Below are 144179 nucleotides of genomic sequence, written 5' to 3'. Positions count from 1 at the left end.
ATGACAGGAGAGAGGCGCATGTATTTCCAAGGTTGGGACAGCTTCTGGTCAAAAGTGGGGTGGAAGGGAATACTTGCCCCCATTTATAATATTATGACCATAAACAGTACATGTTGCTGAGACAGCCGATTGGCGCATCTAAAGTGTGTGGAGAGTTTAACTTTGGGATGGCAAGGTTTGAAATTTCATTTTCGTATTTGGATCATTGGTTTTGACATTGGCATCTGCTTTTGTTCGCATCAGCTCAGAATCAGCTGCTTGTTCCGAATAAATACTGCAACCTGGAGAAGGTGGTGTTGTGGTTATATAATAAACTAGGCATCCTTGGGGACTCACACACGGAACTGGTAATGTTAAAGTTCGATTAATAAAACCTGGAATGAAAGCCTGATCTCAGGAACAGAGAACATGCCTTTAATTTCCTGCAATCCCATTCATACATGTCGCTTATACAGGGGATGCTACCATCTTTACCCAATCCTGCCTACTTGTGTCTCCAGGACCTGAACAAAATAGCTGACCCTTAATCCGAGAATGAAAACCGTGTGGGAAAGCAGGCCATTCAGCCCTTGCAGTCGACACTGTCCCTCTGAAGCACATCCTCTCAGACCCACACTCCATACCTATTCCATTCCCCTTCATTTCCCATGACTGATCCCAGTAACCTTCACACCTACAGACTGTGGGAGGAAACTCACACAAGCAAAGAGAGAATGTGCAAACTGCACACAGTCACACGAGACTGGGATCGAATCCATGTCTCTCGAGCAGCGAGGCAGCAGCGAATCAGGATGAACAACAAATGCTGTCCTGACCAGCGACATCCACACCCTGTGGGTGTATCAGGAAGAATAAAAACACATTCACAACATGGACAACGGGACTTACGTCTGCGTTGACATGATTTCAACCAATCGTTCATCCTGGGTAGATACAAAGACACCGATATCACAGAGAAACCAGGGCAATGCGGGATTCAATTACCTGCTGAAGTGGAAACTCATCTACTCAGTCAAACTGAGGACAGAATATTCAACAGTCCCGTGTATGGGAAGGGCTCAATGAGCAGAAGAACCTCCAGATTTACCAGCAAGATTACATATCCCAGAAGGAGATCAATTAAACTGTCAACGCTCCTGTTAATCCCAACCAGTTGCCAGTTTCATAGCGTCAAAGTCATAGACTCACACAGCATGAAAACAGGCCTTTCACTCCTCCAAGCTCATACTGAACATAATGCCAAACTGAACGAGTCGCATCTGATGGCTCTTGTAACTGCTGAGGGTTAATAATGCCCTTGTGATATTATTACTGCATTGTTAATATGAATGTCCAGATATAATTCTGTGGACACGGATTCAAACCCTGGCACGGCAGATGCTGGAATTTTATTTAAACAAATACCTAGAGTCTAATAATGATGTTGAATCAGTAGATCTGATTCGCTAATGCCTGATAGGGAAGGAAACTGCCTTACCTATCTGGTCTGGCTGGTATGTGATTCCAGATCCATAATATCGTGGTTGATTCTGAACTTCCCTCTGGGCAATAGATTATGGTATTGGCATGAATGAATAGCTTTTGTTAATCCCACTGATACTTTCCAATTCATTTATCGATCCAAATATCCTGTAAATATTGTAAATGTACTTTCATTCATCACTGCCTCAGGAGGTGAATTGCACACATAAACCATCCTCTGTTAAAAAAAAGCCTCTCATGTCTTATTTTAAATCCCTCTTTTTACTTTAAACATTTGCCCTCTCGTCTTGAAGTGCCCCTCGTCTTGAAGTGCCCCTCCTTGGAGAAAAGACAGTTACAGTTAACTCGAGCCGAACTCTCAATAATTTATAAATTTCTATCAGGTCGCCTTTCAAACTTCAGTGCTCGAGTGAAAATATTCTCAGTCTGTCCAGCCTTTCGTTATAACACAAACCTTCCCCACTCGCCATACGCTGGTACACCTCTTCTAAACCTACTCCAGCTGAATAATTTCCTTGCTATTACTGGGAGACAAGAACTGGACACAGTTTTCCAGAAGACGCATCACCCAATGTCCTATTCAACTTCAACATAACGTACCAACTCCTACGCTCAAAGGACAGAGCAACGAAGGCAAGATGACATTTTTTTAACTATTCTGTCTATATATGAAGCAAATTAAAAAGAATTATGTACTTGCATTCCTGGCCTCCGTGTTCCACAACACGATGCAATGGCGGTCATTAATTGTATAAGCACTACTAATATTTAATGTAGCAAAATGCAATACCTTCCATTTATCCTGATTGAACTTCATGTGACATTTTTCAGCCCAAATACGCAATGGATTAAGATCCTTCTGGAACCTTAGATCACCTTCTTTACAGTCTCCAATTCTGCTGTCCTCTGCAAGTTTATGAACCATGGCTTCCATGAGTTCTATTGTTTTCTCATACAGGTCAACGATTTTTACTTATTTGTCGTGGCATTCATTTAGCAGTTTGCAAATCAGGTAACAATTAGTTATGTCTTAAACCATGAGGAAGAAAGGCATAGACTGCAGGGAGATTGGAAACAATTGGCAAGAAAATGTGCTGAAGGGAATTCAATCCAGTGAAGTGGGTGAGAATGAATTTGAGGACTCACAATGAGAAAAGTGTGAATACTGAGTGGTTTAAAGTAATAAAAGAGAAATTAGAGTAGACATTCACGAATGTTTGAAGGTGATTGGACAAGGGATCAAGTGGTCTCGATGTTCTTGACCGCAGGTGGGAATATAAAAGCCGGGAAACGATGCTGGAACTTTAGCAACGGCCTATTCAAGATCAATAGACAGGGGAATCAGATGGACGGAAGTGTGTACTGCAGGTGCTGGAAATCAGAATCAAGATTAGAGTGGTGCTGAAGAAGCACAGCAGGTCAGGCAGCATCCGAGTTTCAGAAAAAAATAACGTTTCGGGCAAACGCCCTTCATCAGGAATAAAGCTGGGAGCCTCGTGGGTGGAGCGATAAACGGGAGGACTGGGTCTGGGAAGAATTTAGCTGAGAGTGCAAGAGGTGGATAGAGATGGGTTAAAGGAGATAGGTCGGAGAAGAGGGTGGAGTGGATAGGTGGAAAGGAAAATAGACAAGTGGGACAGGTCAGTAGGATGGTGCCGTTCGAAATTTGGAACTCGGATAAGATGGCCGTGGGGAGATGAGAAAACTGGTGAAGACCACGTTGATGCCCTGGGGTTGAGGGTCCCGAAGTGGAATATCTGGCGTCTGGTGGTGAGGGAATGGCGGTGGAGGAGACCCAGGAACTGCATGTCCTTGGGAGAGTCGGGGACATGGTAATTGATGTGTTTGGTCAGGGGGCGTTGGAGTTGAATTTTGCGGGTTCCCTGGAAATGTTCTCTGAAGCGCTCTCCGAGAATGTGTCTGTTGGCCCCAATGTAGAGGAGACCGCATGGCGAGCAACAGATGCAATAAATGACATGTGTGGAAGTGCACACGGATATTTGATGGATGTGGAAGGCTCACTGGAGCCTTGGAAGAGGGAAGCCCTTGTGAGAGGGAAGATGTGGGTGCAGGTTTTGCATTTCCTGTGGTGGCAGGGTAAGGTGCCGTGAGGGGAGGGTGGGTTTTTGGAGGGTGTGGACTTGACTAGGTAGTCGTGGAGGAAAGAGTCTTTGTGAAAAGTGGATAGGGGTGTTGAGGGAAATATAAATTTCCCTGTCACTGCAGGAATTGCAAAACCTGCACCCACATCTACCTCCTCACCTCTGTCCAAGGGTCTAATGGAGGCTTCCATATCCATCAAAGTTTCTACTGCACTTCCACACATGCCATTTCTTGTATACAGTCCTCCCGATGCGGTCTCCTCTAAGTTGGAGACAGGCGATGTGTTCTCACACAACACTTCAGAGAATATCTCCAGGATACCCGCAAGAATCAACCCCAGTGCCCCATGGCCAAACATTTCAACTCCTCCTCCCACTCTGCCGAGGACATGAAGGTCCCTGGCCTCCTGTATCGCCACTGCCTCACGACCCGATGCCTGGAGGAAGAAAGCCTCATCATCTGCCTCGGGACGCTTCAACACCATGGTATCAATTTGGACTTCTCCCGTTTCCTCATTTCCCCTCCCCCTACCTTACCCCAGTTCCCACCTTCCAGCTCAACTCCGTCCGCCTGACTTGCCCCACCTGTGCATCTTCATTCCCACCTATCCACTCCACCTACTTCTCTGACATTTCATATTCACCGCCCACCCGCATCAACTTACAGCACTCTCAGCTACCTTGTTCCCAGCCCCACCCCCTTCCCATTTCTCTCTCCATCCCATGTGCTCCCAGTCTCTTTCGTGATGAAGGTTTTTGACTGAAACGTCCATTTTTCCTGCTCCTCAAATGTTGCCGGACATGCTGTGCTTCTCCAACACCACTCCAATCTTGAGGGGAGTCAGTTGATTGAGTGGATTTTGAGATATTCTCTATTGCTGACCACAGGCTGTGGCTGATTGCAGAACTTTAGCAACCAACAGGTCAGGGAACAGCTAAAGGACTGAGCACAAGTCTGGTCACGGCATAAATCAACATTTTTCTTAAAATTGTAAGATAAAAGGTGGAAGGCTGAAGTATGCAACTTTGCCCATCAAGGCCGTTTCACTGATGAGTTTCTCATTGATTCCTTTCCAGGTCAGGGTGCTATGGGCCTTGGAGGGGAACTTGAAAATGGTGGCGTTTTGTTGCATCTTCCAACCTTGTCCTTATAGTCAGTACAGCTGTTGAGCTTTGAAGGTTGTCAAAAATGCCCGAATGACTTACTCCAGTGCATCTTATAGTTGGTGAACTCTGCTGCAATTGTGCCTTAGCGTTGAAGGGAATGAATATTGCAGGTGTTGAAGAGGGTACACTCAAGTGACTGCATTGTCGTGGACGGTGTCCAGTTCCTTCAGTGTTATTGAAGTTACACCCATCTAGGCAAATGGAGAGAGTTATATTCCACGTCTCATTTGTGCCTTGCAAACGATGTAGGATTCACAGAACAATGAGTTGAGTTTATAATCAAAAAATGTCTCAAGAACATGTTATTGTTGTCAAAGTGTTTATGTAGCCAGTTTCTATAAGTTTTATCCCCCGAAATAATAGCTCTGTGGACGATTACATGGGGTAATTTGTTTACAGTAAAGTTATTGAATGTCAATGAGATATGATTAAATTCTCATTTGTCAGAGTGATCATTACTCTATTTCGTCCTTGTGTGGACCAATCTGATTCCAGTCACTGTCTGATTTCAAGATCCAATTGCCGTCTGTGCTTGAAATTTCAACCGTTTCTTCGCATAAATGTCTCCTCCTGCCTTAATAACATGTAAGGACGCTAAAGGGGACAGCAGAGATTAATGAACATGTTGTCAACACTGAAGGAAATGGAGCTTCGTGGAATGATTGGTTAGGCTGGGATTATTCTCCTTGAAACAAAGGAGGGGGAGGGGAGCTCTATAATCACATAGTAACATTTATAAACGTTCAAGATTCATGGGATCTTGACAGGGTAGATACGGGCAGGTGGTTCACCCTCTGGTATGAGGAGAGCACCAGAGGACATGAACTCAGAATTAGATATTGCCTATTCAGTTCAGAAATGAGGAGTAATTTCTTTACACAGGATCCATTGAATCGGTGGAACCCCTTGCCGAAATTGTTGTTGAGGCTGAGTTGTTGTGTATTTTCAAACTGTGCCAGACAGATGTTTAACCAGAAAGATGATGAAGCTTTGTCGTGGCAATGCTGGAGAATGGAGTTGAGGATTATCAGATCAGCCATGAGTGGTGGAGCAGACTCAATGGGCTGAATGGCCCACTTCCATTCCTACATCATTTGGTCGAACGCCCTATTTGATTGATACCTTTAGAATTCTGAGGGGATGGAATGAAGTAATAGAAAAGGTTTCTCAAACTGATCAGACAGATGAGGAACTAAGCTCATAATTTCATGACCAGGAAATGTGCTGTGAACTGGATACAACAAATGGCACTGGGCACGCCGAGGATGGGTATGTGCAGATAATAGACAATAGACAATAGACAATAGATGCAGGAGTAGGCCATTCAGCCCTTCGAGCCTGCACCGCCATTCAATATGATCATGGCTGATCATTCCCAATCAGTATCCTGTTCCAGCCTTATCTCCATAACCCTTGACTCCACTATCTTTAAGAGCTCCATCCAATTCTTTCTTAAATGAATCCAGAGACTGGGCCTCCACTGCCCTCTGGGGCAGAGCATTCCACACAGCCACCACTCTCTGGGTGAAGTAGTTTCTCCTCATCTCTGTCCTAAATGGTCTACCCCTTATTTTTAAGTTGTGTCCTCTGGTTCGGCACTCCCCCATCAGCGGATGTTGTGATTGCTAAAGAAAATTGTTGCCAACTTGGTGATCACGCTGGATGATTGATCGCGGTATGATTCACACAGCAAAAGGTTGTGAAATAATGAAAAATTCGTTTCATTGGAAAAGTTTTCTGCGGTTCCAATTCAATTGACTGTTAAGAATACTGATCAGAACTTTGTGTGGAGTGTTACATTAAAATTCACAATCCCACTGGATAAACTATTGCACCTGATCTCTCCTTATTTGTACCCCTTTCACTCGATGTAAATTCACAGAACGTCAAGATGGAATGAAAGGAGAAAAGAAACGTTTGCACTTCTTTTCATTGTCCCAATGTAACTTACAACAGAATCAAATTGCTTTATTTCGACTTTGATGAGGTATCGATTTATCACAAATCTCCGGTGCAATGAAGGGCAAGAGCAAGATTCTCCACGTTAAATGTTGCATTCAATTTTGCTCCGAATTTATTTCAGCTTAAAGAAAATACTGATGAAAAAAACAGAAGGTTGAACTACAAAACAAGATGGCAGTTTTGATGCTCAGTTACTTTGGCAGATTTCAATGGATATCAAATGAACCCAACATCATGGCGATCGTCCTCCCATCTTTAAGGCATGGGATTAAAGCAGGAAATCGATCTCCAAGAGACGGGTCACTTCCTATTCATTATGGAATAGCTGTCCGAGACAATAGACAAAATCTGCTCAGTTCCATTTATAATGCTTCATGTGGAATATTAATAGAAATCTTTCAAAACTATGAGTTTTTTTTGCTGAATCTTACTCAGCTGCAGACATTTCCGATATTCGTTTGCACCTGAAGTCGTCCAAATTAGATATTGTTTCCTCGCACCTTCTAGCCCCGACACCCTCCTTTACATTTTTACCTGGCCACAGGCTATCTCTCACCTGATGAAACTCACTGCTTCTGTGTCTCTAAATGTGCCTTTCCAAATATTTTGGAAACGGATTGTCTGAGTGACAGAAATTCTGCTCCCATTATGTCTTTGTCCTACATCGATGGTTTTGAAATCTTGACTTTCAGAAATTTATGAACTTGAAAGAGTGAATATACTCTGGAAAACTTCCATTCGGTTTTCCTTGGTTTAGTTTCAAATTTTCCAAAACACAAATAAATAAAATTCCATCCCAACTAAATACCGTCAGCATCGTCTCCAATGTCTAAGCAGCCCAGTAAATGTTGGGAGTGTCCTCTCTGATAGAATCACAGACTCTCCTTACAATGCAGAAAGTACAGTTCAGCCAATCGAGTCTATAGGGAGACTCTGAACAGCAACTCAACCAGACCTAGCACCCGTCTCTATCCCAGCAGCCCTCTGGCTTGTGATTTCAAATAAACCTGCTGGAATAAAACCTGACATCGTGTGACTGCTGACCTTATCACCGCGTTACCCATGGCTAATTCACTTAACTTACTGAATTCACTCCCTGGACACATCAGCGCAATATAACATGGCCGATCCACCTAACCTATAGACTTAAGAGCAGTGTGAACCACTGAGCAAATGTACCATCACATTGACCACGATCTGTATCATGTGTAACGGCTTTACACACTGGGAACTCCGCCTAGTGAAAGCAAGCTGCGACCACCAACCCGAATTCAATGCATCCAAACGCGGTTCTACGCTGTACAACCTCAGTAGTTCTGCTGGAAATGTCTCTGTGCTCAGATCTGAATAGGTTTATTCTGTTTTCTCCCTCAGATTCCTGCTTTAAATAAACATATCAGTCAGGAACAACTCTATATAATGGTTTTCATTGCAACACAAACACAATGTGCAGTTTGCTGAAGTTACGTGTTTGCACTTTCACTGACACTCCATCTCCCCAGGAGCTGCAGCCCTTCCCCAGCTGATTCAGACTGCACTGTCCTTCCTGTGACATGTCCCATCGAGAATGGAAGGCCAGCCATGAATAACCTCCACTGGGGAACAGAGCGACAGGTTTAAAACTTGACGATGCCCCCAGGGGAGAAATGAGCCCTGTGACGGGCGGGGACACTAACCACGATAGTGTGGAGGACAACAACATCAAAGGAGGCCCTTCGGCCTGTTGTGGCCTCACTTGTCAAACACAACTGCTGAACGACCTGAATCACGTTATCCATCGTTTAGCCCATAATCTTACATGTTTTGGCATCGCAAATTAACATCTCAATTTTTTTTAAGGTTAGAATGATTTCCGCCTCTCTGACCCTTTCCGCAAATCTACTCAAACCTTTCTGCCTTTTCCCGAAATCTCTTGGCCCCAATGTTCGATCCCTTCATCAATAACAAAAGCTTCTTTCCGTCTATCCTATCCATATCCCTCAGTATTTAGTACATCTCAGTCATGTCTTCTCCAATCTCCTCTGCTCGGCGACAAACAACCCCAGCCTGTCCAATCTCTCCTCACAACTGAAACTCTTCAGCCCAGACAATATCCCAGTGAATCTCTACTGCAACGTTCCCAGTGCGATCACATCCATGCAGTACTTTGAATTGCAGAACTGAACACAGTAATCTAACTAGGGCCGAATGAACTTTTTTCTTCTATTCTGTTACAGTATGAGGGCGTCGCTGGCTCAGCAGTATTGATTGGTATCCCTAATTGTACAGCGGGCAGTTGAGACTCAACCATATTGTAGTGAGTCTGGAGTCACATGGAGGCCCGAGCAGGTCAGAATGATAGTTTCATTCCTTAAATGACGTCAGATGGTTTTGTTTTTTTTCAACAATTGAACATGGATATATAGGAGTTATAAGATTCGTAATTCCAGATATTTATTGAATCCCAATTCTACCACCGAGCATTGTCGGAGTCAAACCCAGGTCCCAGGTGTCTGAATTAACAGTTCAGTGTTCAGTGGTAATAGCGCTTGGCCATTGAAAAAAGCAGTGAAACTGATCTTATCCAATGAAGTCACTTTTCCCCGATACTGTTCTGTGCCATTTTTCTGACCTTGACCTCCCCAATAATATCTGGTCCATATCAGTAAAAGCTGCGACATGAGCATTGATCTCACAACAGTGGTAACCATTTGGATCAAATGGTCTGCAGATCCCGATGGTCGGGTTGGGGCACGTTCACCCAGCAACAGTGACTGCAGCCACACAGACTGATCGGTATCAATCTGAGAGTCAGTGTTAGATTCTGCAATACCTTAGTGAAATAGGAAATGACTCCGCAAACACATGAGGAAAGAGCAGCGCTCCGAAAGCTAGTGCTTCCATTAAACCTGTAAGACAATAACCTGGTATTGGGTCATTTTTAACTTTGTACGCTATAGTCCAACACCAGCATCTCCAAATTAATGAAATGGGGGTATGGGATGGAAAGTTCGGTTAGTGATCGTAGGAGGGAAGAAATCTCTGAGAACGGGTGGATTTGAATTCTGACATATGAAACACAGAGATGTGAGCGAGCAGAGCTTGAAGGAAAAAAAATCACCTTGGAGAAAATCAAAACTTTAAAACAACTGTTTTATATGTGTTTCACAGAAGACTGGGAGACATAGAGGAATTACTGCCGTGACTCGGGTTCGAACCGAGGTTGCTGCGGCCACAACGCAGAGTACTAACCACTATACGATCACGACAACCCACAGGCGGACACACTAAGCACCTGCAATAAGTACAGTGTCATAAGAAATGGTAGGCAGTGCACCAAATGCACAATATCAGTGCTTAGCGAACAGTTGCAGATATGTGGGAACTCAGAATGGGCTGGCGGTTTAACATCGGTTCCCCCAGTGGCTGTGGTGATTTCATCATTAATGTGTTGAAGGCTGAGATCAATAGATTTCTATAAAACATCAAAGATTCCGGGGACACCCGCACCAATCAACCACACCGCCCCGTGGCCCAACATTTCAACTCCCCCTCCCACTCTGCCGAGGACATGGAGGTCCTGGGCCTCCTTCACCGCCGCTCCCTCACCACCAGACACCTGGAGGAAGAACGCCTCATCTTCCGCCTTGGTACACTTCAACCCCAGGGCATCAATGTGGACTTCAACATTTTCCTCATTTCCCCTTCCCCCACCTCACCCTAGTTCTAAACTTCCTGCTCAGCACTGTCCCCTTGACTGGTCCGGACTTGTCCTCCCTGCCTATCTTCTATTGCACCTATCCATTCCACCCTCCCCCCAGACCAATCACCTTCATCCCCTCCCCCACTTAACTATTGTACTCTATGCTACTTTCTCCCCACCCCTACCCTCCTCTCACTTATCTCTCCACCCTTCAGGCTCTCTGCCTGAATTCTTGATGAAAAGCTTTTGCCCGAAACGTCGATTTTACTGCTCCTCGGATGCTGCCTGAACTGCTGTACTCTTCCAGCACCACTAATCCAGAATCTGTTTTCCAGCATCTGCAGTCATTGTTTTTACCAAATGTTTGTTGAAATGTATACTTCAATAGCAATGCAGTTTAACAACGTTTACTTCACGAGTTTCCCCACACAAGGCAGTAACCACTGCTGCCACATAGTCCCATTTCCCAGCCCCAGAATCAGAGGAACTGAGTGGCGCAGTCGCAAATAACCAACTTGATATCAAGATGGGAATGAGGTTGCAGAGATACTCGATGGCTCAAGTGACGCAACCGGAGAAAGCACGGTGTTTCTATGACGGTTTAGAGGCGTAAGCAATTCCGAGGTTGGGAGTGCTTCTGGTCAAAGGCGGGGCAGAATGGAAAATTTGTTCCCGTTTATAATAACAGCAATCTACATTGCATCTTGCTAAGACAGCTGAGTGACATAACTGGAGCGTGGGCAGCTGGTTTAAAGTTTAATTTTGCTTCATTATCACCCAGTTCCCTGGAATGAATTGCTTTCACCAGTTCTATTTCCAATTGTTTGATATCTCCCTGTAGTCTGCGGCTTTCTTCCTCATAGTTAATTGCATGACTAACTGTTGTATGATCGGCACACTGCTAAATCACGGCCACTACAAGTAAATAGGAATCATTGATCTATATGAGAAAACAGTGGAACACACAGCAGGCATGCTTCGCAGGTTTGCAGGCGACGCCAGATTTGTAGACAGTGAGGAAGATTATCTAAGTTTCAAAAGGATCTTAATCCAATGAGTCGTTGTACTAAAAAATGTAACATGGAGTTCAATCTGGATAAATGGAAGATATTGCATTTGGTACAACAAAAAGAATATGGCTTTACGTATGTTGGAGAGCATGCAAGCTCGGTGTGCAGGTACATAATTCCTTGTAATTTGCATTACCAACAGACAAGATGGTTCAAAGGCATTCAACATACTTCCGTTCATTGTTCAGTCCTTTGTGTATAGTAGTTGGGACGTTATGTTGAAGTTTTGCAGGACATTGATGAGGCGTCTTCTGAAATATTATGTCGAGTTCTGGTCGCCCATTTGTAGAAATGATATTATTCAGCTGGTGTAGGTTCACAAAAGGTAGACACGCTTGTTGCCTGTGGAAGGTTTGAGTTATAATGAAAGGCTGGATAGGCTGATACTATTTTCAGATTCGAGATCGGGGTGCTGGAAAACCACATCAGGAAAGGCAGCATCCCAGGAGCAGGAAAATATTTGTTTTTCGCGCAATTGTCCTTCACCAGGCTCTTCCCCGAAACGTCGATTCTCCTGCTCCTCAAATGCTGCCTGATCTGCTGTGCTTTCCCAGCACAACATTCTCGACTCTGATCTCTCATCTGCAGTTCTCACTTTCTCCTAGTTGAGAGTGTTTTCACTCTTGGTTAGGGGTTTGAACGGCGACCTGACAGAAGTTTATGAATTATTGAGAGACAAGTTTAGAGTTAACGATGGCGGCCTTTTCGCAGGAGGGGAAAGTCAAGATGAGAGGGCATATGTTTAAGATGAAAAGAGAGATTTTTTTTTTAAAAAAGACATGTGCGGCATTTTTTGAGGGACGGTGTTTTACATGTGTTTTTAACTTGCTGAGGAAGTGATTGATGAGGGAATGTTTGCAGCATTTAATGGACAATTGATTCCAAACATGAATGGGAAAGTGGGATTTTAAAAATAAATGTATTCATGCCTAGTACGTCAGTTATTTCCCAGAGCGCATTTAAGAGTCAACCACGGTATTATCCATCTGGAGTCTCCTGTGGGACAGAGCAGATGAATACGGCAGGTTGCTTCCCGAACTGGCATGAGTGAATCAGATGGGTTTTTACACACATCTTTTTCAGGTCATCACGAGACTCTTCAATTCCAGGTGCTTATTGAATTCAAACTCCACTATCTGCCATGCCGGGACCTGAACGCTTTGTCCCCAAAATATTATCTGGGCTTTGGATAAACAACACAGTAATAAAACTACAAGGGCATTATCACCACTCAGCGGGTACAGGAGGAGGCAGACGGGAATGGGTTAGCTTGGCAGTATGTTCAGCATGGATTGGTTGCACTGACAGGCCAGTTTTCATGCTGTATGACTCTGACTGACGCTATGGAGCAGGCAGCTGGTTGGGATTAACAGCCGCATTGTCATCATAATCGAACACCTGATAGGATATGTAATCCTGCTGGAGTCTCCGGAGGTTGGTTTGCTCAGTCATCCCTTCTCACACACGGAACTGTTAAAGGGGCTCTCCCCAGTGTTACTGATTAAATGAGATTCCATTTCTATGGTTAATTAACTCCCTTCCAGCAGTTCCCACATTGCCCTGCTTTCTCTGTGGTATCAGTGTGCCTTGTTTCTACACAGGGTGAACGATCCTTTTAAATTGTGTCCACACAGATACAAATCCTGCTTTCCATGTTGTGAATGTGTTTTCATTCTTCCTCATTCACCCACGGGGTGTGAGTATCACTGGTGATGACAACATTTATTCTTTGCCCCTCGTTCGTTGCTGTCTGACTACACCACAAACCCGGATGTGATCCCAGCCTTGGGTGTCTGTCTGTGGGCAATCTTCACATTCTCTTTGTGTTTGCGTTTTTATTTCTCCCTCTGACCAAAGATGTGCCAGTTACAGGGATCAACAATGGGAAATGCAGGCTTATGGGAAAGGGAATACCGTGGGGTCTGGTGGAATGCGCTTCGGCTGCACCGTGTGGACTGGAAGGGCCGATTAGACTGCTTCGCCACACGGTGGAGATTCTTGAATTAAGGGTCAGCTCATGTTTTTCTGGTCCTGGAGTCTCTCGTAGGCAGGACTGGGTGAAGATGGTTGAATCCCCTGCATCGGGGACATGAAGGAATGGGATTGCAGGAAATTAAAGTCATGATCTCTGTTCCTGAGGTCAGGCTTGTATTTCATGTTTTATTTGTCGAACGTAAACATCAAAATTTCCGGTGTCCCAACCCCCAAGGATGACTAGTTTAAAATATCACCGCCAGCAGCACCTTCTCCAGGTTGAGGCCTTGACTGTGTGGAAGAAACTGAGCTGATGCGAGGAGATGTAGCTGCCACCGCCAGTGTCGGAAACACAGATCCAAACAGCAAAATCATCTTTGCAGCAAAACCATTGCAAAGTTAAGGGTTCAACACGCTCCACTTGTGCCACTCAGCTGTCTTAGGAAGATGCACCGGAAATCGCTATGATAGTATAAACGGGGACAACCATTCCCTTGAGCAGGAGCACACTCAACCGAGGAATTTCTTGCGCCCCTATACCATCACAGAAGGACAGGACGCTCACCTATTGCATCACTGGAACCAGAGAGTAACTCCGCGCGCACATTCCCATCCACATTTCCGGTTGGATCTGGGCGGCTGTGCTGATGTTAAGCTAAAATGCTATTGAAGCATACATTTCAACAATATCCTGAACTGTCCCCCGAGTCTTTGATGTTTTGTCGAAATCGATCGATCTCATTGTCATTCAAGGGATCTCCACAGTCTCTGAGGACATCGAACTGAAAGATTCAGCTCATTCTCAGTTCCCACATATCTGTCACTGTTCGCTGAGTACTGATATTGTACATTTGCTGTTCTTCCGAACATTTCCTCTGCTAGTATACTTATTGCTGCTTGCAAGCATCCAGTTCAATGGTTGCTGTGATCGTGGTTGTCGGTATTTTGCATTGTGACCACAGCAACCTCGATTTGAAACCAAATCACGGCACTAATTGTTCTCTCCGTTGTCCTTTTTGTGACACATGCTAAGAAATTAATTGTTTTACCTTCAAATTTCGCTCTCTTACATTTCTGCGTTTCATATATCAGGGTTCAAACACGCGCGTTGTCAGAGATTCCGGTCCTTCCCACGATCATTAAACCTCCTTTCCGTCCCTCCTCCCATTTCTCTGAGGCAATGCCCAATCTATCACTCTCTTTCACATTCATTCTGTTCTGTCTGTGCTGCTGCTGCGGTTACTGTTGTTGGGTGAACGTGCCCCAATCCCACCATCGGGACCTTCAAACAAGTCAATCCATTTGGATCCACGGTTGTGAAATTAATCCCCATGTAGCAGCTTGTACTGACAATGGCCAGAGACAATTGTAGCGTCAGGCTCATGGAAAATACCCAGGGCAGTTTTGGTGAAAAGACATTTTATTGTTCAAGATCAGCTTTGTGGCTTTCTGTGTTGGTCTTGTGGTAATTTCATAGGACTGATAATCCAGAGACCGAGGAAATAGTCTGGGTACTCGGGCTTGAATCCCACAATGCCATGATCGTCAAATTTGGATTCAATAAATATCTGCATTGAAGAATCTAATGACTACTATATATCCAATTACAATGGTTGATAAAAAAAATCTGTTTCATTGATGTTATTTCGGGATGGAATTTGCTATCCTTACTTGGTCTGGGCTGCATGTGACTTCAGACTCATAGCAATATTGTTGAGTCCCAACTGCCTTTTGGGCAATTTGGAATGGGTAATAAACTCTGCCCAGCCAGAATCGCCCTCATACTAATCCAGAAATTTTAAAAAAACAAATGCTCATTAGCCTCAAGCAAGAGCGTTGTGTGCAGTCTTGCAAGTCACATTATAGCAGGGATGTGATCACACTGAGAACATTACAGGAGATATTTACCGGGATATTGTTTGGGCCGAAGAGTTTCAGTTGTGAAGAAAAAGAGGACAGAGTGGAGTGTTTGTCGCAGTGCAAAGGAGATGTAGACAAGACATGAGTGAGTTAGGATATGGACAAGGTTGACTGAACGAGTTTGCCATTGATGCAGGGACCGATCAGAAGGGGCCAGAGATTTAAGGAGAAAGACAGAAAGGTTTGAGAAGATGTGCGAAAAAGCTTTATCAGCCAGCGGGGGGTTGGAATTTGGAATACACTGTCTGCATTGTTCAGAGCGGCAGAAACCCTTATAGCCTGAACAAATATTCAGATGTGAACTTTTGATGCCAAGACAAATCAGGCTGTGGTAAGCATTCTGAAATGGGATTCAGTTCATTAGGCATTGTTTTTGACAAGTATGGCCACAATTGGTGGAACGGCCTCATTTGACACTCTTGTCCTCGGTAGTATAATGGTTAATATCCCTGCTTGTCACAGGGCTCAATTCTCCACTGGGCACGATGTAAATATTTTAAAATTGTCGCTCCATTTCCAAGTGCGGGTATTGATACCTGTCCTTCCATTCTCGATGGGGCATGTCACAGGAAGGACAATGCTGCCTGAATCAGTGGGGCAAAGGGATGCAGCTCTCAGGGAGGCAGTGTCAATGAAAGTGCAAACACGTGATCTCTGCAAACTGCACCTTTTTACTGTGTTGGAATGAAAAGCATTTGACAGACTTGTTCCGGATGGAAGTGTTTATTGGCAGCAGGAAGATGAGGAAGGAACAGCGTAAAAGCGTTCAAATATGAGTGCAGAAACATTTCCCGCAGCACGAATCAGATTGTAAAGCACAGAGTAGTGTTTCGACACATTGAATTTGGGTTGATTTGCTTTGATGAGGCTGAGTTACCAGGATATAAAGCCATTAAGAATGATACAGGTTTTGCTCACGATGATGGAACATTGGCTCAGTAATTCACATTGCTGTTCGGTCTGAGGGTTATATTGATTGGCCAAGTTAAATTGCCCTCTCGTGTCCAGGGATTGAATTAGCTAATTAAGTGAATTAGCCATGGATAACGCGGGGACAATGCCAGAAGTCACAGGACGCCAGGTTATAGCCCAACAGCTTTTTTTAATATCATAATGGGGAGGGTTGCCCCTTCTTCTGGTGAAATATAAAGAAATGGGGAGGGGAGCTAGGTCTGGGTGAGATGCTTTTCAGTGTGTCGACACCGGCTTGATTGAAATGCTCTCTCTGCACTGTAGGATTCTGTGATTCTCTCGGAGAGGGTTATGAAGGTGTTTACTGGGGTGTAAAGCCATTAGAGACGATGCTGAGATGGGATATACTGAGGATGAGATTTTATTCACTTGTTGTCTTCGAAAATTTAGATCAGTTATCCCTGAACCAAGAAAGACTTAATTGGGGGGGTGGGGGGGGGGGGGTCATGTTATGAGATGTTTCGACAGAGTAAATAGGAGGAAAATTCCATATTTCAATTGAGTAAACGTCTAGACGTCAGACATTCAAAACCTTTGATAAAACCTTTGAAGGACAAAGAAATGATGAGAGCAGAATCGCTGTTACTCCGAGAATCTGTTTTTCAAAATATTTGGAAAGGCACATTTGGTGACATACAAGGAAAGAAGTTCACCAGGAGAGAGACAGCGTGTGGCTCGGTAAAGGTGTAGGGGTGTGGTGTAGTCGGTCGAAAGTTGCGGGGAAACAATATCTAAGTGGGTTGACTTCAAATGTAAAGAATTTCCTGAACGTGTGCAGCTGAATATGATTCGATTCCAAAACCTCTGGATTTCGAAAGATTTGGCATAATATTCTACCTGAAGCATTGTGAATGGAACTGAGTGGATTTTTCTTATTGTGAAGGGAAGATATTACATAATGAATAGGAAGTCACCAGTTGCTTGGAGAGCGACTTACTGCTTTAATCACATGCGTTAAGGATGTGAGGACAAATACCATGATGTTTGGTCCATTTAATACTCGGTGAAATCTGCCAAAGCAACGAGCAACAAAACTGGTGGATTTTCTTTTGAACTTTAACCCTCTGATTTTCTGAGCAGTATTTTCCTAAAGCTGAAATAAAGTCTGAGCAAATTTGAATACAACATTAATCGTTCCAATGAGATAAATCTAATTCACTTGTGATTATTACAATGAACATTGTGAGGTTGCAGCAAAATTAAAATGAAACGAACAAAACAGTGTTTCTTGCGATTTAATCCAATTCAGGTTCAGCCATATGAGAAAGGCCATTGAGCCACAACATCGCCTTTATTTCCCTCTCCATGGCTGCTTCTTCACGTGAAAGAGAATGTGACTGAAGAAATTATGAGTCAAATGTAGATGTGATTATGAGGGAAAATTCTTGTTCTCTGTTTCATTCCGACACAGTTCTGACTCAGACTGAATCACTGACAGCTATTCATTCTGACGAACATGGCGATTTGTTGGCATTTGCTGTTATTATAATTCTGGTGCAAGCAGAATCACAATGGTATGGATTTGATTCCGCTCTGCAAATTTCTCATCCTTCACTTTCACCACATATAACCTGATGAGGTGACATGTCACCCCTCTACAAAATGTGCTGAGAAGACTGAATGATTGTGGTGGTGGGTTATTACACCACTGTGCTCCGCATTCACGAGTTCGAGACACACTCTGGTTGCTAACTTCACAAACCGCTCCAGCAGTTTTTATTGGCACCTCACACGTCTGGTATCGAATGGATAGAGAATCTTGTTCTTGCCCTTCACTGCACGGGAGATTCACGAATAATCGGCATCACATTAAAGTCGAAATGAAGAGTGAGAGCAGTCATTCTATTCAATTGTAGATTAACTTGTTGTAATGAGAAAGAACGAATTTTTCTTTCCGCCCCACATTCCATCTCGTCTTTCTATGAAGTTGCATCGAAAGAATAAGAAACAAATAACAATAAATCGGGAGCACAAGTTTATCCAGTGCGGGGGGAGGGGGGGTGGCGCATGAGTATCTTAACCTAACACTTCACACAATGATCTGATTCAAACAGTGACTCGGAATTGGAACCACAGAAAACTTCTGCAATGAAACGAACCTTTCATTCTTTCACAAATTTCTGCTGTGTGTGAATCATACAGCGATCCATCATCCAGCGTGATCACTGACTTGCCAATTGTATAAGGTCTACCAACTTTCTTCAGCTTTCACAACTTATGTATGCAGCCACCTGTGCTGTGCTCAGTGTCATTTGTTATCCCCAGGTCACAGTACATTTCGTCCTCCTGAGATTATGAGCCTTGTTCCTGATCTGTCTGATCTGTTTAATAAAACTTTTCTATCACTTCATCCCATCCCCCCACAATTCTGAACTTATTAATAAAATAAGGCGTTTGACAAAATGTTAAACAAATGGGAGTTTGCCATTCAGCCCATGGAGTCTGCCCCACCATTCAACGAACTCATGTTTGATCTGATAATCTTTAACTCCTTTCTGCCCACTTACCTCGTCAAATTTTCAACATCTTTCTGTTTAACTATCTGGCACAGTTTGAAAACACCCAACAACACTGATGGCACAGATTGTTTGGCCGCTGGGCAAAGAGATGACTCCTCATTTCTGAATTAAATGGGCAATATCTAATTCTGAGATTATGTCCTCTGGTGCTCTCCTCACAGCATGGGGCAAACCACCTGACCGTATCTACCCTGTCAAGATTCCACGAATATTGAACGTTTATGATTCGTGTTATATGATTATAGAGCACCCCTCCACCTCCTTTGTTTCGAGGAGAATAATCCCAGTCTAACCAATCATTCCACGAAGGTCTATTTTATACAGAGTTGGCAACTTCCTCGTAAATCTCTGCTGTCCCCTGCAGCGTCCTTAAATATTCTTAAGACAGGTGGAGAAATTTTGGTGATGAAATGGGTTGGAATTTCGGCCGCAGACCAAATACAGCAATGATAACTCTGACAAATCAGAATCTAATCATATTCGATTGTGATTTGATGGCTTCATTGCAGCTGAATACCTCCGTGTAATCGTCCTGACAGCTAGTGTTTAGGAGAAATGGAACCTGATGGCGCATAATAGAAGTTGACGACAAAAATATGTCCATCGGTCGACTTTGTTTGATTATTAACTCAACCCTTGTCTCCGTGAAGCCTACATCGTCCACAACGCACAAATTAGATGTTGAACAGAACTCTCTCCATTTGCCTAGGTGGGTGCCGCTGAAATACCACTGAAGGACCTGAAAACCCTCCACGACAATACAGTCACTTACTGTACATTGTTCAATGCCTGAATATTTATTCACTTCACTGCTGAGGCACAATTGCAGCAGAGTGCACCACCTAGAATATTCACTGAAGTAAGTCATCCAGGCTTTGTTGACAGAACCTTCAAAGCTCAAAGATTGAACCGACTATAACGACAAGGTTGAAGATGCACTGAAACGTCACCATTTATGAATTACCCTCCAAGGCACATACTAGCATGACTTGGAGAGGAAGCAGTGGTAAATTCATTGAGTGGTGAAGCGGTCTTGATGGGCAAAGAGTTATACTCGAGCCCTCCACATTTTATTTTACAATTTTGAAAAATGTTGATTTTCGCATTGACCAGACTTGTGCTCATTCCTTCAGTTGTTTCCAAAACTGGCGTTTGCTAAAGATCGAATATCATTCTCAGACTGTGGTCAACAAAGAGCCTCTCGTACAACTGATCTCCCTGCCCAACAATCTTCAGAGATCTGTGAATATCTACTCCAAAATCTCTTTGGTCCTGTACACCACTCAGAATCCTCACTGCTATTGTTTCAACTCTCCAAATTCATTACCACTTATTGGTTTGGATTCAATTCCATTCGCCGTTTTTCCTCTCCACCGGATTGATACATCCCTGCGATCCCTGATATTATTCATCACAGTCACCAAGACGACCAATTGTTGCACCATCTGTAAACATCTAAACGTGACTCCTACAACTATGTTTGAATTATTGATCTACATCTGAAAACAGTGGTACTCCACTGGAAAGAGGGATCCAAGCATTGTTCATTGCTGGATGGGATGAACACCTGCAATAACAGCAGAATCGGACCCTTGCTATCATTTGTAAACCTGATTGCAACTCTGCAGGTTGGTCTCCTGATCCTTCTCACATAGGGGAGTGGTGAATGACCTGCCCACGTTGTGACTGAGGAAGTGAGTTTACATTTCAGCGGGGAATTAAATCCCTTCCTACAGACCCCGTCCCCATGGACCTGACTTCATGGAGGCGTGGGTATTCTTGTGTCTATTTAGTTTGGATAATCAGCTGAATTTGAGACCACGCTGAGACGATTCCCAATTTTCCCGGTCATCCATGTATCTTTTTTATCCTTCCTTATTCTCCCCACGAGTGTGACCATCATATTCTGAACAACATTTGTTGTTCATCCTTAACTCTCCTTGAACTGAGTCAGAGGGAATGTATGGGTGAACCGTACTATTGTGGGTCTGGAGTTATGTGTTGGCAGGTCTCTTTAAGGATGGCAGATTTCCCTTTTGAAGGGACATGAATGAATAAGTTTTCAGCAAATTAAAACTTTTTGTCACTCTTCCTCTGAGCAGGTTTATATTCCAGATTTTATTCATCGAATCTAATTACCACCAGCTGCAATGCTCCAGTCTCCAAGGGTTGCTCGCCCAAATATCGCCATTATATTTACAGATGACACGAAGATTGGTGGAGTAGCAGAAAGCATAGTGGACTGTCAAAGAATGAAGGAGAATATAGATAGGGTAGTTGAGCGGAGAAGAGGCAGATGGAGTTGAATCCAGGCAAATGTGAGTTGATGCATTTTGGGAAGTCTAATTCCTGGACAGATGCATGTGTAGGAAGAGTGCAGAGGGATGCTTTGGAATTGGGTGATAGGTTTAGACAATGGATTTGGATCAGCTCAGGCTTCGACATCCAAAGGGCGTGTTCCTGGGCTGTAAATTTTCTCTGTTCTTTGTTCTTCTTTGTTCACTACTCTGTCAACTTCATGCCACATTGCTGCATCTCAGAGAATGATATCGTCAATTCTAATTTTCACAGAGGGAATGAGAATATGACATGTGGCTGTGTCGGAATGAAAGTGATGTACGCTGGTCTGGAGTGTTTATTGGGAGCAAGCGGCTGATGTGGAGATGATGTGATCAAAAACAGCTCTTACTGTCGAAGTAACAAAACAGCGCATTGTTAAGGAAAATTTCAGAGAATGCTTTCAATTAATCGATCTCTCGCTGAAGGCTCCAGCACGCTTCAGCTGATCCAATCTGTATTGCGGGTTAATGCTGGTGTTGTATCCTAATACAACAATTATGCTCTTCGTTCCCGCCTTTGACCAGGAGCACTCCCAGCTTTGGCATTTCTTTCGCCTCGATGCCAACATAGAAGAACCAGGTGCTCATCTTCAAGCCAATCAATCCATTTCGATACTATGGTTGTGAGATCAATTCTCATGTAACAGCTTTTACCACATGGACCAGAGATTATTCGAGCATCAGGCTATGGAAAAGGACACAGGGCAGCACAGAGGAAAAGAAAATTTATTCGAAAATACTTCTGTCTGTGGACTTCTACATCATTTATTCCACTTGCTCATTTAGCTCTGTCTTGTTTATTGTGTGCAGTTATGCAATTCGCATTATAGAACGGATATGACAGCACTGGAAATGGTGCAGGAGAGATTTAACAGGATATTGTCTGGATAGAAGAGTTTCAGTTGTGAAGAGAAATTGGACAGACTGGAGGCGTTTTTCTTAGAGTCGAAGAGATTGAGAGGAAACATGATTGAAATGCATAAAATAATCAGGAATATGGATGGCATAGACTGAAATCAATGTTTTTCTTTGATGGTGAGATCGATCACGGGGGGAGGGGCAGGGTGGCATAGATCTAAGGATAGAGGAGGAAAGTTTTGAGTGAATGTGCAGACAAATGTCTTGAAACAGCCGTGGGTTGAAATCTGGAACTCATTGCATGCAAAGGTTGCAGAGGCAGAAATCCTCAGAACTTTCAGAAGTTTTCCGATGTGAATTTGTGATGCCAAGACATACAAGGCTATAGGCCAAGTAATTTTAAAAAGTGTTCCGATAGTTAAGCGAATGTTAATTTCCAGTATTAACACATAGGCTTATTTTTGCATAGAATTCCTGGGTAGTACCACCGCCTGTCACTGCGTGAGGTCGGGTTCAATTTGCTTCCAGGACAGGCGCTTGCATACTGGGAGGTCTCAGTGGGTAGAACTGTGCCATACAGCGTCAGAAAACTGCCTTCGATTCAAGTCTTGTGTGACTGACTGTGTGGAATTTGCACTCTCCTGTTCTCTCTCTCTATCTCCCGTGTGAGTTTTCTCTGGCTGCTCCGATTCCTTCCCACAATGCAAATGTGTGCAATTCAGGGAAATGGCAAACAAAATCTGATTGGACTGTAAATGCTGTAAATAAGAGACAAAATTCAGAATTGCAGGTCGGGGAAAACAGAATGACCATTTCGGGTCAACAGACCCTTCGTAGGACCTGATTTTAATTCTCAATGTTAATTCTGATTTCTCTCCACTGATGCTGCCTGACTCGCTGAGCTTTTGGAGTAATTTCTATCTTTGTAGGTGCACCATAAATGCTGGTTTAGAAAGATAGAGTGGAGAGTGTGAATTTCTTCCATGGCACAGTGCAGACTCAACTGGCCAAATGGTCTCTTTATGCACTGTGTCTAATTCCACTAACTCTGAATCTATAAGTTTTTGTCCTTTTTTTAGTCTTTGGTTTTCACATCTCTCCTGTCATGTGAATTGCAGAGCAGGACAGTCGACGGTTCGGACACAAGCCACCACCAAAACTTAACCACCTGACGCCTGGAAGATGAACGCCTCATATTCTGCCTTGGGACCCTGCAACCACACGGGATAAATGTGGATTTCAGCGGCTTCCTCATTTCCCCTCTCCCACATTATCACAGTCTGAAACATCCAACTCAGGACCTCCCTTCGGACCTATTCATCTCTACCCCTCTGACTTATCACCTTCTCCCCTCCTCCATTCACCATTTGCTTTCCAAGCTACCTTGCACCCAACCCCAACTCCCTCCCAATTATCTCTCAGTCCCCACCCTCAAGCCTCATTCCTGATAAAAGATTTATGCCAGAAACGTCGATTCTCCCGCTCCATGGATGCTGCCTGACCTGCTGTACTATTGCCATGGCGAAGATAGACAAGCTCATTTCAGGCTCTTTATCTGGGAGCGGAGAAGGCTAAGTGAGGAAGTGATTAAGGTGCACATTAAGGGGATCGGTATGTGTGATAGGAATGAACTTCTTATGGGAAGAGTTAACATCCAGGGTTTTCTGTTAAATGCAAGGGAGAGGATGTTCAGAGGAGATATAGGAAGAACGTTTTCACTCTGAGAGTATTGTATAATTGGAAATCACTGTTTGATCGTGTGGTAAAGCTATGAGTCATCAAAACATTTCAGGAGTATTTAGCCGAATACTTAGGAAGCGAGAGCACTCTTGGATAAGGGCCAGTTACTGGAAAGTGGGGTGAAGTTGTCTGATGAAAGATCGCAACACTGTACAAAAAATACAGAGCATGAAAGCATGGGAAGGTTAAAGGCATGGAAACTACTGGAAATCTGTTACAAGGGGTCTCTGGAATGCTACATTCATCAAAAGGTCACTGGGGCAGGATGGGGCCACTGTGGCAGGATGGGATAAGTACAGTGGAATGCTCCTACACCAATTAGCATAGTCAGACTGAGGCTGAAAGGTTACTATGGCAGGCTGAGATAATAACAATTAGTAAAGTCAGCCTCGCCTACTAAATATTATCATGGCAGTTTGGGAAACGTCGTGACAGTACATACTTAGGACATGAATTTAAATAATTAATTGATAACAGAGTCAGCCTGCTTGAGACACTTGTAGCAGGATATGGCATTAAATATCGAATTAGTAGTTCGTAGAGTCAGCTTGGGACAGGAAAACATTGTGATAGATGGGGGAGCTAAATATCTAATCATGACAGGTTAGTCTGGGATGGAGGTTCATTTTAGCACAGGTGGCAGTAGAATACTTAATAGTTACAATAGAATAAATTGGGAAAAACAATAGTGGCAGAAGTAAAACGATAATGGGAATTATCACCATTGGTTTATTGTATAGCTGGAGTGAGGTAATTCTGACGAACACAGTTGGCATTCTGATAAGCTAACAAGACATGATTAAAGAAAAAGGTATAAAGTGATGGAGTTTAATTCGGATGCATGTGAGGTGCTGAATTTTGGGAAAGCAAATCTTAGCAGGACTTATACACTTATTGGAAAGTCCCTAGGGAGTGTTGCTTAACAAAGAGACCTTGGAGTGGAGGTTCATAGCTCCTTGAAAGTGGAGTCGCAGGTAGATAAGATAGTGAAGAAGGCATTTGGTATGCTTTCCTTTTTTGGTCAGAGTGTTGAGTATAGGTGTTGGGACGGCATGTTGCGGCTGTACAGGAGATTGTTTAGGCCACTGTTGCAATATTGCGAGCAATTCCGGTGTCCTTCCGATCGGAAAGATGCTGTGAAACTTGTAAGGGTTCAGAAAAGATTCACAAGGATGTTGTCAGGGTTGGAGGATTTGAGCTATAGGGAGAGGTTGAACAGGCTGGGGCTGTTTTCCCTGGAGCTTCGGAAGCTGAGGGGTGACCTCATAGAGATTTACAAAATTATGATGTGCATGGAAAGGATAAATAGACAAAATATTTTCCCTGGGGTTCGGGCAGTCCAGAACTGAGGGCATAGGTTTAGTATGAGAGGGTTAAGATATGAAAGAGACCTAAGGGGTAAACTTTTCACACAGAGGGTGGTACGTGAATGGAATGAGCTGCCAGAGGATGTGGTGGAGGCTTGTACAATTGCAACATTTGAGAGGCATGTGTCTAGGAAGGGTTTGGAGGAATATGGTCCGGGTGATTGCAGGTGGGATTAGACTGGGTTGGGATATCTGGTCGGCATGGACAAGTTGGACAGCAGTGTCTGTTTTGATGCAGCACATCTCAATGACTCTATGACTCTATGCCATGGACCCTGAGGTTCGTGCGAGTCAAAAATTTGTTTTCTGACTGTCACTGTTTTTGTTTGCCAATAAAAGATCTCCTTGAAAAACTCTCCATCTCCTGGTGATTTTCGACATTTTCTCTATGACAACCGCAACTTTGGGTACAGTAAAATTGTGGCGAGTGCAGCTCTGTGGCGCAATGGAAAGCGTGTTAGATTTCTACAAATTTGGGAACTTTGCAATTCAATGTTTGTGGGTTTGAACCGCACTAGAATTGGAGTTAAATTCAGTTTTCAGCTGAACCGTTGAGTGTTGTGCTAATTCATCGCCAATTCCTTTCGTCTGGAGTTCTCGTCCCTGCTACTGACCAGAGGAAATTCATTACCTTCTTGGTTGTGAGTTTTTACAGAATCATATTGTTTGAATAATGATCAGATCAGAATCAGATGCTCATCAGCAAAACCTGCAAATTTCGTGCAGAAACCCACTGTGCAACGTGTTCTTGGATGTCCGAATGGTGAAGATTATTGACGGATACAATATGTATCATGTTACCTGTATGAACAGAAATTTTCGATTGCTTAAATGTCTTTATCGCATTGTATGACAGGATGTTGTGGATGAGCTGGGCAAAGACATTGACATGTTTGGTCAGCCATTATCATATCAAACGGCGGATAGACAGTGAGAGAATTAATCCCACGCTGTTGGTCGCATTTTTCTCACAAACCAGTTAGTCAACGAACTGAGCTAACCGAATTCCATTCAATGCAGAGCTAAACCAAACAGATCAGTGCATTTGAATTATATAATATTTCATGTAGAATGAGCTGCTGCACCTTCCAACTCCATTTGCTCTTCTTACACTTAACATTTTCAATTGCAGGTGTTATGCAATTTCTTTCCTATGAATGTTAACCACTTCCAGAGTGTTTCCCTTTTGCACCCCCATCCAGGCAGCCCAGAATCACTGTCGCTGTTTAATTCACTCCTTGTCTGCCTGCACGCGCTTTTCAAATATTCTAGAATCAGCTCCTAAAATGTTTTTATTTCTGAAAATTCGTCTCCGAATGCAATAACTCTCAGAATATAAAATGCCTGACCAAAATTATTTATCGTGCCCTGCTGGGTTTGAAGTTATAACGTCTAGTTTCCACTCACCGAAACGAGGAAATTTCCCTCATATTTACTCTTAAGATCTTCACATCAGCTGGATAACCTCTATTCGGACACAACTAAGTCTCTCCTGATTTCTCTCGCAGTATTCTTTATCTATGCCATCATCCCATTAAACCGCCTCTTTTCTTTTCTGGTGGCTTTATCTCCCAGTAAACCTCATTTCCCTCATTTCGAACGACATGGTATCATGGGCGTGTCATTCCTAACGTCTTTGTATTTCAGTAAACGGTGCCCGTGTCATTATTCATGCCCTTATATTCCTGCAAATTTCAACCTGAGAAAGGATGCTGGGTCGAATTCAATGCATGAAAACTCACCACTGAGCTGTGCAATCTTATTATCGAAACAGGAAAGGTGGAAGCAATTTCAATTACAGCTGGTCAAATCCCAGTCACATACTTGACTGTTGTTCTTATAGTTATTTCTTCTCTATGTGTGCTGAAGTTACACAGTGAGGGATCAATTACTATTGCCAGACATACATAAGGGGGCGTATGAAATGCTGAAGTTGTGAGGCCAGAGCAGGTTTTTATTCACATAGACCATTCACTGTTCGAATATCAGTCTTAGGAATTAGACAGAGAGCGATTTTGAGCAAAATTTGAGCAGGGACATTTACGCCATAACGTAATATCAAATTATGTGGTTACTTTGTTGTTTACCTCATTTGTTTGTTTTGCCTCATTGAGGATTTTGAAGTTATCCTCTCTATACAAAAGTTTCGTGCTTTTGCAAAATTATACAAAAGATGCAGTACAATAACACCCAACGCTGTTTCAGTCTACTTGTACAGATATTGACCCCTGGAAACAGCACTATGCACTCGCCTCGAGTCTGGAAAATAATTTGCTGCATTCCCACTCTTATGGCTCTTTTCATTACATCGGCTTCTGTTCTTCACAGAATCCGATTCAGCAGATCTTGTCACTGAGTCATTACTTTGTATGTGTTCAGATCATGTGAGCAGAATACCACAGTGCACAACCCAGAAGTCAGACCACACTCAGGGAACCGTACTCTTCTCTAGATCATTTCATGAACACCAGGAAGAAATATCTGTGATCTTCAAAATTTACTCACCTGTTTTTCAGAAGCAAGATAAACAATTCCAGGTTTCTGCTTTTGTTGTCACACCGACAAGGTTGTAATTGCTGGAACCAGTTGAGACTGTCCGCTCTTCCACATCAATTTTCTCCCCAGGAAGTGTTCCGATGATGGTCTGATTGGGATTCTTCAAAAAAGAAGAATATTTTTATCGATTGATTTCTGGTTTAGGGCCGACCACGCTTCCACTGGGCCTCTATGCTAGCGCTGATCACAGCAGTTTCCCGCAGTCTTCAGCGTTTTTGTAGCAAGTACCTTCGAGGATGACATCAAAAGATATTTGCTGTTACTGTATGATACTCTACCAATAGAGACAGCTCTATCAATGGAGGCAGCTCAGTCCGCTGGGATGGGAAAATTTCTGCACTGTGTCCTGCGGATCAGATACAGTGCACTTTATCATTCAGATCATACAGAGTGAGAGTGCTCGATAAGGCAAAGCGAGATTTCCCCACAGGAGTTTATTGTAGGTGGAACAATACCAGTGGCACTACCCTAACCGAGGAAAGAACAGTCTCAGAAGTCCATTTGGCAAGTTTACTTTTCAGAGTCTGGTCACCATGCTCCACGAGCCCTGCAGTCTGTGGGCAATAAGGACAATGAAATTGGTGGTGTATCCCAAAATGAAAGTATAATTCTTCATTAATATTTCCAATAAAATGGGGGTGGGGGGCTGGGCATTGTCAGAAGGTAGACATTATCAAATACCAGAGCAGGTTATAATCTCCTTGAGTAAAATATTTACAACAGTTTTAGCAGTAGTGTTGGAAGTGGGGTAAGCTTCAACCCATCAAGGAAAAGAAAATCAACAATGACCAAAACATAATTATAATGCTGACACCTTTGCAACTCAATGAAGTCTTTAAACATCTTTTGCAGTTGGCATTAGGTGGTCAGAGGTCGACTCACACTTTTCAGAGAATATAGAACATAGAAAGTACAGCACAAAACAGGCCCTTTCATCCACGATGTTCTGCTGAGATTTAATCCTAATGTAAAATATAATAACAACCTACACACCCCTCAATTCACTACTATCCATGTGCAAGTCTAGAAGTTGCTTAAATGTCCCCAATAACTCTGCTTCCACCACTACCACTGGTAACATATTCCATGCATTCACAGCTCTCTGTGTTAAAACAAAAAACTACTTCTGACATCTCCTTTATACCTTCCTCCTAATATCTTCAAACTATGAGTTTTCATACTAGTCAATCTTGTCCTGCAGAAAATACTCTAGTTATTGACTCTATCTATTCCTCTCATTATTTTGTACACCTCTATCAGGTCTCTTCTCTTCCTCCTTCTCTCCAGAGAGATACCCGAGCCTATTCAACATTTTTTTCATAAGCCAAGCCCCCCCAGTTCAAGCAGAATCCTGGTAAACCTACTTTGCAGCCTCTCCCAAGCCTCTGCATGTTTCCTACAGTAGGGCGATCAGAACTGGGCACAATATTTCAAGTATTGCTTCACCAGGGACTTGTCGAGCTGCAGCAAAACCTCACGGCTCTTAAACTCTATCCCCCCGTTGATGAAAGCCAAAACTCCATATACTTTCTTAACAACCTTATCCACTTGTATTGCAACTTTGAGGGATCTATGTACTTGCACATCCAAATCCCTCTGTTCCTCCACACTGCCTTAAATCCTATCTTTAATCCTATATTCAGCATTCGAGCTCCACCTTCCAACATGCATCATTTTGCATTTATCCAGGTTGAACACAATCTGCCATTTCTCAGCCCAGCTCTGCATTCTGTCTATGTCGCGCTGCAGCCTACAGTAGCCATTTATACTATCGCTGATACCTCCAAACTTTATGTCATCTGCAAATTTACTAACCCTCCCCTCAGCCTACTCATCCAAGTAATTTAAAAAAACTACAAAAAGCAGAGGCCCAAGTACAGAACCCTGGGAGACCCCACTCAACACTGTCGTCCAGGCAAAATACTTTCTATCTACAGCCACTCTCTGCCTTCTATCAGCCAGCCAATTCTGTGTATACCTGTTTAATGCCTGGAAACAGAGTGTTGATGGAGGGTTGTCTGTTTATGTCTGATTAATGGTCAGTGATAGGGGGTGGTGAAGGGTTGTGTGTGTTTTTCTGTATATATCTGCTTAATGACAGGAGACAGACTGGTGGTGGTCGAATGCTGTGTGTGTGTACTTATGTGCATATCTGCTCAATGGAAGGATAACAGGGCAGTGGTGGAGGGTTGTGTGTGTGTGTTTCTGTATATATCTGTTTAATGGCACGAGATAGGGTTGTCCCGGAGGGGTGTGCCTGTGATTCTGTGTATGTCTATTTAAGGGTTGGAGACAGGGTGGTGGTGTGTGTGTTTCTGTGTATATCTGTTCAGTGGCAGGAGACAAGGTGGTCATGAAGGGTTGTGTGTGTGTTCCTGCATATAACTGCTCAATGGCAGGAGGCACGTTGTTCATGGAATGTTGTGCTTGTATGTGTGTTTCTGCGTGTATCTATTTAATTGCAGGAGATAGGGTGGTGGTGGAGGACTGTGTTTGCATGTGCGTTTTTGTGTAAATCTGTTTAAGGGCAGTAGGCAGGGTGTTCGTAGAAGTTTGTGTGTGTGTGTATTTCCGTGTATAACTGTTTGATGAGAGGAGACATGGTGGTCAAGGAGGTTTGACTGAGTGTGCGTGTGTGTTTCTGTGCATATGTGCTTAATGGGGATCTGGGAAACTTTCACTGAGTATGGTCAGTCGGAGCAAAAGTAAGGATGTCGTTCGTTTCTGCAGTGTTTCACAATACTACCTTTCCCGTGAGCAGTCGAACAGACCAAATGATTTTGCCACAGACTGCGACGGTAAGCTCCGCAAAAACGTAATTCTTTAAAGCAGGTGTGAGCAACACAACGTTATTGGGGTACACCGCGTGGAAACAGATACTTCGTTGTATCACGTCCATGCTCAGCACATAGCCAAATTTAAACAAGTCCCCATTCAACAACGAGCTCATGGAAACAGAAAGGTGAAAGGTAGAATGGCTTCAGGTTTCAGTGCTGAATGCCACTGAGCCCCAGCAGGCCCGTCAGCGGCCAGTTTCTGTAGTGTCGTGGTCATCACGTTCGCCTCACACGCGAAAGGTCCCCAGTTCGAAACTGGGCAGAAACAGCTTTGTTCTTCAACTGCAGTCTTTTACATGGACAAGAACGGAGCTGACTTGCTTGCTTTCCCATCTGCAAACCTGCCTTCGAGTTTGCTTAAACAAATCTGCTCTCGTCGTGAAATGCAATGCAGTTCCATTTACTAACAGTGCAAAGCATTGTAAAGTTTTTCTCCTACCTGGTTCTGATCATATGCCATTCTGTTTGAGAGTGTAGTTACCCCCTTCTGATCCTTCCACGAAAAGCATTACCGCATTTGCATTCCTTGCGCAGGCAGCCCGGTTCAAAGATAGGGAAGAAGCCGATGCGCTGGTGTCACAATGCACCACGGATTCCTGAACTAATCTGTCTGTCAAATGTATCCCAAAGTCGTCTCTGAAAGACCTCATTTGGAAGGTGTCTGTCGTTATTCAACGTGCGAGAATTGGCACCAGACATTCTGAATCGTGTTTTGGAGCAGTTCGCAGGTTGGTGGCTCATTCAATCAGCAACAGCAATGAAAGAAATTACACTCTCAGAGGAACCTCTGGACCTGTGCTTTCATAGCGTCGCTCGTAATAAGGTGCGCCCCGAGATCTAAGCCACGTTGGAACTGAAACGGAGGAATCGACAGAGAGACTACAGAATGACATCGCATCCATTTGGTTTTCTTGAAATCACTGACGAGCAGGAAAATGTAAACGGGAGGGCGACTGGGGAAGTGTGGCAGTTGCAGCTCTGGTGAAACTCCTTCTTTGTGATTCACTCAGCAACCAGACACGTGAAGGTGACTCAGGCGTGAGAGCTCTTCACATCGTGAACAAAAAGCAATCAAGGGCAGTTAGCACCTCTTCCGGAGTTGGGGTGGGGTGAGGTAATTACCTTTTGACCTCTGTTACAATGTTCAGAAAGTGCCTTTTAGATTGAGGTGAAAAGAAACTGCATTTCTAAAAAGCACCATGGAATTTGTTAAACTTTATTGAGTCGCTTCTCATCGATTCCCACACAGGTTTCCAACTCAGCTGGTATCCATGAGGCTCATGTCCAGGTGTGAACATCTCTGCAGCAAATTGCACGGTGAAGGTAAAAGGCAAGGAAAGTGGCATCTCGAACCGGCCCCGAGGTCAGACCTTCCTCACGATGCAATCTGTCGTTCTCGGATTGGAATGCGACCTCCGGTTTTAGGGTGGAACTTTCTTTGGGAACCTTATTCTGCAATACAGACACAGTGACTGAAACTATGCTGCACGGTATGATTTGGGACACGGCCTGCTCAGCTTTGTGCATTTTCCCTGTAGTCCGGTGTGTTTCATGTTCCGTGTAAACGTGAAAGTTGTCCTGTTTCGAGCAATGGGTGAAATCATTTAGCAAAGCAAGAATCCGAATTGCTGTCATGTCAAGCAGCTGTTGGTAATTTGACCCAATCATAACCGATCATATATTCTCACGCACTCACAGATACATTTGTAGCTGAATCCAGTCTGAGAATATAGACTCAGCTTACCAGTGATTTTTGTCTGGATTGATGGGCTTTCATTATCTGCTGAGAAATTGATATTGTAGACGGGCACATCCGAGCAGCTGTGCGAGTCGGAGAGGGATCATCGAACCCTTTTCACGTGAGTTTGCATCTGTTGTTATGCAGGAGCACAATTGGAAGTGCAAGAAAATGAGCCGCTGGCGTGTTGGTAGTGTGGCCGAGAGTTCTAAGGCGCTGGATTAAAGTTCCAGTCTCGACAGAGGTGTGGGTTCGAGTCCCACCGCTGCCATTTCCTCAGAGCAGCTCCGTCGGCGCAGCTTGTTAAAATGCTGTTTTGATCCCTGCTGCATTTCTCTTTAAAACAGAAGAAAAATGGATTTGCTTCCCGGGGAATTGACTGCGGTGTGGGAAAGTGGCGAATTTTCCAAAGTGCCTGTGCTGTCGTGATCGTGTTCGCCTCCCGCGCGGAAAATCGCAAGCATCTCTGCTGTTGCTTTCTCTTCCAGGCAAGTTGAGCTTTTACTGGAACCGAATGGAGACTGTTATTTCATCGCTGTTGCGAAACAGAGTCCTACGGTGACTCGACTCGCCGACATTCGGTTTTCTGGCCAATGAAAAAATCGTTCCAATCTATTTCGATGTCACATGTTATTGAATTTCTCCCACTTTCTTCATTTCCGTCCTGGAGACATCGGAAAGGAAAGGTAATCTATTCGAGACTGCGATTGGTGAAATTAACTTTTTATGGCCCATTCTTATTATGTTCTTTCTTTGTCGCTTTGCAGCATTGTTTGGGAAGTGGTGGTGCACTCAGGCTCCGGTATGTTTGAAAGCGTAGTTTGGAATTGCCCTGTTGTTAGTTGAGTGATTACTTTATGGCTCATGCCCCCGGACTGTCTCACATTTAGCATTCATGCTCGCTGTGTCTGAAAATGCATTTGGTTTTCCAGTTTTGTTTGTGTTCCGTGTTAAATGCTTTCTGTTTTGCGATTCGCTCAATACATTACGAATTAACAGTGTTTCTGAAGTAACTTCCAGCTGCAAAAATCCTCAACTGAGAATCTGGGAAACTTTCACGCAGTATGGTCAGTCGGAGCAAAAGTAAGGATGTCGTTCGTTTCTGCAGTGTTTCACAATACTACCTTTCCCGTGAGCAGTCGAACAGACTAAATGATTTTGCCACAGACTGCGACGGTAAGCTCCGCAAAAACGTAATTCTTTAAAGCAGGTGTGAGCAACACAACGTTATTGGGGTACACCACGTGGAAACAGATACTTCGGTGTATCATGTTCATGCTCAGCACATAGCCAAATTTAAACAAGTCCCCAATCAACAACGAGCTCATGGAAACAGAAAGGTGAAAGGTAGAATGGCTTCAGGTTTCAGTGCTGGATGCCACTGAGCCCCAGCAGCGATGGCAGAGGCCTGTTTCTGTAGTGTAGTGGTCATCACGTTCGCCTAACACGCGAAAGGTCCCCAGTTCGAAACTGGGCAGAAGCTGCTTTGTTCTTTAACTGCGGACTTTTGCATGGACAAGAACGGAGCTTACTTGCTTGCTTTCCCATCTGCAAACCTGCCTTCGAGTTTGCTTAAACAAATCTGCTCTCGTCGTGAAATGCAATGCAGTTCCATTTACTAACAGTGCAAGGCATTGTAAAGTTTTTCTCCAACCTGGTTCTGATCATATGCCATTTTGTTTGAGAGTGTAGTTACCCCCTTCTGATCCTTCCACGAAAAGCATTACCGCATTTGCATTCCTTGCGCAGGCGGCCCGGTTCAAAGACAGGGAAGAAGCCGAATCGCTGGTGTCACAATGCACCACGGATTCCTGAGCTAATCTGTCTGTCAAATGTATCCCAAAGTCGTCTCTGAAAGACCTCATTTGGAAGGTGTCTGTCGTTATTCAACGTGCGAGAATTAGCACCAGAGATCCTGAATCATGTTTTGGAGCAGTTCGCACGTTAGTGGCTCATTCAATCAGCAACAGCAATGAATGAAATTACAGGCTCAGAGGAACCTCTGGACCTGTGCTTTCATAGCGTCGCTAGTATTAAGGTGCGCCCCGAGATCTAAGCCACGTTGGAACTGAAACGGAGGAATCGACAGAGAGACTACAGAATGACATCGCATCCGTTTGGTTTTCTTTGGTTTTCACTGACGAGCAGGAAAATGTAAACGGGAGGGCGACTGGGGAAGTGTGGCAGTTGCAGCTCTGGTGAAACTCCTTCTTTGTGATTCACTCAGCAACCAGAGACGTGAAGGTGACTCAGGCGTGTGAGCTCTTCACATCGTGAACAAAAAGCAATCAAGGGCAGTTAGCACCTCTTCCGGAGTGGGGGTGGGGTGAGGTAATTACCTTTTGACTTCTGTTACTATGTTCAGAAACTGCCTTTTAGATTGAGGTGAAAAGAAACTGCATTTCTAAAAAGCACCATGGAATTTGTTAAACTTTATTGAGTCGCTTCTCATCGATTCTCACACAGGTTTCCAACTCAGTTGGTATCCATGAGGCTCATGTCCAGGTGTGAACATCTCTGCAGCAAATTGCACGGTGAAGGTAAAAGGCAAGGAAAGTGGCATCTCGAACCGGCCCCGAGGTCAGACCTTCCTCACGATGCAATCTGTCGTTCTCGGATTGGAATGCGACCTCCGGTTTTAGGGTGGAACTTTCTTTGGGAACCTTATTCTGCAAAACAGACACAGTGACTGAAACTATGCTGCACGGTATGATTTGGGACACGGCCTGCTCAGCTTTGTGCATTTTCCCTGTAGTCCGGTGTGTTTCATGTTCCGTGTAAACGTGAAAGTTGTCCTGTTTCGAGCAATGCGTGAAATCATTTAGCAAAGCAAGAATACGAATTGCAGGAATGTCAAGCAGCTGATGGTAATTTGACCCAATCATAACCGATCATATATTCTCACGCACTCACAGATACATTTGTAGCTGAATCCAGTCTGAGAATATAGACTCAGCTTACCAGTGATTTTTGTCTGGATTGATGGGCTTTCATTATCTGCTGAGAAATTGATATTGTAGACGGGCACATCCGAGCAGCTGTGCGAGTCGGAGAGGGATCATCGAACCCTTTTCACGTGAGTTTGCATCTGTTGTTATGCAGGAGCACAATTGGAAGTGCAAGAAAATGAGCCGCTGGCGTGTTGGTAGTGTGGCCGAGAGTTCTAAGGCGCTGGATTAAAGTTCCAGTCTCGACAGAGGTGTGGGTTCGAGTCCCACCGCTGCCATTTCCTCAGAGCAGCTCCGTCGGCGCAGCTTGTTAAAATGCTGTTTTGATCCCTGCTGCATTTCTCTTTAAAACAGAAGAAAAATGGATTTGCTTCCCGGGGAATTGACTGCGGTGTGGGAAAGTGGCGAATTTTCCAAAGTGCCTGTGCTGTCGTGATCGTGTTCGCCTCCCGCGCGGAAAATCGCAAGCATCTCTGCTGTTGCTTTCTCTTCCAGGCAAGTTGAGCTTTTACTGGAACCGAATGGAGACTGTTATTTCATCGCTGTTGCGAAACAGAGTCCTACGGTGACTCGACTCGCCGACATTCGGTTTTCTGGCCAATGAAAAAATCGTTCCAATCTATTTCGATGTCACATGTTATTGAATTTCTCCCACTTTCTTCATTTCCGTCCTGGAGACATCGGAAAGGAAAGGTAATCTATTCGAGACTGCGATTGGTGAAATTAACTTTTTATGGCCCATTCTTATTATGTTCTTTCTTTGTCGCTTTGCAGCATTGTTTGGGAAGTGGTGGTGCACTCAGGCTCCGGTATGTTTGAAAGCGTAGTTTGGAATTGCCCTGTTGTTAGTTGAGTGATTACTTTATGGCTCATGCCCCCGGACTGTCTCACATTTAGCATTCATGCTCGCTGTGTCTGAAAATGCATTTGGTTTTCCAGTTTTGTTTGTGTTCCGTGTTAAATGCTTTCTGTTTTGCGATTCGCTCAATACATTACGAATTAACAGTGTTTCTGAAGTAACTTCCAGCTGCAAAAATCCTCAACTGAGAATCTGGGAAACTTTCACGCAGTATGGTCAGTCGGAGCAAAAGTAAGGATGTCGTTCGTTTCTGCAGTGTTTCACAATACTACCTTTCCCGTGAGCAGTCGAACAGACTAAATGATTTTGCCACAGACTGCGACGGTAAGCTCCGCAAAAACGTAATTCTTTAAAGCAGGTGTGAGCAACACAACGTTATTGGGGTACACCACGTGGAAACAGATACTTCGGTGTATCATGTTCATGCTCAGCACATAGCCAAATTTAAACAAGTCCCCAATCAACAACGAGCTCATGGAAACAGAAAGGTGAAAGGTAGAATGGCTTCAGGTTTCAGTGCTGGATGCCACTGAGCCCCAGCAGCGATGGCAGAGGCCTGTTTCTGTAGTGTAGTGGTCATCACGTTCGCCTAACACGCGAAAGGTCCCCAGTTCGAAACTGGGCAGAAGCTGCTTTGTTCTTTAACTGCGGACTTTTGCATGGACAAGAACGGAGCTTACTTGCTTGCTTTCCCATCTGCAAACCTGCCTTCGAGTTTGCTTAAACAAATCTGCTCTCGTCGTGAAATGCAATGCAGTTCCATTTACTAACAGTGCAAGGCATTGTAAAGTTTTTCTCCAACCTGGTTCTGATCATATGCCATTTTGTTTGAGAGTGTAGTTACCCCCTTCTGATCCTTCCACGAAAAGCATTACCGCATTTGCATTCCTTGCGCAGGCGGCCCGGTTCAAAGACAGGGAAGAAGCCGAATCGCTGGTGTCACAATGCACCACGGATTCCTGAGCTAATCTGTCTGTCAAATGTATCCCAAAGTCGTCTCTGAAAGACCTCATTTGGAAGGTGTCTGTCGTTATTCAACGTGCGAGAATTGGCACCAGACATTCTGAATCATGTTTTGGAGCAGTTCGCAGGTTGGTGGCTCATTCAATCAGCAACAGCAATGAAAGAAATTACACTCTCAGAGGAACCTCTGGACCTGTGCTTTCATAGCGTCGCTCGTAATAAGGTGCGCCCCGAGATCTAAGCCACGTTGGAACTGAAACGGAGGAATCGACAGAGAGACTACAGAATGACATCGCATCCATTTGGTTTTCTTGAAATCACTGACGAGCAGGAAAATGTAAACGGGAGGGCGACTGGGGAAGTGTGGCAGTTGCAGCTCTGGTGAAACTCCTTCTTTGTGATTCACTCAGCAAGCAGACGCGTAAAGGTGAATCAGGCGTGAGAGCTCTTCACATCGTGAACAAAAAGCAATCAAGGGCAGTTAGCACCTCTTCCGGAGTGGGGGTGGGGTGAGGTAATTACCTTTTGACTTCTGTTACTATGTTCAGAAACTGCCTTTTAGATTGAGGTGAAAAGAAACTGCATTTCTAAAAAGCACCATGGAATTTGTTAAACTTTATTGAGTCGCTTCTCATCGATTCTCACACAGGTTTCCAACTCAGTTGGTATCCATGAGGCTCATGTCCAGGTGTGAACATCTCTGCAGCAAATTTCACGGTGAAGGTAAAAGGCAAGGAAAGTGGCATCTCGAACCGGCCCCGAGGTCAGACCTTCCTCACGATGCAATCTGTCGTTCTCGGATTGGATTGCGACCTCCGGTTTTAGGGTGGAACTTTCTTTGGGAACCTTATTCTGCAAGACAGACACAGTGACTGAAACTATGCTGCACGTTATGATTTGGGACACGGCCTGCTCAGCTTTGTGCATTTTCCCTGTAGTCTGGTGTGTTTCATGTTCCGTGTCAACGTGAAAGTTGTCCTGTTTCGAGCAATGCGTGAAATCATTTAGCAAAGCAAGAATACGAATTGCAGGAATGTCAAGCAGCTGATGGTAATTTGACCCAATCATAACCGATCATATATTCTCACGCACTCACAGATACATTTGTAGCTGAATCCAGTCTGAGAAGATAGACTCAGCTTACCAGTGATTTTTGTCTGGATTGATGGGCTTTCATTATCTGCTGAGAAATTGATATTGCAGACGGGCACATCCGAGCAGCTGTTCGAGTCGGAGAGGGATCATCGAACCCTTTTCACGTGAGTTTGCATCTGTTGTTATGCAGGAGCACAATTGGAAGTGCAAGAAAATGGGGCGGTGGGCGTGTTGGTAGTGTGGCCAGGCGGTCTAAGGCGCTGGATTAAGACTCCAGTCTCGAAAGAGGCGTGGGTTCGAATCCCACCCCTGCCATTTCTTCTGAACAGCTCCATCGGCAACAGCTTGTTAAAATGCTGTTTCGATCCCTGCTGCTTTTCTGTTTAAAACAGAAGAAAAACGGGTTTGCTTCCCGGGGGATTGACTGCGGTGTGGGAAAGTGCCGAATTTTCCAAAGTGCCTGTTCTGTCGTGATCGTGTTCGCCTCCCGTGGGGAAAATCGCCAGCAGCTCTACTGTTGCTTTCAGTTCCAGGCAAGTTGAGCTTTTACTGGAACCGAATGGAGACTGTTATTTCATCGCTGTTGCGAAACAGAGTCCTACGGTGACTCGAATCGCCGTCATTCGGTTTTCTGGCCAATGAGAAAATCGTTCCAATCTATTTCGATGTCATATGTTATTGAATTTCTCCCTCTTTCTTCATTTCCGTCCTGGAGACATCGGAAGGGAAAGGTAATCTAATCGAGACTGCGATTGGTGAAATTCACTTTTTATGGCCCATTCTTGTCATGTTCTTTCTTTGTCGCTTTGCAGCATTGTCTGGGAAGTGGTGGTGCACTCAGGCTCCAGTATGTTTGAAAGATTAGTTTGGAATTGCCCCGTTGTTAGTTGTGTGATTACTTTATGGCTCATGCCCCCGGACTGTCTCACATTTAAGATTCGTGCTCGCTGTGTCTGAAAATGCATTTGGTTTTCCAGTTTTGTTTGTGTTCCGTGTTAAATACTTTCTGTTTTGCGATTCGCTCAATACATTACGAATTAACAGGGTTTCTGAGGTAACTTCCAGCTGCAAAAATCCTCAACTGAGAATCTGGGAAACTTTCACGGAGTATGGTCAGTCGGAGCAAAAGTAAGGATGTCGTTCGTTTCTGCAGTGTTTCACAATACTACCTTTCCCGTGAGCAGTCGAACAGACCAAATGATTTTGCCACAGACTGCGACGGTAAGCTCCGCAAAAACGTAATTCTTTAAAGCAGGTGTGAGCAACACAACGTTATTGGGGTACACCGCGTGGAAACAGATACTTCGGTGTATCACGTCCATGCTCAGCACATAGCCAAATTTAAACAAGTCCCCATTCAACAACGAGCTCATGGAAACAGAAAGGTGAAAGGTAGAATGGCTTCAGGTTTCAGTGCTGAATGCCACTGAGCCCCAGCAGGCCCGTCAGAGTCCAGTTTCTGTAGTGTAGTGGTCATCACGTTCGCCTCACACGCGAAAGGTCCCCAGTTCGAAACTGGGCAGAAACAGCTTTGTTCTTCAACTGCAGTCTTTTACATGGACAAGAACGGAGCTGACTTGCTTGCTTTCCCATCTGCAAACCTGCCTTCGAGTTTGCTTAAACAAATCTGCTCTCGTCGTGAAATGCAATGCAGTTCCATTTACTAACAGTGCAAGGCATTGTAAAGTTTTTCTCCAACCTGGTTCTGATCATATGCCATTTTGTTTGAGAGTGTAGTTACCCCCTTCTGATCCTTCCACGAAAAGCATTACCGCATTTGCATTCCTTGCGCAGGCGGCCCGGTTCAAAGACAGGGAAGAAGCCGAATCGCTGGTGTCACAATGCACCACGGATTCCTGAGCTAATCTGTCTGTCAAATGTATCCCAAAGTCGTCTCTGAAAGACCTCATTTGGAAGGTGTCTGTCGTTATTCAACGTGCGAGAATTAGCACCAGAGATCCTGAATCATGTTTTGGAGCAGTTCGCACGTTAGTGGCTCATTCAATCAGCAACAGCAATGAATGAAATTACAGGCTCAGAGGAACCTCTGGACCTGTGCTTTCATAGCGTCGCTAGTATTAAGGTGCGCCCCGAGATCTAAGCCACGTTGGAACTGAAACGGAGGAATCGACAGAGAGACTACAGAATGACATCGCATCCGTTTGGTTTTCTTTGGTTTTCACTGACGAGCAGGAAAATGTAAACGGGAGGGCGACTGGGGAAGTGTGGCAGTTGCAGCTCTGGTGAAACTCCTTCTTTGTGATTCACTCAGCAACCAGAGACGTGAAGGTGACTCAGGCGTGTGAGCTCTTCACATCGTGAACAAAAAGCAATCAAGGGCAGTTAGCACCTCTTCCGGAGTGGGGGTGGGGTGAGGTAATTACCTTTTGACTTCTGTTACTATGTTCAGAAACTGCCTTTTAGATTGAGGTGAAAAGAAACTGCATTTCTAAAAAGCACCATGGAATTTGTTAAACTTTATTGAGTCGCTTCTCATCGATTCTCACACAGGTTTCCAACTCAGTTGGTATCCATGAGGCTCATGTCCAGGTGTGAACATCTCTGCAGCAAATTGCACGGTGAAGGTAAAAGGCAAGGAAAGTGGCATCTCGAACCGGCCCCGAGGTCAGACCTTCCTCACGATGCAATCTGTCGTTCTCGGATTGGAATGCGACCTCCGGTTTTAGGGTGGAACTTTCTTTGGGAACCTTATTCTGCAAAACAGACACAGTGACTGAAACTATGCTGCACGGTATGATTTGGGACACGGCCTGCTCAGCTTTGTGCATTTTCCCTGTAGTCCGGTGTGTTTCATGTTCCGTGTAAACGTGAAAGTTGTCCTGTTTCGAGCAATGCGTGAAATCATTTAGCAAAGCAAGAATACGAATTGCAGGAATGTCAAGCAGCTGATGGTAATTTGACCCAATCATAACCGATCATATATTCTCACGCACTCACAGATACATTTGTAGCTGAATCCAGTCTGAGAATATAGACTCAGCTTACCAGTGATTTTTGTCTGGATTGATGGGCTTTCATTATCTGCTGAGAAATTGATATTGTAGACGGGCACATCCGAGCAGCTGTGCGAGTCGGAGAGGGATCATCGAACCCTTTTCACGTGAGTTTGCATCTGTTGTTATGCAGGAGCACAATTGGAAGTGCAAGAAAATGAGCCGCTGGCGTGTTGGTAGTGTGGCCGAGAGTTCTAAGGCGCTGGATTAAAGTTCCAGTCTCGACAGAGGTGTGGGTTCGAGTCCCACCGCTGCCATTTCCTCAGAGCAGCTCCGTCGGCGCAGCTTGTTAAAATGCTGTTTTGATCCCTGCTGCATTTCTCTTTAAAACAGAAGAAAAATGGATTTGCTTCCCGGGGAATTGACTGCGGTGTGGGAAAGTGGCGAATTTTCCAAAGTGCCTGTGCTGTCGTGATCGTGTTCGCCTCCCGCGCGGAAAATCGCAAGCATCTCTGCTGTTGCTTTCTCTTCCAGGCAAGTTGAGCTTTTACTGGAACCGAATGGAGACTGTTATTTCATCGCTGTTGCGAAACAGAGTCCTACGGTGACTCGACTCGCCGACATTCGGTTTTCTGGCCAATGAAAAAATCGTTCCAATCTATTTCGATGTCACATGTTATTGAATTTCTCCCACTTTCTTCATTTCCGTCCTGGAGACATCGGAAAGGAAAGGTAATCTATTCGAGACTGCGATTGGTGAAATTAACTTTTTATGGCCCATTCTTATTATGTTCTTTCTTTGTCGCTTTGCAGCATTGTTTGGGAAGTGGTGGTGCACTCAGGCTCCGGTATGTTTGAAAGCGTAGTTTGGAATTGCCCTGTTGTTAGTTGAGTGATTACTTTATGGCTCATGCCCCCGGACTGTCTCACATTTAGCATTCATGCTCGCTGTGTCTGAAAATGCATTTGGTTTTCCAGTTTTGTTTGTGTTCCGTGTTAAATGCTTTCTGTTTTGCGATTCGCTCAATACATTACGAATTAACAGTGTTTCTGAAGTAACTTCCAGCTGCAAAAATCCTCAACTGAGAATCTGGGAAACTTTCACGCAGTATGGTCAGTCGGAGCAAAAGTAAGGATGTCGTTCGTTTCTGCAGTGTTTCACAATACTACCTTTCCCGTGAGCAGTCGAACAGACTAAATGATTTTGCCACAGACTGCGACGGTAAGCTCCGCAAAAACGTAATTCTTTAAAGCAGGTGTGAGCAACACAACGTTATTGGGGTACACCACGTGGAAACAGATACTTCGGTGTATCATGTTCATGCTCAGCACATAGCCAAATTTAAACAAGTCCCCAATCAACAACGAGCTCATGGAAACAGAAAGGTGAAAGGTAGAATGGCTTCAGGTTTCAGTGCTGGATGCCACTGAGCCCCAGCAGCGATGGCAGAGGCCTGTTTCTGTAGTGTAGTGGTCATCACGTTCGCCTAACACGCGAAAGGTCCCCAGTTCGAAACTGGGCAGAAGCTGCTTTGTTCTTTAACTGCGGACTTTTGCATGGACAAGAACGGAGCTTACTTGCTTGCTTTCCCATCTGCAAACCTGCCTTCCAGTTTGCTTCAACAAATCTGCTCTCGTAGTGAAATGCAATGCAGTTCCATTTACTAACAGTGCAAGGCATTGTAAAGTTTTTCTCCAACCTGGTTCTGATCATATGCCATTTTGTTTGAGAGTGTAGTTACCCCCTTCTGATCCTTCCACGAAAAGCATTACCGCATTTGCATTCCTTGCGCAGGCGGCCCGGTTCAAAGACAGGGAAGAAGCCGAATCGCTGGTGTCACAATGCACCACGGATTCCTGAGCTAATCTGTCTGTCAAATGTATCCCAAAGTCGTCTCTGAAAGACCTCATTTGGAAGGTGTCTGTCGTTATTCAACGTGCGAGAATTAGCACCAGAGATCCTGAATCATGTTTTGGAGCAGTTCGCACGTTAGTGGCTCATTCAATCAGCAACAGCAATGAATGAAATTACAGGCTCAGAGGAACCTCTGGACCTGTGCTTTCATAGCGTCGCTAGTATTAAGGTGCGCCCCGAGATCTAAGCCACGTTGGAACTGAAACGGAGGAATCGACAGAGAGACTACAGAATGACATCGCATCCGTTTGGTTTTCTTTGGTTTTCACTGACGAGCAGGAAAATGTAAACGGGAGGGCGACTGGGGAAGTGTGGCAGTTGCAGCTCTGGTGAAACTCCTTCTTTGTGATTCACTCAGCAACCAGAGACGTGAAGGTGACTCAGGCGTGTGAGCTCTTCACATCGTGAACAAAAAGCAATCAAGGGCAGTTAGCACCTCTTCCGGAGTGGGGGTGGGGTGAGGTAATTACCTTTTGACTTCTGTTACTATGTTCAGAAACTGCCTTTTAGATTGAGGTGAAAAGAAACTGCATTTCTAAAAAGCACCATGGAATTTGTTAAACTTTATTGAGTCGCTTCTCATCGATTCTCACACAGGTTTCCAACTCAGTTGGTATCCATGAGGCTCATGTCCAGGTGTGAACATCTCTGCAGCAAATTGCACGGTGAAGGTAAAAGGCAAGGAAAGTGGCATCTCGAACCGGCCCCGAGGTCAGACCTTCCTCACGATGCAATCTGTCGTTCTCGGATTGGAATGCGACCTCCGGTTTTAGGGTGGAACTTTCTTTGGGAACCTTATTCTGCAAAACAGACACAGTGACTGAAACTATGCTGCACGGTATGATTTGGGACACGGCCTGCTCAGCTTTGTGCATTTTCCCTGTAGTCCGGTGTGTTTCATGTTCCGTGTAAACGTGAAAGTTGTCCTGTTTCGAGCAATGCGTGAAATCATTTAGCAAAGCAAGAATACGAATTGCAGGAATGTCAAGCAGCTGATGGTAATTTGACCCAATCATAACCGATCATATATTCTCACGCACTCACAGATACATTTGTAGCTGAATCCAGTCTGAGAATATAGACTCAGCTTACCAGTGATTTTTGTCTGGATTGATGGGCTTTCATTATCTGCTGAGAAATTGATATTGTAGACGGGCACATCCGAGCAGCTGTGCGAGTCGGAGAGGGATCATCGAACCCTTTTCACGTGAGTTTGCATCTGTTGTTATGCAGGAGCACAATTGGAAGTGCAAGAAAATGAGCCGCTGGCGTGTTGGTAGTGTGGCCGAGAGTTCTAAGGCGCTGGATTAAAGTTCCAGTCTCGACAGAGGTGTGGGTTCGAGTCCCACCGCTGCCATTTCCTCAGAGCAGCTCCGTCGGCGCAGCTTGTTAAAATGCTGTTTTGATCCCTGCTGCATTTCTCTTTAAAACAGAAGAAAAATGGATTTGCTTCCCGGGGAATTGACTGCGGTGTGGGAAAGTGGCGAATTTTCCAAAGTGCCTGTGCTGTCGTGATCGTGTTCGCCTCCCGCGCGGAAAATCGCAAGCATCTCTGCTGTTGCTTTCTCTTCCAGGCAAGTTGAGCTTTTACTGGAACCGAATGGAGACTGTTATTTCATCGCTGTTGCGAAACAGAGTCCTACGGTGACTCGACTCGCCGACATTCGGTTTTCTGGCCAATGAAAAAATCGTTCCAATCTATTTCGATGTCACATGTTATTGAATTTCTCCCACTTTCTTCATTTCCGTCCTGGAGACATCGGAAAGGAAAGGTAATCTATTCGAGACTGCGATTGGTGAAATTAACTTTTTATGGCCCATTCTTATTATGTTCTTTCTTTGTCGCTTTGCAGCATTGTTTGGGAAGTGGTGGTGCACTCAGGCTCCGGTATGTTTGAAAGCGTAGTTTGGAATTGCCCTGTTGTTAGTTGAGTGATTACTTTATGGCTCATGCCCCCGGACTGTCTCACATTTAGCATTCATGCTCGCTGTGTCTGAAAATGCATTTGGTTTTCCAGTTTTGTTTGTGTTCCGTGTTAAATGCTTTCTGTTTTGCGATTCGCTCAATACATTACGAATTAACAGTGTTTCTGAAGTAACTTCCAGCTGCAAAAATCCTCAACTGAGAATCTGGGAAACTTTCACGCAGTATGGTCAGTCGGAGCAAAAGTAAGGATGTCGTTCGTTTCTGCAGTGTTTCACAATACTACCTTTCCCGTGAGCAGTCGAACAGACTAAATGATTTTGCCACAGACTGCGACGGTAAGCTCCGCAAAAACGTAATTCTTTAAAGCAGGTGTGAGCAACACAACGTTATTGGGGTACACCACGTGGAAACAGATACTTCGGTGTATCATGTTCATGCTCAGCACATAGCCAAATTTAAACAAGTCCCCAATCAACAACGAGCTCATGGAAACAGAAAGGTGAAAGGTAGAATGGCTTCAGGTTTCAGTGCTGGATGCCACTGAGCCCCAGCAGCGATGGCAGAGGCCTGTTTCTGTAGTGTAGTGGTCATCACGTTCGCCTAACACGCGAAAGGTCCCCAGTTCGAAACTGGGCAGAAGCTGCTTTGTTCTTTAACTGCGGACTTTTGCATGGACAAGAACGGAGCTTACTTGCTTGCTTTCCCATCTGCAAACCTGCCTTCGAGTTTGCTTAAACAAATCTGCTCTCGTCGTGAAATGCAATGCAGTTCCATTTACTAACAGTGCAAGGCATTGTAAAGTTTTTCTCCAACCTGGTTCTGATCATATGCCATTTTGTTTGAGAGTGTAGTTACCCCCTTCTGATCCTTCCACGAAAAGCATTACCGCATTTGCATTCCTTGCGCAGGCGGCCCGGTTCAAAGACAGGGAAGAAGCCGAATCGCTGGTGTCACAATGCACCACGGATTCCTGAGCTAATCTGTCTGTCAAATGTATCCCAAAGTCGTCTCTGAAAGACCTCATTTGGAAGGTGTCTGTCGTTATTCAACGTGCGAGAATTGGCACCAGACATTCTGAATCATGTTTTGGAGCAGTTCGCAGGTTGGTGGCTCATTCAATCAGCAACAGCAATGAAAGAAATTACACTCTCAGAGGAACCTCTGGACCTGTGCTTTCATAGCGTCGCTCGTAATAAGGTGCGCCCCGAGATCTAAGCCACGTTGGAACTGAAACGGAGGAATCGACAGAGAGACTACAGAATGACATCGCATCCATTTGGTTTTCTTGAAATCACTGACGAGCAGGAAAATGTAAACGGGAGGGCGACTGGGGAAGTGTGGCAGTTGCAGCTCTGGTGAAACTCCTTCTTTGTGATTCACTCAGCAAGCAGACGCGTAAAGGTGAATCAGGCGTGAGAGCTCTTCACATCGTGAACAAAAAGCAATCAAGGGCAGTTAGCACCTCTTCCGGAGTGGGGGTGGGGTGAGGTAATTACCTTTTGACTTCTGTTACTATGTTCAGAAACTGCCTTTTAGATTGAGGTGAAAAGAAACTGCATTTCTAAAAAGCACCATGGAATTTGTTAAACTTTATTGAGTCGCTTCTCATCGATTCTCACACAGGTTTCCAACTCAGTTGGTATCCATGAGGCTCATGTCCAGGTGTGAACATCTCTGCAGCAAATTTCACGGTGAAGGTAAAAGGCAAGGAAAGTGGCATCTCGAACCGGCCCCGAGGTCAGACCTTCCTCACGATGCAATCTGTCGTTCTCGGATTGGATTGCGACCTCCGGTTTTAGGGTGGAACTTTCTTTGGGAACCTTATTCTGCAAGACAGACACAGTGACTGAAACTATGCTGCACGTTATGATTTGGGACACGGCCTGCTCAGCTTTGTGCATTTTCCCTGTAGTCTGGTGTGTTTCATGTTCCGTGTCAACGTGAAAGTTGTCCTGTTTCGAGCAATGCGTGAAATCATTTAGCAAAGCAAGAATACGAATTGCAGGAATGTCAAGCAGCTGATGGTAATTTGACCCAATCATAACCGATCATATATTCTCACGCACTCACAGATACATTTGTAGCTGAATCCAGTCTGAGAAGATAGACTCAGCTTACCAGTGATTTTTGTCTGGATTGATGGGCTTTCATTATCTGCTGAGAAATTGATATTGCAGACGGGCACATCCGAGCAGCTGTTCGAGTCGGAGAGGGATCATCGAACCCTTTTCACGTGAGTTTGCATCTGTTGTTATGCAGGAGCACAATTGGAAGTGCAAGAAAATGGGGCGGTGGGCGTGTTGGTAGTGTGGCCAGGCGGTCTAAGGCGCTGGATTAAGACTCCAGTCTCGAAAGAGGCGTGGGTTCGAATCCCACCCCTGCCATTTCTTCTGAACAGCTCCATCGGCAACAGCTTGTTAAAATGCTGTTTCGATCCCTGCTGCTTTTCTGTTTAAAACAGAAGAAAAACGGGTTTGCTTCCCGGGGGATTGACTGCGGTGTGGGAAAGTGCCGAATTTTCCAAAGTGCCTGTTCTGTCGTGATCGTGTTCGCCTCCCGTGGGGAAAATCGCCAGCAGCTCTACTGTTGCTTTCAGTTCCAGGCAAGTTGAGCTTTTACTGGAACCGAATGGAGACTGTTATTTCATCGCTGTTGCGAAACAGAGTCCTACGGTGACTCGAATCGCCGTCATTCGGTTTTCTGGCCAATGAGAAAATCGTTCCAATCTATTTCGATGTCATATGTTATTGAATTTCTCCCTCTTTCTTCATTTCCGTCCTGGAGACATCGGAAGGGAAAGGTAATCTAATCGAGACTGCGATTGGTGAAATTCACTTTTTATGGCCCATTCTTGTCATGTTCTTTCTTTGTCGCTTTGCAGCATTGTCTGGGAAGTGGTGGTGCACTCAGGCTCCAGTATGTTTGAAAGATTAGTTTGGAATTGCCCCGTTGTTAGTTGTGTGATTACTTTATGGCTCATGCCCCCGGACTGTCTCACATTTAAGATTCGTGCTCGCTGTGTCTGAAAATGCATTTGGTTTTCCAGTTTTGTTTGTGTTCCGTGTTAAATACTTTCTGTTTTGCGATTCGCTCAATACATTACGAATTAACAGGGTTTCTGAGGTAACTTCCAGCTGCAAAAATCCTCAACTGAGAATCTGGGAAACTTTCACGGAGTATGGTCAGTCGGAGCAAAAGTAAGGATGTCGTTCGTTTCTGCAGTGTTTCACAATACTACCTTTCCCGTGAGCAGTCGAACAGACCAAATGATTTTGCCACAGACTGCGACGGTAAGCTCCGCAAAAACGTAATTCTTTAAAGCAGGTGTGAGCAACACAACGTTATTGGGGTACACCGCGTGGAAACAGATACTTCGGTGTATCACGTCCATGCTCAGCACATAGCCAAATTTAAACAAGTCCCCATTCAACAACGAGCTCATGGAAACAGAAAGGTGAAAGGTAGAATGGCTTCAGGTTTCAGTGCTGAATGCCACTGAGCCCCAGCAGGCCCGTCAGAGTCCAGTTTCTGTAGTGTAGTGGTCATCACGTTCGCCTCACACGCGAAAGGTCCCCAGTTCGAAACTGGGCAGAAACAGCTTTGTTCTTCAACTGCAGTCTTTTACATGGACAAGAACGGAGCTGACTTGCTTGCTTTCCCATCTGCAAACCTGCCTTCGAGTTTGCTTAAACAAATCTGCTCTCGTCGTGAAATGCAATGCAGTTCCATTTACTAACAGTGCAAAGCATTGTAAAGTTTTTCTCCTACCTGGTTCTGATCATATGCCATTCTGTTTGAGAGTGTAGTTACCCCCTTCTGATCCTTCCACGAAAAGCATCACCGCATTTGCATTCCTTGCGCAGGCAGCCCGGTTCAAAGATAGGGAAGAAGCCGATGCGCTGGTGTCACAATGCACCACGGATTCCTGAACTAATCTGTCTGTCAAATGTATCCCAAAGTCGTCTCTGAAAGACCTCATTTGGAAGGTGTCTGTCGTTATTCAACGTGCGAGAATTTGCATCAGAGATCCTGAATCATGTTTTGGAGCAGTTCGCAGGTTGGTGCAAAGCATTATAAAGTTTTTCTCCTACCTGGTTCTGATCATATGCCATTCTGTTTGAGAGTGTAGTTACCCCCTTCTGATCCTTCCACGAAAAGCATTGAACGAAGTTACACTCTCAGAGGGACCTTTGGACTTTCACCAGAGCTGCAACTTCCTCACCTCCCCACTCGCCCTCGCCGTTTACATTTTCCTGCTCGTCAGTGATTTAAAGAAATCCAAATGGATGCGATGTCATTCTAGCCTGTTTGTAGATTCCTCCGTTTCCGTTCCAACATGTCTTATATCTCGGCCTGCACCGTAATACTCGCGACGCCACGAAAGCACCCCTGCTACCTCAATGCTATAACAGGCCATTTGTTTGAATAAAATGATACTCCAAAGAGTAACCCACCCAAACACTTTTTCTGATCATATTTCTTCACATTTACTGCTGACTAATACACATATCCCTGAACACGATGTGCGATTTAGCATGGCCAGCTCACCTAACCTGCACATGTTTGGATTGTGGGAGGACACGACAGCAAAGTCACATCGATTTGGGGAGAACGTGCAAAGTCCCCACAGTCACCCGAGGAGAGAATCAAACCAATGTCCCTGGCACTGTGAGGCAGCATTGCTAACCACTGAGGTACCATGTAATCTTATGCAATAAGTAAAATCAGTGAAAGATAAGGAAAAAACAAGTTTCAAATGAACACTCTCCGGCATTGTCAAAGCATGTCAATCTTGCATTCAATACGAATAGGTGTATGGAAATCAATAAAAAAACAAAATCCCGGCAATTCACGAATAAACAATAATTAAAAGTTTAATTTGATCAAAGGTCATAACAATGTTTCGATGAATTGCAATTTTTAATGACAAATGTAGGTAATTAGCTGACTAATGTATAATTGGAAGTGGCATATATTTACTTAATGCCGAAGAAAGCGACTTGTTTTCCCCTTGTTACACAGCAGCATAACAATGTGTGTGTGTGTGTGTGTTCGAAATGTTTGAATCAAGCTCTTTCTCACAAAATAACTGATGACTTACGATCACTAAGCCTTGTCACCTTTAAAACCACAACATTGTCAAATATTTTCCAGGAATTTACAACCAGAAGAACTAGTTAACTTCTTTTCATAGGAACCCAAACAGAATAAGTAGCGGACACTGTGAATTAGTTGAGTCAATGCAAGAATTAAACTGAAGACAACATCCCTTCTTTCCAAAATGTTCAAAATTTTAAAAAATCAAAATTTATTGCCATTGTTGAATGAAAGAATAGAGATGCTAATTCTTTTTCATTTGATTTTGTTGCATGAAACATCCATAAGCCGTATTATGATTACAAGCATAATAAAGGTGAGCATTGAAGTCAAATATAATTAATTGAATTCAACGATGTTTTAATAGGCAAAATAAAAATTGATATTTACAATGATTGAGAGATTGTGCACTGCAATATCTTTGCAGTGGTTCATGTACTGTAAATCCACATTTGCGCAACCTACTAGATTGAATAATTATTATTTTTATTCTAAATCAGCAACAATTTAATTATCAAAGTCTGTCAATGCATTAAAGAATAATGAATAATCTCTTTTTGCTAGTGATTGAGCAATGTCTGGAAATGAACTGGAATTAATTCAGTTAAAAGTAATTACATTTCCCTGAATTTTAAGACTGAGATTACCGTGATCATTCAAATGAGCAAACATCAGATATTTGCAATGACGTTGGATGGGAAGTCATTGGTTTCTTTGTGGGGTAGGTGACCTGAGAAATAAAGGCATTTTCATACTGTACTATTAGTACTCAGAAATAATGGATTAAATCTAAATGAGAATCTCATTATACTTGTTCAAAAGACTTATTTATAAATAATTGTGCCATTACTGTAATGGCAATGACTTGATAATGAATGCTGTATTTTGAAGAATTAAAATGATACAATATTTGAAAAGCACTTTGCTGTGATGTTGATTGGATATTTATTAAGATCAGTAAACCGAGGCATAAAACATTGTACCTAGCTTTATGGATTGAAGAAAAATGAGCCATTCAGTGATTATTGAGTAAAATTCTTGTTTTTTTTAAGTAAAAAATGTACGTAATACAAGAATTGTGAATTTCCATACACCGGATTCCTTGTAGAGATATGATACATCAATTTATATGATCAATATTATGATCAATGTTGAAAGATTTGTGTCAGAATTTGGAAGAGAATTCGTAAATCATGAAAGTGAGCTTGAAACTGAACAATGTAGTCAATGACATGTGGCGTATATGCGATTTTAATAATATTGTCATTTTTGGACAATGATGAATAATGTTGGAATAGAAATGCCAAAAACATCAACATGGTCAAAGCAGTTCTTTTCTTACAATGAAATGAAAACAATAATTATTTTGTAGCACGCATGATTTGAAATAGCAGTTTTTTTAATATGACATATACAGTGAAGACTAACCCTTTTTCAAAAATGTAGGAACTTCACGAATTTAAAATGCAGTATTTGTTCAATTTGTAATAAAATGGTTATAATTTGAATTGTCTCTTGTAAACACACAACAAAAAAGGAGCTTAAAGATTGTTAAATTGACAAAAATTTGCTTCCCAACGTTATTGTAGTATCCTCAATATCTGTGATAAAGTAGAATTATTGGTTTAAACAATATAAATCAACATTAACGACTGAACTGAAATATAACACATCAATTGCATTAACTGCATAGAATAGTAAATCAATGATTACTGTTGTCATTTGTCCCAGGAACAATAAGACACTTACTCAGGTTATTCCACTGAATAGTAATCAGCTGATGATGAATATCTTTGTGTCGCTTTATGTGCACTGTTTTGTGTGAACATTGATTTCAATAAATTTAGATATTTACATGAATTAGGAACAGGCTGATAACTGGGTGTGAACGATCTTATTTAAGATTAGACAATTTTTAGTATTCACTAGGTTTGCTGAACAAAACACAGTTAAGTCATCATGCAATAAACTGGATTAGAGAGAAATATGCAAAATTCAATTTCAAATGGATGCACTCGGATATTTTCACAACATTTCAATCTTACATTCAATATAAATAGATGAGTGGAAAACTAAAAACAAATTTAAGACAACTCAAACAGATCAATAACTAAAAATTGATATATAGTAGGAAGTGGCATTTGTTTATTTAACTGAAGAAGAACTTGATTTTTTTCTCGTATTTACACCTTTGAAGCATCAAGTTCTATATGCAGTCTGAACTCAGCTCTTCAGAACAAAAGAAAATCAAGGAATATCTGTACTTTGCATATTTCATCTTTGTGAGTGCAACATTATCAAATATTTTGCAAAGAATATTGATTGAGTGGAATTAGAAACATTTTGTTATTCGTGGACTGAAGAAAATATACAGCAGATATTGTGATTATTGGAATGAACAACAAATGAAAACTTATCTAATGTTGAATTGAAAGGCAATTCATTCGATTCTTAGATATTTTCTTATCAACATTCAGAGCTGCTCTGGCACAGCTCTGTGCAAGGTGGGAATTGAAATTGTACCCTCTGGTCTGGTAACAGAGACACGACCAGTGTGGCACAAGATTCCTTCATAACATTCCCAACCAGGCTGGGCAGGGCTGAAAACTAATCAGATGTTTATTGTGATAATTGGATTGGAATTAAATGGTTGGACACTGTGTGTAATCTACTTAAAATTCAGTAGCAATTTACAATAATGATGGGAGTTAACAAATGTCTTAATTAAACATGATTTTTATGATCACTTGGGGAACGACAGCTTGACAGGATGGTGTGATTAGTGTGCATTATATATAAAAAATGAATTTAATTATTCTATATGGTCAGAAGTTTCTCATTTTCTGAAATGCAGATTAAAATGTTTTTGTTCGACACGTAAATTGGAACAAAATGATGAATTGGTCAGTCAATGTACCTATTCAGCTGAAGACAACTTTCATTCTTTCTGAAAATGTACGATTTCTAAGAAGTCACTATTTCCTGTGATTGTTTAATGAAATAAGATAGATGCCAACCCTTTTTTGTATGCTTCAAAAAATTCATGGGGATTTGAATTATTTTGCACATGAAAAATATTCAATTTTTCTTGTGATTAAAAACACAATAAATGTTAACATTAAAGTGATTTCCAATCAAATCAATTCAAAAGTGTTTCCAAGTTTAAACTGAAAAGCAATATTCAGAATGATTGAGTGATTGTACGTTGCAATGTCCTTGCATTAGTTATTGTATGGAAATATAGTTCCACATGTCCACCCCTTACCGAATTGAACAATTATTAGGTTTTGGCAACAAATCGATTTGAAATATTTTATTAATGAATTTAAGAATAATGAGGTATCTCCTCTTACTATTCCACTGAGTAATGTTAAGAAACGAAGAGAAATATTGCAGTGTAAAATAACTGGTGTTCTCTGAATTCCAATGGCTGAGAAGACTGTGATCTTTCAACTGAGCAAAAGTCAGATATTTACAAATGATGTTGCAATGGCAATTATTGGTCTTTTGTGGGTATATTGACCTGATCAAACAGGTTTTACTATTGTAGCACTCACACTAAGAAATATGGAAGGTATTAAAAGCACCTTGTTCTTGTTATAAAGCCGAAGTTAAAGTATTGCTTAATTATTGTAATTGATCATTGTTTCTAAAATCCTGATAAATAAATTGACTTAATATTTTGAATGCACTTTGCTCTGATGTCGATTGTATATTCATTAAGATTAATAAACTGAAAATTAAGATATAAAGCTTGGCTTTAATAATTAAAAAATCTCAGCAACAATTGAACATCGTTCAACTTTTTTTTGGTCGGTTCATGTCTATTTTATTAATGTAACGTTTATCATGATAAATGTTTAGATAAATGTCAGAACTAGGAAAAAGATAATGAGGATAGGAAAGTGAGTATTATTATGAACTAAACATCGAGTTAATGACATTTGGTACAGGAAGTCATTTTGTCGCAAAAAACTAATAATTCTGTGATTATTGATCATTGCCAACTACTGTTGGAAGAAAATAAAACTATCTCAAAATGAAACTAAAATAAATATCATTTTGGAGGTCACATGATTTGAAAAACGGACATTGTCACTTAATGTGACATTTTAGCTGAAGAATCGTTCTTCCCCCCTCCCCCCGCCACCCCCATGTGTATTCCTTTCAATAATTTAAAATTTAGCTTAAATTGAACTAAATAACAAATGGATATTCCTCCATTATTTTCTTGCACACAAAAAATAAAAAAAACATGAAAATGATATCGCTCTGCAAGGAATAGTTCCACAGATAATAAGTGTTCATATTGAATTAAAATGTCACCATAGCTGTAGGAGTGATTTCCCCTGACAAGGAATGAAGACTGAGGAGATAGGCCGAACTCAGGCAAGTGGAAGATGTTTACTCATGCTGCAATCAGTTAATGCAGGGCTCATCCCCCGAGGCAAATCTAGGAAGGGAGATCCATGACACACTGTAACGTGTACAGTAAAAAACAGTATTTTTACACACCTTCTGTATTACAATGTCCACACGCAATGTAGTTACAGTCCTTCCCTCATTATACAGACACCCGATCCTGTAGAACAACTAATCTTGGATGAACATCGCTATGGATAGCCCGAGCTTCCTATTGCTTCATGGTGTTTTACAGGTGGTATAATCTCCAGGCCTTGGGATCTCTCTGTGCATTTTATTTCCTCAGATTACAAAATTAATTGTTGCAGTCCTTCGGGCCTCTCACTCTGCCTTATTTGCGATTCTCAAGAATATGTAATTAGAAACTTTTTAAATGTTCTGAGCAACGTCAGTGGGCGGCATGGTGGCACAGTATTTAGCACTGCTGCATCACAACGCCAGAGACCCGGGTTCAATATCCCGCCTCAGGCGACTGACTGTGTGGAGTTTGCACATTCTCCCTGTGTCTGCGTGGGTCTCCTCCGGGTGCTCTGGTTTCCTCCCACATTCCAAAGATGTGCAGGCCAGGTGAATTGGCCATACTAAATTGCCCATAGTGTTACCTAAGGGGTAGATGCAGGGGTATGGGTGGGTTGTGCTTCAGCGGGGCGGTGTGGGCTTGTTGGGCCGAAGGGCCTGTTTCCACACTGAAAGTTATCTATCTATTCTCCAAAAAAAGTAACTATTTCTGACAATCAAACCCTGTCTGTTTCCCTGATAGCCGCTGTGGAAGTTAGCTGGGCTCTATCCTGCAGCTGGTGTTTATTCATTCACTGGGAAAATTATTCTTTCATTAATGAAAGTCAGGGTTAGTCATTTTTCTGTATGCCTGCATTCTCTTATCACTTTCTGGTATATCACTGTCTGGAATGGCATACTTATGGAGTTGGAGTATGATTGTACAAAATGTTCTTTTTTAACTTAAGACTGAAACAGATTGTTCGTCTCATTTATCTCCCCTCCACCATTTTATGTTTTAATTCCAAGGCAGGCTGCTCGGGGCTTCCCTACGGCAGCAAATCTACAAGGATTTCAGCAGTAAAATAAAAATTAGCATTCGCTACCATTAGGAAACAGTACCATGCAATAGGTTTACGTCACTGAGACTTAATTCCACACTTAAAGCCGACTATACTGGATTTGATCAATGATTACATATTAGATATAAGTAACATTTAGTGTTAAAACTAGTCACGGTAAATTTAAAATGATTATAAATGTCATATTACAATCCGTCACATGTAGAATTGAACATTAATTATTGGAGTCTAAAACAATCAGACGTATCTTCATTTGTAAGGCGAATATGAATCCAATGATTTCTGTGAACATTCAAATGAGAAGGTATCAGATATTTCCTGTCAGTGTTGGATGAGGAATCGTTGCTTGGTTTGTGGTTGTGTTGACCTGGAATAAAAGATAATTTTTTCTTTGTAAAATTGGCACTACAAAATAATGATTAAATTGAAATGTGAATCTCACGATATTTGTTACAAAACCTAACTTGAATTACTGTGTGATTGTTGGACTAACAATGAATTGGTAATCTATTTTAGAACACTGACACATTAAGTGATTCAATATTCCCAAACGGGTTTGCTGTGATATCGATTACATAATAATTAGTATCAGTGAACTGAGAGTTAGAATGCTGGCATGATGTTTTGGAAAATATTTTCGATATGCATTGATTATTGATCATTCAATATTCTCAGATAAAACTGCAATCTGTAATTGCTGTCTCAGCTTTTCTTCTGTAGAAATACAATATATAATCCATGCAACTTTTCATGTCATCAATATTCAGCATTTGTGTCGACATTACAAAGAAAATAAATCGACAAGGAACATGGGTATCATAGCAAAAAACAGTCAACAACATTTATAGAGGAAATTTTTAAACATTGTCTCTGAGTGAATACATAAAAAGGTTTAATGGGAATCTGTTGCAATGTATTGAGCCGCATTTACATTTTTAGCACGATGATTGGGGGAACCTATCAGAAAACTCGCCTATATTTAGGAATTCCTTTATCTCAAAACATGTTACTATCAGCATCCTTAGTCGTAAGTGAAGTCTATTTAATGGTGTGGGAATGATGTGTGTATATGATAAGAAGGAATCTCTTGCATATATTTGGGATGGTGTGAAAGCGTGATGTTTGCTGTGGTTATTCATCTTGAGAACAATACAATACTGACAAAAGATTTTGCACTGAACAGTAATTAGGTGGCCTTGAATCCCATCGTGTGGCTTTATGTGCAGTGAGTAATTTATTTCAAGAGCTTTGAGATATTTTCCATGATTTGTAAAATGATTAATAATTTTGTGACAAACATCCACATGTGGTCATGAGCTGGATTCAAAGAATCCAATGTGTTGGTGTGAAAAACCTTCATTATTGACATTTCCAAGCGAGGTGTATAATGCTCAGGTACTGGCTGGAAGCCAAGGTGTAAGAAAATCTGATTCACTCTGGAGCTGATTGATTCTAACTGCTTTTTGATTGAGGTTGATTGATTTTGTATTTGTCCCGATTTCTCTGCCTGTAGGTGAATTTACAACGTCCAATTTCTGTCCAAGGGTCACTTCATATCACTGGGGAGTTAAAATATAATTCACATATTGTGATAACAATGAATTTTCAATTAAAGTTTGTGTTTTAACAAACAAAACGATTTGTTGTTTTCCGGGAATTTACACTGACATTGATTAGATATTTATTAAGATAGATAAACTGAGAATTATCATCTAGTTGCAGGATTGTTGAATTGTTCAACCACAGACTTAAGGGTTTTATTTTTGGAATGATTTGGAGGCGCCAGTGTTGGACTGGGCTGTACAAAGTTAAAAATCAAACACCAGCAGTTTATTAACCAATATGTTTATTTTGAAGAACTAGCTTTCAGAAGAACCAGCGTTCATCAGCTGTTTGAAGGAGCAGCGCTCCGAAAGCCAGTGCTTCCAAATAAACATGTTGGACTATAGCCTGGTGTTGTGCGATTTTTAACTTTGTTTTTTGGAAGGAATATTTTCTTTATTCAAATATACAGGCTGTTCAAGAACTCTATCGCGCCTTTCGTGATTTTCTTTTAGATTTTCTCATGTATAATTCACACAATTTTCACTGTAATCAGTATTTCAAATTTCCATCAGATCTAAGATGAAACGAGGACCAATTAATGAGTACTTCCATGAATGGAAAGCACAATTTGCAGAGGCAAGATTCAAATGTTATCTGAATAAGCAAATAAACATTTTGAATGGAAAATATCTGAAAATATTTACATTCAAATTTGAATGAAGTCAAATTACTTCTTTTTGAAATACATGGCCTGAAAACCTGTTTGAAAACATGAACAAATCAAGACTATCAACATGTCTTGCTGTCAGTGTCCTCGGCCAATTTTCATAAAGAATAAACACCACTTTCAGCAACAAGTATCATGCGTAATTACTGAATTGAAAAATAAGGTGATAGCTCTTGTATTTATTGGCAAGAATGTTTACTGTGGTTATTGCACTCAGTAAAAATAAGATCAAGACCAATGGCTGTTAGAATCATTGGCCACTCGTAATGAAGAATAAACACTGCTTTGAGCAACAAGTATCATGGATAATTACTGAACAGAAATTTCAAAGGACACCCATTGTATTTATTGGCTGGAATAATGACAAATGCTTACTGTGGTGATTAATCTCAGGAACAATAAGACAATTACTCAGACTATTTCCTGAACAGTAATTAGATGGTAATGAAGACCATTGTGTGGCTTCATGTGTCGTGCTTTGTGTGAGCATTGCTTTCAATAACATTGTGATATTATACAGTGTGCAGCTAAGGTGAGTTGGTCATGCTAAATTGCCAATAATGTTCATGGATGTTTCAGGTTAGGTGCATTAGATCTTGTTAGAGTGGTGCTGGAAAAGCACAGCAGATCAAGCAGCATCCAAGGAGCAGTGAAATCGACATTTCGGGCAAAAGCCCTTCATTAGGAATACAGCCTGTATCCCTGATGAAGGGCTTTTTGCCCGAAACATTTATTTTCCTGCTCCTCAGATGCTGCCCGAACTGCTCGGCTTTTCCAGCACCGCTCTAATCTAAACTCTGATTTCCAGTATCTGCAGTCATTGTTTTTACCGAGGTTAGGTGCATTAGTCAGGGGAAATGTCGAGTAATAGAGTAAGGGGTGTCTGGGTGGGTTACTCTTTGGATGATCTATGATTCTATGATTTTGGATTAAATTGATTTGAGTGCTAAAGATACTACTTAAAGTCAACAAAATCTTTTAAGTTTAGCAAGGTACATTGAAGCCATCATGCATGAAGTGAGATAAGTGTGTGTGTGTGTGAGAGAGAGACAGAGAGAGAGAGAGAGAGAGAAATTAAATGTTCAAATGAAAACACGCCAATAGTTTCACAGCATATCAATCTTACATTCAATATGAATAGGTGAATGGAAAATAAAAATAAATTTCTGACAATTCATGAATAAGTAATAATTAGAAAATAAATTTGATCAAAGCACATACCGGTATTTAGATGAATTGCAATGTTTAGTTACAAATGTAGGTGATCAGCTGTCCAATGAATAACATGAAGTTGCATTTGGTATTTTTCTGAAGAGGAATTTCGACTGTTAATATTTTCCTCTTTATACTACCGGAGAATAAAGATTTATGTGCTTGAAATGTTTAAACTAGGTTCCTTTAAACAGTAAAACAAATCATGATTACCATGTCTTAGACTCTTCCATCTTTAAGGTTGCAACATCGTCAACTATTTTTCCAAGGAATGTAGAACCAGCAGAATTAGATGCATCATTTTATTAGTGAACTGAAGAAAATAAATAGGAAATATGGTGATGATTGAAATGAAGAACAGATTGAAGAATATCTAATGTTGTTTTGAAAAGCAGTTCAATCTATAGTCAGATATGTTCTAATGAAATTTCCGAGCTGCGCTGACACATCTCCGCTGAATGTGGAAATTGAAATCATTCCTCCTGATCTTGACGTAGAGACACTGTCAGAGCTCCACAAGGACCCGTCATAATGTTACCATCCCGGAAGGGGAGATGTATAGTCACATGCTTACGGCGGCAACTCAAATGAAAATTAATCAGATGTTTCTTGTAATTATTTGAATGCGAATTAATTGCGTATTTCCTGTGTGTAATGAACTGACAAAGCGAATTAGCAATTTACAGTAATGATGGAACAAACCAAAAAAGACTTTAATTAAATATGAATCTCGTGATTATTCATTATAAGACAAAACTAATCATTTGATCAGTGTACACTGATGAACGAAACTCAATCAATCCAAAAGTTCCATATGTTCAATGCAGTTTGTCACAGAATGAAAAGAAAATTAATATGCAATTGCAACATAAATGATTAGGAAAATAAATTAATTGGTCACTCAATGCGGTTGCTCATCTGAAGACAACTTCCCTTCTTTCCAGAAATGTTCAACTTCCCAAAGTTCAAAATGTCCTGTGACTATTTCATGAAACAATAAAGAGATGTTAGTTCCTTCTGTTGTACTTCAAACAGTTACAAAAATTTTAAATGATTTGGTTCCATGAAAAGTGATTAACTTGTATTGTGCTTATAAATACAGTAAATGTTAACATTGAAGTTAAACATAATTAAATCAATTCAACTGTTTCCACGGTTAAAATAAAAATTGGTATCCACAATGCCCACTGCAAAATCTTTACATTATTTAATTTATGAGCCATAATTTCGTAGTCATACTGTGAACTATATTGAGCAACGATTAGATAATAGCAGCAATTGAATTGTCAAAATTATATCATTTCATTTAAGAATACTGAGAAATCTCAGTTAATTATTTCACTGAGCAATGTGGAGAAACAACCAGGAATTATTCTGATGAAAATCATTGCATTTCTCTGAACGCTTCAGCTGAGATTACCGTGAACATTCAAATGAGCAAGTATCAGATATTTACAATGAGACATCGAATAGGAAGTCATTGGTTCCATTATGGGATCGTTCACCTGAAAAATAAATTGATTTATGCATTGTAGTGTTCGTACTAAGAAACAATTGATGCAATTAAAATGCGAATCGCACTATATGTGTTAGAAAGAAGAACTCCAATAATTGTGCAATTATTGTCATGGCAGCGACTGGAAAATTACGTTATAGTCTAAAAAAAAAGATTCAATATTTTAAAAGCACTTTGTTGTGATGATGATTGGATATTCATTAAGATCGGTAAACTGAGAAATTTAATATAGTAGCGAGCTTTATGATTCAGAAAAATGAGCCATTCAGTGATTATTCAGCAGAATTGCTTTTGGTTCAAAAATGCAGGATTACAAGAATTACATGTTTCCATCCATTGGTTTGCTTATTGAGATGTAGCTTTAATTTACAACTTTTTGTTCATGACCAATGTTTAGACATTCATGTCAGACGTAGGAAGTAAATAAGTAGATCGGGAAAGTGCATATTGCAGTGAACATAAGATACAGGGAGCTTCCATAATTCTGTGATTATTGTACATCGATAAATAACTCGGGAGTAAAAAATAATTAGAAATCAACATGTTCAAAGCATTTTTTTTTCTTGTAACAAATTGAAAGAAATTCTTATGCATTGCACATCGTTTGAAAACACATCAGTCACCAAAACCCCAGTCAGAAATAAAATCAAGGTCATAATAAGCATCTGTTTAAGATAATAAGACCTTTATGAAGAGTATTCTGCTCAACAGTAATTAGAGGACCTTGAACATCTTCATGTCATTCTTGCAGAGAAAACTCTTTCATTATTCATAAAGAGTTAATATTGTAAATATTTTGACATTTGTATCAGAACTAGGAAGAAATTGAGAAGCAATTCACATGATTATTTTCGTGAAAGAAACTCAAAATAAATTAAATTTACAGTGCCACCTTTCAGTATTTTCTCTGCATAAGCAGATAAAGGTTTTTAATGCGCAAAATCAACAGGTTTTCACCTACAGTTGTACTAAGCCAAAATAAAATTATTTTATTTTGCGATACTTTAACTGGAACCCTGATTGACCAGCTGCTACGTATGTTGATGTTACCATCCTCAGTCATTTGCTATAAAGCATGGTTATTGGTTTTAGCTAAATAATTTGTGTGCAATTACTGAACCAAAATGTAAGAAATCAAATGCATTTATTGGATGGAACTGGTCACCAAATGTTTGTTGTGACTCTTGTTCTCAGGAACGATAAGAGACTTACTCTGGTTTTTCTCCTGAGCAGTAATTAGATGACCAGGAAGACATTTGTGTGGCTGTATGTGCCCTATCGTGTGAGCATTGATTTCACTTACATTGAGATATTTTACTAATATCGGAAGGGTTTAACAATCGCGTTTTAAAGTTCTTAATTAAAGTCATATTTTCTTTTTTAAAATTATGAGAATTCCTTTGTGAAACAATGATTTAGAGATGCCGGAGTTGGACTGGGGTGAGCAAAGTTAAGAATCACATGACACTATGTTACAGTCTAACAGGTTTATTGGGAAGCCCTAACTTTCAAGGTACTGCCTCTTCATCAGGCGATCTTCATCTCTTCATCTGCTCGGACTAGAGAATAAGGATTGGTGTACGTGAGGAGTTGGAATGCACAATAATGTTGTGTTAAGTGTTTATTGAATCTCTTCTGCAGCATTAAGTTCACAGAATAAACAAAATGTGAGCATTCATGAGCTGACTGGAAGTAAAATCCTGTTGCCCACCATATGAATAATACCCGAATGTATTTTGATTAAATAAAATGAATTTCATTACTTACATCCTTTAAAAATTTAAAAACTGCAGTGTCCTCAAATCTAAAATTTAGATATAATATAATATAATGCATAATGTTATTAATGATCTGAAGATAATAAATTGCAGATTGAGAGATTATTGGAATGAACAACAGACGTAAGCAGATCTAAAACTGGATTGAAAATCAATTCAAACTCTGCTTAGATATTTTCTAATCACCATTCTAAACTACTCTGGCGTATCTCTGTTGGAGAAGGGAACTGAAGCCACACGTCCTAGTCTCATAGGAGAGACACTACTAGAGCTGCACAAGTGTCTTTCGTTATGTTCCTAACAAGGAAGGGTGGGATTATAATCAATTGTGATTACTCATATGAAAACTAATCAATATTCATTCCGATAATTTGGCTGGGAATTAATTGGACTGTTTCTGTGTGTAATGGACTGAGAATGAAATCGTAATTCCCAATAATGATGGTACTAAGCACATATGCTCTAACTTAGAAATTAAAATCATGGCAATTGAAAGAACGATAAATACACATATTGCTAATTCATGAAAAATATGACTGCGGAATGTGTTTAAAGTAGTTTTTCTTATAATGAAAAGATAGCTAGAATGCTTAGCAGCAGGATGTAATTGCGAAAAAAAACATTCAATGTGACTATTCTGCAGCAGGCAGCTCCCCTTCCTTACACACATGTATAACTTCCAACAATTCTAAATTTACTCTGAAAAGAACATACGTATGTAAATTCTTCTTTCTTGTTGACAAAAAAGTCACAAATTTGATTTTTTAGTTTTAAAATTTTTAACTATTACTGTGATCATAAATACAATAAGTCTTCACGTTGACGAAAAATATAATCAAACCAAATCAAATCAAAATACACATCGATATTCACAATAATTGGGAGAGTGAACACAACAATATCTTTTCACCAGTTAATGTACGGAGCCATAATTCCACTGTTATACACCTGACTGGAATTAATTACTGGATCAATTATTAGATATTATAAATAACTAAATTATTAATATGCTGTCAGTGAACTGAATATTAATGAGAAATCTCACATTGCTGTTTCAACGAGCAATTTGTCGAACTAAACAGTAATTATTACTGAAATGTCTTAGATATCTCTTAATCAATGAGGCTGTTATTACTTTGATTGTTGAAACGAGTAGCATTCAGATATTTATAATGAGCATTGGCTGGAAATCAATGCTTTTTGATGTAGACCTGAAAGATTTTGTTATTATAGTATTGGCAGTAAGAAATGATTGATTAAATTATGATGTGCATCTCACCTTACTGAATATTTTCAATTTTTCTAAAAGGTTTCTGGTCCATTCTTCAATTTAACAAGGGTAATTTTGGGTCAGCACATCAGTAACTGCAAACATTTTCGAAACATCTCCATCAAAGTTATTAATCTGATAATTCAGAACGAATATCATAAAAACTCTGTAAATTTAACTGACTATATTTTTAGATTGTAGTCAAGTTCGTTCTCTACTTATTTCCTTCCTATTTCTGACACCAGTGCCTCAATATTAATTAGATTAAATGTCGTATAAGTTCGACGTTAGTTTTCTCTCAAAGATCTGTGCAGCACAGGAATTGGTCATTTGGCCCATAACGTTGTGTTGAACATAATGGAAAAGAAACTCATCCCTTCTGCCTACTCTTGGTCCATATCCTTCCAAATTATCGAAATGAACATTAAAGAGCCTTAATGTATCCGCTTTCAGCACCAACCCTGGAAGTTCATTCCAGACAGCTACCACTACCTGTGTAAAAACAAATTGCCCCTTACATGCCCCTTGAACATTCCCCCTAACCTTAAACGCATGTCACATAGTTTTTGATGTTTCAACTCTGGGAAAAACTCTCTGACCGTCAACCCTATCTATGTATCTCATGATTGTACAGCTATCCATCAAGTATTCCCTCAGTTTCCGCCATTCCACAAAAAGGAATCTGAGTTTTTCTAACCTCTCCGAATCCAGGCAGCATCCTGGTAAACGTCCTCTGTACCCTCTCCAAAGCCTCCATACCTTTCCTGTAATGTGGCGAACAGAAGTGAATACAATACGTCAAGTATGCCTTAACCAAAGTCTGATAAAGTTACAATATGTCTTCCTGACTCTTGGAACCAGTTCCCTGACCAATAAAGGCAAGCATGCCATTTGCCTTCCTAACCACCTAATTACTTGCATGGTCACTTTCAGGGAACCATGGTCTTGAACGCAAAGATCCCTTTGAATAATAAAGCTATTAGGGTCCTGCCATTAACTATCTGCTTTTCCTTAACATTTGAGCTTCCAAAGTGAAACACTTCACACTTGTATGGATTAAACTTCACCTTTAATTTATCTGCCCATATCTGCAATTTATCTTTTTCCTGCTCAACATTGTCCTCAACTACACTGAACGCTCTATCATCTTCAAACTTATTAACTTCCCCAATTAGATTTTAATCCATTTCACTTCTATATATTTGTATCGCAAACAGAAGGGTTCCAGTACTGATACCTGTGGAAAAAATGCATAAAATGAGGGAAATGCAGAATTCTTGAAGAAGTGAGGTTATTTGAATGACAGAACAATTCTGATGAATAATATTCAAAGGTGTGATTTTTGGTTTTAAATTAACCCGATGTTTTAATTCTCAGTCTTCTGATCTTTATGGATATCAAGGACAAACTGCTTTGAATACATTTAATGATTTTAAGTGTTGAGTTCTAACATTAATTATTATTTAATTGTTATTTCAATTCACACACCATCATGAGATTAACACTTTTGTTGAATCCATTATTTCTTAGTGCCAGTATCATAATGAAATATTAACATTCTTTTCAGGTCAACACACCTGCAATCAACCAAAGTTTTCTCATCCAACAATTATTCTAATTATCTCATTCTCTTTCATTTGAATTCTCATATTAATGGAAGGATCATTAATCAGTCTTATCAATTAAGAGATGGTGAATTATTTTTCACATAAATACTTCTTTTTTTTCCTCAACATATTGCAGAATTACATTGCAATAAGGGTGTTCTCATCATTCATAAATTTGTTATCAGCCATTTTAAAACTAATTATTGACAATATCTAATCGGTAATCATTGTTGAAATCCAATATCTCCAGCTGTAGATGAGGAACTATGTCTCAGTACATCAACTGGTACAAACAATATTGCACTCTACAATCTCTTAAGCTTCGCAAAAATAATTTTAAGTGTGGAAGCTTAACTGGATTGAATTGGTTGTGAGCAAAAATGCAGTCTGAGGAAAGGTAACTGGCCCAAAAGTATTAACACTTACTTCTTTCCACAGATGCTGCCAGACCTGCTGAGTTATTTTCCAGCAATTATTGATTTTGTTTGTGATTTTCACCATCCACAGTTTTGTTTACATTCTTGTATCGATTGTATTTCACTTCAATTCTAACATTTCTTTATTTCTGATTATTACAATAAGAACTCAGTATTTTTCATGTTAAACATTATTTAAATTTTACGAGATTCTTGTGTAAATAAACCAGAATTAACAAGTGTTTGTTCTATGCTTTTACAATAGATCTTGAATTCTTAGAAATCACAATGTTTTGAAAATGAGGGAAGTTGTCTTTCGCTGAGTAGTCATATTGAATGACTTATGCTTTATTTCCAATTCATGTGCATTACAAAGCAAGATAAGTTTTATTTATGCAGATGAATAACTGCTTCAAACATATTGACTTACTTGATTATCATGAGATCTATGCTTATTTAAGATCATTGTTACTTCGTTCCTTCATTATTAGAAATGACTAATTCTTTATATCGGTACACTACACTATGGAACTGTCTAATGCAATCCTTGTCCAATTCGAACAATAAATATCTGAGTAGTTTTCCCTGTGAATAAACACAGTAAGTATGTGATTATACTCCTGCCCTTCCTGCAGGCGAATATTATGGAGGACTCCGGTAATATCTGTACTAGTAGACCAGGGGGCATGGATTCAATTCCCACCTTCAACAGCGATGTGTAAAAACACCTCAGAGTTGATTGAAAAATATCTTAGTGTCAATTGAATTGCTTTTCAGCCAACATTGTCTCAACTTGTAACTGTTGTTCATTATAATGATCACAACATCTTGAATTTCTTTGCTTCACATCACTGATTGAAGTATGAATGTTATTACGCTGCTTCTAAATACCTCTCAACTTTTAATAATTTTGCAGTTCTAAAGATTCTGCGGTGTAAATAATATTTAAGGTGAGGGGGAAAGATTTAAAAGGGGTCTGAGGGGAAACTTGTCCACACAGTGTGTTTCACTTATTGGGATGAGTTGTGAGAGGAAGGGCAGTGGCTGGTACAATTACAACATCTAAAAGACTTTTGGACAGTTTATTGGATAGAAAACTTCGAAACGGGTATGGGGCAAACACAGGGAAATGGGACTAGTTTAGTTTAGGAAAACTGGCCGGAATGCTAAGTTGGGCTGAATGGTCTGTTTCTGTGCTGTGTCAGTCTAGCATTCTACAATTCAAACTTCACTGTGATTGGTCAAGGAAAGAACAAACGGGTGTTAATTGTATTTTGTGTCCATAAAAAAGTGACATGAATTTTAAATAATTTTGTCACATAAAATATTTCGCTCTTATTGTGATTAGAAGTACAATGAACGTGAGCATCGAAGTGAAACATAATTAAATCAATTCAACTGGTTCCATGGTTAAGATAAAAATTGATATTCACAATCATTGTGAGTTTGTACATTGCAATATCTTCACATTACTTCATGTACTGAGCCGTTATTACACATTTATACCCCCTACTGAATTGCACAATACTTAGATATTAGCAACACTTAGATTTTCTAAAATCTATCAGTACACTTAGAAGGAGAAATCTAATTTTGCTGCATGACTGTGCAATGCGCAGACATGAACAGGAAGTATTGCAGAGAAAAGTAGTTACAGTTCTCTGAACTCATAAGGCTGAGATTACTGTGATTATTCAAATGAGCAAAAGTCAGTTTTCGAAGCGTGTTGGATGCAAAATGATTGATTCCATTGTGGGATAGTTGACCTGAAAACAATAACATTGTTGCAATGGATTAAATTAAAATATGAAATAAAATAATATATGGATCTGATGATACACGTTAGAAAGCCAAATAACTTGTTCAGCAATTATTATAAGGGTAATGAATTCCTAATAAATGTTGTATTCTGAACAAATAAATTGACTCAATATTTTAAAAACACTTTGCTCTAGTGTTGATTAGACGCACATTAAGATCGGTAAACTGAAGACTGAAATATAAAATCTAGATTGATGGATTGAGGACAATAAATCAGCCATTCATTAGTTTTTGAAAAGAATTTATTTTTTTGTCAAAATGCAGACAATACAGAAGTAATGTATTTCATTCAATTAGTTTACTTGTAGAAACATGTGTTTTTAATTTATGTAATTTTATTCTGATCGATGTTCAAACATTTGTGTCTGAATTAGGAAGCAAATAAAAAGATAATGAAAGTGAATATGATAGTGGCCACAAGATACAGCCCATGATATTTGATAGAAAAAGGAATTTGCATAATCTCATGACTATTTAATGTTCATAAATAATTAACTCCTCAGGTACTGAAGCAGTCCAAGTCCAACTACAACAAGATCTGGACAATATCCAGGCTTGGGCTGACAAGGGGTAAGTAACATACATGCCACACAAATGCAGGCTATGACCATCACGTATAAGAAATAACCTAACCACCATCCCTTGACATTCGATGGTGTTACCATCACTGAACACCCACTATCAACACTATCCTGAGGATAATCGTTGATCAGGAACTGAATTGGTCTCACCACATAAACACAGTGGCTACAAGAGTAATTCAAATCCTGGCTCCTGAAATCCTGTCCAAACGCTACCAGGCACAAGTCAGGAGTATGTTGGAATACTCCTCACTTGCCTGGTTGAGTGCAGCCCTTACAACACTCAAGAAACTTGATACCACCCGGAATAAAGCAGCCCACTTGATTGGCACTGCGGCTACTGAGCATCAGTGGTGCAATCTCTACCTCTTCTTATTATCAATAATAAAAGAATTTTACATTGTTCAACTTTCTCATCAAAACCGAGTACAGTATTCACCGCAGGCCTCTTTTATACTAACCAGCAGTATTTCCATCACCAATAGCAGCTCCTCTTAAAATATTTTGTCAGTAACTTGCAATTAACTGATTGCTACAATTACAACTGAAAGCGTGTTGCTGGAAAAGCGCAGCAGGTCAGGCAGTATCTAAGGAGGAGGAGAATCGACGTTTCGGGCATGAGCCCTTCTTCAGAAAGGTACTGAAGAAGCAGTGAACCAAATTTTGAAATGATCTTTCTGAACATAATATATATTAGGTTAAAACTGAAGTAGGTGTCTTACACAACTTGCTGCAAGGACACAGACAGTAGAATCTGAGGTGATCATGAGTATGTGGAGGTGAATGTGGGAGACAAGCTGGGACTGTATTGGATTAGTCATGGTGAGAGGGAAAAAATGCTGGATGCAGGGTTTCAGCAGCTGATGGACTGACGCTGAGGTGAACCATCGGAAACTGAGCAGGAGACCACCATCGAATAGGACGAAGAAACTGATCCATCAGCCTGAAACTGACTGACCACGTGGCTGTCAGTGACTCCAACACAAGTGAATGGAAACATTGCTCAGAGCCTGTTTCTGGAACATTCAACACAACCAGGAAATGGAAAGTGATTAATTAGCTGAAAACAAAGCCACTGCTCTGTTAGAGTCTAAACCATTCAATGTTCAGTTATTGAACATTATTGATTCTCAGAATATTCTAACCTGCAGAATCACAGTAAAAGGGGAAAGTAAACAACATTCTTGGCAAAGACATAATGAACCAACTGCTTATATAAAAACAGCTCAGCAAAAAGGGCTGAATCCTCCACAAACTGACAAACAGTTACCATCAGATTTATAGATAGACAATGAAATTCTTCAGAAAATCACTTCCCTGCTTATGGTGTGTGGGAGAAACCATTCTCAGTGAGAACTGCCACTTATTTCCTTTGAAAAGAGTCTCATGTTCCCCTCAGAAAAGCAGGTGTGCCCCAAACTTACAGACTGACTTACAGACAAAGGAAACCTGATCAGGGACTCGCAGGTTAATTAAGCTATTAGTGAGAGTCCATTGCACACAACAAGAGCTTAGACCACAACAGATCCTCGTGAAACCAACAATGCAATGAAAAAGGTTTATTAGTCTTTATAATCATGCAGCCTCTCTCAATCAAATAATCCCAGTCAACTTCCAAACATTTTAAAACTATTAATACCAATGTATACATATTTATTTCCTTTCCTAATTTCCTCCAAAAAATATATCTGATTATTCTCTTCAAAGTATATTTTAAATGGTTAATTCATAATCACAATTCATTTCCAATTATTCTTAGAGCAAAACAACTTGCAAACTAAAATAGTTTTCATGTCAATAATGACACTGGAAACTTTGTTATGTAGTTTACCCATATTTCCAAATATTGTTTTGGTTCATTATTGCAGTGAAGCTAAAATTAAAGTCTACTTATTTTCTCTGATATCCTTCCATTACTTTATTCCCTAATAACAATGCCCATGGTGTAATGGGTTACAAGCATTGAATAAAATTGAATTTTCATTGCAAGAACTGGTACAAATAATCACATGTTGTCGTTGATTATCATTTACTTTCATTGTATGATCACATTAAATTCACTTAAATAATCACAGTACAATTCTCACCTCGATAGATATGTCGAGTGAATGTCAAATTATTCTTATTTCAAGTAAAACCAAATTACATTTTGCTCTGTTTTATTCCAGGAATGACGGAATATGTTCCATTATTATGATAAACAGGAACAGGTGAAGGTGGTGGCTCTCAGACGTGAGGCCTTAAAGCCAAAGAACCAGGTGGTAGTTACAGTGGGGGAGGTACCGAGTGCCCCGCTCTCCTCAGAAGGCAGTGAGGATGGTGACACTGACTGGAACGGGTTAGATGACAAAGCGCACACGAATGGACAGAGAGACGGCAATGAGTGGGATCACCCATTGCCCTATAAGGTCCAAAAGGCCCTGTCTATGGCACCACTGGGCATCGTAGCTCAACTTGGACAGACAGTCGGGAGCAACAAACGGAACTGACAGAAACCAAACATGAACCGTTCATCTGCTGAATGACAGAAGTTGGTGAGTTAACACCCGGCCTGAGAGAGAAATGGTAATATTGGGCCTTATTGGGAGAATATGGATGAATTAATTGAGGTACGGTCTCACCGATGATGGTGTCAGGCCAAAAGCTCTCAGGCCAAGATGCCCCGACATGTACATCAGAACCTGTCTCTGCAATGAGAGGGTGCAGGTGCGAGCCGATTCCCCCCAGTTCCCAGCTGATCAGTGTCTCCAGGAATTTACAGATATTACAGGGACAAACTGGGGACGGGACAGGCCGAATGGGCTAAAATAACCTGGTGTCTCAGGGAACCAAGGGTAATATCGAGGATCATACAGAGAGGAAGCCTGAGGTGTGTAAGGGCCACGGGGGATTACCAAATCCCAATCTGTGATGATGATATCAGTTTGTTTTTTTTCAACTGGGACCCCATTTAACTATAATTATAAACATGTGACTCCCAGTGGGAGATCATTCTAACCACCTTCTGAATTGGACCATGAGTGCTGAGACAAGTACAGAAACACAGTGGAATAGCTGCAGTACAGGGAGGGTAACCAGACTGGCAATTTTACAAGTGAAGCAGTAAAGGACATATTGCCAAGGAACGTAGGCAGAGAGAGGGAGATAGATATTCACATTGTGTGTGTGCATGTGTTCACCTAGGCACATGAATATTCTTTGATGCTGTGTTTGGGAACCAGCAGAGCATAATATTAATACAGGAGCATCTATATCAATTACCAGTATGGATTTGCCCCATATCACCTCAATTGCTAAAATGAGAGCAGTCGGAGAGGGAATCGAGGAAGCTGGATGAAATGAACCTCTCCCGACGCAGATCACGGATGTGGCAAAATATATTCAGATATGGGAGTGGGAAACTGAGGAAGGGACCATTCTGGGAGTTGCCAGTTTAGAACAGTTCGGACCAACTCTTGATGTAGAGACACAAACTGTAATATGGGAACAACCTGAACAGGCCTGGGACAGGAAGCAAAGGAAAGGCGACATCTGCAGAGTAGTTACCTTGCAGGGAGACTGGAACAGTCAGGGAATCTGGGGAGTTATAGCTAGGACCCAAACAGCAGTGTGGATAACTTAAACAGGAATGTGGGTTATTACCTGTAGATACTGTAAAGATCTAGGGCCCTCTCACACCCCACACAAACAGGATCTCATTAAAGCTGAGGAGGCAGTAATTGTGACAGTAACAGATTGACAGAAGCAGGGAATAGTCAGACGGACAGTATCCCAGACTAACTCACAGAAGCCGGACAGCTCATCCCACCTCACTATTTAGTATACCTCACTCAGTAAATCCGCCACTAAAGAGTATCCTACATTCGCGAACCCCACCACTGTATTTAATGGACTGAAATCGCAACAGTATATATATTCTCAGCCCTTGATATTGTGAATGGGTTCTGGTTCATACCTGTGGACCTGGAATCCCAGAATAAGCTGGCGTTTACTGGCTGAGGAAAACAGTACACCTGGATCCAGTTACCTCAGGGATCCCATAATATTCCACTATATCCCATGGTTGATGGAGTTAGTCACATTGATCCTACCAACACGTCATTACCTCAGTTGGTGAGAAAGAACATATCCAGATATTAAACAGAATATAGTGCCAGGTCAGGCAGGCCGGGCTTAAAATTAACCCACAGACAGTGGGAAGGTAGGGGACCTGGGACATCACATCAGGGAGATCAAATCAGGAAGGGAGAGAGGACAATCCCAGCGGAACGACAGACCATGATTTTAAAACTATCCACCCCCACAGCGTGAAGGGGGTAAGGCAAACATTAGGATTGTTTAATTACTGTGGGAATTTTGAGGAAAATTCTCCAGAATTGGCAGAATCATCGCAAACCCTGACAGAAGCACGGACATTAGCCAGGGGTCAGGAAGTCAACATCTACACACACAGTCAGCATGCCTTTGGTATTGTTCATGACCATGTGCTGGCCTGTGCTCGGTGAGGGTACATCACCCTGTCTGGGGGCCACATAGAGCACGAAGCACAGGTCAGATAGTTAGTGGGAGCAGTTAACTATCCCAGTGAAGCAGCAATAATGAAGATTAGAGCTCACAGGGAAGTAGAAACCCCACACCAACGGGGTAGTAAGTATGTGGGGAACACGAGTGAAATACTGACTGAAACAGGGCAGATATTTGGGGAAGTGGCAGTGGCAGTAACTGCAGAAGTGAGTAAGGAAAGTTTAAAGACCTTCGCAGATACAGCCCCACAACAGGAGAATGAGGAATGGGAAAAGGGTGGGGCAGGAATAGGACACGTCAGAGTCTGGATGACCCAGCAGTGCCACTACACTGCATAAGACAAACAGTATTAAAAACATATCATGGGCTGGCACATATTGGGGAGGATAAAATGCAATATCAGATGATCCACTACAATCCTTGCCTGGAACAGGAAGAAATACAGCAAGGTTTTGTCGAAGGTGTGTAGTCTGTTCACAGTGTGAGCCAGGGAAAGCAATCAGGATAAAATGGAGGCAGCAACAGGGACCCAGGGGCCCACGGGAACAAGTACAGATGGGTTTTACACACACACCCATCCCAATCCCAGGGAAGGAAGTCCTGCTGGGTTTTAATAAATAGGTTTACTCAGTGGGTGGAAGCATTCCCCTGCAGATTCTGACCAAGGGACACATGTTACAGGGAACATAGCTAAAGAGCTATGTGCCCTGTTTGATACTGAACAGAAATCCCATCACCATACCACCCCCAGAGCTCTGTGACAGTAGAAGGAATGACGCAGACACTTAAAGCTCGTCTGACTAAGGCTCTCTCAGAGACAGTACAGCGATGGGTTAGAGTACTCCCCACCAGCCTAATGAAACTGAGGACAAGCCCAGAAAAGGGGACGGGGCTGTCCCCCTTTGACTTAATAACTGGATGGATGATGCAGATGGCACAGGGTATAGTAGTGGGAGAACCGGAGATGTGTGGTAGTGGGAGGGCCGGAGATGTGCAATGATAAGGTTAGGGTTAAACCATTTGTGAAAGAGCTAACAAAGCAGCTGCATGAGCTGAGAGAATCAGACTGTGAAAGGGAACGCAGAAATATCGGAGCTGACATTCCAAACCCTGGAGTTCAGGTCAGGGGGCAAATATTACTGGAATGTATGAAGTAAACACATCAAAATGCTGGACTTATCTGGGGGAGCCAGAGAGGGACCTCTCCCATCATGTATTAGTAAGGAGCTCTGAATAAACGTTGGTCGTGCTGCTCAACACAGAACTCAAGGCTCCTCTTTGATAATTCTCTCAGCAACAGTTGTGCAGGGGTATGTTGCTGGCTGGAGGTCTATGGCTAGTGCTGTTCCACAAGGATCAGAACTGGGACATCTGTTGTTTGTAATGTATATAAATGAAAAGTTTGAAAATGTAAATGATTTAATGAGCATGATTCGGAGATGCCGGTGTTGGACTGGGGTTTAATTAGCAAGTTTGGAGATGGCGCAAACTGTTGAAGTTGTGAATTGTGAAGAATGATGTCAAAGGATACAGCAAGAAAAAGGTGAGTCGGAAAGTTTTGTGGAGAAATTGCAGATATATGTTAATTCAGACAAGTGTGAGGTGATGCGTTTTGGAAGACACAAAGCAAGAGGAATGTATACAATAAACGGAAGGGTCCTGAGCAGCTCTGATATACAGAGTGATCTTCAGTTGCAAGCTGAAAGATCCCTGAAAGTGGTGAAGGAGGTGAATGGCAGGCTTGCCTTCTTCTGTCAGGGGAGTGATAATAAAACTATAATCAGGCCACCTTTGGGGTATTGTGTGCCGTTTTGATCACCACATTATAGGTAAAATGTGAAGGCGTTTGGGAAGGTGGAAGCAAGTTTTCCAGGAGGTTTCCTGGATTGGGAGAGGTTGGAAAATCTTGGATTGTTGTCTTTGGAAAGTCAATGGCTGTGGGGTGACACAACTGGCACAGACAGAGTTTGTAAACCATGGTTTACTACAGAAATTGCATCCCTTGTTAAGAAGAAGAAAGAGGCTTATGTGTTGATGAGGCAAAATGGTACAGATGAAGCAATAGAGATTACAGATCAGCTAGGAAGGATTTAAGGAGAGAGTTAAGGAAAGCAAAGGGAGGACACAAGCAGTCTTCAGCAAATAGAACAAAGGATAACCCTGAAATTTTCAATAGGTATGTGAAGAATACAAGGATGTTTAGGGTAGGAATAGGGCTAATCAAAGACAGAAGTGGGAAGTTTTTATGTTTTTTATGTATTGTTATTTTTATGGGCGGCACGGTGGCACAGTGGTTCGCACTGTTGCCTCACAGCACCAGAGACCCGGGTTCAATTCCCCCCTCAGGCGACTGACTGTGTGGAGTTTGCACATTCTCCCCGTGTCTGCGTGGGTTTCCTCCATGTGCTCTGGTTTCCTCCCACAGTCCAAAAATATGCAGGTTAGATGAATTGGCTCTGCTAAATTGCCCGTAGCAGTCGGTGAAGGGGTGAAATGTAGGGGAATGACTCTGGGTGAGTTGCACTTCAGCGGGGTCAGTGTGGGCTTGTTGGGACGAAGGGCCTGTTTCCACACTGTAAGTAATCTAATCTCAAAGTTGAGTGTGGACCCTGCAGACATCAGAAAAGTGCTAAATGAACATTTCTCATTGGTGTTTACACGGGAAAAGGAGAATATTGTAGAGGACAAAAATGAGGTACGCGATACTAGACTAGAAAGGATTGAGGTTAGTTATGCACAGGTGCTATCAATTCTAGAAGGAGTGAATGTAGACAAGTCCCCAGCCCGGATGGGGTTTATCCGTGGATTCTCTGCAAAGCTAGGGAAGAGATAGCAGAGCCTTTGGCTTTGGTATTTGAGTCATCATTGTCAATGGGTTTAGTACCCGAGGACAGGAGGATTGCAAGTGTTGTGTCCTTGTTCAAGAAGGGCAGCAGAGATGACCCAGGTAATTATAGACCAGAGAGCCTTATTTCCATTGTAGGAAATGTTTTGGAAAGGATTATAAGAGATAACAGTTATAATCATCTAACAAGCAACAATTTGATTTCAGATAGTCAACATAGTTTTGTCAAGGGCAGGTCGTGTCTCACAAACCTCGTTGAGTTTTTTGAGAAGGTGACCAAGCATTTAGATGAGACTAGGGCAGTTGACGTGGTATACATGGACTTCAGTAAAGCCTTTGATAAGGTTCCACATGGTAGGTTGTTAGAGAAAATGCAGAGGTATGGAGTTGAGGGTGATTTAGCAGTTTGGATTAGAAACTGGCTTTCTGAAAGAAGGCAGCGAGTGGTGGTTGATGGAAAATATTCAGTCTGGAGCCCAGTTACTTGTAGTGTTCCACAAGGATCTGTTTTGGGACCACTGCTGTTTGTCATTTTTATAAATGACTTAGACACAGGCATAGGTGGATGGATTAGTAAATTTGCAGACGACACTAAAGTCTGTGAAGTAGTAGACAGTTTGGAAGAATGTTACAGGTTTCAGGGGGATTTAGATAAACTGCAGAATTGGGCTGAGAGGTGCAAGTGGAGTTCAATGCAGCTAAATGTGAGGTGATGCACTTTGGGAGGAATAACAGGAAGGCAGAGTACTGGGTCATTGGAAAAATTCTTGGTAGTGTGGGTGTGCAGAGGGATCTTGGTGTCCATGTACATAGATCCCTGAAAGTTGCCACCTAGATTGATAGTACTGTTAAGGCGGCATACGGCGTGTTAGGTTTCATTGGGAGAGGGATTGAGTTCTGGAACCACAATATCATGCTGCAACTATACAAAATGCTGGTGCGGCCACAGTTTTAATATTGTGTACAGTTCTGGTCGCCCCATTACAAAAAGGATGTGGAAGCATTGGAAAAGGTGCAGAGGAGATTTATCAGGATGGTGCCTGGTGTGGAGGGAATGTCTTAAGAGGAAAGGCTGAGAGACATGGATCTGTTCTCATTGGAAAGAAAGCGGCTAACGGGGGATTTGGTAGAGACATGCAAGATGATCAGAGGATTAGATATGGTAGACAGTGAAAGTCTTTTTCTTAGGATGATGACGACAGCTTGTATGAGAGGTCATAACTACAAATTGAGGGGTGATAGATTTAAGTCAGAGACAAATTCTTTACACAAAGAGAATGGTAAGTGTGTGGAATGCCCTACCTGCTAAGGTAGTCAACTCAACCACATCAGGGAGCTTTAAACAATCCTCAAATAATCTCATGGATGATGTTAGGATACTGTAGGGGGACGAGTTGAGAAAATTCCACAGGTCGGCGCAACATTGAGGGCCGAAGGGACTGTTCTGCACTGTATTGTTCTATGCTCTATGTTCTATAATCTGAATCTTTTTCCAAGGTAGAAATGACAAATTCTAGAGGCCATAGATTTCAGGGGACAGGGGGAATGTTGAAGAAAATCAAAACCGGGAGAACAGCAGATGCTGTAAATCAGAAACAAAAACAGAAGTGTCTGGAAATGCTCAACAAGTCTGGAAGCATCTGTAAAGTGAAATCAGAGGTCACATTTCAGAAGAAGGACCCGAAACATTAACGGATTTTTATTTTCACAGATGCTGCAAGACCGGCTGAGCATTTCCAACAACATGTGAAAGTTTAAAGGGAGTTATATCAGGCAAGTCTCGTATGCAAAAGGTGATAGATGACTGGAAATGTACTTTCCTGGGAGGTGGTAAATGCAGAAACAATCACAATGCTTAAGAGGCATTTGGGCAGGCACATAAGCGGACAGGGGTTGGCAGGGATATGGATCATGTCCAAGCCGGTGGAATTAGTTTGGAATGGCATCATGGTCTGCACAGACATAATGAGTCAATTATTCAGATGCTGTACTTTTCTGTTTTCCAGGGGGTACTGTGCATGGAGCGAGAGGTAATATTTTTTTCTAACACACAGTGAGTTGATACATTTTGAGAGAAGCAATGTAGAAAGGAAATATATATTTGGATAGCACAGACACGAACAGTAGAGACTGAGGGAAGGGAGGGTGGGGAGGAATGTGTACAATTCTTTAAAGGAGAGAAAACATAATCAGAGTGTTTTGACCAAAATATATGGGAACCTGGGTTTCATTAATAAAGGGAATGAGGACAAATTCATGGAAACAATTTCATTGACTGATTAGGTCACAATCAATCATTGTATCCAATTCAGGTCAACAAATTCCTGCTCAGGAAGGATCTGAGTGATCTTCAGAGTGTGCAGTACAGACTTACTGGTGTGGTGCACTGATGAAGAAAATGCAGTCACTGGATTGATTTGGAAAAAAGACTGTTATTTTCTTTGAAGAAATCAAGTTGAATATATCTTGATAGATTAAAATGGATAAGATTATAACACACCTAGATAGAGCAGACAATAAATTGCACTCAATAGGTGATGGCTCAAAATTTAAGATCAAATATATCGTTTTGAGAAAGTGGAAGATTGCAATGTTCCGCTGACTGTATTGGCTGGAAATGTGCAGAACGTGCTGCCTATTATAGTGTTGCAAGTAGAGATGATCAAAGATTAATAAATACGATTATATCAGATCTGAGGGAAATAAACTTTCAGGGTTTTGAGGACAGTTGGAGAATGAGAATAAGGGATTCTGCTGCAGAGAGCCAGCTTGAATTTGATGGGCCCCTTTCTGTGCCATAACATTTTTTGTTGTACTTGCTCAACTTGTTCTGGTTATTTGTGTTCAGGATTAATTTATCATTAAGGTAAATCTGCTCTGTGCTCATGCTCAGACCAATACAGGTTGTCCTTCCACAGCAGGAGATCATGTTTACTGCTTTATATTTGGTTCTGGGGGAGTCCCCAGGTAGGGGACCCAGAACTGAAAATCTGCTCCAGGGTGTTTTAACCAGGATTGTGAATATCTTGGAACATCTAGTGCCACACCAATACCTGAAATACTTTCCGACTGACTGACTAAATGAAATATGTTCCTTCCACAACATGTTGGTGGCTGGAGTTCTGTGATCAGTGTTGTTCCACAAGGATCAGAATTGGAACATCTATTGTCTGTAACATATATCAATGATTAGCATGGAAATGTAACCGATTTGATTAGCAGGTTTATAGATGGAAGAAATTGATGAAGTTGTGAATCGTGAAGAATGTTGTCAAAGGATACAGCAAGAAAGAGATCAGTTGGAAAACCTGTACGGATATAGATTTTAATCCAGACAAGTGTGAGGTGATGTATTTTGTGAGGCTCATTGCAAGAGGAATGTATTCACTAAACTGAAGGGCTCTCAGCAGCATTGATGTACACAGGGATCTCCAGGGGCAAGTTCACAGCTCCCTGAAAGTGGTGAAGGAGGTGGATGGCATACTTGCCTTCTTGTGTCAGGGACTGAATATAAAACTATCATTAGGCAACATTTGGAGAATTGTGTGCTGTTTTGATCACCACATAAAAAGGAGGATGTTGAGGCTTTGGACAGCGTGAAAACAGGTTTACCACGATGTTGCCTGGATTGGGAGAGGTTGGAAAAACTTGGATTTTTGCGTTGGGAAAGTCAGTGGCTGTGGGTGATCCGAAAGGCTCAGACAGAGTGAATAATCTGAATCTTTTCCCAAGGTGAAAACGGCAAACTCTACAGGCCAGAGTTTTAAGGGGAGTGGGGGCAAGTTTAAAGGAAATGAAAACTGAACCAACTGCAGGTGCTGTAAACCAGAAACAAAAATATTTTCTGGAAAAGTCCAGCAGGTCTAGCAGCTTCTATGAAGATAAATTAAAGTCAACGTTTCTGAGGAGGGGTGACCAGACCCGAAATATTAACTGATTTTTCTTCACAGATGCTGCATGATCTGCTGAGCATTTCCAACAACACCTGAGCAAGCTTAAAGGGAGTTGTGTCAGACAAGTTTCTTACGCAGAAGCTGGTAAGTGACAAGAATGTACTTTCCTGAGAGATGGGAAAAGCAGAAACAATCAGAATGTTTAAGAGGCATTTAGACAGACAGATAAGCAGGCATGGATTGGCAGGGATATGGACAGGCAGATGGAATTAGTTTGGAATGGCATCATGGACCGCACAGACACGGTGGGCCAATTATTCCGGTGCTGTCCTGTTCTGTTTTCTAGCGGGTAGAATGTGTGGAGCGAGAGATAATATTTTGAGTGGAATATGTCTCTTCTTTAGAACACACAGTAAGTTGATACATTTTGAGAGAAGCAATGTAGAAAGGGAATATATATTTGAATGGCACAGACACAGAGAGCAGGACAGCAGGAATGGGGGACAATGTGTACCAATCCTTAAAGGAGAGAAAACATTATTTTGGGTAAAACAAATGGGATGCTGGGCTTCATTAATGGAGGAATGATAACAAACTCACGGAAAAGATTCTGACCCTTTACAAAGCTTTGAGTTAGGTCACAGTCAATCATTGCATTGAATTCTGGTCAACAGATTCCTGGTCAGAACGAGGAAGTTAAAATACCATAGAGGGACCAGTTCCATACCTTTTGCTTCTCTTTCAGGACACCGTGGGGTCTCAAGGGTTAAACATAACCTTGCAAAAGGCCTTATTTGATCAACTGAAGGCCTGTACTCTTAGAATACAGACAGAACACCACAGAATGGTGGAGGCTGACAGTATCTCAAAATAGAACCTCTTGCAGCCAGACATATGGATTGCCCCGTAATCTCAGACAGAGGAATTTGCCCTTTCCAGACGAGACTGGTAGCCCTGCCTCCCACTCCCATTGTCTTCCATCCCCTACATATTAGCATAGGTAAGTGAATCCCTTATTTACTGAAGGAAGAACCCTTCTGCCTTAATCTCTTCCCATCAACACATAATCATGAACAATACGATCATCAGTTTCTGTAATCCATCACACGTTATCACAGGACATCGCCATTCATCAAGCTTTGTAAGGTCATAATTACCTACTTTAAACTATGTAATGACAATCGTCCATGTGACTGATATGCCTTTGTCTAATTCCTATTAAATATACTGTCTCTGTGGGTAAGGCAGAGATTTGTGAAGAAGAGTGTCTACAAGTAGACACTCAGCTACTTTCGAGACATTTTGAAACTCTCCCCGGCTGTCCAATAATAAAGTTACTGCTGTTGTGCAGAAAACTTGCATCGTCTGGATTTGTGGAACAAAATAGGCATCAACAATGAAGGATATGAGTGATCTTCAGACTGTGGCGTACAGGCTTACTGGAGTGGCTCACTGATGAAGAAAATGCAGTCACTGGATTGATTTGAAAAAATTGCGATTTTCTTTGAAGTGAAAAAGTTGGATATATTTTTGATAAAGCTGTATAAGATTATAACAGACCTAGATACAGCAGACAAAAATATCTGCATTCGATAGGTGATGACACAAGAGTTAAGGTCAGATGTAAGGTTTTGAGAAAGTGGGAGATGAGCAAGTGTTTCTGCTGACTGTATTGGCTGGAAATATGCAGAACATGTTGCCTATTATGGTGGTGCAAGTAGAGAAGATCAATGATTGATAAAAACAATTAGATCAGTTCTGAGGGAAATAAACTTGCTGAGTTTGGGGTACGTATGGGGAATGAGAATATAGGATTCTGCTACAGAGAGCCAGCTTGGATTTGATGGGCGTCTTTCTACGCTATAATGCATTTTATTTGGACTTGCTTAACTTGCTCTAGTCACCGATTAAGTTGTCATTGAGGTAAATCTGCTCAGTGTTCCTACTCAGACCAAAACAGGCTGTCCCTCCACAACAGGAGATAATGTTTACTGCTTTATACTGGGTTCTTGGGGGGGGGGGGCTATCGGTGTGTGTAACAGTCTGTCAGCACTTACATGAAATGGCACAACACCAGTGCAGCCACACTAGGGATCGACTCTGGAAATGTGGGGAATGTCAGAAGGAAATTCTTTACCCATCCCACCTGGAAACTGGCCAAACCAGTCAGACTGGCGAGCTGTTCACCTGCTCTGTGCGTGTGTGTGAGGGGGAAGGGATTCACTCAGGCATCCATCCTGCTGAGACACCAGTCAATTTACTGATAGCCACAGTTGAAGGATTTTTTTCCTCTTTCTCACGCCAAATAATGAACAATGGTTTTGACAGCTCATAAAGTTGTGCACGTAGAAATTAGCTTTGGAAATGTTCACAACATTGTTGAACATGTACAGATTCAGACTGGGTATAGACTTTTATTTTCCTTTATTCATTCACAGGATGAGGGTGTCGCTGGCCCGGCAGCATTTACTGCTCATCCCTAATTACCCAGGGGGCAGGTAAGAGTCGACCACATTGCTGTGGGTCTGAGGTCACAATGTTGGCCAGACCAGGTAAGGATGGCAGCTTCATTCCTGAAAGGGCATTAGTGAACCAGATGGGTTTTTCTGACAATCGATTAATGGTCATCATTAGACTCTAATTTCACAAGTTTTTTTTTATTGAATTCAAATTCCCCCATCTGCTTCAATAAGCTTTGAACCCAGGTCTCCAGAACACTATCTGGGGTTTTAGATTAACTGTCTCGCGACAATACCACGAGACCAATACTTCCCCACATCGCTGTCCATCTGCACAGAGTGAGCAGTGATTTTCTGGTTCATCAGAACTGGGTAATCACACATATGTTTGCTCAATGATTGCAGGAGTTGGATGTTGGTTGGCTATTGACATCCATCTCCGAACCATGTACTCTGGGGTTTGTTTCTGATGATGATTGGAAGCATCATTAGTCTTGTTATCTTTTGGGGATAAAAACAGTTTCAATTAGCTTTCTGCTAAATGCATGGCAATCAATTCTATCTCACAACTCTCAGGCAGATTAGTTTCTTTTGAAGGGCTCTCCATCTCCCCAACCTCCTTCATCCTCACCTCCAACAATACAATAATCTCACAGAGTCTCTTTGTGACTATGAATGAGACAATCTGATCAGCTGCTTCTTCCCCAACACCTATGTCAAGTTGGATCTTAAACTCCCCTTGCTGCAGTTGTGGTCCTGCATCATTGTACAGTGTTTCTTGTATTTCGTGTCTTGGCCTATCAGTGTTCATGATACTGCATGTATTATATGGGGCCAACAGTGTAAGAGTTTAGCTCACTCCTTCCAAGAACTGCAGTAGAATTGTACTCCAACAAATCTTATACAATCAGGGCTCCGCATATTCCCCAACTTGCCTCTTACCATCAAACCAGAGTATCAGTCCTCATTCAACTGAGAGAATTCCGGAAGGCATGTCGGTAAAAGCAGCATGAATACCTAAAAATGAGGTGTTAACCTGATGAAGTTCCCAAAGAGGACTACTTGTGTGTCTAACAGCATAAGCAGCAAGTGATAGACAGAGTGAAGCAATCCGGGAAACAACAGAACAGATCTAAGATTTGCAGTCCAACCAAATGCAGTTGTGAATGAAGTCAGAGCACAGCTGGAGTTCTGAGGACAGTTCTCTTCAAGATATTAACCAACAAGAATGTCAGACTGGATTAATTATCATAAAACTCAAGTCCATTTGATATTCATATATTTACAATCAGTGTTCAATTCACCAAATGTAGCTGAAGGTAAAGATAATCTTCAAGTAATTGTCACAGTGGAGACATCTGAATACTTGGTCAGCAACTTAAAGCCTGTTGTGTTTAGAAAGTAATATTTTTAAAGAGATTTTAAAAAGTAAGGAGACTTGAGTATAATGGAAGAAGTTGATTGGTAGGTAGCTGATAATGTTGTTTTAATCTGAAGTTAATTTAGGATGTGTTAACAAAGAAACACATGGTAGGGAATCCCAGCCCCATGGAGTGCACATCCAGTTCCAAGTGGGAAAACCAGGACACGTCTTGTGTGAGCGACAACCACAAGAACACGGAGGTGACATGGGAAATATCAGCAACACTCATTTGACTGCAGTGAATGTACTGCACACACTTCCGATCCCCTTATTCCAGGGTTACTGTGATCACACCAGAGAGGATACACAGGAGATTGATCAGAATGTTTCTACAATTGGAGAATTTCTGCTCTGAGGAAAGGTTGGATAGGCTGGGGATGATTTCCGAGGAGGATGAGCTGAGATTTAATTGAAGTGATAAAATGCTGAGGAATCCAGATTGAGTGGATAGGAAGGAGCTATTCATTAACTGAGCGGTCAGAAACTGGACGATTTAGATTGAAACAAATTCCCAGAAAGAAGGGGAGGGAAGAATTCATTTCACTCGGAGATGGTGGGGAGCAGGAACTCATTGATGGGGTGGCAGAGGCAGTAACCAGCATCACATTAGAATAAAAGGACATGGATGTAACTGCGATGCTGGAACATGCAGGGCTGCGGACTAAAGTCTGCAGAATGGGATCATTGTGATTTATTTAACATTTCTCCAGAATATTAAACTCAAGTCCAATTTGAGAATTTATGAACATCATCCGACCTGAATTCCAAATGTCAGAATAAATTTATCAGAAAGTTACAGCACAGATCGAGGCCACTTGGCCTATCCTGCATATGTTGGCTGTAATAGAATGACCTAGGCTTTACAGCGTTCTGTACTCACCAATGAGAGCAACAATTTCAGACTGCATACTCTGCCCTCTATGTTGTTATAATTTGCTTTTTCAATGTATTTCTTTGACAGCTGCTCACCTTGTTTCCTGGTTTCTTTCCCAGCTCTAACTCCATTCCCCATGGCTTTGAGGGACTACCATTTCTGTAATTTAATCTCTCCTGCCTTCCCCCGTGTGACAGACTGTCTTTTTGTCCTTGTCTCCCTCCCACCTTGCTCACAACTTGTTTCAGTTCTGATGGTTTCCAGACCTCTGTGACTTCACTGCGCCCCCTGGGTCAGTGGCACGAGTTTTGAATTCTCTTCCTCATGAGATAATCGGAAATTTTTCTGGCTGCAGTTTCCCCCAGATTTTATTTTGAAAAAAAAGAGGATTTGCGTCAGAGTCAAGTATTTCTGAGCCTTCATCCCAAAATCGTGAGCACTTAGATATAATATGTGACCCTCCCACAGATGTGCAGGTTTGATGGATTGGCCATGCTAACATGGCCAGTAGTGTATAGGTTAGGTGGGTTGAGTTAGCCATGCTAAATGTGGGGTTATGGAGGTAGGGTAGGACAGCAAGTCATTGCAGACTCGTTGGACCAAATAGTCTCTTTGTGCGCCTAAGGGATTCTGTAATTCTAACTAGTTGTGATTGTTGCCACATTTTCCGAAGTCCAGGTTCATTCAACTCAGGTACACATGCTGCCTTTTGTGTTTCTGTGGGTGCTCACTCAATCCTTTCCTTCAGTTTTACATCAATTTCACACTGTATGTGAGGGTGGGAATGAATGTGTAAATATAAATACTCCAACCGAAACCCCTCACAAGTCAGGAACTGTTTCTGGTACGAGCATCACTCACAACAGGAAAATAAAGGTTCAGTCACAAATCTGACAGAAACACAGAGGTTATAATCACCAGGAAAAACTTAACAGCTTAAAACTCTTAAGAAAAGAGGAGGCTGAGAGACAACCTGGTACAAGTAGGAAGCTTTGTGTCTGTGTTTTCAGAGATTTGAGGTTGAAATCATTGGGTTGGAAGCATGTTTCATTGCCCCGGGTCATCAAAGGTGCTATCTAAATGTGCATCTTTCTTTCTGCCTATCTGTCTGAGTCAACAATCAGATGGATATGTCATTGTCTGAGTGTTTTCCCAAATCCCTGATTGAATCTACCTCCCCCCACAATCTCAGGTGCCAGCTGCCTCTAGTCCACCCACATGGGCATGTTGAAGAGCATGACAGGAGAATGGATTGAAACCGAGAGTTCAATGCCAGAATTAAATAGGAAGAAGGAAATAAATGGGAATTTTGGATCCCACGGGATACAGACTCCAGGATTAGTCCTTCTGGGCATTCCCACAGTAACACGAGACAGCACTCCATGATGAGAGTGAAATCCGGGTGGCAGTAGAAGGAACCACTGAACATGAGCAGGTTTAGTTCAAACACAGGAGGTTTGTTCAGTCAGTAACAGTGTGTTAGGCATGGAGGTGAAGTGAGCAGTGTGGGGAAATGTTACCACAAGCTGCAGATGGATAACTTTCATTGGAACAGGAGGAGGCCATTCAGCCCTTCAACCCTGCTCTGCCATTCAATAGATCATGGCTGATTTGTGGCCTAAGTTGCACTGTTCAAAACTCTCCAAACTCATCAATAAACTCCTCTGCAACAGACAAGATCAATATTAAAAAACGAAACATCTGCAAATGCTGGGAAATCAGGAACAAAAACAGAAAATGCTGGAAAAAAATCAGCAGATCTGGCAGCATCAGTGGAAAGTGAACCTTTGGGTCCAGTGACCGGTCAGGTGACATCCTGCAGCTGACCATTCTGCCTTTTCTGCAACACTCTCTGGAATAGGTTCTGGTGCGAGGGGAATGAGACTGTCAATAACAACTGAGAAAATATGAGGATGTGCTCAATCAGAATAAAACACATTTTGGTCTTTCACCTTTAATTCAACTGCAAAAATTATTCATTATCATTTTGGAAATAAGATAATAGGCCAGAAATCATCTCTTCATGTCACTGGGTCTGAGAAACTGTTAATTCTGACCTGGTCCAGCCGACATGTGAATCTAGACACTGAATAATGTGGTTGAATCTGAACCATCTCCTGGGTCGTTAGAATGGATGACACTATGCCAGCAAGTGATGCCATGATCCTACGAACAAACAAAACAAATCCAATCGCTGTGGTTACTTGTGAACTCACTGGTGTTATTGGAATAGGACGAATGGGAAGGTTTTTGGGGTAAAGGGAGAATAATAGCATTCAGTGAGGTGATCCTTTGGAGAGCTGATGAGCCAATCAGCCTCCTTTTGCACAGTAACAATTCTGTGCAAATATTTCATTCTGAGCCCTCCAAGGAAATATCAGGGAAGGGTTTGTAAAGAGGTCAGATTGAATGGGTGTCTTGGAGAACACAAGGGAGACACAGGTACAGAGAGCTATTGGGATGGATTAAATTATATTTTATACATTTGCATAGTCATCAACATTACAACAGTTAAAACTGGGAGTGTAATTAGAGCAGCAAATACATATTAAACTTTTATGCAGATAAAGGGGATGCTGGGTAAAGATACCGTAGTTAGTGTTTATTTTATTCCAGGCACACCAGTCTAGGAGCACATCCTTCTTGTATCTATCCTCTCGAGCTCTTGAAGATTTTTGTTCCTTTGAAGTGTTTCATGTTTAGATACTCCAGAGAAGACAGCTTCGGGCTCCTCAATCTCTCCTGCCAGGGCAATGCTGCTGTTAGAATTCAATTCACTGGTGCATGTTACTGGCTGCTTCATGGACTGGAACTGGAACTGGAAATTGAGACTGAAAGGTTACTGTATAAAATATCTTCAATGGTATTGCCAGACGTGAGTGGTTTTAGGAAAATGACCTTGACTTCCGGGCATTGAGTGTCAGAGCACTTCCTGTTGTGGGGCATCCTGTTTAGATTCAATCTGTTGATAACTATTAGAACTGACTTGCACTGGCTCCGTCAAAGTGGTCAGAGCATTATGGCTGTAATCGAAGGCGGTAACAAACTTCCCACGGGTTAAAAATCGTAAATGATAGAGTAGGTACGAGGTCTGATGGCACTGTTGGAGTATTGATGTTGTTGTTAATCACATTAACTCGGCTGGAGTTGACTGAATTTATATTGTCTCTTTCTGAATCTCAGGATCTCTCTCTGGGCAATAAGTCTCCACAAACAGCAACGTGACAGTGAGCAGGGATCATGTGTTTTGATTTAAATTGTGACTGTAGCACTGCTATGGATCAGCCATGGGAAATACAGTGTTACAAGGGTGGAGTGCTCCAGGTGGGATGCACTTTTGATGGTTGGTGGAATTTGATGGGCCAATTCTCTCCTGCCACACAGTTGGGATTCTATTCTATGATTGAGGATAAAGCAGGGCGTCCTTGGAGAAGGAACATGTGGTATGTATCAAAGTTCTCGATGCCTTTTGATAGAGGTGGGCATCGCAGGGGATACAGTGCTTTATCTCCACTGCTGCCCCCTCACCCCTAACGCTACTTTGATTTGGTCCCTTCCCAATCTGTCATTTGTAATGGTTTGCTTTGCCCGTAATGGGCTTTGTTTGTAAATATTCAATTGGTTACACGGGTGGTTTACTGCTGGTGATTATATATTAACAAAAACCCAAAATGGTGTAATGATGAATGTGGGAAGGTTGCTCAGCTTGTGTGATAACATGTCTGGGTAGGAGAAATGGGGGGAAAAAGAACACTTCATAGCTCACAGAAGGAGAACTGAAAAGCAGTGAAATCAAACCAAAAGGTTCAGACAGGGAGGGAATATTTCCCTGGAGCTTGAGTAACTGGAAAGTGATGGTGTCCGGGAATAGACAGGATTTTGTTTTACAAGGCGTTTAATATTTTAAAAAACTGTTATATTCAGATAGTTTCATTTCTTTTAGTTTTATTTATTGTGGAATAAATAGCTACAATATTTTAAAACCAAATTCACAAACCTTGTGTTAAAGACAAGTGTTAAATAAAATCCATCAAACCATCCCTCACTGAAAACTGATGTGGACGTGCAATCTCGTGGAGAATCCCTGCCCCCTTCTTCCTACCTGGTAGATCGCAGCAGGAGGCCATTCAGCCTTTCAATCCTGCTCCACCATTCAAGGTGAAACAGCTAACCATGCAGCTCTATCTCCTGTTCCTGCTGTGTTCCAATCCTCTTTCATGACTTTAACTCGAAGAACTATATCTAAGTCCCCCTTTGGCTTCACTGCCTTTTGTTCCAGTGGTGTTACTGTGTGGGTGTAGGCAGGGGTAATGTGATGGTGCTGCCTCCTGGAGAATGCACTCAGCCTCCCTCTTCATCCTGCAGTAACAGCAATTGGGTTTCAGCAACGAGAGTTAGAAACCGTTTCCAGGATATGGGCATCACTGGCTCAGCCACCATTTATTCCCCATCTCTCCTTACCATTGAGAAGATGGTAGTGAGCTGCTGTCTTGAACCATTCACAGTCGGTTTGGCACAGAGAGACCGACAATGCCGTGAGGAGAGTGTTGCAGGATTTTGGCCGAGTGATTCTCCATTTTTGGTTCTTCAAATTCTGGGTAACCTTATCATGATCGGCAAATGATGTTGAGATTTCAGTCTGCATATCTTCATCTAGCACTTTGTGTAAAGGAATATGTACAGATTAGAAATTCAGAACAGACAATTCTAGTTTCTCTGGAATATCGTTTACCCCTTTCTTGCCCCAAAGCTGTAACCCTCCAGCCCACTTCCTCTCTCCCACCATTCTGATTCTACTACCCCTAATGTACACCCTCCCCATTCTCATGGAGTTGTTGATAAACAGGTCTATTCCACCACTTCCCATCCTTGGTTAGACTCTGCACCCTTTCTGGGTTCATTTCCTTTCCCTTCAGTTGCTGCAAGTCAATAATGTAACAGCAGAATGAAACAAAAGGAAACAGTAAGGGAGGTGGCAGATCCTGGACAGAAGAGGAACCTTCAGTCTGGGAGAATTGGTCACATCCTTTGTTTCTCATTGGTCGATTCCTGTGTTATGACAAGTTGGGAATGTAACTTGGTCCCATGTGGGTGTGGTGACACTTTGACCCTCCAACAGATCAATACTACAAGCAAATGCGTTCCACCTCCAGACAATCAGAGTGTGAAATACTTTCCACTAGTTACCCCAAAGCACATGCTCCAAAGCTCACCCACATTCTGTACTTGTGCAGTGCCAGGTTTACCCACAGACGTGCGGTTCCTGCCTCGGAATTTGGGAGGTGCAGCCCCCATGCAGCCACTGGAGCCCTGTCTCTGGAACGTGAATGAAAAGTGTGAATGGAGGATGTTCTGTATCGGATCCCCATTCAGACACACAGGACATGTGGGCTGTCACTGGGATTTACTGAGACATCCGCTGAGACAACCTGATTTCTGATGTAAGGAACACAGATTAAGCCAACTGGGGGATAGGGAGGTTAATAAGGCGCAGTAGGTTTTAAGCAGAGGTGGCTCAGTGGCTAGCACTGCAGCCTCACAGCGCCAGGGACCTGAGGCGACTGTGTGGAGTTTACACATTCTCCCCATGTTTGCATGGTTTCGTGCAATTGTCCAGTTTCCTCACACAGTCCAAAGATGTGCAGGTTAGATGGATTGCCCATGCTAAATTGCTGACAGTGTCCATGCACGTGCCGGTTAGACAATTAGCCATGGGAAATGCAATGTTACAGGGAACGAGTGGGTCTGAATGGGATGTTCATCATAGGGTTGGTGTGGACTCGATGGATGAATACTGGATTAGTGGTGCTGCAAGAGCACAGCAGTTCAGGCAGCATCCAACGAGCAGCGAAATCAACGTTTCGGGCAAAAGCCCTTCATCAAGAATAAAGGCAGTGAGCCTGAAGCATGGAGAGATAAGCTAGACTGCCTTTATTCCCGATGAAGGGCTTTTGCCCGAAACGTTGATTTCGCTGCTCGTTGGATGCTGCCTGAACTGCTGTGCTCTTCCAGCACCACTAATCCAGTATTTGATTTTCAGCATCTACAGTCATTGTTTTTACCTCGATGGATGAATACCCTGTTTCTGCACTAAAGGGACTCTATTCTGTTCTCATGAGGAAGAATGTACTTGTCTCGATGTGTTGTGAATCTGTGGAATTCCCTGTTCAAAATGCAGTGGATGCCAGGACAATGAGCAAATTTACTGAAGAGATACAGATGTTGAATTTGCAATGAGATGAAGGGTGAGAGAGAGCAGGAGGGAAAATCCAGCTGAGACCGAGGTGAGCTCAATCATCGCCGTATTAAATGGTGGAGCTGGTTCGAAGGGCTGCATTGCCTCTCCTGTGCCCAGTGCTTATCGTCTTACGGTAATAACTGGAAAGATGAATCCAAAACTCACCACCTTCACCAAAGGAGATTTTCGGAAAATGACAGATAGTCAGGTGGATTAGCATTCCAAGCTTAGATAGTGAGGAAGCGTGTAGGAAATCATAATTTAGCAATTTTAAACTAAGGGGAGACAGTGATTTATGGTTTTAGACTGTGTCTTACATTCACACCGTCCAGAATACTCTGTTGTGAATATCTATCCTGTACTTTATTACGAAGCCAAGGTCTCTGACAATGAAAACCAAAACTCCCAGGAAACATCGCCTCCCCTCATAATCTGATAAACAGACTTGTGATAAATCTGGTTGAACTTAGAACACAGATGGAAAGCTGGAAGATTAGATCCACCCCCAAGATCCAGTGCTTAAACAAATGGAGACTACAATAGGATGAGGCAGGAGTTGGCTAATGTAGACTGGAAGCAAAGAGTTTAGGGTGGGACAGTTGATGGACAGTGCGAGAATATCAAAGACATTTTTTGAAGCGCTCAGCAAAATTACCGATCAGTGAAAAGGAAGGACTGTAGGAAAAGGAATAATCTGCCGTGGGTGGCTCAGGAAATAAGGGAGTCGATCATACGGAAATAGAATGCACACAGATTGGCAAAGACCAAGGAGAAACTAGGAGATTAGAAAAACATTAAAGATCAACAGAAAGCGAGATGGGATTGGGGGAGAAAAGTGATGAGTACCTATCCCCAGGGCCAGAACAGCAGTTTACCCTGCTAGAGGGGAACCTATTGTGTGGGGAACACATGGCCTCTGGAATTGTTGAAGCACTTAACTGTTACCATAGAGATAATCCTGATCAAGTTAAAAATCACAGCACACTCCAAAAGCTTGTACTTCCAAATAAACCTGTTGGACTATAACCTGGTGTTGTGTGGTTTTTAACTTTGCCCACCCCACCACCGGCTCCTCCACATCAGAATCCTGAGAGAGAGCTCCACTGAAACTGAAGCGCCTGTCAGATACTTGAGGGAGCCACGGGGGCATGGGGGAGGGGTGTGTGGTTTAACCACAAAGTGCTGAACTGTACTAGACTTTCTAACTGTCGTTGCCATGGAGATAATACTGAGAGACAGTCTCCATTCAAAGTCCCAAACCACAATGGGAGCTGTACATTGGACAGGCAGGGAGTTACCTGATGCTGCCTGAAGGTATTTTGCATGCCCACTATCCATGTAACTGCCATGTCTCATCAATACAGACTCAAAGAAGACCTCTCACAGTTCTGTGCCTAGTTATTCCCATCCAGCAGGGTTTAGGAATATGAGGACACAGCAGTCAGTCTTCACAGTGGAGGATACGAAGAGTATGGCAGTAATGGATAAGGAGACTAAGGAGGGTGAAGACCTACATAATAACCATTATCGTGAAAGAGAAAAGCTAATGGAGCTAAAGGTAGACAAGTCTCATTGCCCTGATGGAATACATCCCAGGATACCAACAGAGTTAGGGGGAAGAAATAACAAATGTACTTAGAGTCATAGAATCCTACAGCAGAGACAGGCCCTTTGGCCCAAACTGGCCCATGCTGATCAGAATGTCCATCCACGCTAACCCCATTTCCCTGCACTTGGCCCATCTGCTTCTGACCCTTTCCTATCCATGTATTTGTCCAAATGTTTTTTACCTGTTATGAGTGTTCCTGCCTGAACCACTTCCACTGGCAGCTCTTTCCATATACATACCACCCTCTGTGTAAAACAGTTGTCCCTCAGCTTCCCTTTTATTCTTTTTCCTCTAACCTTAAACTGATCCAATCAAGCCGTCTATCCTTGAGTTCCTGGGAAAAAGACTGAGTGCATTCACCTTATCCATGCCTCTCATGGTCTTATACACTTCTAGAAAAGAACCCCTTCAGTTTCCTCTGCTCTAAACATAAAATCCTCACTTGTCCAACCTCTCCCTATAACTCAGACCCCAGAGCCCTGGCAACATCCTTGTAAATTGTTCTGCACTTTTTCCAGTTTAATAACTGAAACCTACATTACATTCATCATATTTCCAGTATTTCCCCACAGCGCTGGAACCGACGTGACAACGCCAATGGATTACAATCCATGATCGAGAATGAACTCCTTTACAACAATCCCGTTTTCATAGTGTTCCCCATGGTGCAGGTATCCTTGTGTCTTTCTGGTTGTATGGTTAATTAAAGTCTTGTCCTTCTACAAAGCAAAGTTGTGGCTTAATTGTTCCTGGGAAATGTGCCATGATTTTCCAGACTTTCAAAAACAAATGAACTCTCTCTCCACACTCACCATGCTGACATGGACTTGGCTGTGTCTCAGTAATGTTTCCAGTCACATTGAGATTTGAAATATTCGCCCACGGACAGAATGCACACCTTTCCTTCCAGATGAAAAGGCCAATGATATTCAGATCGACCCGGATCAAGTAACCATCAGATCTGAACATGAAGTTCCATTTGTATTTCTAATCCGCAAATCCACCCTTTCAGTACCATACAACAGAGCACACAAGTTACCACTGTTAATACAGGATGGAAATACATAAGACAATTGTAGTATTAAACTGTAATTTCCTTGTTCCCCCAAAGCTTTAAACCTCAGTCTCACAATTTCTCTCTTCTGTGAACTGACATCCAAACCAATCCCCCCACTCCTTTCCTCCACACCCAGTTCTCACACACTCTCTCTTCGAATTCAGTTTCCTAGCTCCTGATGAGAACCATCCTGCATACACTGCTTCCTGCACACTCTGGCCAAGACCCATCTGACTAAAATGAGCCAAATTAGAATTCTAATTGCAGGCCCATCCTTGTCCCTTTCCATAACAATCCTGAATCTTCACAAAAGAGTTCTGATAACTTTCTGCAAAACGCTGCCCCACTGATAGTCTGATCACATGTCAGGGCAGCAAGGGAAGGGTCATTCCTCTGGGTCCTGCTCCCAGAGGGATGAAGCTGCTAATGACAGATTAACCCCTCACACCCACAGCCTCCTTCCCAGGCACTGACCTATACTGCGCATACTCCCACAATTGGCCAGCACTGCACCCATGCACTGGTCTCCCCTCCTACAGCACGTGCTCCCGATCATACAGGAGTCCTGGTGATTGACAGTAGCTGCTGCCCAATATATCAGAATCCCTACTGTATGGAAACAGGCCCTTCGGCCAAACAAGTCCATACCGACCCTGCAAACAGTAACTTACACAGACCTATGCCCCCTAATGTAACCAATACTATGGGCAATTTAGAATGGCCAATTCACCTGCCCTGCATATCTTTGGATTGTGGGAGGAAACCTGCTCAGACACGGGGAGAATGCACAAACTCCACACAGACAGTCGCCACGGCCGGAATCGAACCCGGTTACCTGGTGCTGTGAGGTAGCAGTGCTAACCACTGAGCCGTCTCTGTCGTCGGGAGGGGGCGGGGCGGGAGGACTGGGTGAATGGGATTGTGAACAGTGAATGAATGTGGAGGACTCTGGGCGATGGACAGGTCAGTGAGGGACAGGAGCAGTGCAGCAGCAGGAGGGGATCCTGGACAAACTGAGCAATGGGAGAGTCTGACAGGAGAGAAACTACAGGAAGGTTCTGTTTGGAGGCTCAGGCAGGGACAGCTGGGAGACTGTATGGCCTGGTGGCTTGGGCAGGTTTACTAATCAGTCTCTTCAAAGATGCTGTTTCTCAACTCTGAGCCTCATCCTCCTAGTCCAGAGGTAAGGACACTTACACTATTTCCTGGTGGGCAAGGGATACTGGGACTGCCTTTCAAAAGGAACTCCCCTGTGTTGGTGACATTAACAACTCAATACAGACTCACTGACAAAATGCTGGTGTCCTTGAACTTCATTCAGAATACTAACACCTATAACTGGGCAACGCAGACCCCAATGTACAGAGTTAAATCCTGGATACTAATAACAGCTTTATGCATGGGAAATCATATCTCATGAATTTGACTCAGTTTTTTTTGAAGAAGTAACAAAGAGGATTGCTGAGGTCAGAGCATGGACATGATCTACATGGACTTCAGTAACGTGTTTGACAAGGTTCCTCATGGGAGACTGGTCAGCAAGGTTAGATCACATGGAGTACAGAACTGGCTCGAAGGTAGAAGGCAGAGGGTGCTTTTCAGGCTGGAGGCCTGTGACCAGTGGAGTCTCAAGGATCGGTGCTGGATCCACTACTTTTCGCTATTTATATCCATGATTTGGATGTGAACATAAGAGGTATTGTAAGTAATTTGCAGATGACACCAAAATGGGAGGTGGAGTAGCAGGGAAAAAGATTACCTCAGAGTACAAGAGGATCTGGATCAGATGGGTGAATGGACTGAGGAGTTCAGTTTAGAAAAATGCGAGCTGCTGTATTTTGGAAAAGCAAACCTTAGCAGGACTTATACAGTTGTTGTGGTTCTGTTTGCCGAGCTGGGAATTTGTCTTGCAAACGTTTCGTCCCCTGCCTAGGTGACATCCTCAGAGCTTGGGAGCCTCCTGTGAAGCGCTTCTGTGCTGTTTCCTCCGGCATTTGTAGTGGCCTGTCTCTGCCGCTTCCGGTTGTCAGTTCGAGCTGTCCACTGTAGTGGCCGGTATATTGGGTCCAAGTCGATGTGTTTGTTGATAGAGTCTGTGGATGAGTGCCACATGCAGTGGAGGGGATAGAAAGGGGTGGCACAGAGACAGATGGGGACAGAAAGTGGGTTTAGAGAGGAGGGGAACAGACAGGGGGAACGGGGGGGGTGGGTAGAGACCGACAGAGGGAGGGGGGAGAGACAGACCGGCAGATAAATGGGGGGGGGGGGGGGGGGGGGGAGGGGGGAGACAGACCAACAGGGGGGAGAAAGAGAACAGACCGTCGGGGGGTGGGGGCACAGAGCGTGGGGAACAGACAGAGTGGGAAGATGGAGAGTTATTTTGTAGATCTAAAACTCAACCCGGTTCCTGTTTTCTCATCCTGACCTTAATTCCCTTCGAAGAGCTCAGAACAACTGCTTAGTTCTTGGAAAGTAGAGTTTCAGAGAGATCAGGTGCTGAACATGGCATATGGGACACTAACATTTAATGGAATGTGCTGACCAATAAATGGACTCTGGTTCGATTCCACTGTCTGGGTGGTGTTTGCACATTCTCCCTGTGTGTCTGCGTGGGCTTCCTCTGGGTGCTCTTAATTTCCTCCCACAAATCCAAAGACATGCAGGTTAGCAGGATGAGCTTTGGGTAATGGTAGGTTACAGAGTTAGGGTGGAATGCTGTTCCGATGGTTGGTATGGTCTCATGGGCCGAAAGGCCTGTTTCCACACTGTAGGGATTCTGTCACTGAGTATAGGGGTTAGGAGGTCACGTTGTGGCTGAGTAGGGCATTGGGGACGCCAGTTTTAGAATACTGTATTCAATTGTGGTCTCCCTGATTTCAGAAAGATGTTACCAGAATAGGACTCAACCTCTTAATGACAAGTTCCTGGGAAGTGTTGACAGACAAACAGACCATGCAGTGTGGGTTGATAGTTCCTTGAAAGTGTGGTTGAAGGTAGACAGGTCAGTGAAGGTGGTGTGCAGTATGCTACCTGTTATTGGGCAGTGCATTGAGAATAGGAGTTGGGAGATCATGTTTACCTTGTACAGTTTATTGGCTCGGCCACTTTTGGAATCCCCAGACTGCTTTCAATTCCAGTCTCCCTGTTATAGGAAAGATGTTGGGAAATTTGCAAGAGTTCAGAATGGTTTTACGAGGGTGTTGTCAATATTGGAACACGTGAACCATAGGGAGAGGCTGAATCGGCTGAGGCTATTTCCCTGCAGCACTGGACACTTTAGGTGGCTTTATTGAATTTTATAAAATTATGAGGAGCAATGATAGGGTGACTCGTCATGGTTTCATTCTTCCCAGGGTAGGGGAGACCAAACAAATGTGAATCTTTTTTCCAAGGAGGAAATGACAAATTCTAGAAGAGAGTGGGCAAGTTTAAAGGATATGAAAACCGAACCAACTGAAGATGCTGTAAACCAGGAAGAGAAACAGAAGTTTCTGGAAAAGCTCAGCAGGTCAAGCAGCATCTGTGAAAAGAAATTAGGGTTCACGTATCTGAGGAAGGGTGACCAGACCCGAAACTTTAACTGATTTTTCTTCACAGATGCTGCATGATCTTCTGCGCATTTCCAACAACATCTGTGAAAGTTTAAAGGGAGTTGTTTGGAGTATATACCTGAGAGGAACTTTATAAAGAGCGAGTGAGACCACATCTGGAGTAATGACAGAAGTTTTGGTCCCTTTATTTAAGGAAATACATCATTCCATCAGAGGCATTTCACAGAACATTGGCTGGGATGAATCCTGGTTTGCAGGGGTTATCTTTTAAGAAAAGGCTGAAGAAGTTGGGACTCGACTCACTGGATTTGGGAAGAATGAGAGGGGATCTCATTGTAACATGTAGGATTCTTAAGGAGTTTGACAGGGTAAATACTGAGAGGATGTTTCCCATCATGAGGGAGTCTGGAACCAGATTCTGGGTCAGTCACAGAATCACGGAGTCTGTTTTGGATTCGTCAAGTTTAAGGCAACACCGACACAGGTGAGGGGTTTCAGTAGCAATGGAGCTGGGGTGAGGTGGAGACAAGCAACATTTAAGAGATTGGAATTCCTGGTGTTTGTAATTGTGTAGATGTCTGATCAGAAGGTCACCTTGGGGTCAGATATGAGAGCAATATTGTCAAGAGTGTGGTTCTGTCTCAGACAGTTCCCAGGGAGAGGGAGGGGCTCAGCAGTAAGGGAAAGTGATTTGTAACAGCAACTGAAGGCAAGGGGTTTAACCATTGCAACGTTTCGTTGCAGGAAATTGCAGCCAATCGCGTAGTGGGAGTGTGATGACCAGTTTGATAACTGAGTAATGGAGAGGGATGATGGGGAGGGAGATCTGGGCATTGTCAGTGTACATGTGAAACCTAACACGGTGCTTTTGGACAATGTCACCTCCTGGCAGTATGTAGGTGAGAAACAGGAGGGACCAAGGAGAGATCCTTAAGGGACACCAAATACAAGGAATTCAGAAAGGAAAGGGAGAGTCAGAATGGAGTAGGTTTTTGCAACAACGGTGGGGTCAAATATTAGTTTGTAGCAGAATGGCAGAGAAGGACATAACCAGAAAAGACAGACAGATAGAACAAGGAACAATATCTGTGAATTGGGGAGGGGGAGTGATGAGGAGCAGCAGCCCACTCCAAAAGCACTATTCCTACATCAGTGACATCACCCAACACCACCCTAGTCTCAGCTCATTTACTGAAATACTCGTCCATCCCTGTGTTATCTCCAGACTTCATTATCCAAACACACTCCTGGCCAGCCTCCCACATTCAACTTCCATGTAATCTCAAGACTATCTAATACCCTACTGCCTAAGTGCTCACTTGTACCAAAACTTGTTGATCCATCAAAAGGCTCCTATTAACAAGCAACAATTTAAAATTCTCACCATTGATGTAATTCCTGGCTGTGAACATCCCTGTCTCCCTGCACCACACAACCTGTGAGACCTCGACAACTCATTTTCTTTCAGACTTCCAACGATGTGTTTATTCATTGCTTCACCTGTCTGGCTGTTTCTACTGTTGCCAAGGCAACACGGTCTGGAATTCCCACCCTAACCCCCTCAGACCTGCTTTCCTCCTTTAAGGTATTCCTGAAAACCTGCTTATTTGGCAATTCTATTGATCACCTGACTTAATATCTCCAGCTGTGGCCTTATGTCACAAGTTCTCAATCATATGTCTATGGAATTATAAACATGATTAAAAAAAACAACTGTTGTTGATTTGCACACATATTGTCAATTCTTCACTGTCGCTGAGTGAATAATCTATAACAGCTCTTACCCAAACACATTGTGGGAGCACCTTCACCACACGAACTGCAGCTGTACAAGGAAGTCAAACATCACCTTCTCCACAGGCAATGGGGCTTTGGCACTGATCACTGGTATCTGTGGACGGAGAAACACACAGTTGATATTTCAGGGAGTGCAAAATGCATTATCGGGAGGGAAAATGGTGCAGAATTTGGGATTTTTAAATTTGTGTTTTACTACGTGCACTAAGCTCTGGAAAACCTCTTATCCCATACCATGAAAATTTCCTCCTCTTCCTGGTCAATGTGCCTTTCCTTCCCCCTGCCCCTGCACCTTCACACATTTCCAATGCCTTGGTCACAACAACACTGTGCTGTCAGTGAAGTTTATCATGTGGTTGAGTATTGTCCCGCCCCTCATTCATTCTGATTGGTTGAAGGACCAACTAGCACCTCTCGCCCCCTTTCCCCCACTCTTATTGGTCCTGCGCTGACAGCAATAATCTGATACAGAATGTGGGCTGGAGCATTCTCAGTGCTTCCTGCTTTTGCTGCTGTTCGTCTGGTATGAGAGAGAGAGGGCTCATCCCTGTTTCTCCAGATGTCAGACAATAACAACAACTACCTGCATTGTATGGAGCCTTTCACATTGACAAATTTCCTAAAATGCTTCACGAATGATGGAAATGTTGATTAAAGAGAACGATTTTTAGATACATCTTTAAGGCGGAGAGAGGGAGTTAGGGAGGATATTCCAAAGGTTTGTGTCCTCGGCAGCTTCAATGGTGGAGTGATATAGGTGGGGAACAGCTCACAATGGAGACAGCTAGTGGCTAACCATAAGTTGGATTAGTGGTGCTGGAAGAGCACAGCAGTTCACGCAGCATCCAACGAGCAGCGAAATCGACGTTTCGGGCAAAAGCCCTTCATGATTCCTGATGAAGGGCTTTTGCCCGAAACATCGATTTTGCTGCTCGTTGGATGCTGCCTGAACTGCTGTGCTCTTCCAGCACCACTAATCCAGTATTTGCTTTCCAGCATCTGCAGTCATTGTTGTTACCTCAGTGATGCTAACCATAAGTTAACAACCTCATGTCGTAGCCCCCTACCCCACACACCAGTTCTCACAGTCTGCCATTACACACTACCTATAGTTAGCCACCAACAGTCTCCATTAACAGCTAATCACCCTCCCCCAGACAGATTGTTATCCACTCCTTTACCCAACCGTTCTTCTCACTCTATCCCCACCTATCCTTTACTCCTTCTGTCCTCCCCCCACACTAACTTCTGCACATAAACTGACTTTTTCTCTCAGTAACCTCTGCCCTGAGGAAGGGACACTGGGTCTGAAACTTTAACTCTGATTTCTCATCACAGATACTGCCAGACCTGCTGAGCTTTTCCAGAACCTCCTGGTTGTTGTTTCTGATTTACATCTTCCGCAGTTCTTTTGGTTTTAATTTACCGGGAGTTTATAATTCAGGTCCCACAGCCTCTGTCCCAGTCTCTGCTGTCTCTCCCAACCCCAAACAGTGACACTGCACCTGCACAGCTCATGGACAGGTGCTGTCTTGCTGGCCACACCCCTCACTCACTCCCATTGGCTGCAGGACCACACAGCCTCTCCTCCTATTGGTCTGGAGCTGCCGTTAATTAAGCCGGCGCCGATTGAGAGGTTAGTGGTTGGCTCCTCCCTCTCTCTGCCCTGGGATGAGCTTCATCATTCACAGTGAATGGGGCAGTATCACAGAGCACAGGGCCTGGGGGCGATTCAGCCCATTGGGGCTGTACTCTCTCCCTCTGGAGATGCTGCAAGTCTGTCCCAAGTCCCCTCCCATGTGCCCACGGCCCCCCAAATCTTACCTTAAAAAGTAAAATTCCAAGTCTGTTTCAGAATACCTGCTGAATCTGTGTCGTTCAGACTGTTCCAGATGCTCAGAACTTACTGAGGAAAATAGTGTTCACATTTTCACCTTGTATTATTTGCCAATTACTTGAAAGTAGTTACTAAAAATTGTGACAGTGTGAACAATTCCTCTCTCTCTCTGCAAATTCAAGACATTGGAACCAAATCTGCACCAGGTTGAAATCACTGCTTCACCTTCTCAGCTCCAAGGATATTTATGTTTGCTTCAGCTAGCTCTCCACAAAATAGAGGAATGCATCTTAATTTATTAGGATCAAAGAAATAGACCTTCGGTTCAACTCGTCCGTGCCAACGAGGAATCCTAAACGAATGGATTCCCATTTACCAGCTATTGGCCTGTTTCCATCAAAACCCTTCCTATTCATGTACCCAATTGGAAGCCTTTTAAATGTTGTGATTTTATCAGCCTCCACTACTTCATCTGGTAGCCCCTCCCATACACACACCACACTCAGCTTGAAAACGTTGCCATTTAGATCCCTTTTAAATGTTTGCCCTCTCAACTTAAACCCAGGTGCTCTAGTTTTGGACCCACCTAACATGTGGAAATAGGACCCCGGATGTTCACCTTATCCACACAAAATCATGATTTTATAAATCTTCATGAAGTCACCTCTGTCTTTAACTCTCCAGAGAAAATAGCCCCAGCCCATTCAGCCTCTCCCTGTAGGCCAAATCCTCCAATTTGTAAATCTTGTCCAAACCTTTTCAAGTTTCACAACATCCTTCCCAGAACAGGAAAATTCAAACTGAAAACAGAATTCCAGAAGTGGCTTAATCAATGTCCTGTCCAGCCACAATATGACATCCCAGCTTCTGTATTCAATGCATTGATCAATAACGGAGATCGTTAATGGAGTCCCATTTGCCAGCGGTTCACCCTTATCCCTCTAAATCCTTCCTCTTCATGTACCCAATCAGATGCCTTTTAAATGCTGCAATTGTTCTAGCCTCCACCCCTTCCCTCTGGCAGTTCATTCAATACTTGCAATGCCCTCAATATGAACAAGATGCCCCTTAGATCCCTTTTAAATCTTTTCCCTTTCACATTAAGCCTGTACCCTCTAGTTCTGGACCCACTGAACTTGGGAAAAAGTCCCTGACTGCTCACCTTATCCATGCCCTTCATGATTTTATATGATCACCTCTCAGTCTCCAACCCTCCAGGGAAAATATTCCCAGCCTATTCAGCCTTTCCCAATAGCTCAAACCGTCCAATCCTGGAAAAGTCCCTGCAAATGTTTTCTGAAACCTTTCAAGTTTCTCAACATTATTCCAAGAACAGGGAGATTGGAACGGAAAACAGAATTCCAGAAGGGCTGTAATCAGTGCCCTGTACAGCCACAATATGACGTTACAACAGCTGCATTCAATGCATTGACCAATAACGGGGAGTGTACAGAATGCTGCATTTACTACCCCGCCTACCAGTGACTCTACTTTCAAGGAACTATGAACCTGCACTCCAAGGTCCCTTTGTTTAGTAATGTTCCCCAGGACTTTACCATTAAGTGTATAAGTCCTGCCCTGATTTGCCTTTCCAAAATACAACAGCTCGCATTTATCTAAATTGAACTCCGTCTGCCATTCCTTGCTCCAATGGCCCATCTGATCAAGATCCTGTTTGTATTCTGAACTAACCTTCTTCACTGTCCACTACACCTCCAATTTTGGTGTCTTCTATAAACCTACTGACCATACCTCATATGTTCACATCCAAGTCATTTATTTCAGGGCCCAATATCCATCCTTGCAGCACATTGCTGCTCACAGGCCTCCAGTCCGCAAAGCAACCCTCCATCATCATCCTCTGTCTCCTACCTTCAAGGCTGTTTTGTATTGGCTTGCTCTCCCTGCATTCCATGTTATCTAACCCTGCGAACCAGTCTGCTTTGTGGAACCTTGTTGAATGTCCACATGAACAACGTTCACCGCCTGGTTTAATCAATTTTCTTTGTCACTTGTGCACGTACAAAGCCACACTGACTCTCCCTGATCATTCCTTACTTTTCCAATTAGATGGATATCCTGTCCCTCAGAATCCCTTCCAACAACTTGCCTGCCATTGACTTCAGGCTCACTGTTTTCTTGTTCCATGGCCTCTCCTTACCACTTATTTTAAAATAATGGCACCTCACCTGTTGCTATCAACGATACAAATACCTCAGGAGAGGCCCAACAATCACTTCCCTAGATTTCCAGAAAGTTCCAGGATACACCTGATCAGGTTCCAGGGCTTTATCCACCTTGATGCGATTTAAGAGATCCAGTACCACCTCCTCTGGAACATGGACACTTTTCAAGTTATCACTGTTTATTTCTCCAATCTCTCGAGCTTCCATATACTTGTCCAGCAAAAAAATGACATGAAATATTTGCATATCGTTCGCACCCCCTGTGGTTCCATAGACAGCCTTGTTGACCTTTAAAGGGACCCATTTTCTGGTCCAGTACATCTTTTCTCTGTGATATATTTGTTTAATCTCTTTGGATCCTATTCCAGGACATCCCAGAAAGGCCGACTTCAAGGACTGTAATTTTCCTCTGACTTGATCAACAATGCCCTCCAACACATACCCTCCACTTCCCGCACCTCCGCCTTTACCCCACCCCTCCAGCCACAATAAAGAATATAACCCTACGGTCTTCACCTTCCACCCCACTAATCTCCAGATACAGCGCATTAACCTCTGTTACTTCTGCTACCTAAAGTCAGACTCCACCACCAGAGACATATTTCCCTCCCCCCTCTATCTGTGTTCCGCAGAGACCATTCCCTCTGCACCTTCCATGTTCGGCCCACACCCTCCCACCAACCCATGCTCCACACCCTTGACCCTCCCTTACCGCCATGGGAAATGTACGACGTGCGGCCACACCTCCCTCTGACCTCTGTCCAAGACCCCAAAAGGATCTTTTCACATCAGGCAGAGATTTGTCTGCACATCCCAAAACCTCATATACTGCATCTGGACACTATGGGAAATTTAACGTGGTTTAACTAACCTACACATCTTTGGACTGTGGGAGGAAACTGGAACACCCGAAGGAAACCCTCACAGATACTGGGCAGAATGTGCCAACTTGAACACAGGCAGTCACCTGAGGCTGGAATCAAACCCAGGTCCCTGGTGCTGAGGCAGCAGCACTAACCACTGAGCCACAATACTGTGGGATCGTTGGTGCTGATGTGCTGCCCCACTGATACCTCAGTCACTCACCCTGCCTCATTTCCTAAGAGGCAGTGATGACGGAGTGAAATTATCGCTAGACAGTTAATCCAGAGACCCAGATAACGTTCTGGGGACCCGGGTTTGAATCCCATCACGGCAGATTTTGGAACGTGAATTCAATAAATATCTGGAAAAAATAATGTAGTGACGACAAGGAATCCATTGTCAAATGTTGGAAAAACCAATGTGGTTCACTCACGACCTTTAGGGAAGGAAAGTGCCATCCTTACCTTGTCTGGTCTGCATGGGACTCCAGATCTATAGCAACGTGGTTGACTCTTAACTGCCCTCTGGGTAAACGCAGCAATAAATGCTGGCCGAGCCAGTGACTGCCTCATCCTGTGAATGAAGAAAGAAAACAGGTCAGGTTTTGTTCCTTCTCTAGTAGGTACATCCTACAAACTGAATCTGAAATGTTCTCGTACACACTGAACAAATACCTTTCCATCCAAGCCCTTAACACTACAGCACTCTGAGGCCATGTTGGTAAAGTTAAAGCCACTTGTCATTGCATCCATATTATTCTTACAGATAATGGAGGTCTCCTGGTAAAATTGTGTCTCAATTCCCTGCTGAGTATTGGGAGAGAGTCTATAATACAATCCCAGTAAGATGGTCATCCTTTTCTTATTTCTCAGTACCAACCAAATAACTTGCCTGGAGGTACTCCCAGGAATATCCTCCCGAAGCCCAGCCGTAATGTTATCCCTAAGCAAAAACACTTCTCTCCCTGCTCTGTTGGCCCCTTTCTATCCTTGCTATAGCATCTATACCCTGGAACATTAAACTGTTAGTCCTGTCCATCCCTGAGTGATGCCTCTGTAATTGCTGTAATATCCCAGTGCCATGTTCAAAACCATACCCTGAGCCCACCTGCCTGACCTGTCAGGTCTCTTGCACTGAAATAAATGCAGTGCAACTGGTCCGTCGCACCTCACTCTGTGACTTGCTCTTGCCTGCCTTGACAGTCTGACCTGTGAACAGTACCAGCCTCAGACTCACCTCTTTTCTCACTATCTCTTTAGGATTACCCCGACTCCCTCACTGGTTTAATGCCTCCCCAGTGGCACTAGCAAATCTCCCTGCTTGTCAGGACCCCATGCTTTCCCCTTCCTATGCCATTGGTACCAATGTACAATGTCCTCTCACTGGTTATTTTTCCCTTTGAGAATATTCTTCTCCCTCTGTGAGACATCCTTGACACTGGCACCAGGGCCGCACCACCCATTCTGATCTCTCACTGTCAGCTGCAGAAATGGCAGACTGTGCCCCTGACTAGAGAGTCCCCTATCACCATCGATCGTGTGGAACTGGATATACCTCACATTATGTTAGAAGCCAGTCTCAGTACCAGTAACTTGACTGTCAGTGTTACATTCCCCTGAAAGTCTGTTACCACCTACATTTTCCAAAACAGTATACTTGTCTGAGATGGGGATAGCCAGAGAAGACTGCTGTACTACCTGCCTACCCCTCCTAGCTTTCCTGGAGGTAACCCACCTAACTGACTGTATCTGCAGTATCCTGCATTCCTGAGACTGCCCCTTATCACACCCCCCGGCCTCCTGTCAATTCCTCACTGTCTTTAATCACTCCTCCACCAATCCATGCGTTCCAATAGGATTTGCAATCACACTTCCTGCAGACAATCATCAGGATCATTGAAACTCTCCCTAATCTCCCACATCTGACAGGAACAGCACGCCACTCTACAACAGGCCATCTCTCCGCCTTAACAATCTGCAGACCAAGACAAAGGCACAGTCTTACTGCTCGAAAAATACTGCCCGAGAATAACTTAATGCTCACGTTTCATATCTTAAACATTTAATTAAGAGACCCTAAGACATTAAAAAGAAATCCTCACCTTACTCACTTTTGTAGATTTATTAAAATTAAATCGACTAAGATTGATATTTGAAGAGACTGAAACTCACTGAGCTGATCCCCGGCTCTGAGTATTTCCAATGGTGATGTCTCTCTGAGGACAGCTGTGAAATGTCACCGTTTCTCTTCTCTGCCCACTCCATTTCCAGAGAAATTTTTAACTTCACAGCAAGTCAGCTCAGAGAGGTCACTGCTTGGTTTTATTCACTGGGGGTTGCCTTTGCTGCCCAGACCAGTATTTATTGGCCACCTTTACTTGTCTTGGAGAAAGTGGTGGTTAACCGCCTCCCTGAAATGCTGCAGTCCATGTACACCACAGTGATGTTTGGACAACAATCCCCCTCTGGTCCCACAACCCTCCCTGTCTCTGTAATCCCCCTCCGAAATTACATGTGCGTGGCGTACAATTTTTATCTGGATTCATTTTTGTTTAATAAACCCCGCCCCCCTCAAAAAAGTGAAATATTTCGCCCCCAAACAAATTTCTGTTAATTGACCTTTTGGAGAGGCTGACACATGGACGTTGTAGTATTTTATCATTGTACACGTAGAATGATGGAGCGTTCTTTTAAACATTGCTAAAAAGGGAGGCAATGGCTTAATGGTATTCCTGCCAGATGAGTGACATGTGCAATGTTCCGAGGATTAGGGTTAGAATCCCAACATGGCTGATGGCAGCATCGGAATTGAATACAATCTAGAATGGAAAGGCGAATGATGACCATGAAACTATTGTCAACTGTTAGAAAACCCATCTGGTTCACTTATGTCCTGTAGGGAAGGAAACGGTCATCCTCACCTGGTCTGGCCTACATGTGACTCCAGACCCACAGCAATGTGGTTAACTCTCAACTGCCCTCAGGAAAAAATACTTTAAAAACTGTTAACAAATATTCCACAGGTATCACCTAAAAACTGGTTGTTCCCATTGGGACTGTGAATTTCTGAACGGCCTGAACTAAAACGGAGTTTCAGCTTCACCTTCTCCCTGTCTCCCCTCACTCTGTTTACACCCAACTCCAGAACACTTTCATTGAGCCAAGCAGCCCTCACAGTGCAGCCCTGTCATTTTCATTGTCTGCTCACACCGACACTGCCCTCAGCCTCTTGTACTGTTCCAATGCATCTCAATGGGAGCTCAGGGACAGCACCTCATCTTTCAATTCAGCCCTTTGTAACCCCAGAGTCAACATGGATCTCAGCAGTTTTTGAATGAACAAACAGTTGTCAGTAGCTGGAACATTCCACCTGAAAAGGTACTGGAATTGGAGTCCAAAAGGATTTTTAATGGGAAGTTTGCAAGTAATTGAAAATATGAAGTTTACAGATTAACATCATGAAGTGGGTGATTGGGTCTAAATCTGAGTGTTCTTAGAAAGAGACGAGGTGTAATTTGGATAAATCAATGCTCCCTCTCAGGCCAATATTTCCTTCCTCAGCTGCAGGACCGAGAACACAGCACACACCCAAAAGGGTGATTAAACCACGAATTTGTACATCTTTCTGCTTAACAAAAATATTGGAGATATCTTCCCACAAACAGAACAGACAAACCTTTCTCCTTCCACAGTTAAATGCCAATGATATTCAGATCCTGATGACTCCATTGACTGTAAAAACTTGCTTTTGAGATCCCAGCCTCAATTATTCTGATATAATATCCTATGAAATGAATTCACAAAACAAACCTCACAGTCAGTGCAGGAAGAATATAAAGACATACTTTTTTCTTGGTATGTGCTTGATGTGTAAATGCTTCTCTTCAAGTTGCACGGCGCACCCCCGCCCCCAATCCTATGAAGGAGACATGCACATGCGCCTTCACTGATACCTTGTCCCCAGTAAAGATGGCGGCCATATCCCAGGACCTTTCACCCCCTGAGGGCCCCAGCCATTTTCCCATCTGCCGCAAACGCTGGATTAAGAGTTTCTAATTCAGATTTATGAACCGCATAGAGTGTAATTAAAATTTCCCAGTCTAAAGTGACTCATTATCTCCCTGTCCCCGAGGCCACTCTCCCCTTCTCTGTTTGCGTCTCCCACATTCACCAACGACCAAGTCACGTGGCACTGCATCGGCTGAGTTACTGGTGACGTGTCATCCCACTGGCCACGCCCCTCATTCACTCCCATTGTTTGGATGACCAGCTGGTTCCACTTGGTCCACCAGTCCCACCACCTTTTCCTATTGGTCCGAAGCTGCCATCAATCAGCTGGACCCCATTGTGAGGTCAGTGGTGGGATCCTCCCCCTGTCTGAATCAAACCCAGAAGGTTCCTTGGAGAAGGAGCACGCGGTGTCCACCAACACCCTGGAGTCGTTCAGGGAGAGGTGGGCGCCGCAGGGAGTGGAATGTATTATTTACCCCTCCAACTCTATTTTGATTTAGTCCTTACCCTCCCCTTCACTGTTTTGATCACACAGCATTGCCCTTTGATGTGAAGGGCAGTGCTTGTCACTGGCCACTCTGGTGGTTTCCTATCTTCCTGGTGGTGGCAATTGAATAAAGATTTGTGCACTTTGTGTCTTTCACTGTGTCTCGCACCTACACACACACACACCATGGGTGCTGGGGAATAAAAATAAGCACTACCGCACTTCGGTGGTAGTGTGGGGGTTAAAAAAAAAAGAAAATAAAAAAAAATCAAACCCAGAAGGTGTATGGATGGTGTCAATCAGGAACAACAAGCAGAAGGTGCTGGGAAAGCTCAGCAGGTCTGGCAGCATTTGGGAACAGAAATCTGTCCAGTGGCCCTTCCTCAGAACCGATGGGAGCTGGGAAAATTAGGATCCTGACAGTGTGGAAACAGGCCATTCAGCCCAAATGTTCCACAGCGTCCCTCCCACCCAGACCCATTCCCCTACCCTATTACTGTATATTTATCACAAATAATGCACCTAACCTACACATCCCTGAGCATTATGGGAAATTTAGCTTGGCCAATTCAACTAATCTGCAGATCTTTGTACTGCAGGAGATAGGGGTTAAAGAGTAAATAATAGGCAGGGACAGAACCCAAAGAGAGACTAGAACATTTGGAAAGACAAAGGAGTTGATTACGATCTGGCTGGGAGGATGCATAGCTGTTAATGGAGGGGACAGGAACCTGTGTCTGGCAGCATCTCAGTGGAGGTGGCGGAAATGGCGACTGATGATCTACGTTCTGCTGCAAAAACAGACCCTGAGCTTCAAGCTGCCTGCCACTTTAACACACGAGTCTGTTCCCTGGCCAACATCTCTGTCTCATGCTGACTGCAGTGTTCCAGTGAGGCCAGAACATACCAAATGGCCCCGTATTTCAAGGACTGCAATTTCCCCTCCCATGTGGTCAATACAATCCACTATATCTCCTCCACTTCCCGCACCTCTGCCTTTGAAACCCACACCTCTAACTTCAACAAGGATAGAACACACCCCTAAGTCCTTTCCTTCCACCCAGATACAACACATCATCTTCTGTCATTTCCACCACTTACGATCAGACCGCACCACCAGATTCTTAAGGGGTTTGACAGAATAAATATTGATGTGTCTGAAGGTAAGTACTGAGGGGGGAGTTTGAAACCAGATTCTGAGTCAGTCACAGAATCAAGGGTTCTGTTTCGGATTCGTCAAGTTTAAGGCAACACAGACACGGGTAAGGGGTTTCAGTAGCAATGGAGCTGGGGTGAGGAGGAGACAAGCAACGTTTAAGAGATTGGAATTCCTGGTGTTTGGGATTGTGCAGATGTCTGATCAGAAGGTCAGCTTCGCGTCAGATATAACTGCAATACTGTGAAGAGTGTAGTTCTGCTGCATAGTTCCCAGTGAGAGGGAGAGGCTCAGCAGTTAGGGAAAGGAATTTGTGAGGCAATGGGTTTACCCACTACAATGTTTCATTGGAGGAAACTGCACCTCATCAAGTAGTGGGAATATGGTAAGCAGTTTGATAACTGAGTAACAGTGGAGTAATGGAGAGTGATGATGGGGAGGGAGGGCTGGGCATTATCAGTGTACATGCGAAACCCAACATGGTACTTTTGTACAATGTCACCTCCTGGCAGTACGTACGTACGTGAGACACAGAAGGGACCAAGGACACCAAATGCAAGGAATTCAGAAAGGAAAGGGAGAGTGGAGATGGAGCAGGATTTTGGGAAAGAAGGACATAACCAGAAAAGACAGAACAAGGAACAATGTCTGTGAATCGGTGAGGGGGACTGATGAGGAGGAGGAGGAAAGAGAGTTGGAAAGTCTGTAGTTTAGTGAGATTAGGGGAAAGGGTCAAGGTGAGCTCTGATAAGGCTTGACAAGAGACTGGAGGAAGATGTCAGTTTAGGACAAAAACCGGGAACACCACGTGAGGCAGTTTGGCTCGGCGGGTTAGTGGGAGGGAGGGAAGCTCCAGATCGGATTATCTCAGTCTTAGTGACAAAGAAACTCCATGTGCTCCAAACTCTTGTTGTTGGAGAGAAGGATGGAGGAGACAGGATGATGGACAGTGTTTCACAAAGAAACAAAACCTGGGTTAGTGATATTTAAAGTGAGTGAACAAACCTAATGTATTTAAATTTTATCCAAAATATTAAAACAAACGACTGAAGTCCTGGTTCGAATCCCATCTTGGCAGATGGTGGAATCTGAATTCAAGAAACAATAACTGGAATTAGGAATCTCCTGATCTCCATGGAACCATTGTCAATGGCGGAAAAAAAATCCTGCCAACCTGACAGTGGCCCAGCCAGCTACTCACTGTATTAATCACTGCAAAGTTTCAACAAAGGAATGAAACTGGATGGACCACTCAGCATCTAAGAAGGCACCATTTAATACAACCACAGAATCTGCCCTCTCAATGGTGCAATGTCCTCCAGACTAACATCTGGATTTTGGGGCCAAAATGTGCAGAGCTGTCTCACAGACAAATGAAGGAACAGCCTGACATACTCATACACATGAAATCAACCCTTACAGACAATGACCAGACACCACCATCACCATCCCAAGATATTGAGATTGTGGTGATGAAAAAGCGCAACAGGTCAGACAACATCCGAGGAGCAGGAGAATCGATGTTTCAAGCCTAAGCCCTTCATCAGCCTGACCTGCTGTGCTTTTCCAGCACCAGACTCTTGACTCTGACCTCCAGCATCTGCAGTCTTCACTTTCTCCTGAAATCTCTGGATATGTCCTGCCCCACCAGCAGGACAGACCAGGCAGAGGTCGTGGCACAAGACAGGGAGGATTTGCCCTTGGAGTACTCAGCATTGACTCCGGACACCAGGAAATCTCATGGCTCCTGCTGATTACCACGTACTGTCCTCCCTTGGCTGATGGATCAGTTCTTCTTCATGTTGAACAACATTTGGAGGAAGCACTGTGGAAGTAAAATTTTGTAAAACGTACTCTGGGTACAGGATTTCAATGTCCACAATCGAGACTAACTCTGCAACAGAATTACTGACTGAGCTGGCCAGGTCCTGAAGGACATAGCTGCTCAACTGAGTCTGCAGCGGGTGGTGAAGGTACCAACAAGAGTGTAAAACATACTTGATCTCATTGTTATGAATTGACCAGCTGCAGATACATCTGTCCATGATAGTATCGGTAGGAGCGACCATCACACATTCCTTTTGGAAACACAAGTCTTGGCTTAAAGTTGAGAAAAACCTCCATTGTGTTGAGTGACACTATCACCGTTCAAAATGGGATAGACTTTGAAGAGATGTAGGATCTCAAACTGGGTATCTCTGAGGCACTGTGGGACATCAACAGCAGAACTGTACTCCAGCACAATCTGTAATCGCATGGGTTTGTAAATCCCGCTCTCACCCATCACAATGCACAGTAAAGGAGAGCATGCCAAGAGCAGCAGCAGGCATACCTAAAAATGAAGTGTCAACCTGGTGAATCTACCAAACAGGACCATCTGCATGTCAAACAGCATCAGCAGCAAGCCACAGAGCGAAGTGATCCTACATCCAATGGAACTCTGCAGTTCTGCCACACCCAGTTGTGAACGGTGATGGACAATTAAACAACTCACTGGAGGAAGCATCACAGATATCCCCACCCTTACTGATGGAGGGGCCTCAAACACCCATGCACCAGATAAGATGACAGCATTTGCAGCAATCTGCAGCCAGAAGTGCAAAGTGGGATGATTCATCTCAGCCTTCTCCAGTGGTTTCCAACATCACAGATGTGAGTTTTAAGCCAGTTTGATTCAGTTTGAATAACATCAAGAAATGGTTAAGTAGTGCAAGGCTATGGGCTCTGCCAATATTCTGGCAATAATACTGATGGTTTGTGCCCCAGAACTTGCCACCCACCAAGCCAAGTACCGCTCCAGCACTGGCATCTACCGACAATGTGGAACATTGCCCAGGGATGTTCAACACAAAAACACAGGGCAATCCAACCCAGCCAATTTCCCTCTATCAGGCCACACTCGATCAGCAGTAAAGTGATGGAAGATGTCATCGACAGGGCTACCAAGCAGCAGCTGCTCAGCAACAGCCAGCTGAGTGACACTCAGGTTAGGCACCACCAGGGCCACTCAGCTCCCGATTGTGTTACTGCCCTGATTCACAATCTGACAACTAATTGAATCCCAGAGGTGAGGTGAGCGTGACAGCCCAGTCCCACTACAAGACTACTATTTCTAGCTGTGTCTACCCTTGTCTCAGCTCATATACTTCCATCCACCTCGTGTTATCTCCAGACTTCATTATCCAAACATACTCCTGGCCAGCTTCCCACATTCAACCTCCCTGAAATCTCAAGAAAAACTAAATCTCTGTTGCCCAAGTACTCCCTTGTACCAAAACTTGTTGATCCATCAAAAGGCTCATATTCATAATCAACAACATAGAGCTACAGCGATGTATAGCTTGGAAACAGACCCTTCAATCCAACCTGTCCATGCCGACCAGATATTCCAACTCCATCTAGTCTCACCTGCCAGCATCCGGCCCATATCCCTCAATTTAAAATTCTCACCCTTGATTTAATTCCTGGTTGTGATCATCCCTAGCTCACTGCGTCACACACCCTTTGAGACCTCGACAACCCATTCTGTTCGAGACTCCCAATGATCTGTTAATTCATTACTTCACCTGTCTGGCTGCTTTTACAGTTGCCAAAGCAACAAGGTCTGAAATTCACAGCCAAAACCCCTCAGGTGTGCTTTCCTCCTTTAAGACATTTCTCAAAACCTGCTTATTTGACAACGCTTTTGGTCACCTGACCTAATATCACCAGCTCTGGCCTTATGTTTAAAATTCTAAATGATATTTTTGTGGAATTATAAGCATGATAATAAAACTACAAACTGTTCTTGATTTGGACATTACCTTCAAGTCATCACTGTTGCTGTAATGAATAATCTGTAATGTCTCTTACCCAACCACATTGTGGGAGCACCTACACCACACAAACTGCAGCTGTACAAGAAAGTCAAACATCACCCTCTCCACAGGCAACAGGGTTTTGGCATTAATCACTGGGATCTGTAGAAGGAGAAACACAGTTGATGTTTCAGGGAGTGCAAAATAGATTACAGGGAATGAAAATGGTGCAGAATGAGATAGTCAGAAATGGAAGGAAGATACACTTGCTTGTTGGAAAAAGGAATTCTCGACCGTTAAAGATTTTCCGGAAAATATTGATAAGCAACACATGGTCAGGGGCTGGGCGGCAGTGAAAAATTAACTAACAAAAATGTCTGTAAAAATAATAGTAAAAAACCAAACAGACCAAAAATACATCCATTGTTCGAAATTGAGGAAGCTAGACATTGACAAAGTGGTCATGAGGGAGCCCAGAGATGAAGCAGAACAGTATAAGCTGTTATGATCCCACAGTCATAGAGATGTATAGCACCGACACAGACCCTTCGGTCTAACTCATCCTTGCCAAACAGGTATCCGAACCTAGTCTATTCCCATTTGCCAGCACTTGGCCTATATCCCTGGAAACGCTTCCTAATCATATCATATGTCCAGTTAGATGCCTTTAACATGTTTTAATTGTACTAGCCTCTATCATTTCCTCTGGCAGCTCATTCCACCCACTGCATGAACAAGTTGTCCTTTAGGCCCCTTTGAAATTTTCTCCGTTCACCCTATAGCAATGCCCTCTACTTCTGGACACCACCACTCCAGGGAAAACACCTTGTTCATTTACCCTATTCATGCCCCTCATGATTGTATAAACCTCCATAACTTCACCGCTCAGCCTATGGCACTCCAGGGAAAACAGCCCCAGCCTTTTATGCCTCACCCTGTAGCTCAAATCTTCCAACCCTAACAACATCCTTATAAGTCTTTTTTGAAACCTTTCAAGTTTCACAGCTCCCTTCTGATAGGAGGCAGGCCAGAACTGCACACACTATTCCAAAATTGGCCTAACGAATGTCCTGTACAGCAACATGACCTCCCACATCCTATACTCAATGCTCGAACCAATAAAGGAAAATATACGAAACACCTTCTTCATCATCCTATCCTTGACTTGCAAGGACTATGAACCTGCAGTCCAAGGTCTCTTTGTTCCGCAAACATCTCCAGGGCCTTGTCATTCGGTGTATAAGTCCTGCCCTGATTTGCTTTTCCAAAATGCAGCACCTCACATTTATCTAAATTAAACCCTATCTGATCAATATCTCATTGTAATCTGAGGTAACCTTCTTCATTATCCACAATATCTCTAATTTTGTATGACCTGCAAAGTCATTTACGATACCAAATCATTTAAATGAATGATGAAACAAATCCAGAAATAAACATCCATTTCTCTGAGTTTGAATGTGCTCTGTGTAAATCCTGCCCAATGACTCTGTACCAGAGAAAGGCTGCACATGCACCTGGCTGCACATTGCCCCCTACAAAGCTGGTGGCTCCGCATGTGTCCAGTGAATTCTTGCCCCAAAGAAAGATGGCGGCGCGCACTCATGCCTGCAGCCACACTGAGGCAATTCCCCGTTTACTGAAAACACAAGACTGTGATGTTCAAATTTGTGTTTTCCGATGTGCACATTTTGTTTGTAAAACCTCTCCGTTCATACAGAATCTCTCTCACCTCCTGCGGTTCCACAGACAGCCTTGATTTGCGGTTACCTATTATCTGCCTGGTTACTCATTTGTCCTTAGTGTATTTGTACAATCACCTTTGATTCTCCTTAAACCTATTTCCTAAAGCTATCTCATGTCCCCTTTTTGCCCTCCTGGTTTACCTCGAGTATACTCCTACTGCCCCTATACTCCTCTAGGGATTTACACAAACACAGCTGTCTGTACCTGCCATACGCCTACTTCATTTTCTTGACCAGGCCCTCAATTTCTTTCAACAGGCGGCATTCTCTACACCTACCAGCCTTGGCCTTAACAGGAACATTCTATCTATATACTCTCATTGTCGCAGGCCTATGGAGGCAATGGCAGATGAGGATACAGAAGCAATCATTCCCAGTAAAGAGGAAATGTTGGGAAAGATAACAGCCTAAGGGTAGATGGGTCTCCAGGCCCTGATGGAATGCATCCCAGGGAGTAAAGGAGATGGTGGGGGGGGGGGGAAATAACAAATAGACTCGTGAAAATTCACTAAAATTTGGTGGATTCTGGGATGGATTTGACAGACTGGAAGCTGCAAACGTGGTGCCACTATTTTTCAAAAGGACCCGTTAGCTTAACTTCTGTAATGGAGAAAATGCTTGAACCTCTCAAGGAAGTAGTGGTGAGATATCTGGGTAGAAATTGTCTCATTGAGCAGACACAGCATGGATTCAGGAAAGACAGGTCATGTAGAACGCATTTAATGGAATTATTTGAGGATACGACGAGTGCGTTAGACAAGGCACACTCGGTGGATGTGGTGTACCTGGATTTCCAGAAGGTATCCGATAAGTTGCCACACAAAAGGCTGCTGAATAAGGTAAAGATGCACAGCATTATGGGTAATTATTATTGATACAGGATGGGTTAACCAGCAAAAAATAATGAATGGGGATGAACGGGTGTTTGGATTAGTGTTGGCACTACAACTGTTTGCAATTTACACAAATGTTTTGGAGTTGAGGACCAAGTGTCCGGTGTCAGAGTTCACATTTGATACAAAGATGAGGTAAAGCAATGTCTGCAGAGGCCACTCAGTCTGCACAGGGATACAGATCAGTTACGTGAGTGGGTAAGGGTCTGGCAGATGGAGTTCAATGTTGGGAAATGTGAGGTCATCCATTTTTGTCGTTTGAACAGAAAACTGGATGACGAAATGGTGAAAACGTGCAGCATTCTGCTGTGCAGAGGGAGCTGGGTGTCCTTGTGCATGAATCACAGGAAGTTGGTTTGCAGGTGCAGCAGGTAATTATGGCAGTGAAGGGAATATTGTCCTTCATTGCTAGAGGGATGGTTATGCTGCAGCTGTACAGGGTGCTGGGGAGGCCACACCTGGAGTACTGTGTACAGGTTTGGTCCCCTTACATTAGCAAGGATGTACTGGTACTGTAGGGAGTACAGAGGAGGTTCACTAGTTTGAGTTGGGAGTTGAGAGGATTGGTGTATGTGGAGATTGAGAAAACTGGTTCTATAGTCATTCTAATTTAGAAGAATGGGAGGTTGCATCAGAAACAATAAAATTATGAAGGGAGTAGATAAGACAGAAGCAGGGAGGCTATTTCCACTGGGGGCGGGTCAAACTACAGAGCATAACCTCAAAATAAGGGGGAGCAGATTTAGGACTGTGTTCAGGAGGAGCTTCTTCAGCTAAAGGGTTGTGAATCTGTGGAATTCCCTGCCGAGTGCAGCATTTGACGTTCTCAACTTGAATGCCTTTAAGGCAAAATGTAGATTTGTGAACAGGAAAGGAATTAAGGGTTATGGTGAGAGAGCAGGAAAGTGGGGCTGAGGCCATGAAAAGATCAGCCCTGATCTTATTGAATGGTAGAGCAGGCTTGAGGGGCCAGATGAAAGTTCTTGCCTTGTGCCATCAAAATTGGCCTTTGTCCAATTCAGAACCTTAACGTTTAGATCTGGTATATTATGTTCTGTAACTATTTTAAAAATAGAATTATCAGAGAATCCCATCAGTGTGGAAACAGGTCATTCAGCCCATCACATTGATACTGACCCTGAAAGCCTCTAAACCTGCCCCTGTAACATTGCATTTCCCAGAGCCACCCAACCTGCACATCCCTGAACATTATGGGCAATTCAGTCTGGATAATCCACTCAACCTACACATCTCTGAACACTGTGGGCAATTCATAGAACATAGAACATAGAAGAATACAGCGCAGTACAGGCCCTTCAGCCCTCGATGTTGCGCCGATCAAAGCCCACCTAACCTACACTAACCCACTATCCTCCATATACCTATCCAATGCCCGCTTAAATACCCATAAAGAGGGAGAGTCCACTACTGCTACTGGCAGGGCATCCCATGAACTTACGACTCGCTGAGTGAAGAACCTACCCCTAACATCAGTCCTATATCTACCCCCCCTTAATTTAAAGCTATGCCCCCTTGTAATAGCTGACTCCATACGTGGAAAAAGGTTCTCACTGTCAACCCTATCTAACCCCCTAATCATCTTGTACACCTCTATCAAATCACCCCTAAACCTTCTTTTCTCCAATGAAAACAACCCCAAGTGCCTCAGCCTTTCCTCATAGGATTTTCCTACCATACCAGGCAACATCCTGGTAAACTTCCTCTGCACCCGTTCCAGTGCCTCCACATCCTTCCTATAGTATGGCGACCAAAACTGCACACAATATTCCAGATGCGGCGGCACCAGAGTCTTATACAACTGCAGCATGACCTCAGGACTCCAGAACTCAATTCCTCTACCAATAAAAGCCAGTACGCCATATGCCTTCTTCACTGCACTATTTACCTGGGTGGCAACTTTCAGAGATCTGTGTACATGGACACCAAGATCCCTCTGCTCTTCCACACTACCAAGTAGTCTACCATTAGCCCAGTAATCCATCTTTTTATTACTCTTACCAAAGTGAATCACTTCACACTTAGCTACATTGAACTCCATTTGCCACCTTTCTGCCCAGCTCTGCAGCTTCTCTATATCCCGCTGTAACCTGCCATATCCTTCCTCACTGTCTACAACTCCTCCGACTTTCGTATCATCCGCAAACTTGCTCACCCAACCTTCTAACCCTTCCTCCAGGTCATTTATAAAAATGACAAACAGCAATGGTCCCAAAACAGATCCTTGCGGAACACCGCTAGTGACGGCACTCCAAGATGAACCTTTGCCATCAACTACTACCCTCTGTCTTCTTCCAGAGAGCCAATTCCTAATCCAAACCTCCAACTCACCCTCAATGCCATATCTCTGTATTTTCTGCAGTAGCCTACCATGGGGGACCTTATCAAACGCCTTACTAAAATCCATATATACCACATCTACCGCTTTCCCCTCATCTACCTCCTTAGTCACCTTCTCAAAGAATTCAATAAGGTTTGTGAGGCACGACCTGCCCTTCACAAAACCATGCTGACTATCCTTGATCACATCATTCTTATCCAGATGTGCATAAATCCTATCCCTTACAATTCTCTCTAAGACTTTGCCCACAACAGAAGTGAGACTCACTGACCTATAGTTACTAGGATTATCCCTACTCCCCTTCTTGAACAAGGGAACCACGTTTGCTAGCCTCCAGTCCTCTGGCACTACTCCTGTCGACAAAGAGGACACAAAAATCAAGGCCAATGGCTCTGCAATCTCCTCCCTTGCTTCCCAGAGAATCCTAGGATAAATGCCATCAGGCCCAGGGGACTTATCTATTTTCACCCTTGCCAGAATTTCCAACACCTCTTCTCTACATATCTCAAAGCCATCCATTCTACTTATTCGTGCCTCAGTATTCATATCGACAACAATGTCCTGTTCCTGAGTGAATACTGACGAAAAGTATTCATTCAACGCCTCCCCAATCTCTTCAGCCTCCACACGCAACTTCCCATTACTATCCTTGATTGGACCTATTCCTTTCCTAGTCATTCTTTTATTCCTAACATACCTATAGAAAGCCTTAGGGTTTTCCCTAATCCTACCAACTAAGGACCTTTCATGTCCCCTCCTTGCTGCTCTTAGCTCTCTCTTCAGGTCCTTCCGGGCTACCTTATAACTCTCAATTGCCCCTATTGAACCTTCACGCCTCATCTTTACAAAGGCCGCCGTCTTCCATTTAACAAGGGATTCCAACTCCTTATTAAACCACGGCTCCCTCACACGACCCTTTCCTCCCTGCCTGATAGGTACGTACTTATCAAGGACACTCAATAGTTGCTCCTTGAACAAGTTCCACATATCAATTACGCTCTTGCCTTGGAATCTACTTTTCCAATCCACACATCCTAAGTCATGCCTCAACGCATCATAATTTCCCTGCCCCCAGCTATAACTGGAAATTCAGCCTGGATAATCCACCCAACCTGCACATCTTTGGACTGTGGGAGGAAACCAGAGGGCCCAGACGAAATCCATGCAGAAAACCCCAATAAGGTGATCATCCCATTCTCATTTCCCAGTTCCACCTAAATAACTTCACTGACCATACTCCCAGGAATATCCTCCCTAAGCAAAAACATAATGCTATTTCGAATCAAAAATGCCACTCCCCCCTCCTCTCTTATCCCCCTTTCTATCCTTGCTATAGCATCTATACCCTGGAACATTAAGCTGCCAGGCCTATCCATCCCTGAGTGATGCCTCTGTAATTGCTATAATACCCCAGTGCCATGTTCAAAACCATACCCTGAGCTCATCTGCTTTCCCTGTCAGGCCTCTTCTATTGAAGTAAATGCAGTGCAACTGCTCAGTCCGACTTCATTCTGTGCCTTGCCCTTGCCTGCCTTGACTATTTGACTTCTGAACTGTACCAGCCTCAGACATACCTCTTTTCTCACTATCTTCTTGGGTTTACACCCATTCCCTCACTGGTTTAATGCCTCCCGAGTATCACTGGCAAGTCTCCCTCCCTTCCAATTCAGGTACAATCCATCCTTCTTATGCAGGTCAACTCTACTCCAGAGGAGATCACAACGATCCAAAAAACATGAATCCTTTTCCCCTGCACCAGCTCCTTAGCCACTCATCCAGCACATCCTCCTCTGTAATATGGACTTTTTTCAAGATGTCACCATTTATTTCCCCACATTCTATATCTCCCATGTACTTCTTCACAGTAAACACTGATGCAAAATACTCGTTTCCTATCTCACCCATCGCCTACATCTCCACACAATGGCTGCCTTGCTGATCTTTGAGGGTCTCTATTTTCTCCCTAGTTAGCCTTTTGTTCCTCATGTATTTACAAAAGCCCTTCGGATTATCCTTAACCCTATTTGCCAAAGCTATCTCACGTCCCTTTTTTGCCTCCTGATTTCCCTCTTAATTATACTCCCACTGCCTTTATACTCAAAAATTTTTTTGATTGGAATAAATGCAAAATATAACATCCTGCCAAAACAAACGAGGGCAGGACTTACACTCAATAAAAGTAGGGCCTTGAGTAGTGATATGGGAACAAAGAGACCGAGGGCTTCACGGCTCTGAAGTGTGTGTTACATGTAGACAGGGTGGTTAAGAAGGTGCTTAGCACACTAACCTTTATCGTTCAGACCTTTGAGTCCAGGAGTTGGGACGTTATGTTGAGGATGTACAGGACGTTGGGGAGGCCTCTTCTGGAATACTCTGTCCAGTTCTGGTTGTGCTGTTATAGGAAGGATATTATTAAAGTGGAGCAGGTTAGGAAGAGATTTACCAGCATGTTGCCATGAATGGAGTGATTGTGTTCGAAGGAGAGGCTGGATAGGCTGGGAATTTTTTTCACTGGCATGCACAAGGTTGAAGGGTGACTTTATTAGAGGTTTGCAAAATCAGAAAGAGTGTAGATAAGGTGAATGGCCGGGGGAAGAGGGGGATTCAAAACTCCGGTGCATTCATTCTGAGAAGAAATGAGAAAGATTTGAGGAAAGACATTAGGGTTCTTAAAAAAGAAATTACACACGTGGAATGAACTTCCAGAGAAAGTGGGAGCTGTGAATACAATTACAATATTTAAAAGACCTTAAATATTTGGATGGATGTGGACCAAGCAGAGGCAGGTACAATTAGGTCAGTTTGGAATTATGGTCGGCATGGACTGGTTGGACCACAGGGCCTGTTTCCTTGCTGTGTAACATTAGGACTCTAATCCTCACTAACTCTAAATTCCTCCATCCTCAACTCTCCCGATCACTGTCACATCATCCAGCCTCAACTCTTCCTTATTTATATAATTCCTCACCAGCCACAGAACGCTCCCTATCTCATGTCCTCCAGTTTCTCAGATCTCTGTGATATGTGCCTTTCTTTAGTTCCAGCCTTGAGGATGCCCTCATTCACTCCGATTGGTTGGAGGACAAACTGGTACGACCGGGTCCTCTGGTACTGCCCTCTGCCCCCTATTGGCCTGCGCTGACATCAATCATCGGGGCCCATTGTGAGGTGAGTGGTGGGATCCTCCCTCTCTCTGCCCTGGGATGAGCTTCAACATTCACAGTCAATGGGGCAGTATTACAGAGCACAGGGGCTGGGGCTATTCAGCCCATTTGGGATGTACCCTCTCCCCCTGGAGATGCTGCAAATCAGTCCCAATTCCCTTCCCAATTGCCCATAGACCCCCAAATCTTCCCTTAAAAAGTAAAATTCTAAATCTGTTTATGAATGACTACTGAGTCTGTGTCCAGCTGCCATTCAGACCGTTCCAGATACTCAGAACTTACTGAATAAAATAATGTTCACATTTTCACATTATTTGCCAATTACCTGAAAATAGTTACTAAAATTGTGACATTGTTAACAATTCCCCTCTCTGCAGATTAGATATCCTAGAAACAAATTTGCACCTGGTCAAAATCACTGTTTAACCTTCTCAGCTCCAAGGACAATTATCTGTACTTCTGCTAGCTCTCCACAAAAGAGGAACACATCTTATTTTCAGTTATTAGTGTCATAGAGATGTACAGCACAGAAAAAGACCTTTGGTCCAATTTGTCCATGACAACGAGGAATCCTCAACAAATGGAGCCCCATTTGCCAGCTATTGGTCCGTATCATTGGAAACTCTTCCTATTCACGTACCCAATCAGATGCCTTTCAAATGTTGTAATTGTATCAGCCTCCACTACTTCATCTGGCAGCTCATTCCACACATACATCACACACAGCTTGAAAACTTTGCCCCTTCGATCCATTTTTAATCTTTGCCCTCTCAACGTAAGCCCATGTGATCTTGTTTTGAACCCACCTAACTGGGGGGAAAAGACCCTGGCTGCTCACCTTATCCATGCCCTTCATGATTTTATAGATCTCCATGAAGTCACCTCTCAGTCTTTGACTCTCCAGGGAAATTACCCCTAGCCTATTCAGCCTCTCCCTGTAGCCCAAATCCTCCAACCCGAGCAAAGTCTTTGTAAATCTTGTCTGAACTCTTTCAAGATTCACAACATCCTTTCCAGAACAGGGAATTTCAAACTTAAAACATAATTCCTGAAATGGCTAAATCAATGTCCTGTCCAACCACAATTTGATGTCCCAGCTTCTGTAGTCAATGCATTGACCAATAAATATAAGCATACCAAACACCACCTTCACTAGTCTGCCTACCTGCGACTCTACTTTCAAGGAACAATGAACCTGCACTCCATGGTCTCTATGTTCAGCAACATTCCCAAGGACTGTACCATTAAGTGTACAAGTCCTGCTCTGATTTGCCTTTCCAAAATCCAACAGCTTACATTTGTCTAAATTGAGCCCAGTCTGCCATTCCTCGCTCCAATGGCCCATCTGGTTAAGATCCTGTTGCATTCTGAACTAACCTTCTTCATTGTCCACTACACCTCCAATTTTGGTGTCTCCTGTAAACCCACTGACCATATCTCATATATGAACATCCAAGTCATTTATTTAAGGACCCAATAACCATTCCTGCAGGACAATGCTGCTCACAGGCCTCCAGTCTGCAAAGCAACCCTCCATCACCACCCTCTGCCTCCTACCCTCAAACCAGTTTTGTATCCAAATGGCTAGTTCTCCCAACATTTCATGTTATCTAAACTTGCTAACCTGTCTGCTCTGTGGAACACCATTCAGTGTCCATATCGACAACGTCCACAGTCTGCCTTCATCAATCATCTTTGTCACATCTTCAAAGAAACTCAATCAAGTTAGAGAGAGAGAATTTCCCACACACAAAGCCATGTTAACGAGCCCTAATCAATCCTTGTCTTTCCAAATACATGTAAATCCTGTTCCTCAGAATCCCTTCCATCAACTTACCTACCACTGACGTTAGGTTGACTGTTCTCTTGTTCCCTGGCCTTTCCTTACCACCTTTTTAAAATAATGGCACCCATCTTCCAGCACCTCACCTGTCACAAACAATGATATAAATACCTCAGGGAGGGACACTGCCATCACCTTCCTAGCTTTTCACAAATTTCTGGGATAACATGATCAGGTCCCAGGGATTTATCCACCTTGCTACTGTTTAAGACATCCAGGACTTCCTCCTCTGTAATATAGACACTTTTCAAGTTATCACTATTTATTTCTCCAAACTCTCTAGAATAGAATAGCATGGTATTTCTTCCACCTCCTGTTGTTCCACAGATGGCCTTGTTAATCTTTAAGGGGTCCTATTCTGTGTCTGGTTATTATTTTATCCTCAATGTATTTGTAGAATCTCTTTGGATTCTCCTTAAACTATTTCCTAGAGATATTTCAAGTCCCCTTTTTGCTCTCCTGATTACCTTCGAACATATTCCTGTAAAAACGTGATCCTGTACTCCCAATTCCTCTGTCCCTGCCATATCTGCTCCCAAGAGAAGCAATTCCACTCCAGGACATCCCAGAAAGGTTTCCTCTTTCAAGGACCGCATTTCCCTCCCACTTGATCAACAATGCACTCCAACGCATATCCCCCACTTCCTGTCCCTCTGTCTTCCCCCCACCCTCCAACCACAATAAGAATATAATCCCCCGGTCCTCACCTGCCACCCACTAATCTCCATTAACCTCTGCTATGTCCGCTACCTACAGTCAGACCCCACCACCAGGGATATAGCTCCTTCCCCAGGCCTTTCTATCTTCCACAGAGACCATGGGATCTTTGGTGCTGATGTGCTGCCCCACGGATATCTCAGTCACTCACCCTGCCAAATGGCCTAGTGAGATTATCACTAGATGGATAATCCAGACACCCAGATAACATTCTGGGGCCCAGGGTTTGGATCCCATCACGACAGACAGTGGAATGTGAATTCAATAAAAATTTGGAATTAAGAATCTATTAAAGACCATGAATCCATTGTTGATTATTGCGAAAAAAAACCTCATCAGATTCGCTAATATCCTTCAGGGAAGGAATCTGCCATCCCTACCTGGTCTGGCCTACATGTGACTCTAGACCTACAGCAATGTGGTTGACTCTTTACTGCCCTTTGGGCCCAGCCAGTGACACCCTCATCCTGTGAATGAATAACAAAGAAAGTCAAGTCTTGTACACAACCATACTATTCTTAGAGATAAGTGATCTCTTCGTAAATTTGCTTCTCAACTCTCTGCTGACTATTGGGGAAGTGGGGGGTAGGGGTCAATAATACCATCCCAATAAGGAGATCATCCCTTTCTTATTTCTCAGTTCCACCTGTATAACCTGCCTGGATGTACTCCCAGGAATACCCTCTTGAAGCCCAGCTGTAATGTTATCCCTAATCAAAAATACCTCTCCCCCTGCTCTGTTGCCCCCTTTCTATCTTTGCTATAGCATCTGTACACTGGAACATTAAGCTGCTGGTCCTATCCATCATTAAGTCATGCCTCTGTAATTGCTATAATATCCCAGTGCGATGTTCAAAACCATACCCTGAGCTCCTCTGCCCGACCTATCGGGCCTCCTGCGTTGAAATAAATGCAGTGTAACTGCTCATTCTGTGCCTTGCCCTTGTCTGCCTTGACTGTTTGACGTCTGAACTGTACCAGTGTCAGACTGAGCTCTTCGCTCACTCTCTCTCTGGGTTTACCCACATTCCTTCACTGGTTTAATGCCTCCTGAATAGCACTAGCAACTGTTCCCTTCCAGTGCCAGTACAATCCATCCTTCTGATGGAGGTCAATTCTACCCCACAAGAGATTCCAATGATCCAATAATGTGAACTCTTCTATTCCTATGTCATTGATACTAGTAAACAACAGCCTCCCCTCAAAATGGCTATTCTCCCCTTTAAGAATATTCTGCTCCCTCTCTGAGAAATCCTTATACAAAAATTACACATTCGAATAATAAACCTTACACTCATCAGGTCAGCATAAAAGGATTACAGGACACATTGAAGATTTGGGGAGACCTTTTGAGAGAATGCGATGATTCAAAGGAGAATTTTTAAGCAGCAAAAGGGATTGATCTGGAACACAATACTCACACACACACAATGCGAATATCCAGATCCTGATATACTGAGTAATTCAATTAGAGTTTAGCAGAATATTTACTGAGATTACCATCTGAATGTCCACCTGTAATATCCCGTAATACAAGTTTATAAAATCTGTCACTATCAGTTTAAGTTAGAAACTCACAGCATCCCCTCCTCGTGGCCCAGGATTACTGTATATATTACCCTTGAGGACATCAGCAGTCAACTCAGGGGGAAATCTGTGGGTTTCTAGGAGATTCCAACTTGAGATCTTATGTGACTGAACACAGCAGTTCTTTGACACATTGGAGAAAATGATCCAAGCGTCAGTGAGATATGGGGAACAAGAATTACTTTCTTTTCTTTCATTCCGTGCTGCCGCTCTGCCTCATCAATAAGACATGGATGTGAAAGGCTAATGCCTAACGATGGGCAAGTTGTCTCCATCCTGACAAATGTGAAAAGAGAGAGATGCACAGGAGAAGGAGGCAACAAGTTGCCAGATGTGGTGTAACTAGGGAAAAATGGGAAATTGCTCATTTTGGAGGAGATAATAAAAGAACAAAGTACTATTTAAATGGTAGAAACTGTAGAAAGCTGCACCACAAAGGGACCGGGGTAATTGTTCAGGAAACACAGAAAGCTACCACACAGTTACATCAGGGAATCAGGAAGGGGAATCGAATGTTTTGTTTCAAAGTTTTTCAGTATTAGAGTTTGGAGTCTCTACCTGAGAGTAACGTGTGGAAGTGCTGGTGAGACCACCATATCTGCAGTAATGAGAACAGTTTTGGTCCCTTTAGATAAGGAAATGTCTCACTTTATTGGAGGCATTTCAGGGAAGATTCAATGAGATGATCCCTGGTTTGGAGGGATTATCTTTTAAATAAAGGCTGAAAAGGTTGGGACTCTACTCACTGGATTTTGGAGAAAGAGGGGTGATCACATTGAGACAGATGGGATTCTTAAGGGGTTTGACAGGATAAATACTGAGAGGATGTGTCTGAGGGTAAATACTGAGAAGGGAGTCTGAAACCAGATTCTGAGTCACGGAATCAAGGGTTCTGTTTTGGATTCAAGTTTAAGGCAACACAGACGTGGGTAAGGGGTTTCAGTAGCAATAGAGCTGGGGTGAGGTGGAGAAAAACAACGTTTAAGAGATTGGAATTCCTGGTTTTGTGATTGTGTGGATGTCTGATCAGAAGGTCACCTTGGGGTCAGATATAACAGCAATATTGTGAAGAGTGTCGTTCTGCTTCAGAGAGTTCCCAGTGAGAGGGAGGGGCTCAGCAGAAAGGTAAAGGTAAGGCAATGGGTTTAACCATGACAATGTTTCATTGGCTGAAATTGCAGCTTATCGAGCAGTGGGAATGTGACAAGCAGTTTGATAACTGAGTAACAGTGGAGTAATGGAGAGGGATGATGGGGAGGGAGAGCTGGGCATCGTCAGTGTACATGTCAAACCTAACACAGTGTGTTTGGATGATATCACCTCCTGGCACTGTGTACGTGAGATACAGGAGAGACCAAGGATAGATCGTTGAGGGACACCAAATGCAAGGAATTCAGAAAGGAAAGGGAGAGTGGAAATGGAGCAGGATTTTCCAACAACGGTGAGGTCAAATATCAGTTTTTCACAAAATGGGAGAGAAGGACATAACCAAAAAAAGACCAAAAGACAGAACAAGGAACAATATCTATGAATTGGCGAGGGGGAGTGATGAGGCGGCAGTGGAGGAAAGAGAGTTGGAAAGTGAGTTTAGTGAGATTAGGGTAAGGGGTCAAGGTGAGCTCTGATAAGGCTTGATAAGACACTGGAGAAAGATGTAGGTTTAGGACAAAAACCAGGAACACCACGTGAGTCAGTTTGGCTCAGTGGGCTAGTGGGAGGGAGAGAAGCAGCAGATCAGATTATCTCAGTCTTAGTGACAGAGAAACTCCATGTGCTCCTCACTCGTTGTTGGAGAGAAGGATGGAGGAGACAGGATGATGGACAGTGTTTTACAAAGAAACAAAACCAGGGTTAGTGAAATTTAAAATGAGTGAACAAACCAGATGTATTTAGCTTTTATCCAGAATATTAAAACAAACGTCTAAAGTCCTGGTTCGAATCCCATCTTGGCAGATGGTGGAATCTGAATTCAAGAAAAAAAACAACGTATTAGGAATCTCCTGATCTCCATGAAACCATTGTCAATGGCGAAAAAAATCCTGCCAACCTGATAGCGGCCCAGCCAGCGACTCACTGTATTAATCACTGCAAAGTCTCAACACAGGAATGAAACTGGATGGACCAGTTGGCAACTAACAAAGCACCAGAAATTACAACCACAGAATCAGCCTTCTCGATGGTGCAACGTCCTCCTCACTAATATAGGGTTTTTGGTGCCAAAATGTGGAGAGCTGTCTCACAGACGAGTCAAGGAACAGCCTGACATAGTCATACCCATGGAATCATCCCTTACAAACAATGACCAGACACCACCATCACCATCCCTAAATATCGAGAGTGTGGTGCTGGAAAAACACAGCAGTCAGGCAGCATCCGAGGAGCAGGAGAATCGACGTTTCAAGCCTAAGCCCTTCATCAGCCTGACCTGCTGTGCTTTTCCAGCACCAGACTCTTGACTCTGATCTCCAGCATCTGCAGTCTTCACTTTCTCCTGAAATCTCTGGATATGTCCTGCCCCACCGGCAGGACAGACCAGGCAGAGGTGGTGGCACAGTGGTGTACAGACAGGGAGGATTTGCCCTGGAAGTACACAGCATTGGCTCTGGAGTCCAGGAAGTCTCATGGCTCCTGCTGATTGCCACGTCCCGTCCTCCCTTGGCTGATGAATCACTTCTCCTTCACGTTGAATAACATTTGGAGGAAGCACTGAGGCAATAAAATGGTGTCAAACGTACTCTGGGTACAGGATTTCAATGTCCACAATCGAGACTAACTCTGTAACAGAATTACTGACTGAGCTGGTCAGGTCCTAAAGGGTATAGCTGCTCAACTGAGTCTGCACCGGGTGGTGAGGGAACCAACAAGAGTGTAAAACATACTTGATCTCATTGTTATGAATTGACCAGCGGCAGATACATCTGGCCATGACAGTATCGGTACGAGCGACCATCACACATTCCTTTTGGAGACACAAGTCTTGGCTTAAAGTTGAGAAAAACCTCCATCGCGTTGAGTGACACTATCACCGTTCTAAATGGGATAGACTTCGAAGAGATGTAGGATCTCAAACTGGGTATCTCTGAGGCACTGTGGGACATCAACAGCAGAACTGTACTCCAGCACAATCTGTAATCTCATGGGTTTGTACGTCCTGCTCTCACCCATCACAATGGACAGGAAAGGAGGGCATGCCATGAGCAGCATCGGGCAGACTTAAAAATGAAGTGCCAACCTGGTGAAGCGACCAAACAGGACCATCTACATTTCAAACAGCATCAGCACCAAGCAACAGCGCTAAGTGATCTGACATCCAATGGAACAGATCGGAGCTCTGCAGTTCTGCCACACCCAGTTGTGAACGGTGATGGGCAATTAAACAACTCACTGGAGGAAGCATCTTAGATATGCCCACCCTTACTGATGGAGGGGCCTCACACATCCATGCACCAGATAAGATGACAGCATTTGCAGCAATCTGCAGCCAGAAGTGCAAAGTGTGATGATCCATCTCAGCCTTCTCCAGTGGTTTCCAACATCACAGATGTGAGTTTTAAGCCAGTTCGGTTCAGTTTGAATAACACCAAGAAATAGTTAAGTAGTGCAAAGGCTACGGGCCCTGCAAATATTCTGGCAATAATACTGATGGCTTGAGCTCCAGAACTTGCCACCCACCAAGCCAAGTACCGCTCCAGCACTGGCATCTATCGACAATGTGGAACATTGCCCAGGGATGTTCAACACAAAAACACAGGGCAATCCAACCCAGGCAATTTCCATCTATCAGTCCACACTCGATCAGCAGTAAAGTGATGGAAGATGTCATCAACAAGGCTACCAAGCAGTAGCTGCTCAGCAACAATCAGCTGAGTGACACTCAGTTTAGGCACCACATGGGCCACTCAGTTCCCGATGGTGTTACCGCCCTGATTCACAATCTGGCAATCAGCTGAATCCCAGAGGTGAGGTGAGTGTGATTAGATTAGATTAGATTAGATTAGATTACTTACAGTGTGGAAACAGGCCCTTCGGCCCAACAAGTCCACACCGACCCGCCACCCACCCATACCCCTACATTTACCCCTTACCTAACACTATGGGCAATTTAGCATGGCCAATTCACCTGACCTGCACATTTTTGGACTGTGGGAGGAAACCGGAGCACCCGGAGGAAACCCACGCAGACACGGGGAGAATGTGCAAACTCCATAACTCAGTCCCACTCCAAGATCACTAATTCTAGCTGATTCCACCCTCATCTCAGCTAATATACTGAAACTCTCATCCATTGTGTGTTATCTCCAGACTTCATTTTCACACTCAGGGCCAGCTTACCACATTCAACCTCCCTGTAATCTCAAGAAAGTCTAAATCTCTGCTTGTTGATTCATCAAAAGGCTCCTAATTATAATCAGCAGCATACTGCCATAGAGATGTACAGCAAGGAAACAGACCCTTCGGTCCAACCTGTCCATGCCGACCAGATACCCCAACCCAATCTCGTCTCACCTGCCAGCACCTGGCCAATATCCCTCAATTTAAAATTCTCACACTTGATTTAATTCCTGGCTGTGATCATCCGTAGCTCCCTGCACCACACACACTGAGACCTCGACAACCCATTTTCTTTGAGACTCCCAACCATTGGTTAATTCATTACTTCACCTGTGTGGCTGTTTCTACAGTTGCTGAAGCAGCTTGGTCTGAAATTCGCAGCCAAGACCTCACAGGTCTGCCTTTAAGACATCCCTCAAAACCTGCTTTTTGGCAATGCTTTTAGTCACCTGACCTAATATCTCCATCTCTGGCCTTATGTCTAAAGTTCTCAACAGTATTTTTGTGAAATTATAAGCATGATAATAAAAATACAAACTATTGTTGATTTGGACATTATTCTCAAATCATCACTGTTGCTGAATGAATAATCTATAATGCCACTTACCCAACCACATTGTAGGAGCACCTTCACCACACAAACTGCAGCTGTGCAAGAAAGTCAAACATCACCCTCTCCACAAGCAACAGGGCTTTGGCATTAATCACTGGTATCTGTGGAAGGAGAAACACAGTTGATGTTTCAGGGAGTGTAAAACAGATTACAGGGAATGAAAATGGTGCAGAATTTGATCGTCAGAAATGGAAGGAAAATACACTTGCTTGTTGGAAAAAAGAATTCTTGACTCAAAAATATTCAAGAAAAAAGTAATCTGATAATAGAGCAGTACATGGTCAGGGGCTGGGCCGCAGTGAAAAACTCATTTACAAAGGGCCTATAAAAGTAATAATACAGGAGTAAACAGACCAAAAATACACCCATAGTTCGAGACTGAGGAAGCTAGATATTGACAAAGTGGTCATGAGGGAGCCCAGAGGTGAATCAGAGCAGTATTGGCTGCTATGATCACAATGACTCTATACTAGAGAAAGGCTGCACATGCGCCTGGCTGCACCTTGCCCCCTACAAAGATGGCGGCTCCGCACGTTGTCCCGAATAAAGATGGCGGCGCTCACTCAGGTCTGCAGCCGCGCTGAGGCCATTCCGAATTTACTGCAAACTGAAACGTTCAAATTTGTGTTTTCCGACGTGCACAACTTGTTTGTAAAACATCTCCGCTCATAGCAACACAGTTTTTCTCTCGTTTCCCTGTTTATTTCTGTCGTTACCGTATCCTTTCTCTCCATAACTTGCCGAGCATTCATTACGGCGACTCTCCTCCGCGCGCGAGGGTGATCACATGGTTTAGTTTAGCTCCGCCCTTCATTTACTTTGATTGGCTGGAGGACCAACATCCCGCTAGGTCCTCCAGCTCCGCCCACCGTCCTTCCATTGGTCCGGTGCTGACATCAGTCATCCGCGGGTCACTTTGTTGGCTGAAGCATGCGCAGTGAGGCCTGCTTTAGCTGATATGTTGGGTAATGTGATGGGAGAGTTTACTGAGGGGAAGGTTCCCTTTGTGTGAGCTCTGCAGTAGATTTCCTTTATTCATGGAGGGAATTGCCTTCCTACTCATGACTGTATAGCTGTAATTGATGAATCAATGCCATCGGAACCAGTACATAAACACCCCATTTTCACAACATCTGAGATCTTTAGCACATTGTATCACACTCTTCTTTGGAAACAAAAAAAACATGAAACGGAGCCTCAAGGAATCGGAGCAGGAGTAGGGCATTCATCGCCTTCAGCTTGTTCCCCCATTCTATCAGATCATGGCTTGGCCAACCCAGACCTCAACACCTCTTTTATGTTAGATCCGCATAGCCCTCAACTGCTCAATATTTCAACAAATCTATCTGCCCTCTTTTAAAATAATTTGAGACAGAATCACAGATTCCCTACTATGTGGAAACAGGCCCTTCAGCCCAACAAGCCAGAACAACCCTCCAAAGAGTAACCCAACTATTCCCCTCCCACATTTAACTTTCACAATTCTTTGGGTGAGAAAATTCTCGCCATTCACTGAGAAAAAAAATTCTTTCCTTTTTCTAAAATGAATGTTCCCTTATGTAATGTCCCCTGGTTTGAGACTTCATTGGTGCGAGATGATCTAGTCAACATCTACCCTGTCAAGCTCCTCAGAATCTTGTTTCCATAAGATCACCCCTGCTTATCTATTCTTGACAGGTCAACCCTTTTGTCCTCAAAGCAGCTAAGTGAATCTTTTTTGAATGGTCTCCAATGTTAGTTTATCCTTTATTAAATGTGGGAGCTAACACTGTATATAGTACTCCAAGTGAGGACTCAACAACAGCCAGTGTCGTTAACCAATCCTCAGTCCATGCTAATACATTTCGCCGATACCATGAGCTCCTAAATTGTGCAATTAACTTTTATGTAGCACCTTATCATTTGCATTTTTAAAATCCAAATACAGGACATCATTGGCTTACCCTTTATCAGTCCTGTTTGTTATCTCCTCAATGAACTGTCGCAAATTTGTCAAATATAGTTTATCTTTCAGAAAACCCAGTCCACCATGTTTAATGATAAGCTTTTCTAAATATCCTGCAATTTCTAACTTTAATATTCGACTCTGTAGATTCTTTCAGTAGATTTGCTAAGTATGATTCGCCTCTCTTAAATCCATGTGGACTCTGTCCAATCCTGTAACTGTTCAGTAAGAAACTTGACTGTACTCCAATATAGTTAGTAAATGTATCTATATTTATTTTAAAAAATTGATTACTTATAAATGCTGGACCCATGCAATATCAATGAATTAGTGACTCTGAATTTGGGTTATAATGTTTTTTCTATTAATTCCTTTTCGTACTGTGTTATGCAGACAGCACCAAGTGACCACTCTTAATTGTGAGTAACTTTGAAAATAATATATTTTAAAAATGACATCCCAAAATGCTGCCTCATTATTGTGCAAGGAGGATTTTGCATTCAATAGTTTGCAGATAAAATTGAACAGATTTTTGCTGCAATTTGGCCAGACTGCAGGTTACACCAAAGTGGCAACTCTGCTCTCAAATTCTTACTTGACACTGCCCAAGGCGATACTGATGGGACTTCACTTTGCCATTCTGGGTCACCAGCTTTATTTCCAGGTTTAATCCTATAATCATCCTAGAGCTTGTAATTTTAGACAACTTCTCTTTTAGGTACATATGTAAATATCATACTGAAATGTTGCACTGAATGGTACCAAATCTGAAATTAGTCTCTAATCTGACCATTCTACAAATGTATTGGCATAAGTCTATGCCAGTTATTTTTCTGAAGCCTGTGATTCCTGATGAAGGGCTTATGCCTGAAACATCAACGCTCCTGCTTCTTGGATGCTGCCTGACTTGCTGTGCTTTTCCAGCATGACACTTTTCGACTCTGATATCCAGCTTCTTTGGTCGTCACTTTCTCTTTTGAGAAGTTTAAACCAAGAATAACTTTTATTGATCAAAGTGCAATAGGAACCAATTCATGAAATTCAGATATCTCACATTTACCTTACCTATGGGAAGGCTAAGTCATGACTAAATTATTGTCAGTAATTGAAACCATGCTGACAAATTTGTGCAGTATTAGTGCCTCACCTTTACAGTGTTCCCAGATATTGCACAGCTGCAGTATTTTGTTTTGCACTGAGCTATATGTTGTTCTCACTTTTTTCTTTGTGAAAGATTACAAAATTAACTTGGATGAATGAACTTATAACTTCTTTAACCAATGTTGGGAGAAAAAAAATGTCAGTATTTCAAGTGCTGATAAAGTAAAATAAACTGAATCAGTAGAAAGGGTTTAAGATGGATATGGAACAAATGCTGGCAAATGGGACTAGATTAATTTTGGATATCTGGTCAGCATTGGCAAGTTGGACTGAAGGGTCTGATTTTGTGTTGTACAACTGTGACTTCATTCTCTCAATTATTCAAGAAGTTGAATACTTCAAGGAGGAAAAGGAGAATTTATTCAGAGAATGCACGTGAAATGATGATCGAGGTATATCAAACTCACATTGTTTCATGACCTTTTCCTCTGGGTTCTTCAATGAACAAACTTGTTTTGTTATCTGAATAACTATGTATCATGTGATTTGTTTCACATAAAATATTTCATTAGGATCTTGCGAACTATTAAGAAGTGTTCATTTTTAAAATTTAGGTAGCTTGATTATTAAGCAAGAAAAGGTTAGCGTTTTACTCCCACTGAATCATTCCTCTATAAAAGGTAACAAGCTTTTTATTTTTTCTGGACTTTGAATATATGGAAGTCAATTCTGAAAGAAAAAAATCCTCGTTGGTAATGTTCCCACATATGTGGAGTAATTGCTTCTGGTCAGTCTTCAGGTTATAGAGGCTCGGAAAGAAATGAGTTGGCCAAAGTTAGCAACATCATTTGGATGGACTCTGCTCATTGGGGAAACTTGCAGGATCTGTAGAAGGAACACGTGTTTCAGAGTGTATGCAATAAACCTGAACATTGTTATTTTTTTCACAGAGCTTGTGAACCGAGTGGAGCAGCAATGAAGCTCGATTTGTTTTTAAATTTCCGATCTTGCCAAATTATTGTCGGTAAATGCAGGTGACTTTATCAAAGCACATTTCACACTCCCCAGCCAGGAATTTGGTCCCAATTCTGTCGGTCCATCCATTCCTATGGATAACAGGTATTTTAAATGTGAGCACTCCATTTAACTATTTGAATTGAATACTTCAGTGGTTACATCCTCTTGGATTCTTAATTTCAAATTACTCAATGTGATTTTTTTGTCCCCCCTGAATTTGCCAAGCACTGGGCAATTCTGGAATACTCCAAACATTTACAATAGATGCATTCACACTATTGAAGGCAACCTGGCAGATTTGAATACCATTCAGGTAGTCAACAACAATACATAAGTAACTTTATGAATTGCTTACTATACACCAACAACGCAAGCCAAGTATTAGTGAAATCACAGATTCTCTCCCAAGGATTCCAAAATCTAAACAGTGCATTCCAAATATGCTCACTATCACCATCTGGGAGCAGTCTCCCAAAGTGCACCCAGAATTTAGAAAGCACATACACTACCCTCCATAGCTAAATCTGCTGTCACAGGCTTCACTCTTATTGCATACAATGACGTTTATTGTTCAGTTCTTTAACGTGACAAATGATTTTACAAACAATTTATAAAATACTTTAAATCCTGAAGAAATGTGATGTCAGCCCTTTGTAGAAGTGAATGGAAAGTGTGATGTTTGCTTGACCTTTGGCTCTATGTATCAGACTGAACTGAACCTTTAGCAAGATGTGGGATGTTTCCCACACACTTTGTTTAAAAAAGCAAAGATTATACTCTGAGATTTAAATGTTCAATCAGGTTTAATAAAAATCCTTCCAAAAACTGAGTTTGACTTCAGCTCCTTTAAAGAGACATGCTCTTGTCCTTCAATTTTGTGACATGTGATCATTCTTTGGTAAAGGTGGCTGTGTGTAACACTGCAGGATATTGTGCTGAAGTGCCTCATTGGGTGGAGGAGCTTTATTACTGGTGTAACTTGGCTAATTTTGAGATGGAATATTATTGAGAGTTAAATCTTGTTTTTAAACCGAGACGTGCTTGTGTAACTCAAGTGTGGAAACTATGCTCACGTTTGCAATGAACCTTTCACTTTTGGAGATTAGTATTTTTCTGATCGGTTTTGTAAATAAAGTTCACTATAGAAAGCACAGTGCTGGAGAACTGCAGGTCCAGCAGCATCTCTGAGGGGAATAAAACATTGGAAACTCCAAGTCTCATGACCATTTGTCCGTTCAGACGAAGAGTCACTGAAATTGAAATGTAACATTATTTTTCTCTTCACCGATGCCCTCAGAACTGCTGAGTTTCTCCAGCACTTTGTTTCTGGGATTCAGATCTCCAGCACCTGCAGTTTATTGTTTTGTTATAGATCCAATGACTTGACTTGGGGAGCGAGAGGCAGCAACTGTGATCAACTCGGATAAAACTCTCCAACAATGGAAAACAAACACATAGTTCTTTATACTTTGCAAAACACGACTGTAAATAAGAAATGCAATTAAGCTAAGTGCAAGGCGGCATACCACCTGCCTTGTCTCAAACTTGCTGCTCATCTTTGAGAACTAATCTGTCAGAATTGTATTTGCTCCCTTCCTTTGAGATCACAGTCCACAAATGTCCCAGTTTCAATTCCTGGGCCGGGCCCAGTTACCACATTGCAGTGGGGTGGGGAGCTTTGTGTCAGCCTGAAGTTTTTGTTAAGAGCAACATAGCGGGTTGAAGTTGACGGTTTTGGCGAATATTGCGTCATCAAACTTGGAGGAAATCCTTCTTCCGAATATATTGATTAACTGGATTGAGCCTGTTTACATGCTGCCCTGTTAGTAGTGCGGTCATATTCTCAGTTAATAATCACACAACACCAGGTTATAGTCCAACAGATTTAATTGGAAGCACACTAGCTTTCGGAGCACCGCTCCTTCATCAGGTGATTGTGGAGGGCACAATTCTAACGCACAGAATTTATGGCAAAAATTTAGTGTGATGTAATTGAAATTATCCATTGAAAAATACCTTGATTGTCTGTTGAGTCTTTCATCTGTTCGAATACCATGATAGTTTCACTTCTTTCATGTGGAAATAACAAAACCTTTTTTTAAAAGTTGCATTCCTGACAGTGGCCCATCAAATCACTCATTGTATTAATCACTGCACAGTCTCAACAAAGGAATGAAACTGGATGGACCACATTACATCTACCAATGCACTGGAAAATACAACACAATCAGCCCTCTTGACCCTTCTGTCTCACTGTGGGCCAAAACAGCAGCAGAACTGTACTCCAGCCCAATCTGAAATCTCATGGCCTGGTATATTCCCCACTCAACCATTAACATCAAGGCAGGGGATCAACCCTAGTTCAATGGAGAGTTCCGCAGGGCATGCCAGGAGCAATACCAGGCATAACTAAAAATGTGGTGCCAACCTGGTGAAGCTACCCAACCTGCATGCCAAACAGCGTAAGCAACACCAAATAGAACTATGTGATCCAACAACAAATTGTTCAGATCTGAGCTCTGCAGTTCTGCCACACCTAGTCAGGAATGGTGATGGACAATTAAACAACTCACTGCAGGAAGCATCACAGATATCCCCACCCTTACTGATGGAGGGGTCTCACACATCCATGCAACAGACAAGACAACAGCATTTGCAGCAATCTTCAGCCAGCAGTGCCAAGTAGATGAGCCTTCTACATTGGTCCCTGACATCAGAGACATGAATCAACTTGGTTGAAAACTTATTTCAAATCAGATCAAGAAATGGAGAAGTAGTGTAAAGACTGTCAGCCCTACCAAAATTGTGGCAATAATACTGATGGCTGTGCTCCAGAAATTGCTGCCCACCAAGACAAGTCCAGCACTGGCACGGACCGACATTGTGGAACATTTCCCAGGGATGTTCAACACAAAAACGCAGGACAGAGCCAACCCAGCCAATTTCCCTCCATCAGTCGACACTCTCTCAGCAGTGAAGTGATGGAAGGTGTCATCAACAGTGCTGTCTCACAGCTGCTCAGCAATAACCTTCTGTGAGACCCAGTTTGGGTTCTGCCAGAGCCACTCAGTTCCTGATCTTGTTACAGACTTGATTCACAAACTGACATACAGCTAAATTCCAGAGGTGAGGTGAGGGTGATAGTCCAGTCCCACACCAAGACCACTATTTCGACTTCAGTGATATCACCGGACCTCACCACAGTCTCAGCTCATTTACTGAAACTCTCATTCATTTATTTTGTTAACTCTAGATTTCATTATCTAAACCCACTCGTGGCCAGCATCCCACAATCACCCTCCCTATAATCTCCAGAATATTGAGAACTCTACCGCCCAAGTGCTCACTTGTACCAGAACTTGCTGATCCATCAAAAGGCTCCCATTTATAAGCAACAACAATTTACTTTCACACCCTTGACTTAATTCCTGGCTGTAATCATTCCTATCTTCCTGCACCACACACCCTTTCATATCTCAATAACTTAGTTTAGACTCCCAATGATGTGTTTATTTTTGAGTTCAGCTGTGTGACTGTTTCTATTTTTTCCAAGGCAACGTGGTATGGAATTCCCACCCTCTAAGATCTGTTTTCTTCCTTTAAGGCATTCCTGAAAAATTGCTTATTTGGCAATGGGTTTGGTCACCGGACATAATATTCTCCAGCTGTGGCCTTATGTCAAAAGTTCTCAATATTTTTGTGAAATTAAAAACATGTTGAGTTGTCCAGATATCTTCTACTTTTCACTATCACTGAGTGAATAATCTGTAATGTCTCTTACCCGACCACATTGTGGGAGCACCTTCACCATACAAACTGCAGCTGTACAAGGAAGTCAAACATCACCCTCTCCACAGGCAACAGGGCTTTGGCAATGATCACTGGTATCTGTGGGAGAAATACACATGATGTTTCAGGGAGTGCAATATGAATTATATGGATTGAAAATGGTGCAGAATTTGACTGTCAGAAATGGAAGAAAAATCCACTCACTATTGAAAAAAAAGAATTCTTGACTGTCAAAGATATTGTGGAAAAAATAACCTGATAATGGAGCAGCATACGGTCAGGAGTTGGGCAGCATTGGACAATCCATTTACAAAAAGGTCTGTGAACGTAATAGTAAAAGACTAAACATGAGACTGAGGAAGCTAGATAATGAACAAGTGGACATCAAGGAGCCCAGAGGTGAATCAGAGCAGTGTTCAATTTTATGATCCCACAGTCAGAGATGTCGAGCACAAAAACAGAATCTTCAGTCCAACCCATTTATGCAAACCACATATTCTAACCTGAACTATTCCCATTTGCCAGCACTTGACTGACATCCCTCTGAACCCTTCCTATTCAAATGCCTTTTAAATGTTACAATTTTGGTTGACCTTTAGGCTCCTTTTGAATTTTCCCCCCTCACCCTAAATCTATATCCTCTAGTTCTGGGCTCCACCACCCCAGGATAAACACCTTGTCTATTTACGCTATCCATGCCCCTCACGATTTTATAAACCTCTTCAACATCACACCTCAGCATATGACACTCCAGGGAAAATGGCCCCAGCCTATTATGCCTCTCCCTGCAACTCAAATCCTCCAACCCTGGCAATATCCTTAAAAAATCAATTCTCAAACCTTCCATGTTTCAGTGCCTCTTTCTGATAAGAGGGAGACCAGAATTCCACACAATATTCCAAAAGTGGCCGAACCAATGTCCTGTACAGCTCCTTTACTCAATGCTCTGACCAACGAAGGGAAGAATCCCAAACAATTTCTTCACTGTCCTATCTACCTGTGACTCAACTTTCAACGAACTATGAACCTGCATTCCAAGGTCTCTTTGTTCAGCAAGACTCTCCAAGACCTTACAATTCAGTGTGAGTCCTGTTCTGATTTGCTTTTCTAAAGTGCAGCACCTCACATTTATCTAAACTAAACCCCATCTGCCACTCCGCAGCCCATTGGCCCATCTGATCAATATCCCATTGTATTCTGAGACAACTTTTATCACTGTCCACAATACCTCCAATTTTGCTGTCATCTGCAAACTTACAAACCGTACCGGCTCTATTCACATCCAAATCATTTAAATGGATGAAGAAACAAATCCAAGAAAACAAAACATCCATTTCTCTGGGTTTGAATGTGCACTGGGTAAATCCTGCCCTATGACTCTCTACCAGGGAGGGCTGCCCATACACACCACTGAACTTTGCCCCCAACAATGCTGGCAGCCGCGCACGTGTCCAGTGAATCTTTGCCCCGAATAAAGATGGCAGCGATCATGCAATGAGGTTATTTTCCAGTTTACTGCAAAAACAGGACTGTAAGTTTCAAATTTGTATTTTCCGATGTGCACCAAATGTTTGTAAAACCTCTCAGCCCATACCAACACCATTTCCCTCCCACTTCCTGCTGTTTATTTCTTTCCTTACCAACAGCTCTCCATCCACACGTCCCGCACATCCACGCCCACTGTGAGGATGATCACGTGGTATAGTCTAGTCCCGTCCCTCATTTGCTCTGATTGGTCGGAGGACCAAATGCCCCGCCAGGTCCTCCAGCTGTGCCCCTGCCTTTCCATTGGTCTTCCGCTGACATCAACCACCAGGGGCCCATTGTTGCCTGGAGCATGCGCACTGCTTCGTGGCTTTTGTTTCTGTTCATCAGTTACAAGAGTGAGACACAAATTTAAAAATCACACAACCACCTGATGAAGAAGCTGCAAAGCTAGTCCTTCCAAATAAACCTGTTGGACTATAACCTGGTGTTCTGTGAATTTTAATTTTGTCCATCCTAATCTAACACCAGCACCTGAAAGTCAAGAGTGTGGGAGGAATGCAAAATATAACAACAAAAGAACTAGGAACAGGAGAAGGCCGTCCTGCCCTTTGAGCTTGCTCTGCCATTCATTAAGATCATGGCTGATCATTTTGTGGACGCAGAACCATTTACGTTCTCACCATATCCCTTAATTAATTAATTCTTTTTAAAAAAGCTACCTTAGCTTTAAAAACGTTTACTGAACTAGCATCAACGACTTCCCTGGGCAATGAATTCCACAGAGGTCACGAAGTTCTTCTCAATTCAGTCCTAAATTTGCTGCCTCTAGTCTTATGGTGATGCCCTCTTGTCCTAGCTTCACCTGCCAGTGGAAACATTCTCTCTACTTCTGTTTTATCTATTCCATTCATTATTTTATATGTTTCCCATTCTTCTGATTTCCAATGAATATAATCCCAATCTACTCAGTCTCTGTTAAGCTAACCCCCTCAACTCCGGAATCAACCTAGTTAACCTCCTCTGCACCCCCTCTAGTGCCGGTACATCCTTGAGCAAGTAAGGAGACAGAAACTGCATGCAGTACTCCAGGTGTGGCCTCACCAGCACCCAATACAGCTGGGACATAACCTCTGCTTTTAAACACAATCCCTTCAGCAATGAAGGCCAAAATTCCATTTGCTTTCTGAGTTGATTGTTGTACCTGGTGACCAACCTTCATGCAGAAGGTTACTCAGGTGCCCCTGCATAGCAAATGATGCAACTTTTTAAAATTCAAGTAATAATCTCTTTTTTAATGTTACTCCAACCAAACAGTAGGACTTTACATTTATGAACATTATATTCCAAATGCCAGACGATTCCCCCTCACTCAATGTATTAATGTTCCTCTGCAAAGTTTCACAGTCCCCGCACACTTTGTTCTGCTACTCATCTTACTGTCATATGCAAACTTTGACACCCTACATGTGGTCGCCAACTCCAAATCATCTGGATCAATTCTAAATAATCGCAGTCCCAACACTGATCCCTGAGGCACACTATTAGTCACTGATTGCCAGCCGGAATAGTACTGATTTATCCCCACACTTTGCTTCCTGTTAGTCAACCAATCTTCTATCCATGCTAATACTCTACTCCTAACACCATGCACCTTTATATTATGCAACAGCCTCTTGCACAGCACCTTGTTGAAGGCCTTTTGGAAATCCGGGTACACCACATCCACTGGGTCCTTGTTGTCCACCTTGCTCGAAATGTCTTCATAGAATTCCAAAAGATTTGTGAAGCATGACCTGCCCTACATGAACCCATGCTCTGTTGTCCAATGGGACAATTTCTATTAAGATTCCCTGCTATTTCTTCCTTGATAATCGACCCAAGCATCTTTCCCACTACAGAGAATAAGCTAACTTGTGTATAATTCCCCACCTTTTGTCCACCTCCTATTTAAAAACGTGGCATCACTTTTGCTGCTTTCCAATCTGCTGGGATTGCCACAGAGTCCAGCGAATTTTGGAAAATTACTGCCAGTGTATTTGCTATTTCTCCTGGCATCTCCTTTAGTCCCCTGGGATGCATTCCATCAGGGTCAGAAGACTTTTCTGTCATTAACTCAATTAACTCCAACACTAGCTGTTCCGTAATAATGATGGTTTCCAAATCCTCACCTATCATTGTCTCTTTGCTAATCATTGGCAGGATATTGGTTTCCTCCACTGTGATATCCCATAATGAAATGTTCCTTATCATTTTCCAAAGAACCAACATTTACTTTAGCTACTCTTTTCTCATTCAAAATTTTGCTATCTGTCTTTATAGTCTGTGCGAGTTTATTTTTCTCATGTTCTAACTTACGTTTCTTCATAGCTCTTCTGTGGCTTTCTGTTGACATTTAAAGTTTTACCAGTTCTAGTTTCAGGTTGTTTTTGGCCATTTTGCATGCCATCTCTTTCAATTTGATCGCTTTCCTTCGATACCCATCGCAGAGTATGCCTTTTCTTACAGTCCTTCCTTTTCACTGGAATATGCAATTGTTGAGCACTTACAATAGATAGAACAATAGAACAATAGAATAATACAGCACAGAACAGGCCCTTCGGCCCACGATGTTGTGCCGAACTTCTATCCTAGATTAAGCACCCATCCATGTACCTATCCAAATGCCGCTTAAAGGTCGCCAATGATTCTGACTCTACCACTCCCACGGGCAGCACATTCCATGCCCCCACCACTCTCTGGGTAATGAACCCACCCCTGACATTCCCCTATACCTTCCACCCTTCACCTTAAATTTATGTCCCCTTGTAACACTCTGTTGTACCCGGGGAAAAAGTTTCTGACTGTCTACTCTATCTATTCCTCTGATCATCTTATAAACCTCTATCAAGTCACCCCTCATCCTTCACCGTTCCAATGAGAAAAGGCCAAGAACTCTCAACCTATCCGCGTACGACCTATTCTCCATTCCAGGCAACATCCTGGTAAATCTTCTCTGCACCCTCTCCAAAGCTTCCACATCTTTCCTAAAGTGAGGCGACCAGAACTGCACACAGTACTCCAAATGTGGCCTAACCAAAGTCCTGTACAGCTGCAACATCACTTCAAAACTCTTGAATTCAATCCCTCTGCTAATGAACGATAATACACCATAGGCCTTCTTACAAACTCTATCCACCTGAGTGGCAACTTTCAACGATCTATGTACATAGACCCCAAGATCCCTCTGTTCCTCCACCTGACTAAGAACCCTACAATTAACCCTGTATTCCGCATTCTTATTTGTTCTTCCAAAATGGACAACCTCACACTTGGCAGGGTTGAACTCCATCTGCCACTCCTCAGCCCAGCTCTGCATCATATCTAAGTCCCTTTGCAAACGACAAATTCCCTCCTCACTGTCCACAACTCCACCTGTCTTCGTATCATCTGCAAATTTACTGGCCCACCCTTCGACTCCCTCATCCAAGTCATTAATAAAAATTACAAACAGCAGAGGACCCAGAACTGATCCCTGCGGAACTCCACTTGTAACTGGGCTCCAGGCTGAATATTTACCATCTACCACCACTCTCTGACTTCGACCGGTTAGCCAGTTTTCTATCCAATTGGCCAAATTTCCCTCTATCCCATGCCTCCTGACTTTCCGCATAAGCCTACCATGGGGGACCTTACTAAAATCCATGTACACTACATCCACTGCTCTACCCTCATCCACATGCTTGGTCACCTGCACGAAGAATTCAATAAGACTTGTAAGGCAAGACCTACCCTTCACAAATCCCTGCTGGCTGTCCCTAATCAAGCAGTGTCTTTCCAGATACTCATAAATCCTATCCTTCAGTACCCTTTCCATTACTTTGCCTACCACAGAAGTAAGACTAACTGGCTTGTAATTCCCGGGGTTATCCCTATTCCCTTTTTTGAACAGGGGCACAACATTCGCTACTCTCCAGTCCCCTGGTACCACCCCCGTTGACAGTGAAGACGAGAAGATCATTGCCAACGGTACTGCAATTTCCTCTCTTGCTTCCCACATAATCCTAGGATATATCCCGTCAGGCCCGGGGGACTTGTCTATCCTCAAGTTGTTCAAAATGTCCAACACATCTTCCTTCCTAACAAGTATCTCTTCTAGCTTACCAGTCCGTTTCACACTCTCCTCTTCAACAATACGGTCCCTTTCGTTCGTAAATACTGTTCGTAAAGTGCCTTTGAAAATCTTCCACTGCTTATCAACTGTCCCACCATAAAATCTTTGTTTCCAGTCTACTTTATCCAGGTTCTCCCTTATTCTATTGTAGTTCCCCGTGTTGAAGCACAGGACCCAGGTGTTAGATTTTATGTTCACACTCTCCATATGTATTCTAAATTCAACCATACAGTGATCACTTCTTTCAAGAGGATCCCTAACTCTGAGGTCATTAATTATTCCTGTCTCATTGCACAGGGCCAGATGCTGGATAGATTGCTCCCTTGTCAGTCCCATTTCATACTGTTCAAGAATACTATCATGGATACACTTAATAAACTCACCGCTACGCTGACTGAGCTGGTTCGATCAATCTACATGTAGATTAAAATCCCCTATGATAATAGCTGTGCAATTTTTACAGGCAATAGTTATTTCTTTGTTTATTGCCCATCCCAATGTGATGTTATTATTTGGTGGCCTGCACACTACACCTGTCAGTGACTTTCTTGTTAGAATTTTGAAAGCATCATTCCTGTTTCTCCTAATGTACAGCAATAACAACAACTACTTGCATTATATGGAATCTTTTACAATGGCAAATCTCCTAAGGTGCTTCATGGATGATCAAAACATTGATTAAAGAGAATGATTTTAAAATACATCTTAAAGGAGGATAGAGAAGGTTAGGGAGGGTATTCCACAGACTTCTGCCCTTGACAGCACCATTCATGGAGCGATGCAGGTGGGGTGGGTTGGAAAGGGAACGTGCA

At 42.8% G+C, this 144179-nt stretch overlaps 1 long non-coding RNA gene and 3 other non-coding genes across 18 annotated transcripts; 3 read left to right on the top strand and 1 right to left on the bottom strand.

The window, feature by feature from the left end:
• Nucleotides 1–30742: 30742 nt before the first annotated feature.
• On the top strand, nucleotides 30743–30815 carry trnav-cac (transfer RNA valine (anticodon CAC)). The gene has a single exon. It is a non-coding gene; the product is annotated as a tRNA-Val (tRNA).
• Nucleotides 30816–39605: 8790 nt separating this feature from the next.
• On the top strand, nucleotides 39606–39678 carry trnav-cac (transfer RNA valine (anticodon CAC)). Its single transcript has one exon. It is a non-coding gene; the product is annotated as a tRNA-Val (tRNA).
• Nucleotides 39679–48470: 8792 nt separating this feature from the next.
• On the top strand, nucleotides 48471–48543 carry trnav-cac (transfer RNA valine (anticodon CAC)). Its single transcript has one exon. It is a non-coding gene; the product is annotated as a tRNA-Val (tRNA).
• Nucleotides 48544–86461: 37918 nt separating this feature from the next.
• On the bottom strand, nucleotides 86462–130656 carry LOC140484541 (uncharacterized). Of its 15 annotated transcripts, XR_011962252.1 has the most exons (9): nucleotides 130594–130656; nucleotides 129872–129978; nucleotides 126813–126895; nucleotides 119909–120013; nucleotides 112680–112786; nucleotides 106850–106957; nucleotides 103639–103747; nucleotides 98275–98381; nucleotides 86463–95032 (listed from the first exon to the last, which is right to left on the bottom strand). It is a non-coding gene; the product is annotated as an uncharacterized lncRNA (long non-coding RNA). The 15 variants fall into 15 exon arrangements; XR_011962260.1 differs by lacking the exon at nucleotides 106850–106957 and having other exon boundaries at nucleotides 86462–95032; XR_011962256.1 differs by lacking the exon at nucleotides 119909–120013.
• Between the last annotated feature and the right edge of the window lie 13523 nt (nucleotides 130657–144179).

Source organism: Chiloscyllium punctatum, chromosome 13 (genome assembly GCF_047496795.1).
Source record: "Chiloscyllium punctatum isolate Juve2018m chromosome 13, sChiPun1.3, whole genome shotgun sequence".
In the NCBI taxonomy this organism is placed as follows: domain Eukaryota; kingdom Metazoa; phylum Chordata; class Chondrichthyes; order Orectolobiformes; family Hemiscylliidae; genus Chiloscyllium; species Chiloscyllium punctatum.
The sequence above is the reverse complement of the archived record's forward strand: the minus strand, read 5'-3'. Positions and strand labels throughout refer to the sequence as shown.